Genomic DNA, 144,179 nt, shown 5'->3' with positions numbered 1-144,179 from the left:
AACCTCATCAGCTGATCTTAGTAGCTGTATCAACTGAAGGTGACGCTGGCTGGACGGGTTAAACTGAATAAGAGACGTCGCACGACGTGGTCTGAACATCAGCTACATTTTGAGAAATGTGGTCGTGTGATGTTTCAGTAAGAATCAGAGTATCAACATCATCCGGTCCGGGGAGCAATGATGTAGGCAGGAAAGTGTGAGACAGAAGGTGCTAGATGACTTCATCCTGAGTACTGCTAGTCTAGTCAGTCTACATATGAGGTGGAGACATTTTAATAGATTTGTCTTACAGAAACATGAACCCTGTTGTGAGCCGGAGCATCTGAATGGCAGCACAGGTAAGAGGACATCACCATTATCACGTCTGGCTATGAGGATGAAGACTGGCCTTGTCTGTAAGAAACTGGCCCCTGGGTCTCGGATCGGAGGTTTTATGTGACATCTGTGTGAGTTATTGTGTGGATTGTGCTTATCATGGCATTGGCGGTCTGGAGTCCCCCACCCCCCTCCCCCTGTCTGGATGAACTCAGGTTCCCTCGGGGTCAGGATCTACTTGTGCTGGGCCAACACGTCGTTGAAGATGTTGAGGAAGATGTGGGCGTGGTACTCCTTGAAGACCAGCGCTGGACGGAAACGGATGGATCGGTCCCCGCAGCCTCCCAGGAGGACACCTGTTAGAGACAAACACCGTCCGTCAGCCACCTTCACGTGGACGTCAGCAGGTAAAACAACTGTCATCTCAGCGAATTCATCTTGCTCAGGTTAATTCAGTTCATACTTTCCCCGAGGCGGAGTCATATAAAATATGAACCATTTGTGTGAAATCTTGTCACAATTGATGTGTGAAGTCTTGAGTCATGGCTAAAAAGTGTTCTGTGAGGTCACCCTTACCCTGACCTTTGACCTTTATCCACCAAAATCAGTTCATCCTTGAGTCCAGTTGACTGATTATTTCACTCATATGTCTTCAATTATATAAAAACATCATATGGACGTTAACATGGTTTAACACTTGATTTTCATCAGAGGTTCTTTAATGCAGACAAACAGCTGTGGCCCCTAAATCCAGTTCTCAGTTGTTAATTAGTCATGAACCTTCTAGAACCAGAGGGGGTCGGTCTATTAGCTGTCCCTCAGGTTAACACTCAGCAGCTGTCTACTAATAGACAGACCTCATCTGTAGATACATTTAAAATCCCATTTAAAGCTTACCTGTTCCTTTACACAGTTAACATAATTAACAATTAATTACAGCAGTGTCATCTTCACTCAGGATCCAGAGGAAGAGAGGGGCCGTCAGTGTGTCATGCTCAGTGTATTCCCAGTGCAGCAGCTAACCTGCAGGGCCATACTCTGAACTGAACTGTGGGACATCAACATGAGCGGACGGTCATGTCCTTCATACCTTTGTCTCTGGCCTTCACTAAGATGCTGGTGCGTGTTGCATCATCACAGACATCGATGGCACAGAAGGTCCCCTGACCTCGAGCGCGGCTCAGGATGCCGGGGTACTGAGCCTGAGGACCAATCACAAGGAGGTTCATGTTCACACACATTCAGGTCAGATTCACACCCACCAAGCACGATCCAAGGAAACTACAGTGAGCCTGTTCTCATGGTATGTAGTTATCACAGCTGTCTACAGTAGATAACCTCAGACACACTACCTGTAGCTCATAGAGACCATTTAGCAGGGTTCTCCCGGACCGGGTCACCTCCTCCAGGAGGTTCTCTCTGCGAATCACATTGAGAACCTCAGACAGGAACAAGTTCTTTGATGGATCTCCCATCCACGTGTTGAAGATACGGTACGCCTGAAACAGACAACAGACACAAAGAGACCTGTTAATAATGACAATCACCTCATAAACACCTTTTTAAAGTAACAGTCCAGTGACAGAGGCATGAGACTGCAGTGATGTAAAGTCCATGTTTTGTCACAGACGGTTCAAACACATCAATTATATGAGAACACAGCTGATTAAAGGGACAGTCACAAAAAGCTTTAGGGGATTTATAGCAGCACATGAAGATTTGAAGATAGACAGCACTGGTCTTCTGGATGTTCTTTGTCTCCAGAGGAAACTGTCCAATGATGATGAACGAGCCTCTTACTTCTTGCTTAGGATTCTCATCACTCTGTGACTAAAGATAGACATAGCCTCTGTGACGTCACCCACAGGTTTCTGAAGAGTGGATTTGAAGCTGAGAGTGAGCTGCTCCACCTTCACCACCTTGGCAGTGTCTGACTCCGCCCCTAACTACCAGCTAATCCAAAAATGGTCAAAGAGGATTGGAGTATGTGGAGATGAAACTTTGGTTCATGATTTGTTGCAAGCATACACTCACCCACCTGTCACTCAAAGAGGCCACACCCTCAATTCTATATAACTTTAAGTCTTAATAGAATGTAAACAGGTGAGTTATATAAACAGGTGTCATGAAGGAGGAAATTAGCTCTAGAGATCAGAACTGTTTTTGTACCAGGCTGTGAACACATGTATTTCTGCTGTAAAGTTGGACATTTTAACATGGGAGTCTATGGGGACTGACTCACTGTTGGAGCCAGACTCTAGTGGTCATTAGAGGAACTGCAGCTTTTGGTTCTTCAGTGCTGGCTTCATTTTCCAGCTTCGGAGGTTGATGCTTGTTTGTATTCTAAGAAACTGCAGTAAAGACTGAAGGCTGTGGAAGCAGCTACTGCTCTGACTCAGCACAATGATGCTCATTTTAGATGTTATTGACCCTGTGTTCGGTGGCTATAGCCCCACCCCCCTGAAACCTTCAGCCCTAAACATTAAACCTCACTTCACTGATCAATACAGTCTGAGGTCTGAGTCTCACTGGAGAAATCTGTATGTGAACTGAACCTTATCAGCCTGTAGTTCATCCCTGTGGTAGTAGCCGCCGGTCAGAAGCTTCTTGCTGAAGGACACGATGTCAGCAGGGTCATCCATGCCCCAGTGCTCATGGGCCCAAAACTTCCCTGTGGTCCCCCCTCCGGTCTGGACCTCGTCCACGTGGAAAGCACAGCCATGCTGGAGACAAAAGGTTAACAGGCTGAGACATGGTAGACGAGGCAGACAGATCATGAGTCCAACTAGTGTTTCACTCATTGACACTGTAGGCAAGTCTTCATACTGACTCAGGACCAGACCACACCCTTGTCTATTCTCAAGTCCACAACGATGGACGGTAGACCTGCACCAGAACCTTTAGGCGTCCCAGCAGCATGAATTTGACTTGAGCAAATTTATACAGGGTTTGTTCACACCAAGTATACAGCACATTCTAACTGATGCACACGTCTTCATGTCTGGTAGGATCAAAATGTATAAGACTACCATTTTACTACAGAACATATATATTATTCATATATATATTATATTATTACTGCAGCTCACTAATAAATCACATACATCACATCTTTTTAATCTTGTGCGTTTGCTTGTTGTTAATGTCTTTTATTTCTACATTCTTGTTAAAATACTGTCCTAAGTTTCTACCTGATATTATATATTTACATATTTTGTTTTTATTGTTTTTAAACGCTATTTTAACCTCATCTCAATGTTCTATTGTTCATGTATTTCCAAGCTCTTTGAATTGCCTCGTGTCTGAACAGTGCTGTAGAAATAAACTTGCTTTTTCCTCATATAACATTTAACAAGAAAAATAAAGGCTTGAACTAAAAGTGCAAAGTGACAGAAAGACAAAACAAGACCAGTGAATTCACAGCAGCAAACCTGCAAAACAGTTACATAAAAGACTGTAGAGGTAGAAAAACCTGCACAAAGTCAGAGAAGAGTTCTACTGTCAGTGAGACTCTCTACAATACAACACTAGTACTGCTACTATTGCTATTTACTACTGTCCTCGCAGTCACATGATGCAGCCCAGCATCAGTACTGATTATCCAAGCACAGCTCATTCACACGGGCTAAGTCTGTTTAAAGGACCTGTTGCCATGGTGATAACTGGTACCTTGCGTGCGATGTTGCGGAGAGTCTTGAAGAAGTTTGGGGAGGCGTGGTTATCTCCACCCTCAGCCTGGATCGGCTCAATTACAATCCCTGCTACAGGCTTCCCCTTCTGCCTCCACTTCACGATCAGGTCCTCCACCTGAGAACGCACGCACGCACGCACGCACACACACACACACACACACACACACACACACACACACACACACACACACACACACACAGACACACACAAGCACACACACACACGCACACACAAGCACACACACACACACACACAAACACTCAGTTATCTTAATACATGGCAAATGTGATCTTGTGTATCTGTGTGTGTACTTCCTTAGTAAACAAATGTCTTCTTGTCTTATGACTTGAAATGCAGATTATGTAACTTCTGCCTCTGAATCACAACAATGACAAAAGACAGAGTTTGGTGAAATTGTGAAGTAGCGAAGGATCATGGGAGTTGTTCGGATTCCTTCAGTGTTCATCGTTCAGGAGGATTTTAACCTTGAGCTGAAGAAATGGACCTGGTGATTAAATCCAGTACAAACACTGAATAAAGCAGCTTCACATCAGGTGTGTACAGGTGAGCTTGTCAGGTGGAGGTATGTTACTGAAAACACAATAAGCAACAGCTGCTACACACACACACCCACACACACACACGCGCGCACACAAACACACGCACACACACAGCTCACCTCCTCCAGACAGCGAGCCTCCTCCTGTGCGTTCTCTCTGGTGAACTCCTCCAGGGGGTACTGCAGTCTGGGGAACGGGGCGATCGGCCAATCGAATGACGGCACATCCAGCTTGTGGATTGCTTTGGAGTGTGTCGTTGCCAAGCAACCTGAACAAAGCAACGGCACTGTGTTAGCCATGAATGTACACATCGATCCCTCAGCCTCACAGTTTCAGTGGCTGTTCACCACTCAATGTTTTAGCTGTACCGCTGTCCACTCAAGACTCCTTACGCTTAATGAAGACCCAGACCTGTGGTTGAAAGCTCTGACCAAGCTACAAGGGGACTTTGAGCTTACATTATTCTGCTAAATATATTGGATTTCTGTGTTTAGAGTTGATAAATGATGATATTTTAGGTAGTGTGAGACTGAGTTGCGTGCACGTTTCTGTTACATCATTTCAATTTATTTTCCCCAGAGAATGAAGAAATGAGCAGGTCTAATGTGTCTGACTGGATCATTGACTTCAGTCACTCTGACTTTTCCCTCCTCCTCCTCTCCAGGTCCCAGTCAGAGGAAGAAATGAGCTTCTTCATCAGCTGATACTTCAAACCTTGACTTTATAAGGTCAGTGCAGCTGCTGTCTTTACAGAACAGACACTGTGTTCACACCAGAGCCCGACAGCACAAGTTAATCTAGCGATATACAAACACATGAAGCTGAAACAGTCACTGCAATGATCATCTGTGCTGCATCACATCATGTACACACACACACACACACACACACACACACACACACACACAGTATGAGATGCAGCAGAAGCAGTGGAGACTCCATGCTGCTGCTTCATGTGAACGAATCAGGCTTTAACTCATCAAAGTGTGAGACTCAGGAGCTTTGTGAGTGTGTGTGTCAGGACTGAGGCCCTGTTCACACCTGTGCACACCTGGTATTAACATCTGTCTCGGGTGATCTGATCACAAGTGGACAGCTCAATCTCTCTCTCCACAGCCAGTGCACCCAGCAGCTCAGCCCGGGAGCCCGAGCCTCAGCCGGTGAACAGTTTGCAAACATGAGCCTCTGTCATGAAACAGCTTCACTCGGGCTCAGTTCAACAGGACTGTTATGGAAAGAGCTGCTGTGCTCATGTTATATTTATAATCTAGAACAGGTAGTGGTTTATGTTGAACATACCCAGTGTTCTTCCATGGAAACCTCCCATGAAAGATAAAATACTGAGGTCTGGACAACCTGGAGCCTGAGAGGGAGAGAGAGAGAGAGACAGAGAGAGAGAGAGAGAGAGAGGAAGATGAAAATATTCAGTATGATGTCAGGCACATCCCAGAATGCTGTGCTGTGTAGTGAGATTTGTCTCCCTCACCTGGTTGATCATGCAGCTGCTGACATCCTCCTCAGACGGTGTGTTGTGTCCTCGCTCCTTGTTCTACACAAAAAGACAAACACACAGTGAGGACTCACAAAGAGGACGCTTCATTCACATCCACAATTCACACAAGCACAACGATGAACACATCTATAAAATAAGTCCATACTCTATGTAACAGGTACCAGTTAGGACATAAAGGATAAGAAGCTCAGGTTGTCAGCTGAACATTCTCTTATGTATGTTGTGTGTTGGTGCTCCAGCTGCATTAAGGGAAATGTTGTTTAGTCTTGTTGGAGCTGGACCTGCAGGTTCATTTTAGAACCTGATTTATTTTTTGACCAGATTAAAATGTAATTATTAAAATGTAATTATTTTTCAGACATCAGAGTATCGTTTAGATCAATGAAATATGGATATATATAGTAACTAACGTTTGTCTTTCATCTTTCATTTTGAGGCAGTAGCTGCAGCCATCTTTGTAGTGTACGGTTACCACGGTTACAGGTGTGGCTTTGGTTAGGTCAGTGGAGTCACTGTCCCTCTTCTCGCTAGCATTAGCATTAGCAATAGCATTAGCAGGTTCCCTGGTTCACTAAAACACTGTTCAGTTTTTGTAGTGAAGATGGAACTGTTGACTGTCCATATGAATCCTGGAGCTGAACGTTACTGTTCCTAAAGATGGCCGACGGAGAGTCAGGTCGACGTCACGTCTTCGTCCTCAGCTCCTGACGATGTTACGTGAGCTCATCTTTTAACAGATGTAGAGTTTGTCTGAGATGTTCTGTTGCTGCTTCTTGTTGATCTCTCAGTTACTTACTCACCCTGTTAACTAGGTAACACTCACCCTGTACCTGTTAACTAGGTAACACTCACCCTGTACCAGATGAACATGGCTTTGTAGGCGTTCTCATTGGAGCAGGAGCCACAGGCCATGGTCTGAACACGAGTCATCCCGCTGGGGGCCACCTGAGAGGAGGGAGGAGGAGGGGGAGTGTAGTACCCAACAATCAGATCAATAACAGAGTTAACTCCATCATCTCAACTCTCAACTGTGTGTGTGTGTGTGTGTGTGTGTGTGTGTGTGTGTGTGTGTGTGTGTGTTACTAACCGAGAGAAGACTTTCAGTGAGCTTGTCTGGAAAGTTCTCAGGTGGCAGGATTCCCAGAGCAGGTCTGTTCACAAATGTGCTCTGAGAGGAAGACACACAAATACACACAAATGAATTCATGAATACACACACACAAACACACACACACACACACACACACACACACACACACACACACACACACACACACACACACGTTCAACTCGGTCAACAGAGCACAAGTAAAACTTTCATTAAAAACTAGAATCACCTCCACGTGGTTGTTTCCTCCACCAGTCAGTCATACGGCCACAGTCTCTCCTTCCTGAGTTACAGTGTTGAATAATAGCTAGAGATGTTTTTGCAGAACATTATGATGTCACAGTGAAGTTGACCATTGGCCTTTTGGATTTAAAAAATTAATTTTATCCCTATAGACATTTGAGTAAATATGAGTTATATGAGGTCACAGTGACCTTTGACCTTTAACCATTTCAATTCTAATCAGTTCATCTTTGAGTCCTAATGAATTTTTGTGCCAAATTTTAAGAAGTTCCCTCAAAGTAACCCTAACACTACAACACAATCAACTTCAAGTAAAGCAAAAGCATGACTGTGATTTACATGAAACAGAGAAGACAACTGAAGCTGTTAAAAGATGTCTCAGGTAAACAGTTTGTTTCCTGCGGACCACGTCAGTGTCTCCTCAGGACAGTGCTCTACTCTCCTGTATAGAACATACAGCATGTATAAGCACATCAGTGAGAACCATGTGCTTACTGCAGATCATTCACATTCTAGGGGCTGAGAACCTGAATATCTACGTCCCTGTTCTTCACTGCTCTCCCATGTGTGTGACTTACACTGCTGCCACTCCCGGGGCTGGTTCCACAAAGACAGACTTTCACTGTGTCTTAGATATAGACGTCTAAATTCATCCGTTGCAAAAAGCAGTTAAATTCATGACTATCTGAAGCCAGGCTGTGGTACAATGAATTCTGGGAAAATGAAGACTTTTAAAATCCACGTCCAACTGCTCAGCTCCATTTTCCATCGCTGCTCTCTGCTCTTCTGACCGACACAGTGAACAGTGACGTTATAAAACTCCTGCTGAGCTCTGCCTCTTCGGCTAGATGTTGCATAGCAACACAAACAACAGGAGCGTGGGGGCTAAGGATTTCATTATGTTTACATTACAGAGTGTCCCTTCATAGGTTAGATGAAGCAGCAAGGTTTCATGATGGTCAAACACATTCTACACTCTGCTGTGAACGTGTTACTGGACTAGTATAGGCCATGTCACGCAGAACCAGGCAGAACCAGGCAGAACCACGCAGACTGTCACTGTAGCTGATGACATAAGTGATGATGACCTACCAGATTGTTGGGGTTGGACATCAGCTTGAGGAGAGCAGGGTGGTTGTAGCCTGAGGAAGGAGGATGGAAACATATTTTAAACTGTGAGCCACATCATGAACACTACAGTCATCATATTAAATATCCTATGAGAACTAAGGAGGTTCCTCATTTATGGAACCTGAACTAAAGTAGGGTTTAGATATCAAGGTCTTTAAACTGGGGCAAAAGCTGAACAAGCATCAGTCGTGACGAAAACTGGCTTCATAAAACAAGCTATAGACATGTTATAATAATAATGATGATGATGATGTTTTTCTGCAACACAAAGTGATTTTCTATAAAAGTAAATAAACATATTCAGACAGTAAAATCACAGTTAGGTAAAAATAATAAGAGGCTGGTGGACGGTGAGGACTGTGAGGATGGTGAGGATGGTGATGATGGTGAGGACAGTGAGGACAGTGAGGATGGTGAGGAAGGTGATGATGGTGATGATGGTGATGATGGTGAGGACAGTGAGGACGGTGAGGATTGTGGATCCTGATTTCAGCAGCAGTGTGATTATGGCAGCGTTCATGTCTGTTTAAGAGCTAAAATAGACCAGAGAGACTCAGCTCCTCTGGTACCTGGACTATGATCAAGCGCAGTTCAGGTAAATTCAGAGGGTCTTTGTTTTCTCTCTGAGCTGTGACAGAACAGTTAGAGGCTCTGGAGATTGCTGAGTCTTTAATAGCTCAAGCTGTTGTTTTCACTTTATTTCTTTATATCTGATTCACTGTCATATTCACAATGTCAGGATCTGAAACTGTGGTTGTCTGGGTAAATACTATTATTGAGTAGGACACTTCCATCTGTTTAGTGCCGTAGGTCAGGGTACTGAAGTATAAGACCTGAATGAGTCTGTGGCTGTGGGTGGTCTGTGGACCCTCAGTGTCTTCTGAGCACAATAAAGCTTTGAATCTTGAGTCTTACCTAAACTGATGCGGCCGTCTTACATAAAGAGCAGTGCTGTTCCTCTTCCAGCCAGCAGAGGGCAGTGAGGAGCAGTGCAGCTGCCACTTGTCTGTTCCTACATGTTCTTAATTCCAACACTGAGATCTCTCTCGAACCTGAACCCGAACCCAAACCCGAACCTGAACCTGAACGGTTGGGTATTAAGATTGATGAACAGGTAAATAATCCAACATGAGGAATGACAGCACGTTCACCACTACATGTGTGACACTGAGAAACATGGTTTCACACAGATTTTAACACACTCGTTGTGCAATCTGCTGACTCTGCTCTATTTCATACCAAGACATGTCCAAAAATAAAAATAACCAGTGAGGTGAAAGCCAGTAATGTAGCACACAGCCTTTCATCCACGTGTCAAATAAAGTTCAGTGCCTCAGAAGAGTTTTCCTTGGCTGACCCTTAAAAACTAAAATCTAAAATCATGCCTGATAAAACATGGGACTGATCCTTTAACTCCAGCTCCTCTGGTGATGAGTTTTTCTTTTCTACAGCTTTCTCTTTGTCATTAGTTTACGGAAATGAACACACACGCACGCATGCACGCACACACACAGGCACACACACACACACACACACACACACACACACTTTCACCAGAGAGAGAGAACAGGAAGTGAGGGCTTTTTACTCCTTCTGTTTTCCATGTCATTTGAATGCTGCAGGGCAAAGCTCTAGTCCACAAACCCTGGAGACCTCCACCACAGTGACACACACACACACACACACACACACACACACACACACACACACACACACACAGGCCTCTTTTATACAATCTGTTCAAGGCAGGAATGTTGGGCCTCTCCTCCTACTCTCTCTTTTTTTTTTTGTTGTGAAATCTTTGAAATGTTTCCACTTTGACAAAAATGTACACAGACATAATGATGTTAAGGATAAGGATGATAGATTGGATGTGGGTCAAGTATGCAGCAGTCAGGATATTGTGAGAAATACAGAAATCACAACAGGCCTTTCGTTGCCTCAGTCACTGAGAGCCACATATTCACATTCACCTCTTCAGCCCCATTTCTACCAGCATCATTTCCTTTGCAGCTGTTTACCCTGCAAGTACTTCACGTTTCTGACATTTATGGACCTTATGAGTGCTGTCAACTCAGAGGCAACACTGCCTCCTCTCTCTTCTGTATGAACGGTACGAACAAAAGTCAGCGGTGGAGGTTTCCACAGAGCCATCATGGTGGGACAGACGCGTCACACCTCTGATTCCTGAACGCCAACACGCACAGGCAGGATAGTGAGGCGTCTTCTTAACAGCAGTGTAACAGATCTCTGTGTGAAAGGGGCTGATGTTCCCTCTTTCATATCATCTCTACATGATCTGAAACATGCTGGTCCCAGTCATGAGGTCAGGGTCAGATCCAGGAAGTGTTTTGAGCTTTGTTTGAGTCTGAGGAAGCTGCATGTGCTGCACTTCTCCTTCTTCCTTTATGTGAATGCACCAAAGCAACGTTTCACACAAACACACAGAGGAGATGTGACACGTGCACTTCACAGGACTTTCTGATTTACCAACATTAAAGAGCATCAGTTGTCAAATGAGATGTTTCAGAAATCCTTGAAATCCTTGTTGTTGTAGAAAAACCAGACAAGAAACTGAGCCTCGACAGGAACCATTAAAGCTGAGTAAACTGAATTACACGGAATGAAATGCTGGACCTGCTGAGGTCTGAAATGGATCTACTATCTTTCTGAGAAGTGAAGTGTTGTGACTGAACAGTTTTCAGGGCTTTTAACTACTGAATTAATGAAGTGTGTGAGTTCCTGGCTACAACGAACCCTCTGTCAGAGAGGCCCGAGGCCTGGAGCTGAGACCACTGACTTATTAAATAATATTCACCACACATGGTTTGTCTCTGCACCACAGAGTGACTGGATGTCTACTATAAATAAGAATTAGAGCATTTTCCAAACCTTGAGTTATTTTATTGTGAAAGATCTTATTTGGCAGGACAGACACAGGAAGCTGTAGGAGTTCTCTTTTCTGCTGGACAGTGTTAGAGTCTGTAAAATATGCTGATGCATGATTTACTCTGAGGGCACAGAGCATGATCCAGATCTTAATGGAAGGGTAGCAGCATGCTAACTCTCCTCTGCACAGTACAAACATGTCAAGACTCTACAACAGCAGATGTAACCAGGCTAGCGTCTCCACCGGCTCTAATTACCTTCTGACTGTAATATTAGCTGCAGAGCTAGTGAGGCTAACCAACCTGCAGCTGCCTCTGTCAGTCACATAACCCTGCTGTCTGTGGTAGAGGTCCATAGAGTACTGGTAGATCGTGGTCTGACTGGTTTGTCCATGTGGTGTCGGTGTTAAACCAGTGCATGCTGGGTTTTCTTTCAGACCATCTGCACTTATTAAAGTGTGTAAAATAAAATCATGACTTCTGTCCAGCACTGAGGAGACTCCAGAGCATCCGTGATTCTGATTCTGACCAACACCATCAGAACCACGGCCCCCAGGGTGCAGTGCTCTCCACCCTGATGACCCATGACTGGTCTGCTGAACTCAGCTCTGCAAACACCATCACGTCTGTGGGCTGCGTTCAGAGATGAGAGGAGGATGATCTGAACGTCTCTGAACGTTGAAAAAGGAAAAGATGATCACTGACTTCAGATGGAACAAACTGATCAGTGACTCTGCAGCACAGATGGATCATAGCACCACATATCTGAGGGTTCATATGGCACGTAATTCAGCTCCACCTCCACAGCCAAGAAAGCTCAACAGCGTCTCAGCCCCCTCCCCCAACTCTCACCACATACAGGCTCTATACAAAGAATCCTGAAGAGCTGCATTACTGCTTAGTTTGGCTCCTCTGGCCGTGTGGCCCTGCAGGGGGCGATGGGAACAGGAGCGAAGGTCATTGCCCCCCCCACACACACACACACACACACCATCCTTTCAGGACACTCACAAAACCTGCACCAGCAACACCATCACAGACTCCTCCCACTGTTCACACCACTGCCTTGAACACACCACAGACTCCTCCCACTGCCTTCAACACCATCACAGACTCCTCCCACTCTTCACATCACTGCCATCACCAGCATCCGGGCCAGAACCACAAGACCATCAAACTGTTCTCCCCCAGAAAGGTTAGACTCTGTACTGCCAGTACAGACTCATGTGACAGATCCATCCCCCACCCCTTCCCACCCCTGTCTTTTTTTCTGTCAGTACCAAGTCTGATCTGATATTCATATTTAAATCTGTATCCGACAATGAAATCACAGCTGTAGTGTCCAGTTTATTTTTCACGAGCTACTTGATCCAGATCCTCCAGGTCCTGGTTCACAATCAATGAGCTGATCTGCTGATGAGATCCACTAGAGAGAAGACGTATCACTGTGGCGGTACTGTTGGAACCACAGAACTCACTCCACCATTATTTTAGAGAGTTGAGCCTCTTCACTTAATAGATGATCTTTGTCTGAGTGCAGACACAGACCTGCGGAGAGCACTATAACCAGAAAACAGCTGTTTTCTGCTGCTGCCTGGATGTTTCACACTCAGTCACTGAGCTTTAGAGCAGCGGTCCCCAACCTTTTTTCCACAGACCGGTTTAATGTCAGACAATATTTTCACGGACCGGCCTTTAAGGTGTGGCGGATAAATACAACAAAATAAAATGATAAGACCAACACAAAAACTGTGGTATTTTGTAAATATAATAATAAACGTGAATCCACTGTGTACTTGTATGTAACTTTATTAGCAGCGTCCTACTGACATGCGCCAACAACATAATAAGAGTAACATCCTCTCAGCCCCCTAACGCTCTCTGGTCGCTATGGTAACGCTTGGTGCGTGGGAATCACCTGTCGCGATAAATCCATATTTTAAGTAGGTCTCCTGGTACTGTCTGTTAAATGCAGCTTTCTTTTTCTAAGTGGTCTTAGGCTCTTCTTCTGTCTCCTCACTGGGCCTTTTCCCCTTTGCAAAGAAACTTTCCAAAGACGTCTCTTTTTTACTCATTTCGCTAGCTTGTGGGTTTAATATTAGCGTTAATGTATCACGTGACCGAGACAAGCATCTTGACATGTGTCAAGAGTGAGTCACGTGAGTCATAGACGGATGTACCGGAGAGAATTCGGTCATTTTTCAAAATAAAACATTGTTCAGACTTGGAAAATAAATAAAACGGTAATAATGTAAGTTATTTATTCTTTCTGTGCGGCCCGGTACCAAACGATCCATCGGGGGTTGGGGGTTGGGGACCGCTGCTTTAGAGGTGCTGCTTCATATTGACCATCCAGACAGAGCAGCATCGATCCTCTAACTAAACCAAATACATCTGACAAAATCCAAACTCAATGATCAGACTGGCATTGATTGAGAAAGTGCAAAGAAGATGTCATGAATGAAAGGAACGATGTCAATGAGTGGGCCCAGTTTGTTAAAATATATTTAACATGACAAGAACGTCAAAGACAGGAAAACAGTGCACAGACGTCTTTGAGGTGGTCGTTCACCGGTGAAATAAACAACCACCCATGTGTCAACACTGAACATACTGAATATAAAACGTGGGGTTGTAAACACACTACACACTCCTACAGCACAGGTAGCTGTGTGTGGATGTTAGGCACTAACCAATAGGGATGGAGGAGATCTGGGTGTAGACATCCAGCATGCGGTTGCCATCCACATCCACCAGGTAGTTCCCCCGGCTCTCCTCATAGTTACAGAAGAAGTTGATGGCTCCAACGTTCTGGGAAGAGACGAGGTTTAAGATCAAACAGCAGACAGTGGAATTACACACATAACAATCACAGCTGCCACGTGACAAAGGTTATTATCATTTTAATATCTGCTTCTATGTTGGCATAGCCTTGCTCAAAGAAACACACAGTCTGTCACAGTCAAACTAAGAGTTGTCCGGTCAACACATGTAGAAACAGACACCGAGTCTCCGGCTCTGCTGGGAGCAGCAGGACTGTCGAGTACTGATCACCTCATTTATCTGAATTCAAATGTATGTGAGGATTAAAAGTCCAGAGTAACAGCAGCAGGTACAATCATCAAGGACTAAAACTAGAGATGTTCACATACTGTTTTCTCCTCCTGATACCTGGACTTGTGTATCAGCTGATACAGAGTACTGGTGCAATACCACTGCATTCAATTTTTATAATAACAACAGCTGTATATTACTGAGCCTGTATGTATGTGATTGCTGTCATTGTTGTAAGGCTCACGTTAAACCCTTGTAAAACATGAACAGATACATACATGTTATAGAATAGTTCTTTTATTATCTAATTTGATTGTCAGTCATAAAAAATAAATCTAGGAATAAATAACCGTTCCTGCACTGGTGCCACCCCTCCAGTTTAAAGCCTTCATACTGTACACGTGGCCTTTTTACCTGCGGGACTCTCCAGTGTAGCATGTTGACAAATGCTGATTTGCTAACATTAACACTATTTACAGGAAATCAATTCTTCTTCGCTGCTCAAAAACGGTAGCTGCCGGTGGCTGTACAGCGCAACTTCCTGTGTAGACTACTGTTTTAAAGCAGAGAAGAAGAAGTATATAGAAGTATATAAAGTATAAATTACATGCTATCAGATCAGTACATAGACTGAAGTAGCAGTCGCTGATACCTGATCCAGGATCTTAGTACCTGAGGCATTTCTGATACTGGTATCTGTATCACAACAGCTCTAAAACTAAAACATAATAAAACCTCAAACCTCCTCCAACATACAACAAAAACAAAAAACTCTAACAACTCCAAACTGAGAAACCGTCATTTCAAAGACCATGAGTTCTGATGAATTCAGTGGAGTTAAGCTTTATTTCTGTGGATGGTCTGTATCATTACTGATCCTCCTTGTGTCTGATTATGCTGTGAAAGAGCGTGTGGTGTCTGCCACGAAGTCACATTAATTATCAATCAAATTATTGTTTAATTGTTAATGACACAACCCAGTGTTGTTTATGGACCTGGGGCCGGTTTTCTCCGTATCTTAGTCTGAACGGAGTCACTTAAAGTCAGTTAAACTGCTGCACAAAACACCTGAGATACCAGGAAAGTTCACCATGGTGAAGTCCCATCCAAACAACAGGAGGATGAGATAGCGGCTTCTTAAATGTTACCCGCTTCCCAAAAGTGATAACAAGTATCAAGTGCTAATGGAAGCAAATCAACAGTCTCCAAACAGCAGAATTTTATTGCTGTAAAATCTCTTTCACTGCTGTAAATTCCTCAACCTGTTTCCTTAACTAAGGAAACTTTTCTGTGCAACTCCCCCCTAAGTAACCGCCTCAGCTGAGGAGAGATTAAACCCTGTGTCATACGTAAGTGGAAAACCTCATAGGAACACATGCAGATGTTACATGCAAAAATATTTGTGAGAAATGGTTTTACAAACATTTGCATGTCAGTGTACACACACACACACACACACGCACACACACACCAGTTGTGAAGAGACAAGCCTATTGCAGATTCCATTGCAGTGGACAGAGCTACTGTATGTGGAACAGCATTAACGCTGCAGGGTTTATTTAACTAGTTCACTGAGTTAATATAATTGGCGATCCCATCTGGCCACACACACACACACACACACACACACTTTGTTATACATTATACACTCGACAAAAAAGCCACTAACATGTCTTCTGTCTCCAGTGTGAACAGGTACAATCTTCAGTCCCAGGTCAAATGACTCTGCAGGAGTCTCAGTATTTATCAGCTCCAGCTCTGACCAGCAGCGATGAAACATGACACCCAGGTGGACATGCTAATTTTCGCCCCTTTTTGGTTGCGATGCTCTGACGTTGCTGTAACCCTGGGAGGTTGCCATGACTATCTCTTCTGTAGTGTACGACTCTTTTTTAATCAGCCTCGACCTGCTTATTCAAACCCTCCAACCAAACCTGATGGGCACACTACAGGCAGCGATAGTGCAACTGTATAAAAGCCTTTTCACACAATATTGGTCAGTAGGTTCTGGGTTTTAACCATGTGACACACCAGGAGGAAACAACAGAAAGGCAAAGTTGTCTACCGGCAACACGTTAAAAAAAAATCAGTATAGACACGCTACACACGTACACTCTCTCTCTCTCTCACACACACACATATGCACATGCACACACGCGCGTCAGCTCACCTGGATTTCTCCCAGTTGTTTTGTCAGCTCCTACAGATTGAAATAAATATTGTTATTGATGCTCAGTGAAAACATGTTTGTATTATCAATCATCTTTGTGTTTGTGTGTTCTTGTTTTTCTATCGCTGTGAGGACAAGTTTTATGTGTGTGTGTGTGTGTCTTACATGTGATCGTGGCCCAGGAACTGAAGTTTTCATGGAGGGTCCATCATAGTCAAAGTCCACCTGGGTCTGTGGTGCTGCTTTACTGATGTATCTGCATCCTGGAAGAGACAAGACAATAAATCATCAACACACACACACACACACACACCCAGCCTGTATAGCAGTGAACTGAAGCAGACAGTGTTATATAGAGTCTTGCAGTTACAGTAAGTGATGGGTGAAAACACACATAGTTCTTGTCAGCTCCTGAGAGGAGAACAGGGACTTCATGTCTTCATCAGTGAAACTCTGAATCAGTCTGCTGCTCCCACATGAGACCTTCACCTGAGACTGTCAGTGAGTCTAATTAACACTGAAACCTCACAGGTACTGTGACCATCATTTCTGTTCTGTTCTTCAAAACCGTTCAACACTGAGTACGAGCTGAAGAAGTCGAGATAACATCTTTAGTTGTCTGCCGTCACCACCTCCCCAACTCCATCTGCTCCAGCCCTGCCCTTACATTTACACCTCGGGGTGCTGGTACAGCTGGAGCTAGGCTTCTGCATTAAGGGGCTGCAGTGCACCTACAGTGGCTCGGAGGCTGTAGCTGATGCATCTGCTCAAAAACACTGCAGACACGAGTTGATGGTCCAATCCTCAGCTTGCTGCCATCGGTGTATGAGTATGAAGGGGTGAAAGGTCAGATGTCAGCCATGTCTCAGTGAAGCAGAGAACACTACACTTCCTGTAGTCCTGTTAGTTCATGTACTTTGTGGGTAAATGACCTTACGTTGCCAATGATAATGAAGAGAAGACATATTGTCTTGTGCCTGTCTCTTCTCTCTGACAACCTGCCCACAGCTCAGCTGGGATGTTTGCCGGCACAACTGTGGCTCCACGCCGGCAGTCAGTACAGGAGAACACAGTCGCTGTCTCCAGGTAACTGAACAACTGAGCTCAGTTCCATATTAAAGTCTCAAACACCATGTCGTCATCCACAGTAGATATACAGGAACAAAACAAAGTCAAGTATTGAGCTGATAGGATCCTGATGAGCTGATGAGTTTGATCCTCACTGTCACTGAGTGAACAAACTCTGTCTGTGTTTTTCTTCTTTGACCTGGAGTTTGATCCTGTTTGTGAAACCACTGACTCAACAGCTGAAGTGAACACTGACAACCACCACAGAGAGGCTGATAACAGGCTGCGGTCACAGATTCTCCTTTCAGGTTTATGACTTAACTGAAGTTACATTAGGAAACTGCTTTTGATGGAGGCAGAGGTTAACTTAGGTCACCTGCAGTGATGAGATCCAGCATTGACTGGTATCTTCCTCTGGACACAACAGTTACGGATTAACTTTTTATTTGTATTAATTATTATTAATTATTTCCCCTTGTTAACATTTATACAATGTTTTTATATAGTATAGACATATGATGAGAGAAATAATCATCAACACCATGACTGAGCGTTTCCACCTTGAACTGCAGTGAACCAATGACTCATAAACACAGATTCAGACAGCCAGGGTTTCATACGCCACAAACCTAAGGAACCAATCCTGCCAGCTTGGACTAATAAACCTGAAACCTTGTCAGTACAGAGAGAGAGAGAGTTAGCATTAGCACAACCACTTACATTGTGTCAGCCACTGCCAGTTACAAGCTAACAAACAACATAAACAGATAAAAGATGCTAACTACGCAAACCGTTCTGATCCGTCTGCTAGTCTCTGGTTCTGGTCTCAGACTCCTCATCTGAGTCTGAGTCTGACTGAGGCTCAAACATGTGGCTGAGTCTCTCTGATGTTTCCTCAATCAGGAAGTGAGAGGAGATTCAGCCCAAAGTTTATGAGTTAAAGCCATGTTAAACAAAATATGAATCATAGCAGAAGATTTTTAGAGTTTAAAACATGTGTGGGGAGGAAGTTTTAAAAAATCTATTAAGGTCTTGATGAAGAACCATTTTTGCCAATTTAATTAGGGCTGAACTAATATTGTGATACGAGTCATGATTTAAGTGGGATTGGTAATTTGAATTAAGTAAAATAAAGAATATGGAAAACGATGATGATGGAAAACATGTTCCTTAACATCCGTAGAATATGATTTGTAGGTCAGGGCGTCTCTGTAGCACCACCGTGCTTCATTTATGGTCTGTTAGTTGTGACACATTTTACCTTTATCAAACCTTTGTAGCTCCTCTAATTAAGATATTGCATTTGGCCATATTGTGATTTCGATTATATTTCAATTAATTGCTTTATCCCTAAATATAACTATAAAAATTGAAAAAAGGATAATAAAAAGACTCCTGGACCACACTCCCCACCAACAGGTTTGACTACAGCATTAACCAAGGCTGTCTATGTAAAAATATAATGAACACAGCTTAAGTCACAGAGGCATTTACATATATGGAACTGAACATTGACAAGCTGCTGATATAAATGTACATTAAAAATAAGAAACAGTAGATCTCACTCAGTCCCATCACACTGGTTTACAGTGCACAGCTCTGATGATGCAAACCCAGCTACTACATCTCTGTTATATCATGTGCAATATCATGTGGTGAGGAAAATGATGTATTCCTGTAATGCCACACAGTCTTAGGAAATGCACTGTCACGATAAAAGCAGGTCTGAAATGTTATAGCCCCACTATAATTTAAAAGACAGCACATAATGATTATTACACCTGTTGTAATTCAGGTGAAGGTGCAGGGTCGGATCAAACCCTTTATCATTTATTAAACAGATAAATCAAAAGCACGGGACAAATAAAAGCTTTAGTGCGTTCTCAGCTGCCAAACTCTCTGGTTGTGACATGAGCGTGACGAGTGCACGGCTGCAGGTTTCTGCTGTGTGTTCTGAGGATCCTAACTTTATCATACTGGTGTCTTTTAATAAGCTCATCAATAACAGACCATCTCTCTTCCCTCAGACTGTCTGACCTCCTGGTAGGCTACAGGTGAAGTCATGTTGTTACTGAACAATATGCAAAAAAACAACAACATTTTATCATTTTATTTTTTACAATTTTGTCTTCTTCTTATTAGATTTTTAATATCTTGTCTTATATTTCTGGTTTTACTCACTTTAATACATATGTGTCGTCTGTTTTATGGTTTTATTATTTTATCTTTATCACTTTATTGTTATATTTTCTTTCCAGCCTTTAGTTTATTATTGTCTTATTTTTATTATTTTTATTTATTACTTGGCCATTTATTGTTCTGTGTGTAAATGAGTGTGTGTGTGTGTGTGTGTGTGTGTGTGTGTGTGTGTGTGTGTGTGTGAGAGTGAGTTTATTGCTTTTATTCTGTAAAGCATTTTGTGTTACATTGTCTGCTGTTCAAATAAAGTCTTAAGTCTGATTGATTGATTTGTGCTGGGACGGCACCAAACATGTTGGCTTATATCTGTAGAAAATGATCTGTAGCACCACAATACATTTATGTTACATTTATAAAAGGTCTGTTGTGACACATTTTACCTTTCTCAAACAAACTGCAGCTCCTGTGATTTGGATATTGCACTTATATTGAGAATTCTTTAATATTTTGATTAATTGTTCAGCTGTAGCCTAAACGTAGGAACATGTGAGTCACTGAGAGGATTTTGTCCAGTCACTCTGAGACTGTGGATCCTGGTCAACAGTGTCCCCCAAATGAAGTAGTTACTCTGAGCCAAACAGATTGAGCCCATTGATGATTGACAGGAGAGAGAGAGGACCTTTGAGACATCACTCAGTCACCGCTCTCTGAGGAGCATGCACACGTTTACCGATAACCACATCCTGCTGGAGGTCAGTCAAACATTTACACTGGTTATATAAAGTTCCTCTGTTTTCACTATAACATGGTTTCATCTTCTTCATCCCTGACAACATCATGACACTACGCACTACTTCACATGCAGTGGAGATATTCAAGAGACAACTGATCAAAGACGACAAACACGTTGACTTGGAAGTAAAGTTGGAAATCAGATGCGCACGCACACACACACACACACACACACCTCTCACAGGGTGGTGCAGGTGTAGCAGGACTAGCTGCTATATTACAGTGAGGCACGGTGATCTGATCTCTCAGCCTCTGCTGCAACTTGATTCACCTGTCAAACAAGGTCTCACAGTTGATCTTAACAGCTTATAACCTTTTCTAACTAAAACACGTAGTTAAAGTTCAAAGTGTCCAAGGGGCAGAACAACAGAGCTGTTCTGGGTTAATCTACGAAACAACATGTCATCACCTGGTGAAACAGTACAAACTGATTGGATATAAAAGGACCTGATGTAAACGAAGCGTCGTGGATTTTACCTGGTGCACTGAGCCACAAGTTCTTCTGTAGGGAGAGAGCGAGCTGACGGCTGATCAAGGAGGACGCCATGACAACACTGTCAACAGACAGGAAGGAGAGCGAGACAGAGGCAGCACCTGCCTTCACGGTCTAACTTCTCCTGGTCACCTGCAGGAGGAGAGAGAGATACAGGAAGTTACTCATTACTCTTTACACACACACACGCATGCCTGCATGCAGGCACGCATGCAGGCATGCGCGCGCGCACACACACACACACACACACACACACACACACACACACACACACACACTTTCTATTTAGCACATGTAGAAACACTACAGTGTGACAAGCAGCAACTACAAGGATTTATTGAGCATCCAGCAGTTAGCTTAGCATTAGCCTCTGTGATTGCACAGTCCAACCTCCCAACCTCACAATTTTAGTTACACACCCTCAAACTAAAGCACAGGTGACTCGTGAATGTCCACACAGTTATTCAACGTCATATTAACCTTGGCATTGTACGTTGACCTGACATTGAATTGTGGAATTCTATGTCACAACCTACATTCCACCAAATATCATCATCTAACAACATTAGTAGCCAGATGCCTGCTGTTATATGTTCCATCTACGACTTTGCTTTCTGATGCGCTCACATCACAGCCTGCATCAGCCGGTGATGTCTGGTCATGTGTGATCAATCTAAACAGTGACTTTCTGATTTCAGACACTGGTGCATCAATGTGGAGAAGATGTTGACATGAGGCAGCCCATGTGATCAGGGGTTAAGGTGAGGTTCGACAGGTATTTGAGTGAGCACAGTCCTGGAGCACACACACAGCACTCACCAATGTGCACCCTGAGTGACAGGCGCACAGAGAAGGACGGTAAGAACTGTATAGATTTTTCGACGGTCCACCGGTTTATTTACTTGTTAATCAAAAGGAGCCAGAACGATGTTGCTGCAAAATTAATCATGTGGGGGGGGGGGGGGGGGGGCAGTTAGGACTAAGACTATGAAGTCTTAGTCCTAACTGTAGCTGCTCGGGTTCAAGCCCTTTTATCGCATGTCATCCCCCCTCTCTCTTTCCAGCTTTCCTGTCTCTCTCGCTCACTGCAACTAATGCTATGCCCCAAAAAATAATTATAAATTTGTTTTTAAATTTAGTAAAATAAAAATAATTGGTTTAGGTTACAAACAGTGGTTAAAGGTCAGGAGCTTCTGACATCATCAACCTCGTCACAGTTAAACAAGTTTATCAGTAAGATAGAGTCAACAGAGCCCTGAGGAGACACACCCACTCCAAGCAGCTCACAGGATTAAACCAATAAACAATATTACATTTAACTACTGCGTCTGTGTTTTAAAATGAAGACACTGCGGTTATTAATATTACTTCATGACAGAAGAAGAAGTGAAAGAGAAAACTGAGAAGAGGGAAGCACAAAGGAGCTCGGCTGTCCTCTCTCCCCTCTCTCTTATGTAATACTGGCAGCAAGAACAGGAAAATTCCAGTTATCTGCTTTCACACAGCAAAGGGAACCCTGGCTATTCACACACGCACAGAAACGCACACATACACACATGGTTTCTTGGCAACACCTCGTGAACTGGATGAAACTGGTTTAGAGTATGGGAGTTACACAAGCCTGCATCTTCATATGCCTGGGAGGGATGGGGTGGCGTATGTGAGGGGGTGCATGATGAAGTGATGGAGGACGGCTGAAGGGACACAGTGAGTCTGAACTGGGATGAGCTGGAATCTGAACACAAAAGGAGGGCAGCAGCTCTGATGTCTGATGTACGTTTCAGTGGTCCTCACCACAGATAGCCAGAGTTCAGGATTTTACTGACATTAACATGTGATCGTCATTATCTGACCTGATTTACATCCAACTTCCAAGTTGTGCTGTACACTGACCGCAGGAGGGTCTGCCTGGTCTGGGCAATGCTATTGAAGGTACTCCACCATAGATGTATATAGAGTCTATCTCCGCTCAGATACCACTACATTTGTATCTGTATCAATATACGGTATGAGGTAAAGACATATATGAATATATCTAACTCCTTGTCACAACTTAGTTGAATTTGGGACAATGCTTTGTTAACCCAGGTAGGCTGGATGCTGGATTCCACCTATGGACAAAGAGAGGACTAAGTAAAGTATCTGACCTTTACAAAGTAAAGGTTCTAATGACTGAAGACATCTCTCTAACATATAACATTCCACTAAAACATTTCTTTAAATATCTGTAATTGAGGAGTTTTATCTCCTCCATGCAAAATCAGTCACTAGTAATTCCAGCACTTTCAACCTTGGAAAAAAGTGTTACCAAGAACTGCAACGGCAATGGTTTGATCTCATTAACATTCAAATGGCTTGCATGTGTTTCAAAAGAATCCTCCACATCCCAACTTAATGCATGGAGGGCAGATTTAAAAGAGGCCATCCAACACCAACTTAAAGTTACTTCCATATAATTGGTTGATGTGGATTCATGTAATCCCTGTCAATTATGAATAAATATAATAATAAAATACCCAAAATATGCTTTAAATGTAATGAAGTTGTTGAGTGTGACAAAATAAAGTAATTCTGGAGGGACGTGATCAATATAATCATGATCATTTTGTCTCCGACATGGAGAAGCAAAGAATACAGATTTCTTGATTTTGGTAAACCGCAGGCAAAACGAGTCATAGCTCTAAACTGGAAGAAAACTGTTGCACCTACTGTTGGTGCTTGGATCAGGAACATGGTGCAATGTATGGGGGCCTCAGTAATCGTTTAAATTAAGAGATAACAGCGCTTGTTTTCAGACAAGTGACAGAAAAGAGAAAGAGAGAAGTTCAGACCCTGTGTACTTTCTCCCCTGAACAAACCAGTCTCTTTAAATATTGTTGGACCCAGAAACCCCGAATGTCAGAGACGATGATTCAACAAGCAGCTCTGATGAAGAACACCAGCTTCAGTGACTGGAAACAGCCCAGGGTAGTAACAATATTAGGGATGCACGATATGCAAAATAAATCCTATTGCGATTATTTTGGGAGATATTACGATATACAGTTTAAGCTGTAATGGTCATTTTTTCATTTCATTTGAAATAATATAAAAATGATGATAATGTGGTTTTTGTCGGTCTTGTACCAAACAACATGTTCCTTTACATCTGGAGAATATGACTTGTAGGCTGGGGGCGACTCTGTAGCACCACAACACTTATAGTGCTAACAATGCACAACAATGTGACACATTTTACCTTTATCAAAAAAAAAACAAACCTGCAGCTGCTGTGATTTGGATATTGCATTTGGCCATTTAACAATTTCGATTATATTTCAATTAATTGAGCAGCCCAAACCAAAACACCTCATAGTGGTTTAATACACAGAAGGGTTTTACTGCAGGGTTATGTAAAGTTAGCACAGTCATCATGACAGCGGTGATCGTCATTTCTATACATGTGTAAATGTGTCATAAATACAATTATATCAGAACTGAACACCAGACCAGGAGTTCAAGAACACCTTCCTCTTATATACAAAAATCTAAATCATACAGTCACAAATACAGTGGCTTATCGTATGGATGTTCACTATTTTCCAATTATGACATGTTTGTCAGTGTGACAAGGTAAAATGAGTGTGCGGTAGTGATGATGAGTTTCATCTTCACTGCTCTGGTCTCTGTCTCTGACCACTTCCTGCTCAGAAACACCACAAACAGCAGTCATCAGGTTACTGTGTGACTGCTGGACGCGTCTGATCACAAGCTCCACATATCAACCTAAAGGTGATGATGTCTCAGTGATGTGTTCACAGCTTCTTCTTGTTGCTCCCCAGTAGCCAATAATAAGAAGAAACTCTGTTGTTGCAGCTGTTAGGTCCAGCAGGGAAACAACAGACAGACTAAACACACTTGAGCTGTGGTTCACAAACAACAGCAAACAGCCTGGAATTAAGGCCAATTCATGGTTTCCACATGTGCAGGGCCACGAGGGTCCACACAGACCCCTGTTATATCACTACAGTTAGATTCAAGACTAAAAGTCTGATAACAAATCACCTGATCAGTAAAACCTTAACATACAGTATTATTTAGATTGTCTTCCTGACCTTACTTTTTACATCCCATCTCATTATAGCAACATAAGAAAACTTTGTTTACACTGGTCTGAGTAACTCATTTGTTCACCTCACATCCTGTGTTTGGCTGCACTATGGTACAGTGCAGAAGCCCCACAGCTATACAGTGAATGTTTGAACCTGATGAGCTTTTAATAAGTGAAAACACTACAGATCCCCTGAACCATGAGGCTCCTCCACATGAGGCTCACACCTGTGTGGCTGGAGCAGCTACATCTGCTGTAACAAAAACTAGTATCACCTGCTCGTGGTTATCTGCGTCCTCCACTCAACTCGACTAGTTTCAGGTTACCTCCCTGTTTATCCAGAGTCAGAGATAATATGAACCATTTCTGTGAATTTTTTTGTCATAATTGCTGTGAAGTCTGACTGACGTGAACATTTGTGCCAAATTTGAAGAAGTTCTGTCACAGTGTTACTGAGATATTGTGTCCATGAGAATGGGACAGGTGGACGTATGTACAGACAACCTCAAAAACCATATGCCTCCGGCTCTCACTGTCGCCAGCGCAGGGGCATAAAAACATGTATGGAACAGAAGTAAAATCACAGACATCTGAACTCGCTGAAAATCTCCACAGCAGACACCTGCACCTGCACCTGCAGCATCAAATTCCTGTGTGATCATGCTCTTCCACACCACACAGGCCAGCAGGTCTCTCAGCTCTAACTTGCTAATTTGACTAATGACCCATTGATCACAGGTAAAAGGTGACACCCAGGAAAGAGCAGTGCTACTTTCTGTCTTCTACCACACAACTCAGAACAGTTACAATAGATACAACCTGACATCCGGACCAGGACTCGGGTGATACGGGGAGCAGTTAGCACATGCCGAACCAACAACTACTCACGCACACATTCTCCATCTTAATTGTCTTTGACAAGGCAAGAGTTGTTCATATGATGTCACATATATGACATCATATGAACAACTGATGATATCACTCACACCTTCAGTCATCACTATTCCCCAGTGAGAACCAAGTTTGACATCTCCAACCTGTCACCATGGAAACAGCATAGGCACAAGACAGAGACAAAGGTTGTTGTGTGCCTTGGTTTATAAAGACAAACTGCTCCAGAGACAGAAGTGTTGTCCGTCTATTAATCTGTCACTGTGCATCACACCTACAGCCAGTCCAGCCAACACTACAGAAGATGATGAGTGTCAGTTATGAAATGTAAGTTCACTAGTTGAATTGATATTGAATTGATAGAGTTAGGTGGAGATCAAGTTGAAGTCCTCCAACTTAAACCATCATACAGGTTCCTATCCCCCGATACGGGCCATAGGAGCAGACCAATGGCAGGTGTGCCGGACCTTCATCGTCATGGTAACAATGATAAACACTTGTTTAAGTGGTCCCGTCATAATCACTATGACCGCTAGTGGTCACCTGACAATAAAACCTTACTATGGGTCGTAATCATGGACTGTAAATAAAGATGGATGTGGCCTCCAACCACAGGTTTCTGAAGAGCTGCTCCACCGTTGCCATCTTGGCAGTTACTGACTCCGCCTCTAACTCCCAGCTAATCCAAAAATTGACAAAGAGGTGGAGCGTGTGTGGAGTTCAGACCCACTGCGTATGCTCACCCACCTGTCACTCAAAGAGGCCACACCCTCAATACAACATAACTTTAAGCCTTAATAAAATGTAAACAGGTGAGTTGTATAAACAGGTGTCATGGAGGAGGAAAGTATCTCTATAGACCAAAACTGTTTTTGCACCAGGCTGTAAACATGTTTACTTCTGCTGTAAAATTTTATCATGGGAGTCTTTGGGGATTGACTCACTGTTGGAGCCAGACTCTAGTGGCCATTAGAGGAACTGCAGGTTTTGGTTCTTCAGTGTTGGCTTCATTTTCCAGCCTCAGAGGTTGATGCTTTGTCGCAATGAGCTGCTGCACGGACGAACTGTGGGCTGGTTTCTTACAGGAGGTAAGAAGTGTCACTGTCCCTGATAAAAACACTGAGGTGAGGGAAACTCAGTGACTCATCATAAAGCTGCTGCTGACGGCTCTCAGGAACCAGTTTGTCTACTGGAAGACTTCAACAGCTACAAGGACGTTTTACTTGAGGAGTGAAACAATAAAAAGAAAAATCTGATTTGGTCTAAAATCTCTTTCCCTTCTATTTGCTCTCTCCATAACAATGTTAGCAAACCACAAATTATGAGCCATGTTTTCCTGTTTCTTGTTGTTGGGTGCTACTGGTCATTGGTCTTGGACCTGAGTTAGTCTGGAGGTAAGGTGGTAATGAGTCAGTCTTTATTTTAGTGAAATGATCTGACTAACATTAGACTGATCGGAGCAGGATTAAGACTGGACCAACACTACAGACCAGTCTGACATATCTTTGTGAAACTGGCCTCTGAGCTCTGCTGCTGCTGCTGATGATGATGATGATGAAGAGTCTCAGTGAGAGTTCCACAGCTGACACTTCTTCAGGTGTAGGAGAGGAAACAGACTGTGTCAATGTGAATTAAAAATACAACATTTTGTTGTGATTCATCAGAGATGACCACAGAGCATATTTCTTTTTCTGCTGACGATGAGGAGGAAAAACTATTTTTAGAATAATCACACAGTTGGACTGGGCAATTAATCCAAATGTTATCAAAACTGACATGACTTCCTGTCTAATAGTTAGTTGGATCAGTTCATTGAATCATACAGGCTGCAACGCACCTGCGAGTAAAAAAACAAGCCTGACTGTACAGGCATGAGAACAGTTAGCTGTGTAACGGAGGTGGCAGTGATTCATCTAGCAGTGTTAGACCATAATTAACAATGGAGGTTCAGAGGGCAAACTCAGTCTTCAGTCAACACATGGCAGAACCAACAGAAATGCTGTGGGAACGTAGCAGAGTGATGCAGCACCTGTGGCAGTGTTGAGTGTGGCGAGTGTGAGTCAGGACAGACAGGTGTGCTGAGCATCAGAGCAGGTCACACACAAACCACAGTTTGAAAATAAAGGCTGCAGCTCCTCCAGAGCCCATCAGAGATCCAGAGCTGAGTCCAGAGACTGGATTTAACCCTCCACCTCCACCTCCACCTTCACCTTCACCTTCACCTTCACCTGGGAGCTGTACATTTATTTATTTGGATCCTCATGAGCCACTACCATGGTAGCATCTACTCTTCCTGCGCTCCACTCAAGTAAACATGACATCATAATGCAAAAAAATGCAAATTAAAAACAAGAAAATAATGACAAAAAACAAACAACAATGACAAGTACACGCAAGCTATCTCTAAATAGCCAGGAAACATTTGAAAAAACTCAAAAAACAATAGTAGTACGACTAAAATCAGCGTTTACAGAGACTGAAGACTCGTCTCCTGAGCTTTACCACAGTGTCAGACACAAGAGACTGTTACACAACGTTTCTAACAATAATCATCATCCTGTTAATGGACTGAGGTAACGGAAGCTGTAAAGAGTCAGTCAATCAGTTTATATTTCACTGATAAGAGACAAAGAACCTTTTCTACTTTGCTTTTCCTGTTACAGCAAACGGACACCTGAATGCATCTTCACAACAAATTATTCAATTCTGATCCTTTAATGTTAAGCACAAATTAAGAGGTTCACTGTGAGGACGGAGCATCTTGTGTAGTAGTTGTACTTGATAAGATATAAATATCATTTCATTAATCATTACAGATCAGGTGATACCACTCAGCACTGTCACATGATCAACTTAAAGGTCCATACAGTCTAAAGGTAGATGTGCATGTGTTGTTTGATTATAGATCAGGTCTAGGTTCTATATTAATACTGTGAAAGTATCAAAGCCTCAGTCCACAGAGAAATGCACACAGCCTGTATTCAGACACTGAGCCTTAAAATCAGCCGTCAGGACTTCTGGAACTTTGTGATGACTTTGAGCCAATCAGAAGAGAGGCTCAGAGCCTCCTCTCTTCTGATTGGCTCACTGACCTGTTGTTACTAGAGCTCCAGAGAGAAGCCTGAGAGAGGAGATGTAAAACTACATTGAGATGTTTTTTGGTTCTTAAAACCACAAATGTATCTTCTTATGGATCAACACTTCAAAGAAAACACAGAAAAGAGGAAAATATGGGACTTAATACTACATGTTTACCGAGAAGCTGAAATACACATTCAACACTATTCCCCTCAAGCGGGACCACAGTGGTCCACTACACATCACTACAGAGAACACATATCTCACAGTACATGGACCTGAGTTACAGATATGTTCATTCAACCATGATCAGATACAAAAATACCAGTAACAACCAGTCTGTCCTGGAGAAGCCCGGGAACCCTGGATAACAAGTAAAGCTGGACCCCTGGATCCCCTGACCCTGACAGTGCGACTCTGAGCCTGGAGAATTCAGAACTTTACACAGTCCAGAAATGTGGACGTTATCCTAGATTCAGATCCACATCTCTAACATGAGACGTAAACCCTCTCTTTTATCGTTGAATATAAAACTCCTCTGCTTCACAGCACCACTTTGAGCCTCTTATTCAAACCTATCAGACTCTGAGGTCACATGACTCGCTCCAGCTGTAAACAGTCATGTCTTCCTGTGTATTTCACTCATTTTGATTGGTGTGTGTGTTTATGTGGGATGTAGATAGAGGTTTGCCCGGTTCCTACTTGAAACTGGTCTGGGACAGTTATATCTGTCCCAGCTGACCTGAACTCACATTGATAAAAAAGACTGTTGCGTAACCACAGCTGCAGTGTGGTGTCATTGGGAGCCGCTGGACTCTGCAGCCCAGAAACCTGATCAACACAATAAAGCTCAGAGACAGAGAGCTGAAGATCGCCCATAGCAGACATTGAACACACCACACACGCAAAAGTAAGGTACACGAGTGAATATGTGGCAGTATGGGGAGTGAAATGGGACCAATTCATTTTCCACTAACCCAGAGTCTTTGAAGCCTGGAGTCAATCTCATATTGTTGGAGCTTTCTGAAATATTGATAGTATTTCATCATTTGTATTAAAAATCCATATTTTCCTCTTTTCCTGTGTTTTATTTGAAGTGTTGAACCATGAGAAAATATAGTTGTGGTTTTAAGAACCAAAAACCATCTCAGTGTAGTTTTACATCTCCTCTCTCTGGCTTCTCTCTGGAGCTCTAGTGACCACTGAGCCAATCAGAAGAGAGGAGGCTCTGAGCCTCTCTTCTGATTGGTTGACTGTTTGCTGAGTGATCCAATAAAAATACAGAAGATTTAAACACCAAAACCAAATCCTGCAAGGTAGGATGGTGGGTCCAGGTGGGCAGGGCTGGTGGCGTGATTGAGTGGTTACTTGCTGTTTTGTTGTGACATCACAAAGTTCCATTAGTCCTGACGGCTCATTTTAAGGCTCAGTTCCTGTATAAAGGCTGTGTGCATTTCTCTGTGGACTGAGCGTAGTGTCTCATCTCCAGTTGCAGAAGCTTCTCATATAATATAATGTTTATTGATGCTTTATTTATCACAGGTACTGCTTCCTTTTCTTCATCACAGTGTCTAACTACCTGCTGTACATTTAAACTTACTCTAGTTCTGCTCCAGCACCCAGAGCTCTCTGCTCCTTTTAGTGACTTTCACTAACTCAGCAGTTGTTTACATGCTGTTCAGATCAGCTAGTTACTTTAGCAGTTAGCGCTAGCTTCTCCCTCTCTCTTTAGCTCGGTGTGTCTTGGACCAGGGATGAACTTGTTCATCACAGTGTGGTGTTGTTGTAACGTCAGTGTAGAGGATTGTGATGTTTATTACAACTTCAGTGATGTCTGCTGTCTTACCTCCCACACACGGCTCTGCTTGTTAACCACAGCCGCTCTGGTCTGTGTACGTCTGTGTGCACAGCAGCCTTCGTGTGATAGGCTGTTACTCCTGCATCAGACAGTGCTGTGGGCTGCATAACATTATATACCTATAATCGTAAAATGCCGAATTTTACCTGCAATAATCAGCCAGGCCGATAATCGGTAGATCCCTAGTCTGAATGGAGCATCACCTCAATGTGCATCACAAACACCACACACAGTCCTGCATCGAGCCCAGGTGGATCGAGTGCTGCTTCTAAAGTACCAGCTCCACCTGGGTCAGAGGTCCCTGGCACCAATGGTGCCAGGAACCTATTGTTTTTGGAAAGATTATTATTATTCTGTTGTAATAGTTGATTTTTGAGGGCTTCCCCATGTCCAAAAACTCACAAAAGTTTGCACAAACCTCAAGGCTGTCAAAAATCCAAAATGTCAATAGTTATCGGGCTCGAGCGTGGCACATCGGTTTTATAGCACCACCTAATAGCTTTCAGTGTTTTTGAACTAGAGGTTCACGAAAACTCACCAAACTTAGCGCATGCATCAGACGTGGCTCAACTTGATCACAGTTACGGGCGCTGTCCACGGGTGTGGTAAAATGGCTCGATGAAAATTTCAACGAACCAGTTTACCTTGATGTTTCACCTAGATGCACGAGAATCGGCAGGCATGTGTGTCCCATGGAGATTGCTCGCAGCTTTAATCCCTTTTATAACTTTCAGATTCAGCTGATCCATCAGGAGATCAAACTACAACTCAAAATAAACATGAAAGATAAAAAAGCACTGGAAGTAAACCTGACCGGAGCATAACAGAGAGAGGTGTAACTCTGTAAAGTCTATGTATTTGTCATGATACAGTCGACACAGAACACATGTGTTTTAATGTTGACAGATGTTCCTGACCAGTACAGAATGTTTGAAGTGGCGTTCACAATAACCAATAACGATAATATCAGCCAATATTCACTTTCTTTTCAGCACCTGTTCCATAAATATTTATTTTTCATTAGATTCCTTTATATTACCATGTGACCTGATATCGGCCAATTTATCAGTCTGGTTCGGCTCATTTCTTCCTGTCACCTGACAGACCTGACCCTGACCCTGCCCCTGACCCTGACCCTGACCCTGCTCCTGTAGCGCTGACAGCAGCGGGAGACGTGGTGGGTGGATTCAGTGATCTGGGATAATGTGAAATGACGTAAGCTGTCTACGGACCTGGAGAATACTGAACCTGCAAAACACCTCCTCACCTCTGACTCGCCGATTATGAAATCCCTTACCTGCTGGTTTCTGTTCTCAAACGCAGGCCCAGAGACCTCCAAGTACCTCCAGAAGACCTTAATTGAGGTGCAGGAGACCCTACAACAACACAAACAATATGTCATCTACTGATGCACAGCAGTTCAATAAACACTGTGAGTTATGGCTGCACTGACTCTTTAGCCCTCTTTAAACCTCTCTTATGGAAAGGTAAATGTGCTGGACTCGGTCTGGATCCATGTGGACCACACGGCCCCTCTAGTCTCAGCTCGGACAGACTGATGCAGGAAATAGAGAGCGGGACTGAGGCTCTACCACTTGTTTACACGGATGATGTCTGTCCAGGTGTTTTCCGCGGGTCTGTGCTTCTTCTGAGAAATCTGGTTCCTACTGGATCTGACTGGTTCAGACCACAGATTCTGGATCAATAACGTAATAACCCGCCAACAACCTCTCTGATCTTTACTGATATGTGATGATCAGACTGATGCGTCGCCAGCCGCTCCACAGACATGGACGCTGCTGCGCATCCCGACTGATCAGCAGCACAGACGCTCACCGACAGACGGTCGTTTCTGATCCCGGGGTCGAGGTCGTCGGTGAGCCCGATAGTCGGTGCTTATCCGTGAGTCCGTGATGGAGGCCGGGCAGAAAACTTACCGATGATCCAGAGACAGCTGCAGGGTCCGCACCAAGCTCCCCCGCTCCTCAGGGTGACGGTCGCTCGGCCGCTCAGAGTGTGTGTCTCGCGTCTCCGGTCTCAGCCAGCCAGGCCCGCTATCGACAAGAGGAGGGGCTTCCTCTCCTTCTCTTTTTTAAACAAATCTTTATTTGTATTCCAACACCGCACAGACGGTGAAAACACAGCTTCTCCTGTCACTTCAGGCCTGAACATCCTGCGGGTTTACAAAGAGAAAACACAGCAGATCAGATAAAAAAGAGTATTAAATATACAGGTTCATCGCAGATACCTGACAGTGAGTATTAAATATTAATATCTTGATACAATCCTTCCCAAATATCGTGATATTGGATGTTATTGAATATCAGCCCGAGCCTACTGACAGTTTTGCAGGGATGTGACAGGAATTGAAGTGATGAGGACAGGAAGATCATTATTGTAATAGTAGGGCTTATGTTCATTATGGCTGCAGGTTTACTCATGAAAAACAATGTCAAATAAAACACATTAGAGGACAACCACATTAATCCAGGTGAGTATCTGCATCTTTTTCTGAACAATAGCTGAACAATAGCTTCTTTTGTTGGTTCACTTGTGTTTTTATGTCCATTTCTATTGGCTTTATCCTACGAGCTTTTTATTCTACAGGTTCTACAGTCAGTCAGTCAGTCAGTCAGTCAGTCAGTCAGCAGATTGTTTCAGAGTTATTCTGTAAATGTGGAACAATACAACAGTAAGCTCACATAAAAAAATTTACTTTTGAATACTTAATCATTCTTAAAATCAACTCCAGTACTTTAACTGAAGTAAAAATCAATTGTACGGAGTAATATTTGACCAGGAGGATCAATACTGTGACTCAAGTAATGAAAGTGAAGTTGTGTACTTAGTTCAACTCTGCATTTCATACAACACAGTATCAAAATAAAACACACGTTAGAGTCCAACCACACTAATCCAGGTACATGTGACATCTGTCCGGTCAAAAAGCTTCAGCTGAAAACAGCAGCTGGTGTTGCTGGTGGGGAATGTTTGACCTATTTTAAGTAATTAATTATTTCATTTATTATTTCTTTTATTATTTTTTTAAAATTATTTTTCCATCTCATTTTTAATTTTACATCACTGTTTTTAACATGTTTTTATGTTCATTTTAAATCTTTTCATGTGTGATGTCATTTCTTCTTCTCCTGTGTGTCAGTAAGGAGGACTCATTTTCTCTGATGGTTCATTTTAATATCAGTGTATCTGAACACAGTCACCTGACTGATGGTGGTTTTGTCAGAAATTAAATTAAAAAAAAAACTGATTTGATCATCAGCAGCAGTTTGGGGATGAGTGTTGGTTAACATGTAGTTCATCCTGCTCAGGGCCTGATAACAGGGATGTCAATCTGTCTGTCACTGAGCTGTGGTCAGAGTTCTCTACTTAAACCACCTCGCAACATTTCAACAGACAATTTACAAACCATGACATTTATTACACATCATAAAAACCCATCAGAACCACAGAGAGACACTTTATTAGGCTATCGTTGGCTCCAATATGCTGACAGATAATAGACAAATTAAGATTAAACTGACGACGGTGTGAAACATTTGGGTTTCTACATCAGTAACAGATCACTGTGTGAGGCTGTTTCCTACATCTATTCTGAAATCCTGTTTTTGTGGCTGACATTCAGCAGAAACCTCCATAAAGCTCATTACAGCCTTTAGTCTTCGTGTGAATCGTTTCTTTATCATTTTTATTTGCTGTCTTATGATTGTGTCTCTGACTCTGTCAAATGTCAGTAGCTGAGGAAAGTGAAAACATACTGCAGGTGTTTGAGGCGTATTTCCCTGGAACTGAGTAGGAATGTCTAACAGTTCAGTCCTGATCTCATCAGACCAGAGAATCTGGTTTCTCTCAGTCTCAGAGTCCTTTAGCTGCTTCTTTACAAACTGTCACTGAGGAGAAGTTTCATCTGGACTCTGCCATGAAGCCCCGATCAGTGGAGAGCTGCAGTGATGGTTGTTTCTCCATCTCCACACAGGAGCTCTGCAGCTCAGAGACACCATCAGGTTCTTGGTCTCCTCTCTTCTTCCTGACGTCTCAGTTAGTCCAGGTCCAGCTCTAGAGGAGTCCTGGTGGTTCCAGACTTCTTCATGTCAGAATGATGGAGACCGCTGTTCTTCTCAGGAACAGATGCAGCATTTTCCTCTTCTCTTCTTCACCTACCTCCCTTCCTTTCCTTTCCTCACCCTCACCACCCCTCGTTTACCTGATTGAGTTCACCTGGGCGCTACAAGGACTTCACTCCGATTCATTTGTTCTTTTTCACCTTCGCATGGGGCGGCAGGTTCTGGTAAGAAGAGTTTGTTACTCTTTATTTCTTATACCTTGTCCATGTTAGTCTCTGAGAACTTTATTTATCATTATTTCTTTTAAAAGTACATCTTTAATCTCTCTTTTTTTCATACACAAGAACCGACCCATGTGTGTTTTTAAAAATACAATTATTTTGAGATTTGAGAATAAACCTTTGTCAGAGGATTGATGTTTCATGGCCTTTTCCTTTCCATGCATCCTACTGAATTAAACTACGACTGTGCATTTTCAGTGCATCAGCAATTAAGTTGTGAAGGTAAAATTTTAGATGCAGAATTACTAGATTCCACCAACATTTCCCCCCTGGTAAACCTGGCACTGAAGACAATCCCATTGAAGTTTGAGTTGAATAAACCTTTGTCGGCATCTTCTAACTTCTCTTTAGATTACCAGACCCAGAGGGGCATTTTAAAACTGACCACAGACACTGCTCTGAAGTGACACTCGTATTCTCTCTATCGCACTGGGAATAAGAAATTATTAGTGGTATGATAAATATGATCAACAGGTTTAACATCATTCACACGTTCTATCTCTGCACTCATTCTATTACAAAACATAAAAAGGCACAAACGTTGGCGTTTTGAATGCGTGATACTGTGATGACACCACCAGGTGGCAGCATCAGATAATTAATGGCAGACAGACCGGAGACCACAGAAGTGGTAGTATCACTGCCACTGTACAAAAAACTAACGGAGGCAGAAGAATCTGGTGGCACCAATTTTAAGTCAGAGTTGAGAAATCTAAAAAAAAAAAAGTAGGTTTTGCATATTTTGCATATTTGTTTTTAGACAAAATCCATGAAGCCACTTTAATGCAGCTCAATATATTTACCACAGTGCAATTCATTCCCAGAGGCTCAGTGACCCGAGGCCAACGAGAGCCGCTGAGACAGAGCAGACAGCCAGGATGTGATCAAACCCTGGATCACAAGGACTTTTTATTCTGTCGGCTCCAAAATTTCTCCTGATTACTCATTTTTTCAACAGTGATTTGATTTCAAACTTTAATTTGAGTTATTTTTCTGTTGCAGCAGATGAAGATATAAATGAAACAGATCAGACAGAGGTTTACAAATATAGATGAAAAATCAGGTTTATAGATCAATGATTGTAACCTCTGATTCTGACTCAGTAACAGCTTCAAGATTTTGGTGATTTTCAGTTGAAAAAGTGTTGAGGTTAAAGTTAAGTGTAAATTTCAGATGTCCACTTTTCATTTAAAATCAACAGCATCAATGACTATACTTGTATCTATAGAACATTTATACAGGTTGCAGTTACTAAAATTCTGTGAAAACAGTTTCAGACTATGTGCAGCCTGTATTCAAAACCTCACATTTAAACTACATTTAGTCCAGTTTTTACATGTTAAAGTATTTTCAGCTGCATCACTGTCATCCTCACTCAGAAGTATCATCATCTACAGCGTCGTATGACAGCCATGATAGGACAGTTCATCAGTGCGACCAATCAGAACATGAGAAATAACCCTTCAAAGACCAGAGACATTTGTGTCTAAAGCCTCACACTGATTTTTTTTTTTTAATTTACAGTGATGAATGCAAAGTAAATGTTTCATTGCAGAGGAACTGATTGACATTACGACAGGTGTCTTAAGTCTCAGAGTTATAAAGACGGACAGGCAGATTTGAATTAGATCTGAGGATGAAGCCTCCATGTGTAATATTGGAGATCTGTCTCTGTCCTCACACTGACTGACTGATCAGAAAAGAGCTCACGTTCGTAAACACAGGTCTTGGGTAGCCTAACGAACTTAAGAGTAATCGGGATTTTAATCTTCTCCCAAATAAACTTCTTTAAATGAATGGGCTCCGATCTGCAGTTTGATGTAGACAGTATGAATGAGGAAATGATGCGCCATGGTAACCGACTCAGAGTTAAAGTTTCCCTGATCTCAGGGTTAAGAACCACGAGGTTTTCACTACACCTGCTTTCTTTTCCCCATGTCTAGCTTCTATATTAATACTGTGAAAGTATCAAAGCCTCAGTCCACAGAGAAATGCACACAACCTGTATTCAGGAACTGAGCCTTACAACCAGCCGTCAGGACTTCTGTGACTCTGTGATGTCACAACAAAGCAGTCACCGCTCTCATCCATGCCCCAGGCCCCGCCCACCTAGACCCACCATCCAACCTTGCAGGATTTAGTTTCTCTGAGTGTTTTACCTGAAAGCTGCTATATCTTTATCAGATCACTCAGAAAACAGTCAGCCAATCAGAAGAGAAGCTCAGAGCCGCCTCTCTTCTGATTGGCTCACCGACCTGTTGTTACTAGAGCTCCAGAGAGAAGCCTAAAACTACACTGAGATGGTTTTTGGTCCTTAAAACCACAAATATGTCTTCTTATGGATCAACACTGCAAATACAAGGCAGGAGAATTGTATAATATGGAGCTTTAACACCATTTTTTCTTCTAGCTGTTTCAATATGCAACGATATCATTGTAATTCTCATGTAAATTTGTCCACCTTGATGTAGTTTCCTTGTCAAATGTGTTAAAATATCTGTCACAACTTGTCCTAATTATGCAGCGCTCCATTCTGCCACAAAAGTTAATAAAATAAAGTTTTAAATGCTTAAAACAACATGCAGCCAGAAACAAGACTTTTTATTTTATTTTATTTGACCTTGTTTTGTTCCATCAACAAAGTTAAACTGCTTCCCTCACGGTCAATAAATAATGCTACATTCATACAATGACTCAGTGAGCCATCTTTAAAACTCCCGGACAATCTCTACTTGTCCAAATGCCTGTTTTATGTTGAATGAACTAAATGACATCATTTTATTCAGGCAGCAGCTGCTGCCTTGAGTGTCTATGTTTTATGTTTCAAACCTTCAGTTATCTGCAGCACATTGTAGGTCTGATTCTGGGAACAGTAAAGTGTTACACTGCTCTGATCCGAGTCCAGGTCAAGATGCGAGCACCTCAGAATGAGAATGATCCTGGTCACGTGGAAGCGGAGTGGCGGTCACCTTCCACAGCTCCTGCAGAAAATCATAATAACGTATATTAATGAAAAGCTTACCGTCACCTCTTGGGGAAATTCATCTAAAGTGTGCAGCTACAGGAACCTAAATTCAAGTTTCAAGCCAGCACCTGGACAATTCTTAATACCTGTACATGGACACGAACATGGGCAAGTACAGTCAAAATAGTGAGCAGAAAGCATGTGAACAGTGGCACTAACAATAACACAAGTGTCAAGTTACCTAAGTAAACCAGAGTTATTAAAACCTTAAATCTGTTATTTGTTTCAAATCCAAAATGGAAAAAAAAAATGTTTTTGGTGTAAAGAAAACAACAACTTAGTTTTAAGCCGTTCCTTTCATCACTATTTTTGTTTGAAACCAAAAACCAAACCAAACAACGTTTATGTGCTCTTGGCTTTTTTTGGTAAATGATAAAAGGAATTGCCAAAAACCAAAAACCATTTTCATTTTTTGATTCTGACATCAAAAACAGATTTTCTGTTCTGGCTTCGAAACAAATAACAGCTTTATTTTTTTGTTTTGTTTTTGAATTACAATTGAGGTACGGATTACCCGATGACACCCGTACCCTACTGGACACAAGTCGTACATCACTCAAACACCATTCTCAACGTGTGTGAAATTCAGGCTTCAGGTTTCCACGTCACAATTGGACCAGGACTAGTTTCCAAACTAGTCTTGATGACACAAATCATGTCTGCAGGTACACATCTTAAATTCAGATGTCAGGTGAGCACAGAGAAACAGAGACTCTGAACATCCAACAGAAGTAACAACGTCTACAGAGGATGCGACACGGTACACCTGGACTCAGGGTTCAGGTTGGAATGAATTTAGGCTTCAAGGTTAAATATAATGAAGTTGGTGAGTGCCTGTCTTACCAGCTGCTCTATTCGTTCATACAGAAGAAACTGTGCAAAGTTAGAAGGAAGCTGTTCCACTCTGAAGCTGCAGCGTCCATCCACCAGGTCCTGGAGCTGCGACAGACAGAGGCTGAAGTGGTTGTAGGCCTCGCAGGAAACATCCATGTGTCTCAGGGTGAAGTTCATCCTTTGTACAGAGAGACATCAAGACACAGGAGGAGACGTGGTAACTGCAGAGGCTGTGGCTGGAGGTACAACCAACAACACACACAATCACAGCGTGAAAGTGTTTACTTTCTATACGTATATTAATGGTTTGTTAAAATGTTGATTGTTTCACAGCCGCCATCAAACTGTAAACCCCTGCAGAGATAAATGGCAGCGTCTCTGCCTCCTCTCCCTTCATGTTTAACTACTTTCACACGAGATGCTGCAGTACAATAAAGGTGCAGCTTTATTGTGGAAAGGTGTGCCACTTTAAACAACTTCTTCCACTGTATATGAGCAGGTGACAGATACATTTTAGCTGATATGTCATAATTAATTTACAAAGTTTAAACAACAGAGCTCCGTCCTGACTCCTATTCTGACTTCAAACATCAGTATCCTCGCATAACATCACCTCAGTAACAGTTTCAAACACCGGCGTCCAAACAGGAAGTAAAGAAAGTAACATTGAAGTAAAGGTCACTCTGTCCAGTCACTCTGCTCCTGATTTGATCGTTTTGTCCTCGAGAACAGAGAAGTAAATACTTGGAGCAAATGTGCAATAACAACATAATAATGTTTCGAATGTAAAACTCTTCTAAACACATATGTTTAAGTCGGCATCAAAAATGAAGCAGAGGGTCAGTGAATCCGTCCGTATTGATATGTAAGTGATTGATACAGAATCTGTCAAAGTCCTGCAGCACCTGAAGGCAGCAGGACACATGTTAGCACATCTGCAGCCTCTGATTACAAACATATCATCTGACAATTCTCGCAGCTGTGTGACGACGATGATGATGACGACAGGTATCTTGGTATCACCTGAGAGAAAAGCTCCTGGACGTTCAGTTAACCAGCTCAGTTGTTCCCGCAGATCCGTGGAACGTGAAGCGCAGCCTGTTACAGTAACTTTAACAAAGGAGCAGACACTTCCTCTTACCTCTTCTCTATGGAGATGAAGATGGTGCAGGTGTGAGTGAAGTGACTGCAGAGTCGGTACAGAGTCCTGAAGAGGCCGTCGGTCAGATCGTCATCGTAGCAGACTGGTGGGACAAAACACAAGTCTGTACACTCATATATATATTACATATTCTGAGCATAGAAAGTTCCAAATAAACTGATGTCCTTTAACTTCTTTCCTCTCTGTGCCTGTAGAAACAGAGTCAGTGTGACTGCACACCCAGAGAGATCAGCACGGGTCTGAGAAGTCATACAAGAAATTTACAAATGTCAGTTTCACCTGAGACCACCTGAGACCAACACCGAACACCTGGGACCACCACAGACCACCTCAGACCTCCTCAGACCTCCTCAAGATACCTCAGACCACCTTAGAACACCTTCACATCCGCAGGTCATCAGTGCAAACCAGCGCTTGAAAGTACAAAACAGTAGAAGAGTGGTCTCTTTTTTGAGGTCTGGAAGAAGATCTAAACTAGCGCCACTGGCTCTCCTGAGAAGACTGGTGTGGAGGGTCACAAGTAAACGAAACACAGGTCTGCCACGACTCAGAAGCGGCAGGAACCGGGTGTCACTGCCCTCATTCTACAGGAGGTCGCCCTGAGAGAAGAAGACCTGCTCCAAACTCAGCAGCTTCATACTAGTATAAGAGTTATTATGTGGTTGTTTGGTGTAATAAACTCTGCTTAAAGCTTCACATGGACTATACATGGAGTATGTGAGCACAGTGACAGCTGGTGTGTCAGCTGGTGTGTCAGCTGGCAAGCTCAGTCCTGGATGCAGCAGGTCTCCCAGCAGAACGATGATCATAAACTAAAGTGAAGCTTCTGGAGTGATCCTCCCAAAGTCCTGGACTCAGACCTGCTGAGGCAAAGACCAAACTACAACTCTACCAGAAGCAGCTGCCTGAGGGGAAGACAGCTGAGGAAAAGATTTCATTATATTTTCTGGATTTAATTAATTTGTTAAGATGGATTTGTTCATGTTTCTGTGATAAGATGAAGATAAGGTGACAGACTTTCCAACAAAATGTCTCCTGACTGTGCGTCAGATGAATCCATTATTATTATTATATGTATTATTGGCTTGTGCCTGTCAGAGGTACGGAAAGACAGGAGGACCACTCCAGGCCGGTGTCTTCAGGCTTCTGTCTCAGCTCTTGTAGCTTGTAAATGAAGCTCTGTGAACTGGAGAGGAGTTGGGTAATAATGCTTTCACTCTGATCAGCTCAGTGACCTACCGTCAGCAGCGATGATGAAGCTGGTGTTGTCGTACAGATCAGCTACTTCCTCCTCTGTCCAGCTAAATTCAGCATCGGGATCTACACAATGGGACGGACAGACATGTGCTTTGGTCAGTAGGTGGGTGGTTCTTTTTATACTGGCAAGATGAAGAAGAAGGAAGTCTTTGATGATGCCATCTCTGCTATCCTCCGTGGTAGCCTCACTTTACTCACTGATCTTTAGATGACATCGAGATGTAGTTATTGAAACATAAAGTGCAGCAGCTTAGTTTGGGTAGGTCAGTTACTGACATGTAGCAGAGGCAGATTTGCCCCCTCCCATGTGCGTACATGTACTGAAGTTCACTTCACTTCCTAATATACATAGGGCTCAAAAAGCCAAGTGGTTCATGTCAAATAAAAAAGGGAAAACTAAACAAATAACTGCAACCGTACATTTCAGTTCCCCTCTCATTGCATATCCTCTGCTGCTGTGTAAACACCTGGGCTGAAAAAGCTCCATCAGGACACCACTGGTATAATTCATATCAGTGTTAGTGTTCATAAATCACCACAATTTATTGTCAGTTTTTTATTCAGAGCATCAGGTCTGAAACTTTAAGGATTCTAACTTTAAAGACAAAATAAAGGAAAATTGTGAAGATGGTGGTTTAACTTACATTAAGGATCAGTATAATCTGGATCTATTCATCTGTATATTTTAAGGATCTTAGTGAAGAAAGAGTTGGTGATGCTATCGTCAGTAGTAGGATGTCTGTGGGGGTCGCAGCTGTGATTAAAACATAAGCAACAAATGATTAATACATGTGATTTTACAACCATGTCACCATTAATGATATGTCATTTATCTGTATGTGAAAGGCCTCGAACAAGATGAAGCAACGCTCATTATGTTAATCATGATTACAACACATACAACCCATTAATGGATGTAGTGTTCTTGCTTTAAGGCTGTTGAGATACTGTTATTTCTTCTTGTACATCCACAACAATTTAAGAAGGGTAACATGAATGAATGCATGTTCTGTCATGAACAGCATTCAGCATAATGCATGTACATTCTAGCATGAATGTTACCACATCATGCCTGGTTGACAGATAGTGTGTGAGGCTGGTGGAGATGATGATCACATCTGGAATCGTTCACTGAGATGATCAGATCAACTCTGTGTGTGTGAATCAGGTTTTAAACCAATTTAAAATATGTCAGAAACCGGCTCTCTGTGTTAGACTGCTCCACCTGTTCCAGACTGTGATCCAGCCTGTCGCTCTCATTATCACTGACCTTCTCTTATATTCCTGGAAAACCAGCCCTCCTCCTGTACGTAGCTGGGTGGATGAGGTGTTGATAGATAGATAGATAGATAGATATACACTTTATTTATCCCCTAGGGGAAATTCATGTTTCCAGTAGTTCATAGTCAATTATTTTAATAGCAACAGTTATTAATAAAGAATAAACAATAATTAAATGAGTCCACTTCCTGTGGCTGAGGTGCTCTATAGCCTGATGGCAGTGGTAACAAAGGATCTCCTGAACCTCTCTGTCCTGCAGCGCAGTGAGATGAGACGTTTGCTGCAGCTGTAGCTGCTTCTCTGTCCTGCCAGAATGTTGTGGAGAGGATGGTTGGTATTGTCCAAGATGGCCTCCATCTTACATTGCATGCATCTCTCCACAACAGTCCTGAGTGAGTCCAGACTCCTGCCAAGCACAGACCCAGCCTCTTTGACCAGCTCGTCAGGTCTCTTTGTGTTCATGTCGGACATGCTGCTGCATCAGCAGACTGCAGCATGAAAGAGTGTCTGTCTAGTGGCCACTACTGAACTACTGTGTTTACCTGACGCTGCAGAAGCTCAGATACACGTATAAATACAATAGTGTTGGACAGCCACTCCTGGACTACTATAAAAATATCTACACGTGTGTGTGTGTGTGTGTGTTTGTGTGTGTGTGTGTGTGTGTGTGTGTGTGTGTGTGTGTGTGTGTGTGTTACCTGTACAGAGGTCATGCTGGAGCCAGTCTAACTGTCTCACTCTCACCTCACCACCTGAGGGGCACAGAGACTTTATTAAGACAGATTCACTGTCATGAGCTTCTCTGGGGTTTTCATTGTTTTTAAGAGGAATAGAAGAAAATATATAAATAAACAATCAGCAAATCATTATTCAATTCACTGTGAAATCAATAAAACAGAAATAAATAAAAGCCATGTGTTTGAGTTGCGTGATACAGGTGTGATGTAAGGCAGAGGGGGTCCAGAGCGCAGTAAACACAGGTGTTGCTCATTGTAAGGAAGCAAACAGTTTTTGACTGTTCTCAGACAACTTTGTGGCTGTTTTTTTGTTTAACTTTATGAACAAATCTTATCGGACATTATGGACATTGTAGATTATGGACACCAGGAAATAAACACATCATGATACAAAGCATTGGTAAGGACTGGATATCATCAAAGATCCTCTATAATCAAAGATGACACATTACAGGCAACAGCAATGGTATGAAATGGTCAACACTTCCTGTCTCCTAAGTGGGCGTGGTCATGATTGCTTGTTCATGTCAAAACATAACAACAATACAATACAACACTAGATACAGTTTGAATTTACACCTGCTAGCTGCTGGTCTCCTGAAGGGGCCAAAGGTGGAGAAACCCTCGTGACACAGATACTGTCTCTGATATCATTATTCCGAGGATACATCTAAACAATCAGAGTTTGCGTGAGCAGCCGGTAGCGGCTAAAGTGTGGGACTTAGTCACTACAGTAAAAGTAAATAGATTTAGATTGGCTCTCTTTCTTGTCTATATATTTTCTGTTATATGTTATATATTTTTTCATATATAAAAACAGATGAAAAATAGATTCCCAGGCTGACAGTGTTCTCTGCATCAGTGGGAAATAACTGAGGAGGAGATGAGGAGTAATCTGACGACATCATCTCACCTGCAGACTCCATCATGTGTCTGTTTAATGCCACATTTTTCTTGCACATGCTCAGAAGGTCTTCTCCCACATCTGAAAAACAAAACGAGCTCTTTCAGCAAAGGAGACAAGCAGTAAAGTGTCTACATGAGATCCGTCTCTTGGTTCTGTCACACATGTTCAGAATAGAGTGCAGAGGAGCAGTGAGTTCAGAGCAGAGCTGCAGTTCAGCTCCTCACGCCTCCACTGTCAGGATGCTTGGACATGATGGATCCCTGGCTAAGATCAAAGCTAATGCTAAGGCTGCTACACCGATTCCATCTGAATATATCTGAATTTAGCAACTGAGGTTTGTGTGACTGAACTTGAGTGTTTAGGATCAGCAAAAACATTCATTGACGATCTTCTGCGCTTTCAACAGTGCCTGGTGGTCCTGATGCAGCTCCATTAACTGATGAAGACCATGAGATGCTGTTGAAAGCTCAAGTTGATTCATTTGTAATCACAGTTGTTTAATTCATATTAAAATATTCAGAGACACTGAAGACACGCAGCAGCCGATCGGTGTCAGTTTTAATCAGGACGTCTGCCCGATGGCATCATACCTGTGCAGTACACTGTTTTGGCTATGGTTGCCATGACGATGCTGGTTATGCCTGTTCCCGCCCCCAGCTCGAGCACAGTAGCTCCTCTGAACATGACCGGCTCAGAGAGGATGAAGTCAGCCAGGAGGACCGCCCCTCGCCACACCTGGTTCAGGTAAAAGAGACATGAAGACCAGCACCTACACAAACCAAGTCCTGATGAGAAAACCACTGCACGTCACGTGACACAGGAAGTAGGAGGGCTCATGGTGATTGGAGGAGCAACTGACGGACAGAGGTTGAGTGAATTTTACTGACCTGTTTACCGACGTCCTCCAGGGGCGTGGCCATGGTGTGCTCTGCAGGTGGGTTAGATTAATACAGTAAACACACAGTGTCTGAAATCACGCTAACAGCTGCTAAATCATTCAGCAAGTCTTCAGACCCTTCACTGTCTTCACCTCAGGATAAAATCATTTAAATCTACATTCAAATCTACACTCAGTACCCCGTAATGACAAAGTGAAAACAGAATTCTAGAAATCTTTGTACATGTATTAAAAAGTAAAAAGTGAAAAATCTCATATTGACATAAGTATTCAGACCCGTTTCTATGACACTTGATGTTCAGCAAAGCTGCCTCTCATTTCTCTGGATCATCTGAGATGTTTTTAATACATTTAATGTTTAACACTATTTTCTACAGCATCATCAAATATAATAATTTCATTTTGACAATGGTGCTTATAATTAACAACTTGGCCTCTTTCACATGAACAAGCTCGTAGCCGGATAAGAAAACCCAGAGTTAACTGAACCAGTTAATAAAAAGCTTCATGATACAGTAATCAGGACAGATGATGTTAGCTTCAGTTTGTCAGACACAAAATCGACTTTTTATCCAGTTTTAAGCCACATTTTAATGATTCACCATTTACATCTCGGTTGTTTTTAATTACATATTTTAACCAGATGAAGGATTTTAGTCTTCAGATGTCTGGAGCGTGAGTTATCACAAACAAGCCGAGCAGACTCAAGTGGCAGCTCGGCTCTAAACCACTCTGAGATCTCCTGTTTCCACTGAACAGTGTTGGAGAAATACTGATTCATTGTGAAACGGCTTTATTTAGTGTTTTTAATATTCAGGATATTCCTCTGTCTTGACATAGAAGCTTCTTATGTAAATGAGTGTTCATAGCAGGACTCTGACCTAATCTTCTTTACACAGAAACACTGAGCTCAGCGGACCAGAGACTTCCCTATACCCTCAGATGCATGCTGGGATAAGCTTGGAGCTTATGAAATGAAATAAGTAGCAGCAGTATATATACAGGTGTACACACACACACATATGGATATTAAACCATATGTGTTCCCTCTGACCACACATATGGTCAGAGGGAACACTGCTCCGTTTTGAAATGCTTAAAGAGAAACACCTATTAGAAAAGCTATCATTTCATGTATATAAGGATGTGTCACATCTTTCTGTTAAACACATTCGACCTCATACATCAAGGCAAAATGGGAGGAGAAAGGGGGGATGATTATATCTGAGGAAGAATGGACAACAGTATGGAAGTACCAGTGGAAGTGTACCAGCTCACAGAAATGGAGGGAGTTTAGCCGGAATAACCTGCGTAACCTGGGAATGCCCTGTCATCAAAATACACAAGGCACTACAAGACATTTTTAAATGTGAAAGGTTAAGACGATATATTTATGATATATATATATCTCAAGAATGGTCCAAAAGAGATATATATTTAATGAATATACTGTTGGTGGCTGGTAAAAAGAATCTTACCAGGAAGTGCTTTTCACAGGAGAGCCCAACTGTAAATGTGTGGATGGAGATTACAATGGGCATTTATCAAATGGAGAAATGGAGAGGATATCAGTATCTGTCAATCGTAAATTGGAACAATGTACCATATATCGGAAAGAATGCATTAACTATGTAATGACCTATAGGCCTGATTTTATTTTCCCTACCTGTTCATGGTTCGTCTGCATTGTCTTTTTCTCTCTTTATATAAGTATATTTATACGAGTATGTCATACAAATTCAGTTTAAAATCTGAGATACACTGGATGGAAATATCTGTTTGATGCTGAATGTAATGAAAAAAAAAAAAGTGAAGTGAAACACCTGTGGTGAGACAGTCATGAAAACCAAGATGATGATAAAATGATAAACACATGATGAAATCTTACCAATCCTGATAATATCTTTGAAGCCCTCGTCATCTTCATTATCCGTGCTCTCCTCTTCCTCCTCCTGTCCGGGGTCGGACTGTTGGAGAATGACGGGACAGACCACGTCTCGGCCGCTGTCCTCCACAGGGTTTCTCCTCGGCCTGGGAATAACACCAACAGTTGTGTATCGGTTAGTGTGTAACCTAATGTGTGCTTCATGTGTTGTGTATATCTGTGTGTTTCTGTGTGGTACATGAACAGTGAAAACTATAACGCAGTCAGAGCCCTGGTCTGGCTTCACACCCCCACTGTGTATTAACAGCTGATCCATACCTGTGTGTGACATCCAGGTCTCCGTCCTTATCCAGGCTTGGCTCCACATTTCCTCTCCCTCCTTCCTCCCCAGCTTCTTCTTTGGTGACATCTGTGTCTCGCTCCTCGTCTTCCCTCACATCATCGTGTTTCTCTTCCTCTACACTTTTCCGCGGATCACTGTTGTCGTCATGCCTTTCAACACCTGACAAGATCCTGAATTTGGAGATGAAGACTGGATGAAGACAAACAAAGGCAGCATTAAAAATCGGATTTATTCCAGCAGATACTACAGACTGATTTTGTCATTCTTTGTCTTTGCAACTTTTATCGAGTTAAAAAATAAAGCTTTCAAATGTCCTGTTAATTTGCTCTTCTCTTTTATGTCATTATCAAACTCAAACTTCAGATTTTCAAGGACGCTTAAATGATTCCTTTCCATGGTAAAGTTTATAATAACAGTGAAATATTGTATTGTTGTTTTAAAAAATGATCCTGTCCAGATAATATCAGAACTTCTGGCAGATAAAAAAGTGCTAAAGAGAGAAACAGTTGATTTCTTCTAACACATGAACATGTGACACACACCAGGCTGTCCAACATGGTTGAGGCGTGTCATAAGGTGGCGCGCATTAGGCAGGAACATGTGAACGTCTGACAGCACGGTATCATGATGAAAAGTGATCTGGTCCATGGCTGATGGTTCATGGTCCCCCCCAATGATCCTGAGACACACAGGCTGACTGTTACTAACCACACATACAAATACATACATATATAACACACAAGGCTTTTTTACTCCATGTCTTCTTCTTTCTTGTCAAAGTCTGGTGATTGTATTACCCATAATGCAACTAAACTTCCTACAGTTTGTTTGCAGATTGAGGTGTGATATGCTGGTGTTTTAATTTGAAATCCAATCTACATATTGAACATGGGAAAAAAAAAAAAAAAAACTAAAATAGGATGTTGAGTTCCCCGATGGAGCCAGGGGATGAGGGGAAGTAACAAATGTAAAAATGTGTTCTGGGAGGAAAGAACGATCAGGAAGCAAAACAATGTGTGAGGGAAAAAAACAATGACTTTTATAATTAAACTCAAACACAACTAAATCACTGAAAAAGGTCAATAAAAGTGCTGGTTGCAAATAACTGAGAAACAATAAACAAACAGGATATTTGCAACACAAGAGTAAGGATGAATCAGAGAACAAAAGAAAACAGGTAATCAGGACACCAAGCACCTTCCTTCACAGCAAGGAGTAAGAGACAGAGAGAGAGAGAGAGAGAGAGACACACAGAGAGAGAGAGAGAGAGAGACACACACACACAGGCCCACTGGCCTTGACTCAGCTCCCACTCTCCACTAAAATATCTCCAGCTAATTTGTAAGTGGGTGCAGCTCCCGTTTGGAGGAGGAGTGATACCTGGAGAGAGAGAGAGCAGCACACCGTACAACGCCACTAGGGTCGTAACATAGGATTAAACAATTAATCAAATTATCATCTAAATCTTCCAATGGAATATCAGGACCATACTGAGGGAAAAAATGTGAAGTTCTACTTTCTTTCACAAATAAGGAGAAACTTCATCTTTTGACTCATCATCATCATCATCATCATCATCATCATCAGGACATTAAAAAGACTATGAAGAAACTGAGTCTATTCTATTGTTAGACAATCAGCAGCTGCTATACATAATATTATGACTTTAATCTCAAAACTTCAGATTTCTTTTTTCCCCTCAATGTGGCTCTAATACTCCGTCATTAAATCTCAATTGCAATATCCAAATCACAGCAACTGAAAGTGAAAATTGATCACTCTAACTGAAAACATGATTTATATCACAATCACAATATATGCCAAAATAGTGGCAACATTTCTTGCCCTAATCTAAAATGTAAAATCTAAAATGCTCTGCAACAGATGAGGCTTGTGTTCCAGCACAGGGTTAGTTATAAATCACTCTGGTTCATTTCCCCGTTGGCCAATTTGATTTTGTTTATTGTTAATTACAGACAAAAGAAACTATGTGAAACTGTTGTGATAATCTCAACATCACACAGACAGAAAGGCTGTGGATAAGATTTTGGATGTTAGAAAAACACATCTGTCTGCAGGAACGTTAAACATGTGATAAAGTGGAACATCTTATATTACTGCGATGATTATACGGGACCAGGGTCAAAGACAAAGTGACTGTAAATATAATGTAAAAAGTGAGAAAGTGGTTTCTTGGGTTTGTTTTACACGACATGAGACTGACAGTCAGCAGGTGCAGGTCCGCATTCTAAAACTTTACCGTTACACCTCCACGGATAAAAGTTATCACGGAGAACAGGCCAGAAGACCGGGAGCCGTTAACTGTTCCCGCCAAACTCCTGTAGCACACACCGGGACCCCCCCCCTTTTCATCATGCTTTCATTAATAACTACGGCACTTACCGTGCATGTATCAAATGAACGAAGCACGCCCCCAGCGCTCAGCTGCCACTGCCACTCAACATCAAAATAGTGCACCGTCAAAACCTGTCCGGGCTGCAACAGATTCGGCTTCCGTTCCGCCAGGAAATGAGACGGTGGTCTGTCCCTAGCTACTCTGGCTACAGGCTCCAATCATGGATGTATTATATATTATAAGACTATAATATATATACGGAAGTACGAGACGGAGTGGTTCATCTCACTCAACAATAAGAAACTCACACTCACACACTTTCACACAATTTCACACACTTTAATAGAAGCATGCACCACCTCCTATAGGCTACACACACAGTCACTTTAAAGTCTATCTTATAATGCATGTTTGACCAATTAATAAGCAAGTTAATTAGTGTTAATTACATGACTGACAAAAAAGACTTGTGAGAATGTGGCTTTGCTCAGTATATGTGGGTTTGATACTGAGGCTAGTTACTACTCCGCAGATTAAACATTAAAACACACACAGTGTGATAAGTCCATAAAGTGAACTGTTAAAGAGCAAATGTTTCCACATGTCATGGTGAAGATGTTTGAGTTTTCCCTCCAAACTGCTCAGATGGTTTCGTTTAAATATTGTTTAAGGCTCAGAGAGGTTTTTTAATCCTGAATACAATCACCAGAGGTAAAACGCTAATGTTAGGCTATAAACCAAGTACACCACAGTCACATGACTTCCACGTCACCACTAAACTTCAACTTGTAGTTTGATTCACCTCTGACCTCTTCTACAAAAGCCATTCCTCTTACAAAGTCAGTAACAGTTTGTATAAACACAACGAGGCTGTAAAGTAAAGGGCTGGAGAGTAGATCAGTTTCATGTTCGACTCTGTAGTCTCATTTAGACACTTGTTAGCAACCGGAATTTTAAAACAGACGTAAAAGCTTCAAGAAATCAGGACGAGGGTATTTACTGATGTACTTTATGTCGTAAAATAAAATGTGAAAATGTTTTCAGCTTCATCACCTTCATAAAACCCATGACTCTAACCTCTCTTATGTTAGTATCAGGTCACACGGTGCAGCAGCTGGTGCACAGGACGTTCAGGCAGCAGTCCTTAAGGATTGGACTGCTCAGGATCATGAGGGCGTTAGACCGGGACGAGGCAATGGTAGAGGAGAGGGAGCAAAAGAGGAGGGTGAGAAAGACAAAGACGTGCAGAGAGGTAAACAGAAAAAGAAAGAGACGGTCGAAGTCTGTTTACTTGCGGGCAAGAAAAGTGTTACGTAATGGTTAATGGTCAAGGTTAGTGGTTAAGGTTAGTGAAAGGTCAGGAAGAGAACACAATCCCTGTGGTACCAAAGTCAGATGCTATGCACACCTGAACACCATCACATCCCAACTTCCTCCCTAAGAGGATTTGTGGTGGGGGTTGTGAATTCGTCTGAACTTTTAAATACTATCCAGCGCAAGTCACCTTTCAGTTGCTAGGGCGTTTGAGGCGGTTGCTGTTGGCAGGTGGTTGCTACATACAAATGATGAAGGACAGTATCTGATCACAAGAGGTCATTTGCATCGGAAAATGTTTAATTATCATATCTGCTGCTTGAAAAGCCTTTCCTGGGCCGTCCTCCACTGAGAGTTTATCCGTCTTAAACCTTCTACAGGTGACTACAGGTGTGATAACAGGTGTCTACAGGTGTGATAACAGGTGTCTACAGGTATGATAACAGGTGTCTACAGGTGACTACAGGTGACTACAGGTGACTACAGGTGTCTACAGGTGACTACAGGTGACTGTGGCTCATGTAGTAAAGGTCAGTATGGACGTAAAGGGGGAATTGCAGCGGCTATAGATAGATTAAAAAGAATGGTCAAAACTTAGGCAGCAGAGACCGAGAGATCCCAACGTTCAGTTCTGGATCAAAACACATTTCCCATAATGCAACTCAATCGGTCTTTCATTAGACATTTATTAAACTTGACATCGTAGTCATGTCACTTGAGTAATTTTCTCAGATGTGACAAAGTTTCTCTAGAAACAGACAGCACATCAAACAGCTGTCTGCACACGCTCAGCAGAAACCAGAGGAGAAAACCAAAACACAGACATTCATCTGACACACAGACACGTCCAGTGATCCTTCAGGGATGTATTGATTATTGATTCCTGACACACATTCTTCTGTCACATCCTGGAGGTGAAGTCCGCTCTCCTGACCAGAGACCTGTTCACCTCAGACACAGAGCGACAACCTACACACACGCACACACACACACACACACGCACGCAAGAGTGTTGGTCCGAGGAAATGATTGACAGGTGGGCATTTCACTGTGTGTGCGTGTGTGTGTTACCTGACAGTGCCATAGCCAGTTGCAACTCCTCTTTGAGAAGTTCCAGGAGCTCAATAACTCCCTGTTCCCCCTGGAGACACACACACACACACACACACACACACACACAGACACACACACACACACACACACACACACACACACACACACACACACACACACCAGTTTTTCAGAAAGCAGTTTCAGTCCTGAACACATAAATACAGGAACCGTGTGTGGGCTAGTAGCTGTGAGTTGAGCTGTGACTGGGGGAGTCTCAGACCCCCCCCCCCCCCCCCCCCCCCCCCGACTGAGTCTGATGAGAGTGTGGCTCTTCACCTGACAGGCGAGGCCCCACAGCACCGGTCGACCGATGAAGACGGCCTTGGCCCCCAGAGCTAAAGCCTTCAGGACGTCCGTCCCTCGCCTCACTCCTCCGTCCAGGTAGACGTCACAGCGACCCTGCACTGCCTGCACCACCTCCTCCAACACATCCAGCTACACACAAACACACACACACTTACTAGCTGCCAATCAAAACAGCCACAAGGCTCAGCAGTAATCGTTCCTGATATAGACATACAGTATATAGATTATAGATCTTGTATTATCACAATATGTTTGATTTTCTCTGGACTACTATCAGAAATGGAGTCAGATTTGTTATTTCATAAAGAACAACACAGACACACACACACACACACACACACACACACAGACCGTAGCAGGAACTCCATCCAGTTGTCGAGCTCCATGATTGGACACCAGGATGCCACTGACTCCATGGTTCACAGCCTGCACAGCATCCTCACCTGAGCACACACACACACACACACACACACACACACACACACACACATACAGTCAGGCACATAATATCAATGTGTTTCTAAAAACAGGTTAAAAACAGGTTTGGCTCCATTTTGGTGTGTGTGTGTGTGTGTGTGTGTGTGTGTGTACCATTCAATACTCCCTTCACGATCACAGGCAGATGTGTGTGTTTCTTCAGCCAGCTGATGTCATCCCAGCAGAGAGTGGGGTCAATGGCTTTGGCAACATAAACAGCCAAACCACTGTCGTTTCCATAGTTACCCTCTGAGAAAGCCAGGGAGGCTGTGGAGAAGTTAGACATACTGAGGACACACACACACACACACACACACAAACACACACACAGACACACACACACACACAGTGAAGGGTTAGCATGGTCTCCATGATGGTATTTGGGAGATGTTGCTGTTGTGTTTGGTTCCTACCTCAGGTGTGGGGGCAGTTTGAAGCGGTTGCGCATGTCATCCCATCTCCTCCCCAGGTATGGCGTATCCACGGTAACAAAGATAGCCTTATAGCCCGCCTCCTCTGCACGGCGTACCAACGACAGCGTGAGCTCTCGGTCTTTGTAGATATAGAGCTGCAGCCACAGGACGCCCCCCCCATGCGCTGAGGCTGTCATCGCTGACATCACTTCCTCTATGGTGGAGGTGGCCCAGGAGCTCAGCATCATCCCTGTTCCCACTGCTCGGCATGCTGGGTAGCCACAGTATTAGTGGTATTATTATTAGTGTATATATATTTGTGTGTACAATATAAAACAAATGCAGATGAGTCCAGACATCCAGCATCTCTGAGTCCAAGAGGACGTCTGATCATAAACTGTTCCCCACGAGGAGAAACCCTCTATGGCTGCTGTTCCAACCTTTTCCACCTCAGGACCTGCTTGGAAATCTCAAAAATACAATACAAAGGCCAGTTCCATCTCTCTCTCTCTCTTCTCCTGATGCGGTTGGATGTTCTGACACGTTCTAATGTTGCAAAAACGCTGATCTTACAAAGGAGCACACATAAAATATGATGCACTGCATAATGTGATAACAGCAGAGAGCACATCATGAACCAATCATCAGATTTCCATCCATCCAGAAACAGGTTCGGCCAATCACAGGCATTTATCTATCAGGGGGCGGGTTTGATACGATGACTTACATCAACAACCAAGATGGCTGCTGTTGAGTCAGCTGTCATCTTTCTGTCACTCTGTGCTGCGTCACATGATTCTCTGCTCTGACTGGCTGCAGGTCTCTGGTCTGTGACCGTTGGAAGTCAGAGTGAACTGAGAGGTTCCAGACACGTTCACAAATAGAGGACCTATTATGGCCATTTTTTGGTGTTCATCATTTCATTCTTGATTTCTACTAAAATAGATTTACATGCTTTAATGTTAATTATTTTTCTTCTTCTGTACAACTTATATTGTACTCTATTCACCCTCTGTACTCTGTTAGAGCTCAGGGCTTCCCCTTCCTCGGTCTGAAGCTGACCAATCAGAGCCCAGTGTGGTCTGATTGGTCAGCTTGCCGACTACCATGGCAACAATACCTTTCTGCATGTCTTGTGTAAACAAACAGTTGCGGCGCTTCGGTTCTGCCTTATCGTTTTGAGCAAGAGTCTGATCGTGAAGCAGGAGATGACAGACCTGATCCACCTTCACCAGCTGGACTGGAGCTGAAAACAAGCGCACCCACTGTCCCGCGGCCGGAAGGAGGGAGAAATATTAAGCGCTGCGAATCAAGACGCTGGACATTCTGGAATGACATTATTCATAACTCGGAATACGTTTATGAAAAACCCATTCCATTTTTTATGTGTGGACACTTCCGGACTAAAGGAATATAAATAATGGAGGAACAGACGGACAGTGACAGGTAGCGAATCTCCACCGCTTCACCTCCTGCTGGTTTACGATGCCGGTAAATCTGAATGAATTAAACTTTAGTGCGCTTAGTTACTGAAAAATGAACTCAGAGGTTAAACTGTTTAATTTATCTGAGCTAACGAGGTACAAACATGTCAACACTGACAAACGTTTAAGCATTTATATCTTTGCTACGCTGCGAACTACAGAAATAACTCTTGTGAATATGAAGCGTCTAACTGTGCGTGGTGTCTGAAGAAGTCCTCCTTGAAGCTCGGGCTCACACTGTAATGTTTGGAGCAGTGGAGGGAACTGTGGAAAAATGAAGTAGATTTTGAACATGGTGTGTTTTCGGCATTGGCTGCAAAACTAAAGAAAAGTCTTAATTATAAGTAGTTATGTGCTGTGCCTTGTGTGGGGGTGTCCAGCTTGCAGGTGGGCTGCACCAAGAAACGTACTGACGTCAACAGGAGTAGGAACTAATGTCTGGACCCCCAACGAGGCGTTTCATACAGAAGAGAAAATTGGGTTTGAACAGAGTTACTCCCTTTGGTGTAAACTTTGATCCTTGTGACTCCACCATTTACATGCACAGAAACCTAGATAACACACTGTAAGAAAGGAAATCTAGAAAAGAACTACAACTAGAAAAGCATAATAGGTCCCCTTTAATTTGCCATACCTTTGTGTGTGTGTGTGTGTGTGTGTGTGTGTACCTCTTGCTGTAGCTGTTTCCCCCTCAGGATGAGCCATCCTCTGCATGGCTGTGGCTGCAACACACAGAGGCATACTGAGCCTCTGTCCCAGCACAGAGACAGACAGATCCACTGAGGACACATCCCTCAACACCCGGGGGACAAGATACCACCTATATACACACACACACACACACACACACACACACACACACACACACACACACACACACACACACACACACACACACACACACCACACACACACACACACACACACACACACACACACACACACACACACACACACACACGAATCTGACATCAGAATGCCTGACCACACACCTGTGTGAGCTGTAGTAACTCACACTACAGACTTCTCTGTGTGTAGCTAACATCATGTACTGACATGTCACACGTGTTCAGTCGTCACATAGATCATTTTGGAGCTTCCCCACCAACAGTAAAGTCTGTATAAGTCTGTTTGAATTTGTTAAAACTAAATGATGTCATAAATAAATTGCTCTCCTGATTTACTTTTAGCATCAGAATGAGCAAAGTTTTGAAAAACATTATCCAATGATGCCAAACAGTCAGTTTAGTAACAACTGTGTGCCTGTGGCTCAGGATGTAGAGCGGGTCGTCCACTAATTACATGCTCGGTGGTTCGATCCCCGGCTCCTCCAGTCTGTATGTGGAAGTATTCTTGGGCAAGATACTGAACCCCCGTTGCCCTGATGGCTGTTCCATCAGTGTGTGAGTGTGATGCATGAATGTGAGTGTATTGTAAAGCGCTTTGAGTGGTCAGTAAGACAAGTCCATTTACCATAACTCAGGAAGGGAGCGGAGGAGAATGAGCAAATATAGAATTAAAACATAATCCTTCATTGTACTGAAACCAGTTGGCCCTAGCAACGGTCCCACGGATGCACCCCCCCACACCAGTATATAAGGAAAGTTTTTTCTTTGTCTGTTGGTGATTTTTTAACATAGGATGACTGCTTGTGTAACCTGAAGCGCTCGTGGAGGCTCCTGCACTGTGCTGGACTGAACTGTTACCAGAGCAGATCAGACATTTGTTTACATGCAAGTTGCAGATAAACTCGCATTGAGTGAAACTCCCAGAATCTGTGTGCTAAAGGAGTCCTTGTCTACGGTTGTTTCTGTGGAGCCTCAAACAGTCAGACTGGGAACCTGATTTAATTTCAGTTGTAAGAGGTGCAGCTTTAAAACCTGAAGTTTGCCGAGGTCACAAACAGCACAGTGAGCAGTCACAGCTCAGCAGGCCCCTGAGTCCGTGTTACTCTGGAGCCGGAGGTTCGATGCTGGAAACGCTGTGTGTGTGTGTGTTTTACCTGTTGAAGGCAGCCACATTGTCGCCCAGTGTCTTCTGCTCATCAGCCCCTGAGCGGTAGTAGTCATATACAGCTTTAGGAAGAACTTTCCTGGCTTCCTTCTCAAAGTCCGACACACACACTCGTTGCTCCGACATGTCCGTTCACCACAACACCCGAGGCCACTCACTGTCTCTCACACACACACAGTGCAGAGCAGTGTAATCATTAACCTGCCGCAGGCCTCTTAGTTTTAATCAGGACTTCTGAGGGAGTCTCAGCTCGGCTCAGTTTACACAAGATAATGTTGTGTTAGACCACAACAAACCCAGAGGATTGTGGGTATCATGGCTGTGACTCTGAACCACCTGGACCTTTATACCTGTGTGTGTTTAGACTGTGGTTAGATCATGACAAGGTGCTGGCTGCAAGTTATCTTTGACCCCTCGTGTTAAAAGTTAATTCAAGACAACAGTGTGTGCAGCCTAGTGAGCTGTGTAATGATCCACTCAGGAGGGACAGAGTCAAAGCTGCTGATGATGATTCTTCATCTCTTTAGTGAACAGGAGGATTCCTGCCTGCGGCTGTAGGTCTGCATGTGTCCTGTACTGTGTCAACCATAATGTGATGGACCTATGCCAGTAGACTGTGCATAAATGTACATACGTTAGATTCTGTTTCCTCTAAATGGCAGTTTGTCAGTCAAGTGCTTTGGTCCACAGGTGCAGATCGAAAACAAAGGTTTTTTTGTTAATGACTTTGTACGGAAGCCCTGAGAAGCAAGTGATTTCTTTTCTAGAAGAAAAAGGAAAAAGAAAAACTTCACATTTAAAACAAAAACAAAACAACAAACCTAAGAAGTGTTTCTTTTTGTAATACTGATTTTGGCCACAAGAGGCTGAAGAGCGTCACTTCCCCAGACTGAAAGCATTCATGTTTCCTTCTAGGTGATTTTTAATTCTTCCATTCACAATAAACACAACGTACATATGTGTGTGTGTGTGTAAGTTGTGTGACATTTCTGTTCTGTTCTTTCCTTCCTCAGAAATGGATTTGGATCTGTGAAGACTTTCAGCCAAACACTTAAGAATTTAGCTGAGAAAATATAAGGAGAATAAAAGTCCACGAGTGATGAGCTGTGATGGAAGAATGGATCACACATGACATGAATTGTTATATTTATTGATTTAATTAACTTATTCGTTTCATTATTTTCTTTATATTTATTTCAAACTTTTCATCCAGACACCTCGAGGGCGACTTCTCCCATGGAGCTGCATGCTCTCATGTGCACCCTGAGATCCAGTAAAGAGACAGACTGACAGTAAACACTTACAGCTTGCATCTCTCTCTCTCTCTCTCGCTCGCTCTCTTTTAACCCCCTAGGAGTTTTTTTTCTTTATTCTGAGAAAAAAAAAAAAAAAAAATCACTTGCCTCTCTGGGCTCGTTATCACAGATGAAAAAAACAAACAGAAAATGTTCTTGTCAAAAAGAAATCTTTCAGAGCTTCTTTACTTTTGTTCACCTCTTAAAATCTTACAACTCAAACAGTCCAATAAGGAAATTCACAGCTCACACTGAGTCCATAACCTGTGACCATCAGTCACAAGAAGAAATTAATGTATTTTAAACTAAAACTTTATCTTTAATGCCTCCTTTGAAAGCTGAAAAGATTGAAGCCCCTAACAAATTTTTATCATCTTGTAAACTGGTGAACACCGGAGAACGGATCTAAAGAGTCTGATCGTTAAATAAAAGTCAACTCTGCTCAGTTCCATGTTTATTTGTCATTTAACAAAATCCAATAAAAGCTTTAAGAATTAACATTTTGCACCATCACCAAAAACATAACTTCTCCCACTAAAAAGGTAAAACTAGAAAGTCAAGGTTAATAAAATGCAAGCGTCGGGGAGGGGGGGGGGTGAATACATAAGGTCAGCAACAGCTCATGACAGGCAGGTGAAAAAAGAGAAGTCTACTCTACAGAAGATCGTCACAAAGCACAAGACTAAAGATACACACTGAAGAAAAGAGTCAGACTGAGGCTCTCCCTCGTCTGAAGTGTCCCTCCGTCCAAAACTAGTCCACATGACAGGACGTCTCAGTCTGATCCACAAAGAGCCTCCTGAAACAACTCCACTCAACAACCTTTTATTAGACGTCTGACAACACTCACAGATGTTTATCAATCAAAGAACAGTTTGATTATTGATTCCACTTTAATTTCTTCTCATTTCAGGGTTCAGCTGGGTGTCAGTGTCTCCTCCACAACGCCGTCAAACCTACGTTCCCATTGTTCACGCCCATCCATGTCACCCACTGGCCAATCAGAATCAAAGCCGTCAAGGAAAAGATTAGAGAAAAACGAGTGTGGCCGTGTAAACGCCCCGTCCACCTGAGCTTTAGCCCCGGTGAAGTCCCACCCACAGCGTGTCAGCTGTGTGCTTCAGAGGGAAGCCGCTCACTTCCTACTTCATCCTGCCCTCAGGTGGAGTTTGATTGGCTCAACAGGATGCAGTGATGTTTATGGGTACAACTTGATAGTGAGCTATGCAGGTGAGGGGGGAAGGTATCTCCAAGTCGAGGGTGAGAAGGCCTTTGCCCTCCTTCCCCCCTCCCCCATTCGGCGCCGCTTTGCTCGGTCAAACCCCAGAAAGGAAGGCGGGGCCGCAGGCCCACTAAGCGTTGTGTTGGCCCGATCGCCGATGGTTGGGGGAGTGTGGTTGCAGCGGTGCTACGAGGTCGCTGCCCCAGTTTGGGTGCCCAGGAGTTTGGGAGGGCGGACGAAGCATCCGCTTCCCATTTCCTCCCCCCAGTGTGGCCCGGTGCTGCTGTTCCGACACCCCAGACCCGCTGGACGCTGGTGAATCTCCAAGCCTTCGCTGGACCAAAGACATGAAGCAGCATAGCGTTCACACCCAGGCAGTCCAGCCCTCATACAGCTGGGCCAGGTTGTCCATGTTGGTGGCCTCCTTGATGACGAAATCCACCTGCAGCCAAACAGCAGGAAATGATTTACAGCCTGTGTCAGGTCAGCGCTGTGAGCTCTGTGACAACTGTAATGATACTTCAGTTTTAAATCACACTGCTGCTCTTTATGACTGATGTTATGATCTGACTGATTGTTGATTAACTGACTGTTAATCTGTGATTGACATTGAAGACTGACATTGAAGAATAAATCCGTCTGAACTGACTGGTCATGTGACTGAACAGTCAGTTCAACTTCGTGTCTTAAGTTTATTCAACTTTTCTCAAGTTCAGTTAGTTTTACATTTTCAAAACGAATAAAGTTAAACTATAAGACTGTGTTGATTCAATTACAGAGGTCTATAGAAACTGAACTGAGACTAAAGGTTTTAACTAATTTACAAGTGAATTAATAGTTTATTAAAAGTTTATTTAACGAGAAATGTTTGTTTTTAATAATTAAAAAGTTAACTTGTCTTCACAGATTCAGATAGTTAAAAAATTTTAACTAACTTTTTTATATTAAAACAAATAGTTTACTTTATTTATTTATTTATTTATTTTTTTACAGTGACCAGTGCAGTAAGGATTAAATAAGTCATTTCCAGTGTAGTAAAAATGTATGTAACTGCAGTGGACATGGACACTGTTGCTCAGACCGATACGATGGTTGATGTGTTTGGGATGAAGTGTGTGTCGTGTCACCTGCTCTGTGGCGCTCATCCTCCTGTTGGGATCGATGTCTCTGCCCTCCAGCTTGGCTTTCACTCTCTTCCACACACTGACCGCATACGAGTTCCTCTCCTGGACGGCTGCAACACAGAGAGGAGCAGGTTCAGAGCAGAGCGCTGACACTGCACCACCGTCAACATCACTCATTCTTTCACTCATTCTCGCTGCTCTTCATTCAAGTGTGAATCCATTAATGCAGTACTGCCAGGTGAGCAGGTGAACTACTGGATCAGATCAGAGAGAACGGTTCTCTTCAAACAAACAGTTTGCTTTGCATTAGACACATGTAGCTATGGTAACTGGACACAAACATGGTCACGCCTGTAGCCTCAAAATGCTTACTTAAAAATGCATGACAAAAATGAGAAACATGTCAGTGACAAACTAATAAACCTGTTTATCTAAAACACTGCTCTGCACGTGTGTTTTTAAAATATCATTGAAAAGAATTTTAAGGTCATGAGATGCTTAAAGTGACAGCTGGATAAATCCTGAGGGTGACACATGCACGAGGTCTGTAGTGTGTGTTATTCAGATGTATTGTGTAATAACAGGACTTCCAACCTCGGAGCGGTCAGAGGGAAGAGAGTGGAGAACCGTACCTCGTCCTGTCTTGGGGTCTCGTACGGCCCTCTTGGGGCTGGGGTTGAGGCCCTTGCTGTTCATCAGGAGAGTGCTGGGTGGAGTGTCGTTGGGGGTCCCGAGGTTACGTGGCAGACCCTTGCGTGCATTCTGGGACATCGAGTCTGGCTGGGTCTTCACCCCACTGCACCTCACAGCTGGAGTCAGAGCACATGTGATGTGGTGTGAGAAAAAACAGTTGTCTTATAAAATGTTATATTTCTAGTTATGCTCATTCTTTTCAGCAGGATTCATTAAAAATCAGCTCCAGAGCCTCTGCTGCACTAAATATCTGACTGGTCACATCCTTCTGTCTGTTTTCTGTCACTACAATAATCTCAGAACAACTTCTTCTCACTTATCAGTTATCAGAATAACTGAGTATCGCTCCCCATTAAGTTTGGGAATATAAAGCAACTGACAGCCGAGCTTCTGAATCAGACGCTCTGATTGGCTGTGACAGTACCCAATGGAGCCAATGGGAGTGTCCAATTCACTGATGTGACTCTAGACATGAGAAACGATTGGCGAACACACAGAGAGAAAGCCAGGCAAACGGTGAGACTCCAATTTTTTTAGATTAGTTTCAGGTCTTCACAGAGGATTTTATGAGAACATTAAAATGTCAGAGCAGTCAAACTGCTCCTGCAGGGGTTTGACATGTTTCTGTGGATGTGACACTTTTTCTTGCTGTGAAAACTGTTCACCTCAACTGAAAAGAGATGCTGTACTGAGCTGAAAAGGAAGCTGCAGTGTCGCTACAGCCACCTGTCAAGACTACAGGGGTGAGGGGGTGAGGGGGTGAGAGGGTGAGAGGGTGAGAGGGTGAGGGGAGATTGTGTATGTTGCTGTAAGTTGGTACCTGCTGCGAAGCTCGTCTGTGCTGCAGAAACAGGACTGGCACATTCAGTGTCTCTGTCTGTCACCAGCGGGGAGGCGAAGCCCACCAGGCCATTATACACACTGCAGAGACACACACACACAGGATTAATATAGGGTTTATGTGGGGAGATGAGAAGGGTGTATGAGTGTGTGTGAGTGTGAGCACCTCTGGCTCTGGGAGTGCAGCTCCTTCAGGGTGGCTGGAATTTCCTCCAGGAGCTCGAGCTGCTCCTGGTTGCGGGGCTGCCCGCTGGCTTGGACCACGGTGAACAAGACCAGCTGGATGTTGTCCTGCCACGCTTTATACTCCAACAGGAAGTGACGCACGCTGCCCTCATACACCACCTCTTCACCATCTGCGAGCGCCGCCTCCTCGTCCTGTATGAGTGATCACAGAGACTGTTACAGCCGACAGACTCAGGATCAGGATCTGAGACTCACTAAGTATCCAGACGCCTTCATTTTTTGCACTTTACTGATTTAAAGATTAAAGTTGATTAGATTTACTTTTTGCATCGCACACACACACACACACACACACACACACACACACACACACACACACACACACACACACACACACACACACACACACTGACAAGTGCGAGTTGAATTAAAACAGTGCAGATGTGGAGTTGCTGGGTCTTGTGTACCTTCGCCATGGCCCTCAGCAGGTGCTTGACGTCAGCCAGCTGGCGGTTGTGGTTGGACAGAGTGGCTTTAATGGAGTCGACCAGGAGCTGCAGCGTCTCTCCACAGGACTCCAGCTGCTGCTCCCGCTCTTCCTGAGCTCTCCGCTCCACGCTCAGCTCCTCCTCCAGCTGCCTCTGGGCACAGCTCAGCCAATCAGGACTGCCGATGGGCAGGTCCAGCAGCGGACTCTGTAGGGATGACAAAGAACTTAAAGGCACCCCGTGGAGTTCTTTTTAATGACATGCAGCAGTGTGTGAGAGTTACTGAGTTGCTGAAGAGTAACACGTGTGTTACACACTCTATAGAGGTCAGAGGTCAAACGCACCAGTCTGTGCAGCAGCTGGAGCTCCAGTGGCGACACGGTGCTGCTGAACTGAGCAGCGTAGGAGCAGGTTTGCTGGCAGCGCTTCAGGAGCTCAAACAGCGCTGCATCCATGTTGAGGGCCTCGGGGGACCGGGTCCGAAGGCCTTCAAAGTTCAGGATGGTGGAGCACAAGAAGGTGACCTGGAACAACACAGCGAGAACTTTTCTCTAGCACTGGTCATCTAGAAAGTGCTGTGGCTGGAGAACGAGTCCAGTCACTGAAGTTTTAAAGATGGGCCCTCTCTCATCAACATGGCAGCCATGTTACCTGACTGGTGCGCTGGTTCTCTCTCGCCACCACGCCGCGTCTCTCCCTGATGGTCATCTCAAAGTCCTGCAGGACCGGGGCCAGTGCTGGGTTGGCTCCACCAGCCCATTTCAGACGCTGCTCGATGCTGGCCTCCAGAGACGCCAGCTTCTCCTGAGACAACAGGAGCCAAACAGAACAGGAAGTGGACTTCAAATCACAGCGCAGGTTAAAGAACGACTTGGGGAAATTTCCTGAATAAATAAAAGCTTAACGGAGATCAAGATCTTTTCTGACAGAGAGACTTCATGACAAATTACGTATACATAAGTCACTTAATCAATGCATTATATATCTCTGAATATGTGACAAGGATGAGTGAAGATGTATGAAGATGCTGGAGTGTTGCCTTTGACAGATGATTACATGATGCAAAGAAATGATGATTAAATGCTTCAACCATATCTCTTACTAATAATTGACAGGATTAATTTCTTGTAGGAATTCATTTCCCTCTGAGGAGGCACAGAGACGAACAGATTTAGCTTTGATGACATGTTTCTTCTGCTGTCAGTGTTTTATTAGGTGTTTTTATTCTGTGTTAGATGTTTATATTAGAGTTGTATGTAAAGAGCTTGACTATCAGCAGTGAGAGTAAACATATTAGAAAATACTGTGGTGCTGAGTCCTGGTCTAGAAGTTATTCTGATGTTAGAGTGACATAAATCGCTGAGGAAACCAAATGAACGTGTAAATATAAATAAAATTAACAAAAAATATACTTGGCAGTTCAATTAATAGATTAAATATGAAAAAAAATCACAGTAATTAAAAAAAAATTAAGTTTATTTTTGATGTCTAAGAGCAGTACGTTGGAGGAATTAATGACATTCAGTGTTACTACGTCATAATTCAAGTCCACTGGAATTCAGCCCCTTCGTAGCATTCATGGACTGGCTCCATAGGACAAAAAAATGATGTAAAAATTCAACCTGCCAAAAAGGAATGACATCCAGTTCAGATGTAATGTGTCACATTTTGCATCAAATCCAACAGCTGGATTAAATTAATACACCATAAACTTTCTTCTTTAAAAAACTGACTGGATTTGAGAGAACTTGATGGGCCCTGTGGAGCTTTCTCCCATCATGTTATCTGTGTGAGGTCTAACAAACAGTCTTCATTAATCATTTGAAAAGCTTTAAATTCAGCATTGTTTACATATGTTTTTACCAGTTTGTTGTTCCTCCCCCCCTGCCTGTTGTTGGCACATTGCTGTATATCTGGATGTGTCATACTGTCTCCATAGAACCGTTACACTCTCAGCGTTGGACGCCGATGAGCTATAAATGATACTTATATCATTAACAAACCTATTTCCTTTGATGCAACAACCAGAAAACACCCTGATAAAGCACATGATCAAAAAAGGCAAAAAAAAACTCCAGTATGGTAGCATGTCTGGGTGAGGATGTTTGATTGGTGGATTAAACACAGGTTTATGTGTGTTGTGTGACACTGACCTGGATGCCGATGATGGCTCCCTCATCCTGACTCAGCTTGTACAGCTTCTTCTTCATGTTGCTGAGGATGACAGAGCGAGGAGGGATGCTGACGCTCAGAGGCTGATTGTTGGGGCTCAGCACATCCTCATGCTGCCACTGGAGGTGGAGGACAACAGGAACATGTGGTGTTACACCCAACTAATACATAACCTTTATTACACACATGACCCTCAATAATAACCCAACTCACAAATGTATCATGTTGTATTCACTGTCAATGAGCCACTGACACAAAGAAGTGAACAAATCAAATCCTGCTATTATCTATGGTTCTTTAAATCAACAGTGTTGGCCAGCTGGTCAGTCAGTACATACTACACGCAGACAGAATTTTTATAGGAAGGTGAAATTAATGACATCCCAGTCTGTGAAATCCAGCCTATCAGAACCCTCCTCACATTCATCTTTGTGTACCTGGAACATGGCGATGTGCAGCTGGCTCCTCTGCAGACTGGCCTTGGCAGCCTCTAGGTTGGCGTCCAGCCTCCTGAGCAGGTCCACCTTCTTCCAGGCTGTGTCGTAGGAGGAGGCCAGCACCGTGGCTCTGTTCAGCAGCAGCTGGGAGACCCGACCTGAAGCCAGGCTCTGCTCCACGGCCTTCTTACAGAGCTCGTCCAGAGACACCTGCAGAGCCAGACAGAGAGGGGTTCAGAGGTCAAGATGAGGTACGGGTCAGATACTGACTGATGTGTTTTCGAACACTGAAACAGTAAAAGTGTCTCTGTGCCTCTAACAATTATTCATATTGAATGGTATATCAAACTTTCAGTACAGTAATGATAATACTTTAACCAGGCTCTGTCGCATTTCACTCCCATGTGAGTGAAAGTGTAAATATGAAGAATGTGAAAAATGAAGCAGGATGCGCTATGGAAGATAACTGTGTTCTTACACATGCCTTCAATCTATTTGGCTGACAACCATCAGTGATGATTAATTAGCCAACATCTGAAGAACTGCACACGCACACGCACACACACACACACACGTCGTACCTTGCTCTCTGCACCAAAGTCTTTTGCCTCCACCTGGGTGACGACGTCGAGGCCGAGGGCCGACAGCGTGCTACAGAGGGCCAGACCCAGGGCTTGGCTGGGCAGACCCATGAGCATCTGCCGAACAAACTCTGCTGTGAAGGCCTTGATGGGGCGGGTCATCTGTTCCTCACTCACCACCGCCACACCTGACCCCGTCGCACTGGGCCGCCGGTACAGCGGCTTCCCCAAACCAACCGGTCCATTTGTGGGCAACAGGTCCTCAGCTGAGGGACAGGTACCTGGACACAGGTGATATGTTACGCATTTGTGAGACAGCAGGCAGGAACGTTTGATCTGGTCTCAAAGAGCAGGAGTGTAGTGATAACATTTTATGGAAGGATCAATAACATTAACATATGGTCTTCCACAGCTCTTGTGAGTGGTTATCAGGCAGTCACTATGAGTGTCTGAAAGAACCTGATGTGTTCATCCTGAGGGCTTCACCTTATGTGGCAGAGCTCTTACCAGACAGAGTCTGAGCAAAGGAGGAGCACAGCCTGAAAAAGTCCCGGATGGTCTGCAGTCTCTTCAGGAAGAAGACCTCCTCCATCAGCTGCCTCTGGTTCAGGCTGTCAAAGAAGTGGAGCTGTGTGCCCCGAGCCTCCCTCAGAACATCCACTTTCCTCCAGGCTGACGGCACCTCCAGAGAACTCAGCTGAGGACAAGGAGGAACAGAGGAACATGGGATGACAGAGTGTTGGGAACCACAAATAACCTTTCGTTACCCAGGAAATGATGCTGACAATCACTCACTGGGCAAAGCAGCTGTGTCCCTCTGTGCTATACGTCAGTGTCAACATTTAGATAGTTTGTTTATTGTATTCATTTTAAATTGAAAATCAATTAATTAATTACACTGAAGAAAACTGTTTGTTTTCTTTTTTCTGACAGCATAACTGTTACTGTACTGCTAATAATTTTGTTCACTGGGCCTCCTTCAAAATAAGAGTTCGCTAAGTCTGAAAATCTCATTTCAAAACATTCTTTTAAGTCCAAAGTCCTTGAAAAGTTCTAGAGTGGATGATAAAAGCTTTTGAGTGTGACAAGGAAACTGGACTTAAGTTACCAACAACTGTTAAATGATGCATCTGTGTGGTGTTCTGAGGGTCTCATGGGACCTTTAAAAGAGGAGGAGGGCTAACATAAAAAACTAGACTGAATTCAAAAGAATGGAAAACATGAAAGGGACCAGAGATCCAAGGAAGGAGAACCTGGGTGCTACCTTCTCTGTGAGTTGTCCAAAGGCTGTCTCCAGCTGTGTGAACATGCCGTCAAAGGCCACCAACAACATTTGACCTGCAGACATCTTTGGTGTGTCCTGTCCTGGTCCATCCATGCTGCGGGGCTGGATCAGCTCAGAGTACTGAGCACGCAGCATCCTGAGCACAAACACACAATTCAAACATCACACATGCTGCGGATTCATGTAAAAGCCATGTTGATCTGCAGTGTTGTAGGAGCCGCACAGACAGTGACCCATAGAGCCACAACAGGCCAGGTAAACAAACAAACTGGTCTTTAAACATTTGCTAAGAGTTAGTTAAACCAAGTCAATGACATGTATCATCATATAATCCTCGCTGCTGCTTACCTGGAGATGTGGAGGCAGTGGTTGTGTCCGTCATGGTCCAAGCCTGTGGTGGCCTGCAGACTGTCTGCCAGGCCCTGCAGGCCGAGACCATCAGAGCTCTGCTCCACCAGCTGCTCCAGCTCGGCCAGCATGGACTCCAGGGTGGGCTCTCCTTTGATCATACAGCGCAGAGCCTCTGGGAAGATTATCTGACGGAAGTTGGTGTTCAGTTCCTACAGTGAACAAGGAGACACGTCAACATACTGACACATTTACACACCCATAAAAACATTTCAAAGTGTTTCACCCAAAAGATAGGCTGCTGTGGGGCTCCACCTACCTGCAGGCAGGTGTACACAGTGTTGGCCAGGTACACGGCCTGGGTGGTAGCTGAGGGTGCAGGCAGGTCCAGGTCATGGGGCAGCAGTGGGCAGCGTTGGAGCAGTGTTGCCAGGGCACTGACATTTCCAATCATGCTGCAGAGCTCCTCCAAAAACCACGCCCCGTCCCGAGACGTCAGGTCGACCAGCTGCTCTCCAGCGCTGGCCGCCGCCCCCTCCATCACCAGGTTCCTCCTTGAAAAAAAATAAAAGATGGTGAGTTCTTTCTGTTCTTCTATTAATCCACTTACCAGAAGCACCACATTTCAAACATGAGGTCTAAATGCGATGTTTAAGGTTTCAGACATACAGCAGTTACTAAAATATACATTGAGATAGATTGCATCACTGACTATTTTCCATTAGTCTGAGTGGGCAAACAGTGAAACGGGGACTGAAAGATGTTTCAACCTGCAGAGTGTACAGAGGGCAGAGGTGATGATTCCAGCCAGGCTGAGGGAGCCGGGCTCTCCGTTCTCCCGGAGGAAGACTGTGATGCAGTGTTCGATCTCCTGCAGCTGCTCCTCACAGGCTGCTGCTGTCGTACCCTCAGCCTTCAGTCGCTCTGCCTGGTGCATCACGCGCTCATTGGTGTCGGCCACCTGGTGCTGCAAAGTCAGCTCCACACTGGACAGGAACTGGCAAGAGGCTGCAGGAGGCTGGGGGGCAAACAGCACCTCGTATCTGTGAAGGAACGGGAAACAAAGCTCAGCTGTGGGAATGATGAATTACATAACGAGCTTCACATGATGTTACTGATTAAAAAAAGTTAATACGAATATAGTCATGGTGTCTGTGGACTAGCATGAAGAACCACGACATCATGTTTTTTGTAATTACGGTGAATCAACCTCTCAGTAACTGCAACAGGGAGACCGTGTTGCTTAGTAACAGCTACAGAAAATAACAGCCTTTCAGCCATAAGAGGATGCAGAGCAGAGGCTGCACAGGGCTAAACCCCTGAATGTTTTCAGCTGTTTCAGAAACTACTGTCAGACAGAACCTATGGCCCGGGGCCTGTAACAGTTTATATGCAGGGCAAGGTGACCAGTCACTGGTCCATCAATCAACTCGACAAGTCAACTTATTAAAAGACAGTCGCTCTTCTTTCTTTAAGAACAGAGTGGACATTGGATCTGAATACATCACTGATATGATTTGTCGATGTAAATTACAATTCAGATACTGTAAATCTACTCATCATAGTATTTAGACTCAAAATGTGACTGTTATTGAGGCCTTCATCTCATATAGCAGTTTAATGTTTCATGTTGGCTTGTTATGAGATACATGAGATGTACTTGTAGCCAGCTGCGTTGAGCTCAACAGCTACAGTCATTTCTGAGACTGTTTAAAGTTTAGCATCTACTACCAATGCTAATATAAAAATCTGAAAATACACTTTCTCCCTGTAACCACTGTTACTGTGTGGCGTTTAGCTGTTTTCAGTAAGAAAACACATGCACTACTTGGTCACCACAACAGACTGGCTGCTTATTAACTGCTTATCACAGGTTCCAGTGTTTGTGCCCAGCACAGACCTTTCTGTTTCAGCTGCTCAGTGACTGTACTGAGTAACACCGACACTAGCTAACATCAACTGTTACTGTATCTGACTGTCTAATGTTGAGTGCAGTGGGTTTTTAACAGGCAGTCGTTTCTTGATTAAATCTTCCAAGTAGAGATAAAATAAATCCTGAAGTGTGTGATACTGAAGTTAGTTATTTAGTGTTAGCTACTTCCTAAACTCACAGATCACCTGGAAGGATGCGTTTGATTTATTGTTCCCATCCTCGCCAAATCTGTGGACTGCCTCACTATTCAAGACACTGGACACTAACACATGGTATTCTTTGCACTAAACCCAGTTCATAGTGCTGTAGGAAGCGATGTAAAGCACTGATGGAACAGAACACAGCCCTGCCACTCCCCTCTCCTTTGTAGTCTTGTCACTGGAGCATCAGCAGGGAGAGTTCCCAGTGAACAGCGTTTATGTCCTGACAGGCCACTAAAATGGATAAAGTAAACAGTAAAAAGGGTCTTTTTAGATGGTATGCCAGAGAGGAGAGCTGCAGTTCCTTACTGTCTGTAGATGTGCTGACAGTGCTCCACTGTCATGTCTCTCATCAGTTCCTCCAACCATGCCTTCCACTGGTGGGCTCGGTGGAGCAGCAGAGTTGCCCGTGGGTACAGCAGAGCCACTGTAGCATAGCTGTGCAGCTGCTCCAGGCAGCCACGCAGAGCCCCACGGCGCTGCTGCAGCAAGGAGCTCAACTCTGCCTCCAGGCTCTCGCACTGGCTGATCAGATGGGCCTGGCCCGCATTCTGCAGGAAGGCTGTAGCTGGGACATAGCTGGGAGGACCTTGAAGAACCAGAGAACCAAAAACAAGGTGTAATGCAGCTAAAATGCTCCATGTGGCATCTTAACAGGAAAATTTGACCAAATTCATTTACAGCCATTAAATTAGACCTGAGAAAATAGCAGCCTTCACATCACCTTCTACACTGCAGGGAGCTCTGATTCTGCTCTCTAAAAGCCAGTGAATATCTTTGTCAAATGTCACAAATTTCTTTTCGATCACAATCCACGTTTTACCCTAAATAAACCTAATTATCAGCCAATGCTAACTAGCTAATTAAATACATCATATCCAGAAACAGAGTAACAGTATTTTACATAAAACACAAGAAATGCTGCAAAAATAAAACTTCATTTGGAAATGATTTTTAACCACTTTATCGTGCTTGCATCATTTCTAGTGGGACTAACCCAGATCTATGGGACTGCTGATGTCCTGCAGCAGGCTGGCCAGCTGGGTGGCTTCCAGATTGGAGAATGCAGCCTGGTACTGGGAGATCCACTGGTCCAGGTCTGCCAGCTTGCTCTGGATGGCCTCCTGCACAGTCCGCTGCCGCGACTGCAGCTGTGTATGTTCAGAATACCTATGAGGAGGGGAGGTGGATGAATGAGCTGGGAGGGGTCACTGACGGTCTGATGATGATGATGATTCTCTTGACTGTTCCAAAAGTTAACTAAGCTTTTCACAGGGACACTAATTGATTATTATAAATGCAGACATCTCATTCTTTGTAAATATGACTTCTCAGTGCCAGACATCATTGTGCTGACTCAGACCTTTGCTCCAGTGTGAGGATGAGGTGGTCTGGGTGGTTCTCTGCCCCCTCCAGGAACGTTATCTCCTCTTGCAGCTTGGCTTGTAGTTTCTCCCCCTGGCACAGCAACTCCTGCAGGACCAGGTACTCCTCCACGGCTTCCTCCACTTGTGGCAGCACCGCCAGCATCTCGTCACGATTTTTAAACCAGTTCACCTGCACACAGTCCACACAATCCACCAGTCAAACACTTTGCTTCTTTTTTTGTGTGCAGGTTTTTAATACCGCTTCAGTTCTCTGGTGTTACAGTAGCTGCTTGTTTCATTTCCCAGGATTTGACCATAAGCTTGTCCTAACCTTGACCCAACAGTCTGCACGTTCTTACACTAATACTGTAAAACAATAAAGCCAGCAACAGCATCATTTTCACCTCCTGAATTTGCATCATCATATGTACAATTAGACAAAACTGAAATGTGCCTCTGATGCTTTAACTTAATGAAATGAAATGTTAAAGGAATAAATAAGATAATAATTAACCTCAGGAGGAAGTCCATCACAGCAGAGTTGTACAACATTCACTAACAGACTGACAGGCTCGACTCCCGTCAGGACCTCACCTTGATCTCAGCCACCCTGGAGGAGAAGAGGGAGCGTGTGATGTCTCTCTCCATCTCCCTCTTGCTCTGCTTGCTGTCAGCCTGTTGGCCTCCTCCTCCGTACACTGCACCAGCAAAGCCCACCTCCCCCCCGGCAGTCCAGTCCACCAGGGGATCATAGACGAAGGCCTCAAGCAGGGTCAGTAGGGTCTCCCTTCCCCGACGCATCATTTGAACCACCTGAAATGACACACCTGACTTCAGCAAAGGAAACTTTTTTCCTTTTTTCCAGAACACTAACTGCTCCTCCTCCAAATGGTTGTACAGTTAACTCGTGAACTGTGAACATATATACACAATTCAATATGAATGTAATGGGCCTCAGTGAAGGGAGATGGGGCACTAACCTGTTCACAGGACAGCCTGAAGATGCCCTCCACCCCTGTGACTCCCAGGGCAGTCTCAATGTTGTGGGTCATCCTGAACGGGACCTTCTCTGGCACCCGCAAGCTCTTACCTAGAGATAGAGAGACACGCACACACACACGCGCACTTAAAGCCACACTAAACTGTAGAACCATAGGCAGCTCAACAGATGTGTTAAACACAGTCAGACACATGATTATCATCCACAGGACAATACAGAGTTAATATGTTTGGTTTTTAATGTCATTTGTCTGCACACTGACCTTTTTCAAAGCAGACGTTGTAGTCAATGTGTACAACCTCTCCAGTGGTCATGTCAATCAACACATTGTCAAGGTGACGGTCGCCAAGGCCAATGATATATCCCACCATGGACATGACAGCAGTGGATCTGGCGTAGGACTGCAGCAAAAAGAAAAGGGACATCAATCAAACACAGAGTGGATGACTGTGAAAGTCTCGATGCTTCGCAACATCCCACAACGTCGTGGTTACCTGAGTGACTCTCCACCACTCACTGGGAGTGGTGCAGGAACACCACAACTCCTTGGCCAGCAGGTTGGAGGGCGTGGCCTCCATTAACTCTTTCAGCACCTCCTTCATGACACTGAGGGGCCAGTCACGTCGCGTCACATCTAGACTGAGCCCCACCGCCTTCAGAGCTGGTCCAATGCGGCTGTAGTAGAGCTCACTGGGGCGGGGAACTGGAGGCACTGGCTGCTGTTGGAAGGAATCCTGGGCCTGGTCAGGAAAAAATAACAAAAAAGTAAATTTAACTCTCACAAAAAAAACATTAAATTACAATGGTGGGGTTGCAACAGGAAAGGTGGCCAGAAAATATCCTGTTTGACGCTTTAAAGTGCAGCATCGTACAGAGGAGAACGTCACCTTCTGAGCCTGCAGCACAGCCTCCCTCTGCTGCCAGCGCTTATAGAGGCCAAAGAGTGGCGTGGCTCCGTCCACCCACTGGATCAGTCCTGACCGGGTTCCCAGGGGGGTGACGGAGTAGTGGCGGGCGTGGAAGTGAGGCTGCTCCTGTTGGTTGATCTTGGTGAACATGGTGTTGACAATCGACAAGAACTGCATGATGCGCTCGTCCAGATGTAAATCCTCCAGACCTGAGAGAGACAAGAGTTTGATCACTACTGAATCAGGCGAGAGGTCAAACATTCAGGGAGAAAAAATGTATTTGAATTCATTTTAATTTAGAACTTGCTTTCTGTGTGATGCATGGGGGGGGGGGGGGGCAGAGCTATATACACAACTGGTCACAATACATCTCATGCCATTGAATGCTACAGCTCTCTAACACACACCAAAGCTGACCTTCTGTGTTGGGATTGAGTCAGAGGTTTGGAAGTTTTTAGTACACATTCTCACACCGAATCATGGCGAGTTATAGAAAAGGTTGGACACAAAATTCATTCACTCATTTATGAATTCCCACGCTCTTTGCTGTGAGCTGCTCTCCTACCTTTAAAAAGGTAAGGGTAGTTGCGTCCATCTGAGCCCAGGAAGAAGAGCTTCTTGGGCTTGGTCTTGGTGGGTAGGATGGTGATGGTGTTGCCGACGCTCTGTATGGTGACGGCGTCTGACGCAGACACCTCTCCTGGCAGGGCCATCTCTGTCGTGGTCATAGACACCAGGCGAGGACTGATCTCATCCAGGTGGAGCAGGTAGCTGGCTCGCTTCTGAGCACGCTGCTGCAGGCTCATCATGATCTGGACCACACACACACAAACACCATTTGGGTCAAATGGTTCTGTCTGAAATCCTGAGTGAATCAACACACATACAGATGTATACAACCACACACCTGTTTGAAGGGGAGCCAGCTGCTGGCAGGGTTGGCGGGGTTGGCAGGGTTTCTCAGGCGCTCCAGGGCAGTTGTGATGGCGTCCCCGTAGGTCTGCTGGAACCAGGTCTCATGTGGTGTCTCTGCTGGAGCTGCGGTGATGCTACAGACGTGATCCAGGGCAAACACCACGGGACGCATCAGAGCCGAGTGCTTCTCACGCATGATGGCAATCTTCTCATCCCTGCAGCACAAGAAAGAGTGTCACTCAAACTGTAAGTATAATGGAGTCCACATTTCATGAGAATCCGATGCACAGGCTCAGACTACTTGGCTCATTTTTTGAAAATGGTGGGAAAATCTGGCAGTTTAAGAGCAGAAGACCAACAGAGCAAAGATGCAGAGAGATTGACATGACATACACTTGATTATTGTAGCGTCACCTGCTGGTGGACATGTAACTTTTGGTGTCTACATTCTGAACAGAATGTGCAACAGCTTTTAAAGAGAAACAGAGTAGGTGAATCTCACCTGCGCAGTGTGTTGTTGTTCTGCACCCTCTTGACCTCATCCTCCAGCTGTTGGATCCTGCGTAGGACATGCATGTGTTGCTGCTGTAACACGCCCAGCCACAGCTCGTCCCACAATAAGGTGACTCTGCGCAGCTCCCCCACCAGCTGCTGCACCTGCTCAGCACACAGGACTGGTTAGCAGTTTGGAAAGACTGCAGTGTGAGTCTGATCAAAGAGCCTATGTGGTACACTCGACAGATGATTTATTTTCTATGATGATTAGGCCTCTTCTCAAGAATGTGTCGGGGAAGACACACTGTTTGATTGACAGCTTCCTCATTCTAAGTTTTAGTATATTAGGACAGGGCAACTTCTACCTTTTTATATAATCAGCTAGTACTTCTTCTACATAGATGGATTATAACTAATGATAACTGTCAGGGCAGAAATACACCAAGCTGGGAGTGAATTTTAAGAGCGCCCTCTGCTGGAACACAAGGCAAAATTCTAACTGACTATATATTCTGAATTCAAACAGGTCATTACAGTTTGAATATAAACATTTAAAAAAAAAAAAAAAAAAACACATCCAAACGAATGTTTGAATTTTGAATAAAGGTGAGAGCCCTAATGTAAACCTTATTAAAGTAAAACCAATCAAATGTTGTTGTATAATAGACATAACAGATGGTCACACTGAACCAGACTGACCTGATCCGCAAATCAAAGAGCCACAGACTTTAACATTCAGCTGCTCACCCTTTTATCTAACTTACAAACTCCTGAACTCATGTTATTCTGCACCTTCATTTGGTGAACGAATCAAAAACGCTCATGCTAATGTCAGATTCTGAACTACACTGCTGCTCAGATGAAGCCTATTAAACAGCTGTAAAGCTACCTGCCAATGTCACTTCATGATGCCGCATCACTTCTTACTCTTCAGTAACACTAACAGCGTGTTCTGTGCCCGATATGTAGCTACAGCACAAGTTTGTTTACTTTGTCACTTGCACTGTGACAGCCTGCCAGCTGCTGTCAGTCAAACACTGACAAACCCTTCTACCTCCGGTTGTTTCCTCCGCCAACCAGCCAAGTTGCAGGAAACATGGTCACAGTCTCCTCTTCCTGAGTTACAGTGTTGAATAATGGCCGGAAGTGCTTTTACAGAAGATTAAAATGTCACAGTGAAATTGACCTTTAACCATTTGGATATAAAATGTTATCACCTAATTGTATCCTTGTAGACATTTTGGTTAAACTGTGTCAAAGCCACAGCCAAAAACGTGTTTTGTGAGGTCACAGTGTGAGAGAAGTGATGAAATTCCCTCTGGGTGTTCCTGATATATTGTGTTCAGAAGAACTGTGACCTTGAACTTTGACCAGCAAAATCTAATCAGTTTATCTTTGGGTCCAAGTGAATGTTTGTGCCAAATCTGAATAAGGTCTGTCACGGTGTTTCTGACATATTGTGTCAAAAAGAATGTGACGGACAGACAGACAACCTGAATACAACATGCTTCCGGCTCTGACTGTCGCTGGTGTGGAGGAATAAAAACTATCAACAATACATTCCCAGAAACATTCCCAGAAACTATCTATATAACAAGTAGCATGAACTCACTGTGTGGTGCTTTTATTCTGCTCTGTGTCATTTTTGACAGATGAGGTTGTGACATGATAAATTAGTGTTGGAGTCTGACTGTGTGCAGCCTCGTACCTGAAGCACCATGGTGGGGTTGGCTAAGGACAGCTTCTCCACAATCTTGCTGTAACAGTCCTGCATCATGGCTTGGTCTTGGCTGGAGCAGAAGGTCGGCAGCTCCTCTGCAGTTCCCTCCTGTCCTCCGCTCTCTGGCTGCTCCTCCTCCTCTTCACCCAGGCCCTCCCCCTGCATACTGCCCAGGAAGGTGGGCAGAGCTGATGGCAATTTGCTCCCTGTCAACACATCAATCAATCAAATCCAAGGCATTTTCATTTTTACTGGCATCACCGATCATTTCCGTTTTCATTAAGGTCACAAAACTCATGTTTTCACTTCGATGTAAAACCACATTGTGTGTAGTTTTTACCAGAGGTTTATCTATTCCACTGAAGTTTGAGTGAAGAGATGATGAGAATAAATGACTTCTAATGGAATAAATGAGACGTGTCCAAGACTTTCAGATGATGACTTTCAGACATCTTAAGGAATAAAAAAAGAAAACATACCTGCGTTCTGAGCCTCCCCTCCCAGGGAGAGTGAGCCCACAATGGCTGGATAGAGGATGAGATGAGGGGAGTCCTGGGCCACTCGACACAGCAGGCTGCAAATGCTCTGCCGGATGTAGGCCTCTGGATGGTTGAGGCGGGAAAACAGCTGGGGGATGATACCTGAGAAAGACACAGTTTTTTTAGCACCAAAGTGTCAGCTGAAAACAAAAGGTGACTGTGCATCTGTGGTTACAACCCCCAGACTTTGGAAGCCCTGCCCGAGGAGATCAGGCCCCAGTTTAAATTTCCTTGTTTTAACATACGTATTTGTAATTTCTCCCTGTTATACTTGCCTTGCTTATCGACACGTTGCCTCTCTTCTGTCTTTTATTGCTTTGCTTTGTTTTTATGTTTATACAGCACTTTGTAACTCTGTTTTGAAAAGTGCTCTATAAATAAAAGTTATTATTAGTGGCAACAGTCAGGTTATGTTGGAAGAGAACTAGTTTGTATGACGTGTTGTGCGACCCTGTCGAGAGCTCATAGGTAGCAGGGTGAAAATACAGAGTGGCGGGAGACAAGATAATCGTTCATATATATGGGGAAAGCAACACACATTTTCAGTCTCTCCTGGAAAGGCATTCATTGTGTTGCATTGAAAAGTGATAATAGTAGTGTAACAAATGCAAAAGAGACAATCTCCTGGTCAATCCCTGCATGAAGAGTGTGAGAGTTTTAATTTAAACTCTGAATCTTAAACGCTCAACATCAAGAGAAACCCACTGGGAATGAACCTGCTTCTTTAGCAGTGTGACATACCCCTCCAGGGTGCTGTTGGGGTTGAGGCTAGGCCCAGCTCAAGCCCCTCCCTCAGTTCACCGGCATGCTTCACCAGCAGACGGAGGAGACGCAGGGTTGCCATGACGATCACATCATCATTGCTCTGTTTGTTGTTGTGACAGGACAGCAGGAGTTTAGGGTCATCCTCATCTATAGGGACCTAAAACACACAACAGACAGTCAGCTGACTGCTTCAGTCTTCAGGTTGGTAAAGTGGTGCTCCGAGTCTCACCTGTCCTGCATTCAGCTTGAGGAAGGTGAAGTAGGCTTGGCAGGAGACCCGGTAGAGGCCGAAGATGCGGTCCACCACCCGCCTCCAAACCCGGATCAGACCATCTGTGACGGCCTGGCCCGCCTCCCCCAGCCAGGGACATGAAGCGGTGAGCTGCCGCCAGATCACGTCTACCATGTCGTCCTCATCGTCTTCCTGCTGTAGAGCCATGTCTTCATCCTGACACACAACAGAACAGTAGAGTCAGAACAATCTGTGCTGCACAGGGGGAAGATGTTCCAACATCTGAAAGTCTGCTACAGAACAGTGACCTCTTTAATAAGTTTAAATGATCCTTCTCCACCAGACCATGTTTGTTTATTGTTTGTCTACACACTCAATGACTAGAATGAGCAAGTTAAAGTCAGTGTGTAGTTACTGTTGTCTGAATTGGGAGGGAGCTGGACAAGGTCAGAAATACTATAACCAGAACTGAGTTCCTTCATTCCTAAAACATGATGAAAAATATTTGCGGCAGACAATAACCGAGTGAAACTTTTGCAGTATCCTCCCAATAATAATAATTTTATGATGTTAATGGTTCTTGGAAGAAACAGATTTACAGTCTCTTCTCCAATCCACTGAGCCTTAGACAAAAAGCAGCTGAGACAAATTGAGAACATGATAAACTTAGATGAAGAAGAAACATTCAACAGCGTCTCTTGTCCTTTATATTTGAGGTGTCAAAGATCAAGTTCAATGGTAAATGTATTAAAAATGATATAGAGATCTGTGGTTGTGATGTTATATACCTTATCTGTTTTAAGATAAAAACCAGAAATAAAGTGTCAAAAAAAAAACAAAAACCAATCCTCTACCTGTATGCCAGTGGGTCGACACATGGCCTGTCCCAGAATGCTGAAGATGGTGTCCTTGTCTTCTTCGCTGGTGGTTGTTGGCAGCAGCTCCTCGATCTCCTTCTTTTCCCCAGGAAGAAGAGGCAATCCTTCCCCTTGGCTTAGGAGAGAAAAATAATAAGTGTGCTGTAATATGCTGTTTATAGGAAATACAAAAAAATAAAAAGTAGTCCAATACCATGCTTACCCACTTATGGCATCAAATGTTACCATGGAGTTAAATCAGTACCTCTCTGACAACAACAAACAACAGCAGTGTTTCCTCTACACATTAAAGCCACTAACCTGGCATTATCCACCACCTTCCTGCCCCAGCGGTAAGCCCAACTGGCCAGAGCTGCCCAGGACTTGGCTACCTCTGGAGCCAGGCTGGTGGAGAGCTGGTAGAGTTGACCCAGCACGAAGTCTGGCTCTCCGACGCCCACACTCACTGCACAGGGAAGATTAAAACAACAATCAAACAACCACTACAGCTTCAGATTGAAAATACATCCCTAAATGTCTCTACAGTTTAGATTTTTATGAATGCATATGGACTAGGCGTGGGAATCTCTGGCACTCTCATGATACAATTCTGAATCTTGTGTCGCGATGGAATCCAATGAGAAAGGTGTGAGACTCTGCAGCGTTTCTTTCAAGGTATTTTTTCAAGGTATTAAAGTCAACTACATTAAGGACTTAAAGCAGCGATGGTTGAAGGGACGGCTACAGCATGATGCGATTGACGTAGATTCTATGTCGACACTTCCTACCATTGCAGCCCAACCGTGTACAGGAGAAAGACTAGGCCTGTGATACATCAAAGAGTTAGCAGGTAATTTTATGTTTTTTTTCATATTTGACACTGTCATTTCGTTTATATTCAATTATACCATCAGTGGTTTTATGGATTATGAGTATATTTGTTAAAGATATCTGCTAATTTGACAGATTTGTCCAGTTTACTCATAGACATATCAGCTGCTGCCTGCAGCTCCAGATATAGGTGACCACAGTAAGCAGCGAGCAGGCTCATGTTCATGTGCTTTTTGCAGATGAACTACAAGAGAGACTGTAGTTGTAGTCTGCACTGTACACCGTCCCTGTCCACGTCCTGAGCCTTGTGGTTAACTTCTGCTTAAACTTACATTATTACAAAAATAGATGAATCAGAATCACAAAAGATAAGAATTCCAATTCTCATGTAAATCGATTTGTTCACCCTCCTCTAATACGGACATATCGGGACGTGTCTCTATTTGTGTGCCTGTACTGTAGAAAGGTTACCTGATGTCTCAGCGATGATGTGCGGGATGCCTTGGTCCTCGAGGGGCAGCTCCAGCAGAGCAGCGATATTCCGGCTCAGAGGTGACATGTTGCCCACAGCGTTGGACGAGTTTACTGTTCCTGACTTCTTCACCACCTACACAGCAACATCACCAGTCCACCAGTTAATTTTTTCTTTGATTACACCAAGTGTGCACTTGGTGGAAGTATAAATGGGGGCAATGTTACAACAAGGAAAGTCGTTTTAATGTCTGACAGCTAAAGATCAGTGTGTTCATTTCTTTTCTTTTTTTTTTTTTAACTTTTAAAAACAAACAGAATTCCTCTGAGCACAAAAAGGCCTCTGTGACATCGTGTACATGTCTGGCTGACATTTCTAAACACTGAATTCAGACCAAAGTAAAGTCGAGCTGTACTGATGGGTGAGCATGCCTGTTTGAGCTGAGGGGTCATGTCCTTCCAGTCAGCCAGCAGCCATTTACACAGCGTCAGCAGTGAGCGGCAGGCGGCTCCTTCATTCTTCCCCACGTGGCAGTAGGACAGAGCAGCTCTGCTCAGCATCTCCATGGCTGTCATGGACTGGCCTGTGGACAGAGACATGGTTTAGAGGAATCTGAGGACGGTGTCCTGAGCAACATCGTCATCACACTGCAGATGGTTCTGACAGCTGAGCAAATGGTCACCTGGTAATTAACGTGTCAGCTGAGATCAGCCTTTATGTCTTTGTTGGCTGACACTTTGTGACCCGTGTGCCTCCTCAAAAGGTCAAAAATGTTTCTGCCACTGTTCTGTGTCATCAGGTTCTGTGTGCTGGGTCCTGACGCTCATTCTGAGCTCATTTGAATCTTACACAACATTGTGGTGAGAACTGTTGTTCTTGTGGCTGTATGCTAAATCTGCTCTGGATATATGTAATGGAAACTACCAGCTTTGTTGTAGCCAAATAAGCATTCTATCCCCACAATGTCAGTGCACAGTTTTTGAATGTCTTCTGTTCCTTACCTGCAGTTCTCAGCACTTTTGCCTTTTCTATCTGCAGCTCTGGTCCCCACTTTTCTCCCAGAGTTCCCTCCAGAGTGATACACCTGAAGGACGGGCTCAGCTCGTCCTGCTGCTTCTCCTCTTGTGTCCCGTCATTGCACTGGCTGAGCAGGCGCGATGCAAGGGCAATGTTGCCTTTTTTCCGGGCAAATTTGACAGCGGTCAGACAAAGCTCCACCAGGTGGCCGTCTACAGAGGAAGAGTAGCCTGGACAAGAAGGGAGAAGAAGAAATCTCAGAGCTTCACGTGGACAAATTACAGGGTTATTCTATGGGCCTGGTCCACTTCAGATCTCAGCCTTGTTTTACTGTTTACTGATTGCTTTCAGCTACTTTAGCTTTCCATTGGTGAACCAACAGGAGGCTTACAATACATCAGGTGCAAACAAATAGATGTATTATAACTCCCTTATCTGTATTTATACATGGTCAACATTATTACTGATGTCTTTTCCTGTGGTGTGCCATGTGAAAACAAGTCTTAAGGGTCACACAGGAGGTATTATTTCTATGTCCATTAACTTTGAGATTTTATTTCAACACAATCAGTGCAAACTGCCAAAACAGCAAGAACACAACTGAAATTTGATCAACACAAAACAGCTGTCCTGAATGTGGCCATCAGTTCTGCCAGCGCCCGTTCTCCTCTCACTGATATCTACCTTTGAGCTTGTGGAGGAGCTGTCTCTGGAACATGGTGTATCTGAGAGCCTGGAGGAAAGGCTGGATGTCCTGCTGCTTACAAGAGCTCAGAGCCTCACTGGACAGTGGAATCACACAATCCTGCAAACAACACACACAACACAGGGAGGTATTAAACTTCCAGCTTTTCTTTGGTCTCAACAGTTGAGATGTTTACTGTGCTGCTGTGTTTGGATCCGTTTACTTTAGGTTAACACGGCCTCTGTTTAAGCAGCACAGTACATGAACTTGTTAGTATCTTTGGTTGTGCTCTTTTTCATAATTTAAAATTGTCTGAACCAGTACACAACTACAACTGCACAAACCTTCTCATTGTAAATGCATTTCATTCAGACTGCATACAGTCAAATGGACATTGTGGGTGTACGTACTTCTTGTCCAGTGAGTGTATTCTCCAGGGTGGCAGTGCAGTGGAGCTGCAGGGTGGGAAGGGTGGGCAGGGCATCAGACAGAGTGAGGGTGGACAGGCGAAGAGGACCCAGGCAGATCCGTCCAGTCTGTTTCAGGCAGCGCACCAACGTACTACAACATCACAGTACAGGGTTTACTGAAAGAGGCTCAACTCTGATGATTGAATGGAACTGAACTAAAAAAACAACACTGTTCAGACCAGTATTTAGTCCAATAATAAAATATTTCTAGTTTCAGTGAGGAGGAATGCTCGTGAACGTTGACAGCTTCTCCAGTAAAAAAAAAACAAACAAAAAAAAAACACATCAAATAAACAAATTCTATTTGATCATAATCCAATCCATAACTAACCTGGATTCCTGAACCCTTTAGGCCCCAATAGTGGTTTCTGTTTCCAGTATACCTCAAGAGCTATACTCACTCTGGATTGGCTGTGGTCCTCTGCTCCTGCTGCTGATTGGCTTTCGTCATGGCGCTAACAGCGCTTCGAAGGAGCTGCACCTCGATGGCTCTTTGCAGCTCAGTTGGATCGGGACTCATGGAGGGCAGAAGCCTCTTTAGATCTGACAGAGAGTTTTTAAACCTTTTAACAAAATGGAATTCTGACATTATCTTTATTAAATCAAAACTTTAACAGGTTTATTCTTCATTTCAAACCATCTGAGTCTCAGGAAACACATATATATATATATATATTTTTTTTAAAGGTTTTCCAGTCAGTTACCGAGCTTGTCCTTGCTGCTGGACAGTGAGCTGTAGTCCTCTCCGGGCAGCAGCTCCAGCTGAGCCCCACACTCTGCCAGATCTCCATCTTCAAAGCGGCTCAGAGCCTGGATGTAGTTGAAATCCGTCCTCAGGCTGATGCTGACTGGACTGGTGGAGTTCTGTTTGAGGGCGTGGACGGTCGCTTGCCACTCCTTCACTGAGGCCCAATCACAGAGTGCCACGTAACACTGACATGCTTTGTTGGCCAGGAAGTTGACCACCTCAGGAGAGCACTCACTGGACTTCAGCAGCACAGTCTTCCTGCTGTCACCTTTGCAAAAGAAATCCCCCCAGAAAAGCACTTTGAGCAGGAGTCCTCTGATGCTGCGGTGCATTACACACTGTGTGTGTGTGTGTCTAAAGTTAGCTAGCAATAGCAAAACTTGCAAATAGCTTCTTTTAAGTCTTTAGTTGTCTATGAATCAACCGATATGAAACAGATATTACACATTACTTATTAATACAGAGATTACATGACTGCTTCGTAGATATTCATGATGGATATCATCACTTCTCAGCTGCACACAGAGCTAATCACTTGCACTTTAGACAAAAGGATTTAAGTGCAAACTAATTTTATTTTGTGGCAGTAGGTGTGAATGAATTGAAATTGGTTACCGTTGCTGGTGTGCTTTGGGCTGTTCATGTTGCTGGAGAGTTTGAGCAGACAGCATTCAGAGCTTTTGATGCTGCAGTCCATCCCTGTAACCGCAGACAGCTGATCCTGATACTCCAGAGCCGCCTTCTCAAACCTACACACACACACACACAAACACACAGATACACACTTACTATTTCGTGGACGACAGGCAAATAAATGAGCCACAGACATGTGGCTGTGGAGGATTTAGCTGAGTGTTCAGGATGTATGGTTGAGGTGGTGTTGCTTACCGTCCTTCAGCCTGCAGGGCGACTGACGACAGCCAGCCCAGACTCCTGCCGGTGGTGGTGAGGCTCCAGGCCGCCAGGCCCTGGATGGCCTCAGGACAGCGCAGCTCACAGAGGGCCTCCACCAGCAGCGTCAGAGGAACCTCCAGCTCCAGAGGACCCTGATGAGCACACACAAATACACTATTCATCTACAGCAACATACTATCAAATAAACACATACAGGTATATTATAAATGCTGACATAACAAGTTACATATAGAAGTCAGAGACAGTGCCCTCTGCCTTCAAAATGTCTGTGCTCTGAAATGTTTGTGGCAGTAAAACATAGTTTGGTTGTAGTTTAGAGGCCAGTGTTAAACAACACTGTATAGATGCATATCCTTGTATATGAAAGTTGTGACAGAATTGAGTAGAAAGTTATTTTTTGGGCACTTGGAGAATTGCCTTTTCCAGTGGGGTTTGTTTCAGTTTGGACGTTTTTTGCAGATTTTGTATCACCACCATGTTTTTTGTCCCTAGTGTGGCCGGATCTGGACACTCAAGACTAACAGAGCTAAAGCTTCACACATCCATAGGCAAAGACCACAGACTGGAAAAAGCATATATTAAAAGATGATGGACAACTGATCGACATTTTATGAATCGATTTTGGATCATTCAAATGAAGATCAATCTGAATCAGAGAATCATTTTTGAAACCCAGCCCTGATGTTCACCTTAAGACTCTCATGCAACAGTGTATTTGTACTGACCTGGGTGCTGCTGTTCTTAATCTCTGTGAGCAGGTCGAAGCCGTGACGAATGGTCACTGCTGGTTGGCCAGACAGAAGACCCACCCTCATCAGTGCCAGGCGAATCCTCGTCAGCCAGTCTTGGCACGTCTGGCGGTTTGTGTAGAAGAATGTTCTGATGCCCTGAGACACAGAAAAGGAGGGATTCATCATATTATTTATACACAGGCCAAAGACTATTACTGACAGGATGTGGTTTCTATTCTGAACCCATAACAGCCATTGACTGTCATAACTTTAAACTCTGAAACCTTCAACCAGCAATGGGCTCTGGAGCTTTTATTTGCTCACCTTCGGTGGGGCAGTCAGTGCGTTGGCACAGCCCTCATAGGCGTTGTACATGAGCTTCTCCAGGTTCTCCAGGTACTGAAGCAGCAGAGCGAGGCGGAGCTGATTGGAGTGGTGACCATCCCCATCACCTCCAGCACCAGCCCATGCTCCAACATCCTGCTCTGGGTTCAGACTGTGGGCAGCCAGACTCCGGATCATACCTGAAACACAGATACAGAGGAAAAATAAGAGAAGGGGGTGGGGGGGGGGCACCCGTGCCCAAGAGGTTAAAGTGATGACCATGAAGCCCTGGTTTGTGGCCAACCAGGACCCTTTGCTCCATTTGATTCCCCATCTATCTCTCTTCTTTTCAGATTATATTTTTATTAGATCAGATATTTTTATTTTATTTCTACTTTAATAAATGACCATTCTGGATTTACCACAGCAAATAAATTCTGGATCCTAATATAGAAAACTATGGACCACACACAAAGCATGCCACATGTTTTTACTTCACAAAACCCTGTAGTGCAGGGTGAAAAATCCTTGAAAACCAAAGGAAATTCCTGTCACTGAACAAAGACTGGACCTTGTCCCTTTACCTTCGATGGTCTGGAAGGTGTCCTGAGCACGGCCCAGCGGTGTTCGGAGTTTGGACAGCACAGTGAACTGCGCAGCCTCCCACACTGCCCACTGCCACAGAACCACCTCAGTTTTCAACAGCGCCCGTGGCACCACACCCGGCCTGCTGCCGTCCGCACCTCCTCGGACGTCCCGCTTCTCGAGCCGCTGGCAGCTGTAGTACAGACGTTCCAGCCAGGGGTCCTTCCTGTAGCACAGAAACATGAAGCTTAGAGAGTCTCATGACGGTGACACCTGACAAGCAGTCATCATGGCGCACACAGAGTGGTACAAACTGACAGCATGATAACATTCCGCTATAGTACACACACATGGAGAAGGTCATTCATCTGCAGAGGGACTAATGAGAATCCACGACTGACATGTTCAGAAACAGCTGCTGCACCCTGCCCTCATTAAAAATGTCATGATTTGGTTATAGGGAAAAAACTATAATGGTGTATGTTGCAAATACCCTCCATCTTCTCCCCACAGTGAACCTGTGTGTGTGTAACGCTCATACAGTCTAACTGCTCACTAACAGGTGAGAAAAGGCAGCAGGAAGAGGTCTTTGTTTTGAGAAAAAAGAAAATGATGAAAAAGAAAAAAAAAAAAAATACTCTCACATATGGAAAATTGAACAGACCCCACTATTATTGTTTGAAGTTCACTGAGTTCACAAGGTCTGATACAGTCTGGTTCCTGCTGTATCTGTCTCTGAACTGGGGACTGTAGAAGAACGGCCCTGTCAGAGAGTTGGTCTACAATCTGAAATCACGTACCCTCCACGGTGCAGGACGCCATATAAGATGAAGCTGATGAGGTCGCTGAAGTCCTGGGGGTGGAAGGTGCTGCTTGGTGCTCGGCTCATGTGGTGGCGGATGGCCAGTGAGATCTCCCTCATTTCAGGGTGGCTGTGGTTACTGTGGACAGACAAAAATCACACACCTCATTAATAAGGTGAACACCTGAGCCTGTGAATGAATCTACTGACATCTATGCTGTTAAAACAGGATTCTAGAGTCAGAACCTGAGAGATTAGAGTAAAAAAAACTAGGAAACAGCCTCCCATCAGAACTTCCTTCATTTACTTTCAACTCAATAGACTTGATTTGTATTAGTTAAAAATTTTAAACATTATACAGTGAAGTCCAAAGGTCTGAGACCGGTTTCCCATTCACTGGGGTGAGAAACTGGTCTGAGACGAGATGTCAAACCGATTTGGTATGTGCAGAACAGATGAAGGCACACTAGGTCTTACCTCAAAGCCACATCAAGGGGGATTGTCCTGAGCAGCTTGCCGTAGGCCTGCCTGACCCTCACTGCTGAGTGGACCAGCTGCACTCTGCACACATCCACGCACCTAATGGACACACACACACACACACACACACACACACACACACACACACACACACACACACACACACACACACACACACACACACACACACACACACACACACACACACACACACACACGATTCATTTACAGATGAAATTTTAAACATTTTCTGAAAGCAGTTCCAGCTGGTGTCTGTGTGTGTGTGTGTGTGTGTGTGTGTGTGTGTGTGTGGTGTGTGTGTGTGTGTGTGTGTGTGTGTGTGTGTGTGTGTGTGACGTTCACCTCTGCAGCAGCTCAGTGGACAGAGATGAAGACAGGACCTGTAAACTGTGGCAGGTCTGAAGACAGATACCCTGGTCTTCATTTAGAGCTGTGTAGAGAAACAAAAGGAGAGAAACACTGAGCACAAAACTGATGAAAAAGTAAGACATTTGAAAATGACATGTCAATCTGTGGAAAACACAAAGTGAACAGTTCTTTGTTTGATGTGGTGGACATGTTGGGGCTACCGTTAGCCAGCAGGCCTCTGCAGAACTTGTTGAAGGAGGGCAGGGAGAAGAGAGGGCTGTAAGTGTCGGACTTCTTCATCAGCACAGAGATTTCCTGAGCCCATGTTAGCAGCAGCCTCCTAACACCAGCACAACAATGTCAGTAACTGTATCCACCATCTCTTGTGTCTCGCTAAAATGTAGTTTATAGTTAGAAAAACCTAAATGAAATCATGTGTCAAAGAGAGAGAGAGAGAGAGAGAGAAAGAACCTGGCCTCGGGGTAGAGGTGCTCCTTCACCAGCAGACCTCCCAAAAGGCTTAGCAGTGTGCTGAAATGTTTCTTAGTTGCCGTGGTCACCGTACTGATGACAGCGCCGTCAAAAAGGGAGGGAGAAGATGATGACAGGCTGGATGAGATGAAGTGATCGTGTCTGGACAAAAACAGAAGACACACCAAGACCAGTTGAGAGGAGTGACCACAGAGAAGGACAGCTTCATCGTGTCATCATACAGGAAACAGTCTGCTTTTTTCCTTCCTCAGGGAGCACATATAAAACATAGAAGAAGAGTATTTCTGAAGCCACCACAAAGAGTGCTATGAGGACGGGTTGCAACAGTATGACTCATCTGAACGTAGATCAGGTTTAATGAAAGACTTTACACATTAAGGTCATGTTACTTGCCTGTGTTACAACCTGGAGGTGTGGAGTATGAAACACGTGTAGTGAAAAATGCTACTACTACTAAGTTGTATTATGGAAGTATAGAATGAAGGAATTTGGAGCTCATCACTTAAATGTGACATTTCATCACAAACTATCCATGATTAGAGGTGTACGTCACTTCTTTATCTTCACCTGAGCAAGACTACCTGTGGTGGAAATGATGTCAGTCGCTTCCACATCAAATAAAGAAGTGGGGTGATGTAATGGTAATTTTTTCTTTTTAAGTTACTCTCTGTTCAAGTCGTTCCATCAGTGGAAACTTCTGTCCAGAACTTACTGTAGAAAGTAACAGCACTTTTACTGGATGACAGTTTGTGGAGACTCTACCCCCTCCCCCCTCTGGGCCCTGCAGGAAGGCCACCATGTTTGTCCTGACCACACACAATATGCTCAGACTCAGAATTTTGGGTGATGAGTCCTTTTTCTTATTGTTATAAACTTCTCCCTCCCATGTCCTCTCTCCCTCTCTCTATATCCACTTCCCTCTGTGTCTGTTGTGAATTATGTGTAGGATGTGTATCAATAATATTCTGCAGTGCTAATAAATTACTTTGGTCACCCAGTACATTTGTCTTGTTGTCATTATCAGAGCGTTACTTGAAGCACATTCAGTCCATACAATATGTTTTCCAGTACAGGTGGGTGTATTACCTGGTGCAGTGGGAGTACAGGGTGTAGAGTACAGCGTACTGGATGGCGGGGTAGTAGACGGCTAACTCAGAGTGGACCAGCATCAGATTGTGACTGAGGAGGGCAAAGACCGTAGGAGACAACGCCCACATCTAAACAGATACAACACATTTCACCATGAACACACGGTTCCATAAACAGCAGTTCATCTTCTGCCAGTGTAAACACTGAAAACAGCCAACTCCTAGTTCCTTAGAAAACAGCTCTCCATTAAGGACAGGACATTTTTTGATGAGAACATGTTTGTCTGTTGCCTGTTTGCCAGCTGTGAGAGCTGTGAGGCAGCAGACACAGCCAGTTGATTTGTTGATGGGATTTACGTATGTCTTTACAGTTAAAGTGAACAGTCACGTCCTGGTTAAGAACCAAATTTAACTGTGTTGTTTCTGCTCTGAACACAGCTGCTCACAGAGGGACTGTATGGAAACTGTCACGTGCATGTCAGAACAATTTCAACCACATTCCTGCATTCCCGATTCTCACTGGCTGATTCAGTGCAAATGTTGAGACCCCCGGTTGTTTGAGGTTTGCTTTATGTAGTCGAATGGACAACACTGCAGGGAATGAATGAAGCGACAACGGAGAGCTAGCCAAGCTCAAGTGCAGCAGGTACGTCCTCCATCTTTCTTGAGACGTTAAGACCTGTCATGATAGTTTGTTTGTGCATCCGTGACACTCAGTGGTAGAACAAACCATTCTGCTAGTGTTATTATAAGTATGATTGATGCCAGAGCTGAGGGCCTGCTGCTGCGAGCTGCTGCGAGCTGCTGCGAGCTGCTGCAAGCTTCATCAGCTGCAGAAGCAGCAGCTGCAGTTACTTACAGCAATCACACACATTTTCTAAGAAAATGCATATTCTAGTTCATTGTGCTTTTCAGTTATCAGTGGTACAGAAAGCATAGTGGCTCACCCCGATGAGAGAGTTCTTGGTGTTGCCGATGGTGGTGAGGGTGCTGAGGTTGAAGATGAGGGTGAACTGGGCCTTCTCCAGTGGTAGGGTGAGGGAAGCAAAAGCAGGGTGCTGGATGGTGGGGCACAGGCTGTCGGGGGCCGAGGCCCTACCAGTGGGCTCCAGGGTCACCATCAGGCTGGACAGGGCACATGCCATCTCACCCAGTACCATCTTATAAGCTGCCTCCAGTGTAGGTATGTTTTTGAGGCTCAGCAGAGCCTGGTACACACTGTGAACAGCTGACATCACCTGTGGAGTGCAGGAACATAAACACAAACAAATATAAACACTTCACTTCATATTGTTTTATTTTCATTTAGTCTAACCTAAACTCAACCATAACTAACAGCAGCTCTCACCCTCTGATCTCACTAACACTGTAACGCAGGCAGGTTCAAACATCTGGGGCAAAATCTTTCCAGAGGGGTGGAGGTTGTTGTCACAGCACATTAATACTCTGTTTTAGAAACATCATCAACTACCACATATGGCTGGAGGGTTAGGGTACACACATACTTTTGGCCTGTAGTGTATTTGCTCTACAGAGCATCAACCATGCCTCACATTTCACCTCTTTGTACTCTCACATGCACACACCTCTTTCTCTCGATGGAAGCGCAGCTTCAGCAGCTGGGAGTCAGGTGCCAACAACTTCTCCACAAAGAACGCAGGCAGCTTCGTGTGGATCTGGTCCACAATCTGAAAGCAAAGGAAGAGTCAACGATGACTAACAGCCTGTTGCAGAAAACATTTACACATTTACACACTCTGAAATGTGTGGCAGGAATTCTCAGGAAGGAGTAACAGCCCTGTGTGACAATGATATCCTCTTAGAAATGAATACGAGTAAAATGCATTCACATCAACATGTCTGAAGTTACAGGAAGACACCTGCACAATGAAGACTTCTCATCCAAAAATACTCGTCTGTAGATTGGCAAAAGGAATAATAATAATGGTCATAATATCTAAACCAAACAGCTGCAGAACAAGAAACATAAAATAAAAAAGGTGCAAACGAAACTTGGTTCATCAACTAACAGTGTGTAACAACCTGGAACCAGGTTTGTTTGGGCTGCTCTCCTGCTTGACGACAGAAATGAGCAATGTGTTTTGGATCAGTGTGACTTGAGGTGAAAGAAAACAGCAGGTGTGACTGTACCAGAGTGAGCAGGCTGAGCACTGCCAGGTTGTAGTCTGTGCCACAGGCCCGGCAGCAGTCCAGCTGGTCCAGGCCATAGGCTAGGACAGCTTCCATCAGCTGACCGCAGGGCTCCACACTGGCCAGCAACACACCCACACACTCATTCCCTGCTGTGAGAACCGCCTCAGAGAACTGGACCTGCTTCGCTGTGGTCACACAGGCCAGAACCCGGTTCAGAACCTGAGGGAAACAGAACACAGAGGGAAATGATTCACAGTGAAACCTCTGGTGTGGCTTTTACATTTGCTGATCATTTGAAAGCAAGCGGCAACCTCCAAGGCTGAAAAATGAAGCCAACTGGCTAAGCCACTAGAGTCTGACTCCAACAGTGAGTCAATCCCCATAGACTCTACAGTTAAAATGTCCAACTTTACAGCCTGGTACAAAAAACAGTTCAGGTCTCTAGAGCTAATTTCTTCCTTCAAGACACCTGTGGGGGGGGGGGGGGCTTAAGGTTATGCATAATTAAGGGTGTGTCGTTTTGAGTGACAGGCGGGTGAACATATGCCTGCCACAAGCCAGCATGCACCAAGGCCTCCTTTCCCTTTTTTGGATTAGCCGGGAGTTCGGTGCAGTCAGGTACTGCCAAGATGGCGACGGTGGAGCGGCCCATTCTGAGCTTCAAAACCGCTCTTCAGAAACCGGTGGCTGATGTCACGGAGGCTACATGCATCTTTATTTATAGATATAGCATCTATATTTATAAAGCAGCAATTATGACAAACTAATTCAACCATGCAAAATAAAGAAAATCTCATTAAAGTTGTTGGGTTTTTGGAACTCATGTCCATAAGTCTCATTACATCTGCTATAGGTCTGTTCACCAATAAAATTGCTAATGTTTGGGAGCATAGATGCAGATACATAACAGTCTGTCTGTTGTGGTTGATGCCAACAAGACAACTGATGATATTAATCTTACATATGAAAAACTGACAAGAAAATAAATATATATATATATTTAGATTGACAAGTTTAATTTTATAAAGCAACACCAATGTTTAGAGAACCTTCACCATCCCTGTAATAAAAAATATATTATTATAACTTGTTTGTAGTAACCCAAGTTTTTTTTTTTTTTTAATATTTAGACTGTAGAACTAATTAGTGGTTATCTAACTGTTAACAATAAACTGAATGACATCTCTTTGGCTCATCCTCCACTCTGTCCTCCTCCCCTTTGCTGCTGATGTGAAGACACTGACAGAAGAGGGGCTGATTGGTTTCAGCCTTGTAGTCTTAAACAATTCAATTAATATTAAGATACAAGGCTAATTAGACTGAAGCAGCTGCAGATCAAGAGTGGACAGTGAGTTACTGCACGCAGAATGGTCAGTTTGTTTTGCTTCTTCAACAGGCGTTTGATAAACTGTTCATACTGTCACGCAGGCAGATTTGTCATTGTCCACTTGAAATATAAACTAATCAGTTTGATTCTCTCTGCTATGTCCTCCACTCAAGTCAATCTGCTGTCTCTCTTCATCATCTTAAATTCCATTATTAGACCAACTACTTCACTTGTCAGCCAATAACATATCCTTCAGATATTCACTTGGGAGCTCAAATATCTAATTCCAAACTCAACTCAGGGCTCATTCTCTCTTCTGAGACTAGAAGGAAGAGTCAACACTATGACTAACACTAACACTTTGACTGACAGATACACAGTCAATTATTGTGTCAAAAACATGTCTTTTAATCTCCTATTTTAAAGGAGAGATTTTTTTGTTGTGATACAACATGGTGTGTGTAGTATGTGGTTTTTGTCCCTCTCTAAACACACATCAAAACTGAATCAAGATATACTTGAAAAAACATCTCAGTTATGGACTGCCATGTCTTCCCACCACATCTCTACAAGGACATGTTTTCATACAGCTCTCCTCATGTTCCCACTGAGTCGACTGGATCTACTTTTCAGTGCATCTTTAATAAGTGAATAAAAAGTGAATCCTGCTTCACCCTCAGTCAGACTCTCCCTGTGTGGCTCTTACATCTGTGACGTAGACTTCAGTGATGGGCGGTCCTCTGAAGGGGTTGAATCTCTCTCCGATGCTGCGGACCACTGTACTGAAGACCCTCAGTAGAGCAGCCAGTTTGGGCAGTGACACTGAAGGAGGGGGGATGTCTTCATCTACCACGTCGCCTGACACCACATGGCTCAGATCCTGAACAGAGGACAGAATCCGTCAAGTCTATGAGAACTCATCAGCTCAATGTATTTCATTATTGAAAGGTGTTAAATCACGGGAGAAAAGAGGAAAGTTTGCAGTATTACTGACAGATGAGGATGAAAACTGCATGTTTCCTTGCTACTTCTCAATTTTAATAGCATAGGAATTATTGCTATTTAGTAGATAGTTTTGTCCAGATACACATTTTTTTCCCAGCCATTCCTGATAGATTTGTATACAAATATCTATCTGCCGCATGATACTTGTTAAGTCTAACTGGTATTAAAGCATGGCTGCAGAGAAGTGCAGCGTGATTTTAGACTCTGGACTAACTTCACCTCTGCATATGCCTCCATATCCTCCAAGAACTGTCCCAACAGGGTGGTGGAGAAGGTCAGGTCTGCCACCCAGAACTGTTCCAGACTCTGTAACCAGCCTAAACACAGACAGCAAGAGCAGAGTGGCAGATGAAAAGCACTGCATTATGCATGTCCACACAGGCGGTGTAATGCAGAATGTCAGCAGGATGTGTTCAGACGTTTTACTGCTGCATAGGTCACCTGTGCGTTGGCAGCACAAACAGCCCAACACACAACCAACAGTTATGTGCATAAAACAGGAGAAAAATGGACTTGGAGCATAAAAGCAGATGCACTGGTCAGACACCTCTAAATCCCCCAGATGCCACTAAAGGAAATGTTTAATTCAATCAATTAATCAAGCGACAACCGGACAGAAATCAACAAGTTTTCCTAATTTCATGTTCAATCAATCTCAATCACACAGAATTACAAGTTTCCAGTCTGAACAACAGACACAATAATAATCCAACTCACCTGAGACTTGCTGAGTGAGTGACTGTTTCTGTGTGTGGTCAATGTGCCAGCCCACCAGGATGTCCACTGTGTCCTGTGGAGGAAGCAAACATTAAAGGATCATGATCTGACCTCAGGTGACCTGTGTGCTGCAGTACCAAGCAGTGCTGAAACACTCACTCTGAAGTTGGTGCTGAAGACATGAGGGTAGCAGCGAGCCACCTGAAGAATACACCTCACACTTTGACAGAGCAGCTCTGGTGTGTCCACGTTCTCCAGGATGGACTGCAGGTTGCTCATCACCAGCTGAAACACACAGCACACACAGCACACTCAGACCACGACACCATCCACCTACCATGCTTTTACCTGGCACCAGCCACCTATGAGTCTGGTAAAATTCAGTAAGAGGTGTGGAGCATTACACATCACAATATTTTCCTTACTCTGACTGGGCTCTCAAAACCCAACTTTACATGTGATGAGTTGCTTGCAATAAAGTACAGCATCTATGGTAACACATAAAACGAAATTCTGAGGCTAGCTCCTTTTTTTAATGAAACGTGGCAAAAATGCTTTAAAAACAACTTTTTTTTTTTTTAATTTCGGTTTATTATCAGTTAATTAGTTTTTACAACAGGTTTGTTCATTTAGGTTTTACTTTTTTTAAAACATTTTGAAAATATTTTCACATCTAGTTATTTCCTTAGTTTTAGTTAACAATAATGTTGGTCCAGAGTGTGGTTACCTGCATGACATGCGAGAAGGCCTTCCTCTCTCCAGCCGTCTCCAGAGCACGCTGTGCTGCCACCAGGTACAACAGCTTCACCTCGTCACGACTGCTCGAAGTGAACTTGAGGAAAAGCCACTTGAAGATGCGCTCGGCCTCATAGCTGAGCACGGTGCAGAGGAGACCCAGGCAGGCCGCCGCGTCCTGGCGCAGCTCCCACAGCAGCTTACTGCTACACACACCAACAACACCAGCAAGGAGTTAGAGTCACTGCTGCAACAGCAGGGTGGGAGTCTATAGTCAGCACTCAACCAATTGAGACAGGTCTCCATAAAACTTTGTCATGACTAGAAGATATCACAACCTAATATCAAAAAAAATGTGTGCTGAATAATCAGGACAGTGCTTCAGTTAAATCATTTTCTCATGAACTGTTGTTTCAGACGGACTGAAACTATCCCTCTGCTGTCCAATCTCTTCCAGCCCCAGATGTTCTGACATCAAGAGGATAGAAAACAACTCCTGTCTCCTGGACCTGAAGGCAGGCAGATCTTTACATGAGAGAGTTTTCTTTAATTAATGTGATTTCTATTTTTACTGCTCTGCACTGTTGACCCGACTGGACTCCCTGATTCCACCTTCCTCCAGTATGACGTTGAATATAGCTCAAGTAAAGAGTCCAATAAACCCAGAGCACACAGCTTCCTCTTACCTCTCATTCAAAATATCATTCAAGGTGCTGAGGATGGTGTCCAACTGTTTGACCAGGGTCTGTGTGAGAGAAAATACAGAGTGTAAGGTCAGTGGTGTGTTTGTCAGTACTTTGATTCTGTTTCAACACATTTCATTTGAGATGAAGTGACAGGAGTGGACGTACAGCAGGACAAATATCCTTATATGAAAACCGTTTAACTATGGTTATGCTAACTTTGCACTCACCCCCACGGCTGTAGAGAATCAGGGAAACGAGGACTCACACAAAGCAAAGTATATTGGGTCAAACTGTAAGAGCCTCCTATAGGTACCCAAATAAACATGATTTTTACACGAATCATGTCAAACATGTCTGAGTCTGACCCCATGTAAACACAGAAAGTGTTTACCTCAGATCTCTATGTAGTAGCTGTGATGGCTGCTCCACATTCTGCGTTTACTGTGGGTCAGACTCAGAGACTAATGTTTGAAATTATTCATGTAAAAAGTCATGTTTATTCAGGAAGGTGTAGGAGGCTCAAACAGCTTCCCTATAGAGCAGGATTCATAGTGTCACAATAGCCACATTTGTGGGAAACGCACCAGTTTGAATAAACCGACAATATCCTTCAACATAATGACAAGACAACTCATGGTGTCAATGTTTTTATGGTCAAACTTGAGTAAAATTCCTAATTAGCAAGACAGTTACCTGCTCTAAATTCAACTGAGTGTGTGTTTAGGCCAGAGTGAACACAAAGAGCCCTGAACAAACAGGAAGTAAGGCTGACTGGAGAACAGACCTGAGAGAGTGACAACAGTCCTGCTTGGTTTGTAACTCAAGATCGTGCAGGTGTGTTAATCAGAGGAACCAGTTGTGGTAAAATTGGTAGACTTATAATTATGTAATCCCAGTTCAGAATCTTTCAGTGGAGAATGCACAACCAAAAGCAATAATTACGGTTAACATTTAGCACAATGTTCACATTTTCACTGATCACGAACATCATGTCTGTAACAATCTGCAGCAGACCGGTATTTGTAACAGAGACCAGGATGAAGCCACATCTGAAAAGGGTGTAAGTGTTATTTTACATGTCACAGTCCCATCACTATGGATCAAGTGATTCTCGTATGATTGTGTATGATGATGAAATGCAGAGACAGCTACCACAGTCTGGTGAGAGTTGACTGATGGTCTAACAAGCTTGTTTAATACAGTCTGAGGCAGATGGTCGGTTACAGTGACCACAGTGACGCCTGTGAACTGTTTTCAACAGGTCTTATTTGTGTGATGAAAAGTGTTTTTGTGAAGCCAACGGGAAGTTCTGACTGACCACTTTGCTCTCTCCGTGGCTGATGAAGTCCTTCAGCTGTTTGAGGGTGGCCAGCCTGCGGTCGCGATCGTCCTCCCTGGAGACTCGGCGCAGGAGGTTGGCCAGCCGAGACTCCTCTGAGTGAGCCACCCCTCTGTCTGCAACAACACACCGACACTCATTTCTCTGTACCATCACACGCTGCCATGTGCACATTCAAAATGCTTATCATTAGTAGTGTTAGTGTCACATGACCCAACCATAACCTTTTCGATAATTCATCTTTTATCTTGCCCAAACCACGTTGAAGGAGGTGCCCTTGTCTTGTTCATACTGCCAGCAGAGGTTAGTGTAGAGACGACTATCTTTTCATTCAAAACAGAAGTAAAGTAAATTCTACAGATAAAACATCTGATTTAATTCTTCACTGACTGTGAAACTGTAGGATGTATCACAGCCCTTTTAAGTGATTCTCCCAATCAATTTCTTTGAATTAATTCCGAGCTGTTGTTTAATGCATCACTTATCAAGTTACACAGTAATGATTTTATTTGATTTTATTCTTGTGTCTCACCACTAATTCAAATTTAGCCTCAATTTCTTTCAGCCTGCACATGATTATAGTTTTTCCTGAGTACTTCTTTGTAACCAGTATCATATATATTGTTAATCTCTGCAGATCTAGATTTGAACCTGGATTTTCCTGGATTCTTTTTAAGTTTCGCACGTTACTGCTAATTGGTTTACCACTGAATTTGAAGCTATAACTATTTGATTTTTCAGGTTTCAATTTGATCAAATCTTGAAATATTTAAACTGTAGCGTTAAACTGTAGTCATCTCACTCCATGACATGCCCTCCTTTTGTTGGTACTGTTATTACACTGGTGTCATGTTGCATTTACACTGAGTCCAGTATGTCAGACATTAGACTGTTACCTTGACAGAAAGCTGCAGCTGCAGCCCAGACTGTTACAGTGACAAACAGATGACAGTAGTTTGTCAGGAAGTACAGTGTAAGTACTGTAGTACTGCAGACCCTGCTGCTCTAATCATATCTGAGAGTAACAGACAGGTGTCAGAGAGCTTACCCTGCGATTTCCTCATGTCCTTTGAAGCTAAAGCACGGTTTCCATGCTGAAAAGGAGTCAAATCCGTCGTCACGTCATTGGGCCTCAACTCTTGCCCCAGCGACTTCCAACCAAACGAGGTATCACAGACACCTTGACCAGCTTCATATCCACCTACAAGACACACACCATGCTGGATTAAACCAGTTATATAAAAAGCCTGGGCAGAATTAAACATACCTGATACCACAAAGTGGAGCGATGCTTGTTTTATTCATATTTGAAATTTTGATTAAAGTTAGAAAGAAACTGCGTCAACATTTTTATTGAACAGTATTTCTTAGGTGGGGACAACTTCAAGCTCTGTACTGGTAAATCACTTTTCTTTCTTTACAAGTACGCATGATATGATGGCACATTTACATGTCTCATCTCATCTCTGAATAGTCACCTCAGTCACTACCCAAGTCACAGCGGCATCAGACTGGGTTTGACCTGTAACATTTCTGTAACACTGCTCACGTCTGAACTGAAGACCGTCAGATTAACCTGAAAGCTACAACACAGGGGTAAAAACAGAGAGAGGGTAAATGATCATCTTAATCTTCCTTGTTAAGAGGACTGTTACAATTTTATCTCAGTTATCATCTCTTATTCACAAATAATTTAAACTAAAGTTTAGTAAACCAGGAAGTGAATTAAACAAACTGTCTCATGTCAGATCTGTTTATAAAATCTGCCTTGGGTGCAGGGAAAAAACCACAACAGTAGCCTGACCACCTCTCTATTCACCATGAGAAGCGAGGGCGTGAACGTAAGGCAAAAGTAAGTCAGGTACATGTCAATTTGCTGTTCTTAAGGTGATTATGGGGAATGATTCCATCAGCAGAACCGTTTACAGGGTTTCTGCAGGTTCACCAAATTTAAGAATTTTCTTTAATACCGCCTGGGGCCGGTTTCAAAAACATATCTCAGACTGGTCTGTAGTGCTGGTCCAGTCTTAATTGTGCTCACAGGTTAATCTAATGCAAGTAAGACTGCTTCGCAAAAATAAAATCTGATTTGTTTTAAGCCAAAAGCATTGGACACCTTACCCCCCGGCTAACTCAGGCCTAAGATCAATGTTGCCATGGTAACAATCAATGACTCCTGCGCTGAACAGTAGCACCCAACAACAAAAAACAGGAAAACATGGCTCATAATTTGTGGTTTGCTAACATTGTTATGGAGAGAGCAAAGAGCAGGGAAAGAGTTTTTAGACCAAATCTGATTTTACTTTTTATCGTTTCACTCTTCGCTGAATTTTCAAAGTAAAACATCCTTGTTGGGGTAAATGGAGCTTACCGGTTGGATGCAGTTCCTAGGTCTGCCATTTTTTTTTATTTTGAAAAAGTCTTAATTTACCCAGAATTCATTTACCTCAATGAGAACTAAACTGTTTTGTAAAACAGATGAATTCAGACGTCTATCTGAAGTCTGACTGTTTGTTATATCTAGAACACAGTCAAAGTCTGTCTTTGTGAAACTGCCCCGTTTCAGGATCATATAGGTTAAAGTACTTTAGTATGACGGGAAGCAAATATGGGCAATATAGCCCAAGACTGTTTATTTCTATATCATATTTTTGTTTAGCAGTAAATAATAATAATTCTTGGTTAAACTAACACAACCTGACTGTAGTAGTGACAGTGTTCTCTGCAGGTCTGAAACTGCAGCTCAATCCCCTGTTACAACAATCCCACTATTAGTTTAGACATCTCTCAGCCAAAATCAAACAAACACATTTTATATAAAACATTACTGTTAGCAGGAGAAAATATTTGAAGCTTCTGAATAAAATGTAAGACTTTTAACACCTTCTAAGGCCTTTTTAAAGAAACTAAACTCAAATCTTTTGACCTGCAGACAGACTGTAATAATCTCGATGTTCCAGATGTCAGAGCAAAACTAAAACAGGTTTAATAAGAATCCAGCAGGCCTCACCCTCTTCCTGGTGTGTATCTGCAGCAGCGTAAGCATCGCTGGGCACCGCTGGCTGTTCAGGGCAGCTGGAGGGCAACACGTCGTACAACGCTCCTGAACCAAGCTCTCTGGACTTCACTGTGTCCTGGCTGGATGACACACTGTCAACTCTGAGCACAGGGACAGACACACACACGACAAAAAGTTAGATAGATCCTGTGACTGAAGTTAGTGCGTGGTTTCATTTTTCATTTAGTCCTTGGGTCACCATCTTATCTTTAAGTCTGCAAATGAAAGGGGTGGGACGTTTGAGTATCTCATGATTCAATGTGGATTCTTGATTCTTCAATTAAAACTCGATTCAATAGTTAGTCCACTGACACCATATGAAACTGGCAGTTATGGTCCTGATGTCTGACCAAGCAAATAAAGCAGAGAAACATGCGCTTATCTTTCTAATTAATTGAAACATCTAACTGCAATAATATGTGAGCATGTGACAGGTGTCTGTCTGTGTGAGAATAATTAACTAAAAGTATTATTTACTGACCACCATCACTGGCTGGAAGTGTCACTGAAGTTCCACTGAAAGCTCATTGTTAACCAGAACAGAAAGTGAAACTGACAGTACACAGAGTTACTTCCTTCACCCAATCAGAATGAATTTGGTCGAGTGGTGCAGTAAACGCCATTCCACAAACAGTTGTCTCTGGGTGATGGCATAGAAGTATTGTATGTTGTATGGTCTCTATGAGACAGTCAAAACATCTTCCTTCACTGAAGACAAACAAGAGGATGAGAGCATGCGCACTGCCCAATTCTGCACTTTACCAGGAAACACCATGTAAATTATTAACAATGTACAAGAATCTGGAATCTGTGAATGAATTTAAAGATAAGAATCACAATTCTTACATGAAATCAATTTCGCCCACCATTAGCTTCACTGCAAAGATCTGTGGATACTGACACAATAGTACATACTTTTACAACATCAGGAGTCAGATAAGCAGATACTAATTTCTAGTTTAATCCCCAACACCTGCACAACCTTTTGAAACTAAAAACATCTGAATTACCCGTTATAGTCATCCACTGCACGACAGTGGGCACCACTTAACTTTTGATGATATCAGTGGTCACCACATCCTCAGTTAGTAAGTAGTTATTTTAACTGATAGGAGGGATGACCAAACCTCAAAGAGCCAGACTGTAGAATCAGCAGTAACACAGAAGCAATAACTTTTATGGTTTGAGCTCACTGGCAGTTACGGACAATAAAACTAAGTCAAAATATTAACACAACTTCGGCTGAAAAGGTCTGGATACGCATAACCAAAGCAATACAACAGCAAGATCTCAGCCATAACATAGACCACACTGCAATACTGGAAAATCAGCACAGAGATCAGGCAGGAGCAGCATCACCTGAACGATGAATTTCAAATCAAAGTAATTAGCCAATGTGGTGTAGGCAAGGCAAAATGAATGTAATCAAACCTTTGTTTTTTTTTTTGTTTTTTTTTTTTAAAAGCAGTACTACGCACATTTCCTCTGGGTCAAGCAGCATGGTAAATGACTACACTACCAGAAGGCAGAGAAGTTCAGAGTTTAAATGCCTGGAGTTAAAATTGGATACAGCTCTGCCCAGTATTGTACTTGACTAGTGATAACAAATCACAAGGGACCATATGACAATGGATACTGACACTGTGTAGACAGAGAACACACAGTGTACCATGGCTGTGGTGGTCAGCCATTGCTTGTGCAGACAGCTGTCAGCAAGTAGCTAAAGCCAGACTCCAAATGTCCCAACATGAAGCTATGAAACCCTGGAACAATGGACACACATTTGTTCTCATGTGTCATGTATTCAAGTTATTCCCTGTCCAGAAAATGTAGACTGATGCCAGCATTACTGTGATGGTTATTCCCTTAGTGACTGTCTAGGTACAGGTTGTTGTTTTACAAAGTGTTTCTCAACCACATGGTACAGAATCAACTCAACTCCCTTTTGATACCAGGTGCTTCTTTTTCCACGGCAAATAGTATCCCCTCAATACGTCATTACTACAGCAACAACACACAAAGCTAATGTTACGTTATCTTCAATGCAACACAAACATAAGCAATAGAGGATTTCAAAGTGAAAACAAACAGAGAAACGTATGATCCTCCTCATTGACCACAGCATGGTGAGTAGAGTCAAGTCAGTACCATGCAGTGGAGAAGGGCTATAAGAAGGTCACCAAGATGTTTTGGTTTGTAGACAGAGGGAGATCCAAGTAGGATCACATGACTAAATGTTAACTGCTTTGACTGCTTTAATGTTCCTGCTGGGATTGGACAGTCTGTGGGATCTTTTTATATTGATTCCACTTTTACTTTGACTTTGCCCACCCCTTTGAGTCCAAATTAGTATTCCTAATACTGGATGTAGACTCAGTGCATGTGACTTGACAGTGGCTGCTCCGACCTAGCAGTCAATCAAAATGGAAAAGGTCAGCAGAGGTCAACAGGGGGTTGACATGTCGGCTGAGGAGAACTTGCTGAAGTGTCTTCTTGATGTGATACTGTTTAAAGTTAAATGTCTGTCCGCTTGCCCTGCCATTGACCTTAACTGTTACCTTAAGGTTCAGGCCCTTGGTCAAGAGTATTTACGAATTGTTTGGGAAGAGCTGATACACAGGCCGGTAAAGCCCAGAAGGGCTCAGGGGCCAAAGTGAGCTATGGGGCCAATATCCAACTCCTGCACACAGCACCCACAATTTAGTATGTGATCATTTCAGACACTTTGATTATACACATATATATATATATATATATCATAATATACACACTACACGATGTCAAGTCAAATGTTAAATGCATATTACAGGATTTTGACACAGGGCCCCTGTGTCAAGACAGGGCCTCAAGGCTTGGTAGAGGAGCAGGGGCCACCTTGTTAGTGAAGCATGTTACCAAACAAATGTTTAAATTATCCAACTTCCACAAACTAACTGACACTACCACAGCGATCCTGGGGTAGCTGCCACACTAAAAAGAATCACTCTGCACCTGATGTTACAGATGTCGATAAATGAGCTACGGTAACATGTGACGCTGACTCTTGACTCAACTGCCTCAACAACTGCTGTGTCCAATTATGTATTATGAGCTTAGAAAGTTGCAAGACCAACGCCGTCATACATGTCCGTGAACACGTTTTGTGACTACAGCCAGAAGTTCTCTGGGAAGTTGATAACGTTAGAGCAGGGTGGCGTCTTCCTGATGCTAACTGGCTATAGTTAGCCGGCGCATACAGCACCGTAGTAACGCTAACCGGCTAACACGGTAGCTCACATAACACTACCACAGCTCATTGAGAATATATATCAACCTGTAGTTACTTTAAAATCACTATCCTGGCTCGTCATTGGGGCTTAGAGGAAGTCATTATAGTTTTTCTAGTCTGTGTTACTGTCAATTAGCGTTAACTGAGTTAGCAGCAGCCTATCAACATGTAGCTAATCAAAGCTACCCAAACACACCGAGCTAACATTAGCGCCGCGCTCAGCCCTCCGCGAGGCGGCTTGGTACCGTCCAACGCTCGGCACCGGGTGCACTGCGTTACGAGCTACGCCGAGAATACGGTTTAAAGACAGCACAGGTAGACAACCGAGAGCGTTTGATGTCATGGTAAAGACACACACAGAGTTTTCCCTCCCATGTGGCCACAACTTCATAAAGCAGCACGACACAGGCCCAAAGAGTCACCGCTTTATTGTACCCAGCCTCCCCCGGAGCCCAACACCAACCTGGCCTGCCAGTCATTCCACTGTGGCTGCAGTTTGTGGGCGCCGCTGAGCCGAGACCCCGAGGCTTTACGGCTCATTACCTTTTAGAGAGCTGCATGACCCGCTGGCAGCGGTTACCGTGTCTCTCCTCAGGATTATTTTTCACTATTACGTTTTGTCAAGTCTAACAAGAAGGTTAGCTACTTGTCGTTATAGCTAGCTGAAGGTAGGCTCCTTCTTCTTCTTCTTTGAGGTTGTACAGCAGGTGGCATCCTTGACGTTGCATTACTGCCACCTTCTGGAGGTATTTGTATACTGCAGCGTCAGGTTTGTCAGATCATTCCATTAGTCTTTGGCCCCTATTTATCAAAATGTTGAAAGTCAAACGGAAGTGAAAGTAAGTAAAAATCCTCCACTTTTACCCCTACCCACAAAGATGAGAATAAAAACCATTTACAAGACTTCTTCTTTAAAGTGCTCTTAATTGTGACAGAGCTCCAAAGGTGTCTTAAGTTGGACCAGATATAGATAGTCTGTTTTTCAGATCATCCATGACTGCAGCACACAGACAGATCTGAGCCATCCACGTTTTTTTGTGATTAAGAAGAACAAGATAGTAATATTAAGAAAAGAAGACATTAGCTGAAGCTAACTTTTGACTATTTTTTTGCATTTGAACATTTGATTGGATATTGCACCTTTTCTTGTTTCCTTTTTCCCCTTTTGTCGTTTATCAGGCTGAAAACAAACAAGAATAAATCTGACACTGACCTTATGACAGGCACTTTCTTCATTGTACTCGTCAGTGTGGAGCTATAACTCGTCCTTCTATCTATCTGATTTCTCTGACGTCCCTCGTCTATCAACAACAAAACATCTCTCAGTGGAAGTTTGTTTCTATTTCACACAATAACCTGCTATTTCATCACTGTTTGTATATTAATACATTATAAATATATAGGATTTTTAATTCTGTGTGTTCTTGTATGTATCAATGTGTCAACGTGACTTTCAGGCCTTATGTAATGTCAAAGCAGCCTATAAGTCATCATAGATGAACATAAGAATAACCCCAGGTTTTTTTTTCAGCACTGTAGCAACAGTGAGAGTCATAGCTCTATTGAGCCACGTATTCTTATAGCTCTCAGTAGTAATGACTTCACAAGCTTCTTTAGTTATAAAATTAAAACTATAATTAAAACTATTAAAGACAAAATTCACCACCTCCTGCCCTCAACCTGCAACAATTTATCTTCAAACACATGAACCTTAGAAAAAGCTGTAAAACCTTACAGAAAGCTGGTAAAGAACTTGACCTACTTTTTACCTGAAATTGTGCCACAGACTGCCTAACATTCACACCTCTGCACCTCGCTTCACTCTATGCTTCAATTCCACCATCTCTGGTTTCATTTTGCCACAATCTCTGCAACTTGTCTTCCATCCACTTTTCCTCCATGGTCATTTCCACTGTACCTCCTCCTAGCATATTTTCCTCACCAATTCTCTGAACCTCTCAAAGATGACCAGTCTCCCCCAGTCAAGGGCAGACTCTCCACATCACTCTTCACATCTCTCTCATGCCCCTCCTTTGCCTCCTCCAATCATTAGCAAAACCGACCCCGCAGTATCTGCACAGACCTTGGCTTGTCTCTTTGACATATCTACATGGATGAAGGAACACCACCATCAACTAAACCTCTCTAAGACTGAACTCCTACTCCTCCCAGCCAATTAGTCTCTCTATTACGATATACATATCAAAATCGCCTCTTCATCTCTTACCCCCTAGGGTCACAAGAAACCTGGATGTTATGTTTGATGACCAGCCATCCTTCTCTGATCATGTTCCACCCGTCTTCCAGTTGTGCCGCTTTGTGCTATACAACATCAGAAGAATCAGGCCTTACCTGACTCACTCAACTATTGGTTCAGGCCACTGTTATCTTGTGCCTCGACTTTTACATTGCTCTTCTTGCGGGCCTCCCTTCACACACACAGTGAAACCCTTACAGATGTTCCAGAATGTGGGTGGTCGGACAAGCTACCAAATACTATCACTACAGGGGCCCTCTCTTAAGAATGTCTGGAGAACTCATCTCTTCTGAGAGCACCTCCTCTCCTAACACCTCTAACACCACTAATGTGCTTAATACATATAATTGTCTTTCAGTGTGAAACGAGTTAATAGCCTTTTTTAGCGGGTTTACCGGCATTTAAAAAACCCACTTATGCACACTAATTCTGGTGTAAAAAAGGGCTGTCATGTTTACATTACTGCCGATTGGAGCTGGAGCCCGTAGATACCCGTGACTACTGCACAGTCATGAGAGTAAATGCCAATTGTTCCCTTTGAAATAGCAGACAAAACACAGACACATGTTAGCAGGTTCTTTGACCAGTGTAAAAGGGACTTAAGTCTATCTGTCCCACTTTACCTTTGAGGGTCGATTTTTTTTGCTTTGGCAGAACATATATCAACTCCACTCTCAAGCAGCGGGAACTCAGGCCAGGACTTGACTTCTCGATGGAAATTTTGGAAGGCACTTAACTGTTGTAACCCTGCCGGGCAAAAATGGCTTGAAAAAGAAATTATAAGAAACTTAACTATTTGGTTAAGTTTTGAGTTAATTCTTTTGCTGCTGTTATTAGATATCAGTTGTCATAATTTAGTCAGACCACTGTTCCACCCATTCCCACCGCTCCCCACCCCACGTCTTGCGACCGGGTGGATATGTGTGTTTTTTTCAGGGACGATGCAGATTATTAGTAATCAAGGACATTATAACCCTCATGAGGGAGGACAATACTGCAAGACTGTTGTATCAGACTACATCCGTTTTAGCTAGATGTTCTTAATAAACTGACATCTGAGTATATATTAGTAATTATTACTTGTATACACTGGCTGCGAAGTGCCTGACTGGAATTAATTGGTATATTTTGGTGCTCTCCTCATCTGTGAACTGATACACCTGGTAACCTGTAACTGGCTTTAAAAAGAAGCTAAAAACTGCTTTATTTTCCTCTGCCTACATCTAAATTTTGATTTTGCACTTTGCCTATTTTATAATCTGTTTTTATACTGTTTTCTTATTGTGCCTTTTAATTCCAATTTTATGCTTCTTTTATTTCTGTTAAGCACATTGAATGACCTCTGCATATGATAATGTGCTATACAAATAGATTTGCCTTGCCATGCCTACCTAAAGATGCTCTTTAATTTAATAGTTTTATCATATATTAATATTATCACTATATACTATATAGTACTATATATTTTTCTTCTACTGTAGTAAAATGTCTTTTCAGTAACAGTAGTGAGAGGCCGTTCATGTGCTGACATGCTGACGTGCTGATGTCAGTGTGGTGTCTCATCTCCAGTCAGTTTCTGTTACTGGTAGAATATATTGTTGCTCTGTCTGAACACAGATAATGTTGCTGTTTTCTTCATCACAGTGTCTAACTACCTGCTGTACATTTAAACTTACACTAGTTCTGCTCCAGCACCCAGAGCTCTCTGCTCCTTTTAGAGACTTTCACTTACTCAGCTGTTGTTTACATGCTGTTCAGATCAGCTATTTACCTTAGCATTTAGCACTAGCTTCTCTCTCTCTCCCTCTTTCTCGCTCGCTCGGTGTGGTATTGTTGTAACTTCAGTGTAGAGAATTTTGATGCTCGTTAACCGGAGCTACTCCAGTCTGTGTCCTCAGTGTCAAAGACTGTATATATCTGTATGTATATATACACAGTATATATACTGTGTACACAGTAGGCCTCAGCGTGATAGGCTATTACTCCTGACATGTAACCAATAAGATCGTGCTGTGGGTGGGACACTGCTCCAGACCACAGAGTGATGACTACAGACCAGCAACAGGTGACTGCATCAGAGACATTTTATGGGTCATCGGGTAAAAAAAATACCGATATTCAGAAAATGCTAAATATTGCCACCTATAATCTGCCAAGGCAGATCGGTTGAACCCCAGAAACAACAATGAACTTCTCTTAAGTTGAGAAACAGTAGGAACTAAGTGAAAACAGTTGTTGTAGTTGAAGAGTTGCGTGAACATGTGAAACTATTTATTTGCAGAAACCAATGGACCACCCGAAATGCCGCTTTCTTCTTAATTAGCTGCACTTCACCTGCCTTGGTAAACCAGCTTCTCAGCTCTTTCTGCTAATGTTGTTGTGTGTTTGCAGTGAAGTTATTTCCATGTAAAGCTGAATGTAGCACTTTACTGTGGTTTGTGAACATCAAGTGTCTAAAGGGAAACATATTTGATGCTTAAAATTTAAGTTTCATAGTAATATTCCATGGTACTGAAAGAGAAATAAACTGTGGAGTGAACCACTGACTCCTCATGCTGCTAGAGATGATTCATGGTTCGTCAGCAGCGCTTTTGATAAGTGAACTACAGAATTTCAATTTTATTGTTTCTAACAGCATTTGCAAATGATTCTGTTAACTCAGGTGGCGGAAGAGGCTCTGTGTTTCTATATAAAAATACAGTTTATCCTTCACTGAGAGAGTGATGCTTGTAGGTTTAATGTGTGACATATATGTTTCACTGTTTACCGGAATATTGGCGACGCTGGAACAGTTTAATTCCCATTACATGTATGATATTTGTACTGTGTCAATATATGTTAAACATACAATATTTTGTTAATATAATTGAGAGTTGAACTAGAGAATAAATATTTTTCAATATGTAAAGTATTTATATGCAATCCTCACTTTTAGGCAACTATAATTGCAGTTAACTTAAAGGTGCACTATGCATTCCTGCATGACGTCACTTCTGTTGACATTCGAAGTAAATAGTAAATACCCCCCCCCCATGTTTGCATCAGACTGGAAGCCCTTCTGCCGGCCGAGTTCTCGCCACCTTTGAATCGATTCCCCAATATAAATACGGGTCTTCGTTCGTTCCTTCTCCATCTCTCTCCTCCTCGTCGTATATTCATCCGAACGTCTTTTGTTTGGTCGTGTCCGTGCCTCGACCATTTCCCAAAATATATCGTTGAGTCGTTAGACCTAGTTCACGACGCCATCCAGCTATTTACTCTTAGATACTCACGCTACTCTATCAACTCTGCCCCGCCCCCCCATATGTGCACGCACACTAACCCCCACCCCTCCCCCAACCATCTTGTTGGTGATTGGCTGGAACGTGGTTTGTTATGTTTTGGGACGCAGCCTGTGCCCCTAGTGTTTTTTAGCCGTTTGTGACGCCTGTGTTGTCTCCATAGACCACGCTTTTTCACAGTGTATTCAGGGGGCAGGCAGCTAGCGGATCAAGGGGAGATGCCTATGATTTGAGACAAAAATAAAATCGTGCTGGAACCATGCAGGAATGCATAGTGCACCTTTAATCACTTGCATTTAATGTTGTTGAACTCAAACTTAGCTCTGTCTTAACCTGGACCAGAGGCCTCATGTACAAAGCCTTGCATAGAACTCATACTAAAAGGTGGCGTATGCACAAAGCTGGATAGCTGCCTACACACCAAAAAAGGTAATTTTATTACTAATACTAATCCAGAAACAACCCATCGCACACCCACGCTGCAATTGCACAAATTGCACAGTAATATCAGCCTGTTCAAGCAAATCTTATGGGAACTTTATAAACCTGGATGACATGCGGATGATCCTGTCCCATACAGCTTGCATGGCGCAGCTCAAGGATGACTGTAACAGTGCAGACTGGTCTCTCAGAAATGCCCCTTATGCTATGAAACCCAGTGTGGTCAGCAACTCACAAGTGGAAGTCCTCGCCATGTCATTCTCCAAAACTGGACAGTTTCAAGAGGATTGCTCTGGGAAATCTTAAACGGCCGATCAGTCAGTCATCATCATGGGCCAAAAAAATTGGCGTGGTCTCTGAATAACCTGTTCCCTTCTAATACTGCCAAGTCCTAAGCTTCCATTGAAATGTATTGCAAGCCCATGTGTGTGTGTGCTGTGAAAATCAGTGTGAGGAGTAGTTGTTGTCACAGTGGTCCGACAGACCAGTTCCTAATGTTAGTATTTTCACTGCTTCACCTCTAGGTGTCGCCAATTGATCATTAGAAACGAGCGTACAGCAGACATGAAGCTAGCGAGGAGGAACGTAAATTCTCACGTTTTTTTTTTTTGGGTGAATGCAACATTTGTACATGAGACCCCAGGTCAACTCACTGCTGGTGGTATGAACACACATAAATATCAACTTAAATACAAATACTGTACAGTATTAGTCATTCTGAGTTCACCTAGAGGAAGATAGAACACAGGGTTTGCATAATGCTTTTTTGTCCAATGTTTTCATCTTATTAGTGGAATAGACCATGTTTCCATCTGTATACATGAAGGGTCTATGACTGTGTGTTTCTGTCTTCCTCAGAGCGTAGTTCAGTGATGTAGCCATCTTGCCGTTCCTGTCCACACATATGATCTGTTATTGCTGAGCCAAAACACTCAGTCATAAAGATTTCTGCTTCAGTGGGCGATTCTTTTGTACACAGAGTAATGCTGCACTCCTCTCCATCATCTGTTGTACAGTCTTTATTCAGCTGACTCGCTCACCTCTGTGTGGACAGCCCTCAGCCCAGAGGGACCATGGCTTGTTCCTCCGTCGCCTTTGCTCTGCTACATATGTAGTTTCCTGGTGGATTCCCACTGTTGAAGCAGGCGACTTTCCTCCTCAGTGCTGATGTCACAAAAGTCAAATCTGTGCATGCCGTCAGAGCTAATTGTCATTCTTTCACATGCGTGTAGTATCTATCAATTTAAATGTTAACACTGCATCGGGAAAGAACCATCTTGTGTCGGCACATCTGTCAGTACCGCTCTTCAGAATAGATGATATGATCTGTCATAGATACACCAGTGTCTCTCATGTTCCGGTCAAAGCTCCAGTTAGCCTCTTAAGTTCATTCTTTTTGTTCTCGGAAAAACAAGTCAACAAGTTTCTGAAGTAAAGTATTCAGTGCGGTGTCCTGACTCAAATTATGTACTGGTATATTCATCGCTGTTTCTCTTGCTCTTCCCAACAGCGCCAAAGCCGCTGCAAGCACTTTACTCTTCTCCAGTTCTGTAACTCTGGTCCAGATCGTGACTTCATTCTTCCAACATTGGTTTGGTTTCCCTTCATCAATGGGTGGAAGGACTCAGTAGTTTCTAACCATCCTCTTCCACCGGAGTTTCACAACAACCCCCACAAAACAAAAAAAAGCCCCTGCACAAAAACAGCTTCCTTTTTTGCTCTCCAGTATAAGGTGACTTATGATTGCACACAGATAGCCCTTAGGTAGCTGAATATAATGTAACTAGCACAGAGGATGTTTCATAGTAGAAGGAAATGTCATGTTATCTGTTGCTTCTTTTACCAGCAGTTGAATGGATCATTTCTAATTTAGGTAGTTCCAAAAATGTTTAGACACTGTCTTTGAGACCGTTGCTACCTGGATATTTGTCTAAAGACCCTTCAGCTTTTCGTAGAAAGATTTCATCAAGTATAGTTAGTTTGTCATTTCATTGTCAGTAGGTGATATCTTCTTGCAACAGGTGTTTATTTCTTTAATGATGGTAATTTCAGATAATTTGTTACTTATAGAATCTGTACTACAGATTCAGATAGGATAGAGATATATTTTGGGCTGGTATCTGTTAAGGTGTTGTAATGTTGAAATCACCCCATAATTACACAATTACAGTCGGATAGATCAGCTTACGGTTTTCAGTGGTGTCTGTTTTGAGTTAGGTGTAGGTGTTGTGGCCAATTCAGTGGTCTGTCCACTGACCATGGTCTCTAAAACAGCCCACTGGTTACTACCACTGGGGGCGCTGAAGCTGGTGGTCCAGACCAGTTAGTGAATGGTCGGTTGAGTGTTTTTTGGGGTTTTAATCCACCATCCATCTATCACTTCTCTGGACATGTTGACCAAACAACTGTCAGAAATCATAATGCTTTGTCTATTAAATACTCTAAATATTCTATTAGCCTCAGCAGATATTCTTATTGTTGCACTGTATATTGCAGTTTCTTTAACTGTTTATAAATATGAACCAGTGAATCCCTGGTCTTTGGTGTGGTTCTTGTGGACCGGACCAGATGCTCAGTGGTCTGTGGTGTGGTCCTAATCCACCGCGCACCTCTGTCTTATCTCCCCTTCTCTGGCTGTATGGTATACTTTTGTTAGCTATTAAAGCGTTATTTTAATATTTTGTCTATGAAATATTTTGTTGTACTATATTTTAAAGTCTGTGCGTCTGTCTGAACCAGTGGTCATTGTGGTCCAGACCGGTTCAGTGGTCCGTCGCATGGACCTTATCCACTGCACAACTCCTCTGTATTTTCTAGGTGGGCTATATTTCTCACTAGGGACAATCTGAGGAGGAAGTGAGATTCTCAAAACACTGTGCAATGTGTTTTATATCAGCTCTTTATGGGTTTCTCAGTGGAGTATTTACCAACATGTTGTATACATCCTCTTTTATCCTCCTGTATAAAAAATAATATATAATATAAAACCCCAAAAGGTTGATGACAGTTTCTGTTATTAAAAGAGATCCTCGTTAGTTGTTACCTTATTAGTTGTTGTTGTCTTATTAAAAGCATAACCATATTATCCACTTTGCACTCACAGCTACATGCAGTGGGTTAATGTTATACAATTGCAGTGTCATTTTTAATCTTTTAAGACAATCAGATCACTCCAGAACTAAACATAAGATATAGATATGAATAACAAATAGTTTTACCATAACCATTGCAGTGGTGATATTGTTTAGTTTAGTTTAGTTTTGTTGTTTGTTTCCTTCACCAGGTCCAGAATGTGAAACTGTCAAAAAATTTGTCGTCCTTTCTAAAACTTGTGAGATCACTGTGTGAAAACTGCCACAACAGTTGGGCTCAGCGGTTCTTTACGTGTGAACATCAGTTTATCAAAGGTGTGAAAAAACACTTACAACTGGACAACAATTTGACTGCAGCCAATTTGATCACCTTTGACCCTGTCTGTATATTTGGGGATATAATTCAAAACATTAGACGAGAGGCATTTGGGTGGCGCAGACAACCACGCTGGAGAAAAGACAGGAAGTAAAACTAACACGAGACACACAAGGGAAGTGATAAAAAAATAAAACGGGAAATCAACCAAAAGTCTAAACAAAGTATCAACAGAAATGGTTCCTTCAGGGCAGATCATGACACATAGACTGTAAATGTACAGTAAAATGTAAACTAAAAACTGTTTTCTGAAGAGCTGCTCCACTGTCGCCATCTTGGCAGTGTCTGACTCCGCCCCTCACTCCCAGCTAATCCAAAAATGGACAAAGAGGAGGGGCGTGTGTGGAGTCTTTGTTGCATGTAAATTTGTGACAAGCATACACTCACCCACCTGTCACTCAAAGAGGCCACGCCCTCAATTCTACATAACTTTAAGCCTTAATAAAATGTAAACGTGGGTTATATAAACAGTTGTCATGAAGGAGGAAATTAACTATAGAGACCAAAACTTACCTCATCTTGTAAAGTGTCCTGAGATAAATTTCATGATTTACAATATACATTGTTTACAATAATAATTACACAAATAAAATAAAATTGAATTGATTTGAATTAAACATACCACTGGGTCCACTGGCAGCAGGATAAGTTGGAGCAGATGTCAGGCACATATGACAGCATTTACTCACTTTCTGCTGCGCTCACACCCAAGTTGTAAAGGTTTTTAGCTGTCAGCCAACCAATTCATTCATTTATTTATTTTACAAGAAATGCAGTCACCTGCACTGTGCACCTTCTTCATGGAGAAAGTCTAAAGGCCTTCAGTCGTAGAGTTGTACTGAACAAGAGAAAACACTGTCATCAGAGACACGTGAAAAACCCACACAAACACTGCTGGTTGGACACGACCAAATCTTCTCTGGAAACAGTAAATACATGGGAACTGTGTGAAAGGCTAACATCATTTTTGGAGCATAAATGTAAAGACTGATATTTAATAACACTGCACATAGTTAACTTGCTATGTCTTCTCCTCCTTGTCTATTATGAAGGTTACACAGTGCAGTCTGAGCTCTGTCTATTGTGCTGTAAAATGTACCATCTCCACTGATCAGTACTGTGGTCTGACCTGACCCTGGTCCTCATCTGACATGACCCTGGTCATCATCTGACATGACCCTGGTCATCATCTGACCTGACCCTGGTCCTCATCTGACCTGACCCTGGTCCTCATCTGACCTGACCCTGGTCCTCATCTGACCTGACCCTGGTCCTCATCTGACCTGACCCTGGTCCTCATCTGACCTGACCCTGGTCCTCATCTGACATGACCCTGGGCTCTGAATAAAAGTACAATGTCACAATTCAGTGATCACAACTGGCTGCAGTTTCCCAAAGAGGCACATTTCAACTCCTTACCGCTGTATCCCTCATTGAAATGTTGCAGCTGTTCCTTATCAACATAGTTGATTGAAGCTGTCAAACTGATTGAAACTGTGTCGTAGTGTGACGATGTGTCAGACTCAGACTCAGCTATCAGGCTGAAGTGCTCTGCATTGATGTTAGATATGAGGTTGTGGCAGATTGTCTCCGGTTGTAGTATGGTTGTACATATTACACACTGTAGCCTGATACAGTAGTTCACCAGAATGACAAAACACATATATTGTCATTAGAGAGATTTCACACTTGATGATTTGCGGGTGATATTAAGAAAACGATTCCTTGTTGATGTGTAATCACAAACTGCAGGACACACAAGAAGAGAGGACATTCAGACCAACCCAAGAGGTGTCGTAGGATCTGTCTTACCTCTAACCTTAACCAGGCACCAACACTGTCCTAACAGAAATAAAGCCATGAAAACAGGACTACCACACCATCACTGAAACAAAAGAAACAAGAAAACAGAACTCTAACACATGTAAACCACTGCTGCTGTAGAGACGAGTTGGAGGAGAAAGAGAGCTGAGATCCCTGCCCCCCTCTGGATAGGTTTCCTCCCAATCAGGCCAGACCGGATCCACCGGAGGAGAAGAGACAGAACATCATGAGGTCATTTGCACACCATCACCAGCAGGGGGAGAGAATGCAACATAACCACTGAGCCTAATACTATCAACACAGGCTACAGTGTCAACATTAACATGCAAAGCTGACAGGGTTTACAGACTGCACTGTAACGTCCCACTGCAACGTGTCGCATTCAAAAGAGCTGGAGTTTCATTTGATTTGCTCCGCTGACAGCAGAACAACCAGAGACCACACATACTCAGTAGAACCAAACTTTTTTTTTTCCTGTTTACTAAATATTTTAGCCAGTCTTTAATGATTTTTCTTTCATTTTGAACCAAGAGTTGTCTCTGTCACTTTATATTTACAAGTTTTGACACCTTTTACTTGCTTTCTGTTGAGATGTAAAGTAAAATGAAGTAAGATAGTGAAGAGCTCACCTGGTGGAGCATGTACCATTTAGGCTTAGTCCTTACCACAGTGGCCTGTGGTCCCTTTTTCATCATCATCATCGGTGAAATAGTGTGACAAAAAAATATGGACACAACCCAAAAACAGTATCTGACTGTCGCCAGCGCAGAGGCATAAAAGCAAAAACAAACACACACATAAGTGTTGGTTAAGTGTGTATGTTCATGTGTGTGTGTGTGTGTGTGTGTGTGTGTGTGTGTGTGTGTGATGTATCAGTAATGTCTTCCTGATGATAATTACTAAGTAGTATGATACTTTTTTTTTTTCTGTTGCTGGACAAACGCAATAGATAAATAAATAGCTATATATACAAATAAATAAATGAAGGAATAAATAAACAAAGAAAATGTTTTTTATTTTATTCTATTTATTTCAGGGGACTTTTGTTTTATAATTTCACATTTATTTATTTGTTTATTTATTCATGGAGACTTTTATTTGCTTATGCCACATTTATTTCCCAGCTCTTTTTATATCCATCTGTTATATTCAAATAAGGGGGTGTGGTTATTTGACATATTCAGACCAAAGCAACGGCACCTGAATTCAGTTCATTTATTTATTTATTCATTCATTCATTTATATAGCTATTTATGTATTTATTGACTTTCAGGATTTATATCAAAGCTGTATTTATTTATTTATTTAACACTGATTTAGATGTGGGTCCATAGTTGTGATGTGATTTAGTATTGTGTTTATTGTGTTGTACAATGCTGTGTATATTATATACTGGATTATTGTGTGCTGAGATCTGATATCCAGTTAACGTTTTACCCATTCAGGCTTTTTGCTGAAGTGAAAAATATTTATGTATCTGTTATGACATTTCAGATGTAAAGAAAATGTGGCATTATGGAAGTTATTTATGTTTATTTTCTCCACCTGGCTTCTTATAACTGTAGATATTTAAAGTGTCAACAATCAGATATGTTGTACTTTAGTCTTATAAGACTGAATGTCATGAACAGGCCACCTCTGAATAGGCCCCCCCCCCCAGGCCGGCTGCTCTCCTCTCTCCATGCTGGAAAGACAAAAGGCTTCTTATTTATTTGGAACATGGGATTGACCCAGTTTGGGGTGAGGGCTGGAGGTGACAGGCTGTGAATGATAATACTGTTTCCACCATGCTGTTGGGTTGGTGTTGATGGGTGGGCGTTGTGATACATACTGTCGGTGTGTTAGGTGTGTTAGGTTAAACAGTTTCCACATGTTTTCTGACGAGTGTCTCTGTTTCTGGAGCCAGAATGAACCAGAGACCACAGACTCCAGTCTGAGTCTCAGTGCTACCAATAATGTTTATGTCAGAGTTCAATAATAGTATGTGATAGTAGTTGGAACATAGATTTGAATCTTTATTTGCTTTTAACAGAAACCGCCTTTTTATGCCTTTGCCCCGGCAACAGCCAGAGCCGTATTCTTTTCAGGTTGTCCGATCGTCTGTTCACTCTCATAAACAAGATATCTCAGTAATGTCTTGACAAAGCTTCTTCAAATTTGGCACAAACATTCACCTGGACTCAGCGATGAACTGCTAAGATTTTGGAGGTCAAAGGTCACGGGTCAGTGTGACCTCACAAAACCTTTTTTTAGCCATTACTCATGACTTGACACAGCAATTATGACAAAATTTCACACAAATGGTTCATATTTTCTTTGACTCTGGATGAACAGGGATGTAACCTGAAACTAGTCTGAGTGATTCTAGTTTGTCCTGAAAATATAGAGCCCAAAACAGAAAGGTAACTGTTCTTCATCATGTCTGTGAGGATCCTCAGTCCTCCAGGCCGAGGTCTCTAAGAGCCGTACGAAGCCAGCTGGACCTGCATGCTTGAGGTTCTTGAAGACGTTTCACCTCTCATCTGAAAGTTCCCTTCAGTTCTCCCAGTATATTCCACTTCAGTATTATAGTCCTGGAGAAACCTTTCAGATGAGAGGTGAAACATCTTCAAGTATGTTCTTCAACCCTCCCGATTAGTCATAACCCTGGTCTCCTTTTAGGGACGCCACGGTGTGGAAATAAACTCCGGACAACACCAGTGTTACAGTTCAAGTTCAATTTCAATACTGACTGCCACATATTTGTTTTCTATTTTGTTAGTTTTTCCTCTCTTTCTCTCACACTCACACACACAAACACACTCTGACCCTCTGTCAGAGCTGGACAGGCAATCAGAGGCCAGTTTCACAAAGATATGTCAGACTGGTCTGTAGTGTTGGTCCAGTCTTCTTCTCCGATCAGTCTAATGTTAGTCAGATCATTTCACTAAAATAAAGACTGAGTCATTACCACCTTGCCTCCAGACTAACTCAGGTCTAAGACCAATGTTACCATGGTGACTATCAATGACGCCTGCGCTGACCAGTAGCACACAACAACAAGAAACAGGAAAACATGGCTCATAATTTGTGGTTTGCTAACATTGTTATGGTGAGAGTAAAAGAAAAGGGAAAGAGTTTTTAGACCAAATCGGATTTTTCTTTTTATTGTTTCACTCCTCAAGTAAAACGTCCTTGTAACTGTTGAAGTCTTCCAGTAGACAAACAGCAGAAATCCCACAGCTGTGTACGTGTGCCTGGACTGTACTCACTGGTCTGTGAACATTTTACTGATACGTTCAGTATTAATATACACTGTACAAAAATATAAACACAACACTTTTGTTTTTATTTCCGTCTTATGAGATGAAAAAAATTGATTTTTTCTAAGCGACGTCTTTCATGCAAATCTGGTTCACAAATGTGTTTAAATCTCTGTTAGTGATTAAGATCATCCAACAACCTGACAGGTGTGATATATCAAGGTGCTCATTACACAGCATGATTATTGCACAGGTGTGTCTTGGGCTGGTCACAATAAAAGGCCATTTCAAAATGTGCAATTTTATGACACAACACAAAGTCACAGATGTTGCATGTTTTGAGGCAGCATGCAATTGACACGTTGAATCATTTCAATGTTATTTGTCGGCCCACTTGCAATGCCTTAGCGGCCCACCAGTGGGCCTCGGCCCATAGGTTGGAAACAACTGGCCTAAGAAATTTCCTTTTTCAAAATAAAACAATAAAAGTTGGACTCTTATTGTGACCAGCCTGAAACACACCTGTGTAATAATCATGCATCTTGATATACCCCCCCCCCCCCCCCCCCCACCTCCATAAGTTTAATATGGACTCCTCCCCACAATGTCCCAAATGCAAATTAGAGACACGCAGTCTCACCCATTGTGGTCTTACAGGAAAATTCAGCAATTTTGGCAGATTATAGAGGGTGAAATTAATAAAATTATACCTGTTACTACAGAGTGTAACCCACTATGCATGTTACCTTGGGATATCAAATGCCTCTTTTAATGATTAATATAAAATAAACTCTACAAAATGCAACATTGTGTGCAAGAAAATACATTCTGTTGAACTGTATAACAGATAAAGGTCCATCCGAAACATTTTAGCATGAGGTCACACTTGAATATGTATTTTTGGATTATAAATCACAATGTTTTTTGAAAAATCAATAAACATATTGAAAAACAAAAGTGTTGTGTTTATATTTTTGTAATTTGTGTTTTCTGGTTGGAATTATTGCAAAACAGACCAGCTGTTGCAGTTTAGTTGTATAGAAAGGCAATTTTTAAAGCTGCTCACACGCATGCATTTATTATCCGCAGAGAGCAAACAGTGACAGCATGTTATTCTGCTGTTCATTCAAACCCCCCCCCCCTCTATCCCATCCCCATCCCCATCCCCATCCCCATCCCCCTCCCCTCTCCTCTCATTCTCTCTGTGTATCTCTCCCTCTGCTGGCTAATAATACCTCTGTTCAAGCCTGAGTGTACAGGCCTTTGATGGAGCCGGCCACTCCAGACTGCCGTGCGTCAGCCGTGACGTCAATGCATCCAAACACACAGGGCTCTGTGTGGAGGAGCAGCCTGCTGTGGGAGGGTTAGCCGGGCCCGTTAGCTGCTGCTGCTGCTGCTGCTGCATCCCTGCTGTAGCTTTGATCGGTAGCATAGCACAGTGAATGAGAAAAGACAAGGAAAAAAAAAGAAACACATGAATGGAACGTGCTGGGAGGAGGGGCGTGGGGGGTGGGGGTGGTGGGGGTGGGGGGGTGTACCAGAGAGCTCTCAAAAACTGTCTGCCATTTTCATCCTGATCCAATCTGAAATACAGCTGCTCTTATTGCGTTAATGGTGACATTTTTTTTCTTCATTCAGAGTGTCACTTGATCTGACGAATCTGTTCCACCTGAACCAAATGTTAAAACTTTCCTGCAATACTTCATTCATTTTTTTTTAAATTCCCAGTGTCTCCAAGCGTTTTTGTTTTTTTGTTGTTGTTGTTTGTAATGAACAAATTGAAAATGCATAAGAACGGGTGGATTTAAATGGACCCGCCGATCATGTGTCTGTGTCTGTTGTCCCCGCTCGACCGGCGTGCGAGTTAAACGCTTCCAGGAGAGTATGATGCTGTGTGATCCATCATTCTCACCTTGGGAACAACTGTGAGGTATGAAACACCTCAGCATAAGACAGGAAACAGCTTGACAAAAATCATACACCAGCATCACGACCCTTCTCACCCGAATAACTGCCTCAGAACCAGGAGCTGCGCCCTGGCGGCTTAGTCCTACAAAGGCTTAGTCCTACCTGCAGTGGCCCGGGTTCCAGTCTGACCCATGGCCCTCATGTCATCTGTCATCCTGTCTCTCAGAGACACTGGGGCCTGCTGATGTCACTAATTGACTGACTGACTGACTGACTGACTGACTGACGATATTTCCACCACTGGTCAGCGGAGTGCCAAGCTGCAGTCTCGAGGAGGAGCCTGTCCAATACACTGAGCCTCGCCTCCATTACGGCAAATAAACTACTTTCATTACATGTCTCATTATTACTAGTGGAAGCAGAGGAATAACTAAACATAAGACACACCGAGCAGAGAGAACAGGAGAGAGGGAGGGAGAGAGAGAAGTCATCGGTAATGAGGCTTTGTACTAACGGCTATGACCAATTCAGGGAACCCCGGTGGTTCAACTGGTGGAGTGCATGTTGTTTAGGCTTAGTCCTTCCCCCACGGCAGGTTCGAGTCCGGCCTGTCGCCCTGTGGCAGCGTGTCTCTCTCTCTGTCTCTCTGACAACTACAACTGCCAGATGATGTTGCAGTTATAAAATCAGAATTTGACCATATGCGGTCCAAACAGATACTAGCTTTTGACCTATCTTGTTCTTTTCCAGATCATATTGTTGATTCATGACTCAGTAGAAAAACTGTACTGGTCCGCAGGCCTGTGGTTGGGTGATGGTGGTCTTGGTTTTGATGGATTTGACAAGGGCTTGTGTCTTTGCTGTCAAAGGTTTTCTCCCCAGATTCACATGTAAATAAATAAATAAACTGTTGAAAAAAAAAAAAGCAGGAGCATGTGAAAGTTATTTGTTGATAATTGCTCTAATTTTAGTTCCACTCAGTGAACTATCCAGTTACATCAATAGCTGAGTGTCATAACACACACACGCACAAACACACACCCCTACACACAGGCTCCTTCCTCGGCAGCCGCACGGTTACTAAGAGACTGATTGCAAAGAGGCAGTGTTTCCATGGCAACACTAGTGGCTGACTCATCTTCACTGCAGTGCGTGCTCTTATACGAGCGCACATGTGTCGGCCTGTTTGTGTATCAGTGTTCATTCATGTATCCCCGCACTGTGTTTGAATATGATCGGGGAGAATTATAAATAATGACATATTATCTAAATGTCTTCGGAGCATCATCATCATCATCATCATCATCATCATCATCATCGTCATCCTCACCTCTGAGGAGAGGATGACGATGATGATGTTTCTTCCTCCCTTTGCTGTAAAGCAGTGTATCGCTTTCAGATCCACTGTTGCATCCTGCCTGTTGGTCTTGTCCGAGCAGTGCAGTGCAGAGCTCTGAAGATAGTGCTCCCACCCCCCCTCACCCCCCCTCACCCCCCCTCACCCCCCCTCACCCCCCCTCACCCCTCATCTTAAAGAGACAGTAACCCCAGAAGAATATTATTGTGTCAGTTTCTGGTTGAAACACTGCCTGGGTTTCCGTCACAGTTTTGTGCAACATAGAAACGATTTTTTTTTTTTTTTTTTTAGAAAAGTTAACAAAACACAATAATGAATGGTCTGTGTGATGTTATATGAATAAAGCTGGGTTTTCTACCAAGATGATATCATTCGAGTTAAATGAATCTCAGTTGGAACTGGCTCCTTGGGGCCTGATAGAGCAGGAGCCACAACTTAAATGCATTCATGTTTCCATTACTCGTTGTTAAGTTTGTTAAATTGCACTTAAGCAGGTTAATGGAAACGCAACCACTGTCTCATGGATGCAATATTATTATTATTATTATTGTTTTCCATTAAAAGGAAAAAAATAAAAAAAAAAAGACAAACTTGCAAAACAAATTACACACAAACTACCGTCTGCCAGCAGCTCTGGTAACACTGCCAGCTGTAGAGGTAAATGGTTTTGGATTCATCATATTGCAATAGCTGCCAAAATATTTGCAATATGATTTTGTTTTGCTTATCACGCAGCCCTAATTAAAACCGACATTAAGAACAATCCAGATCAACAACACTGATAATGAGAAATATCATATTTTAATTTAGGAGCCGATTTATCCTTTATAGAAATTTACATACAAGAATATTTCAGTGGCTGTAATTGATATTATTATAACTTTGGCTTTTTGGAGCTTTACAGTGAGTTTCAGTTCAGTGTTTATCTGTTCACCGTTCTGCTTCACTCTCATAGCGTCATTCTCAGAGAAACAGCTGTAAACAGCCTCTGTCCTCTACCTGCTGAGCAGCAGTCAGAGAGCAGCTGCTGAACATAGAGGAGCATTTAGCAGCTAAAGAGCCAGATTTGTCCCTCAGGAGCTGATGGAGACCAAACACAGAGCTAAAAGAGAAGGAACACTGGACTGAGATTCATCAGGTGACACAGACACCACAACACACGGATCATGTTAATCCATAGCTGCTGGATGAGGAGATAAAAAACTGTTGTTAAAGCAGATGATATGTCAGTGTTCAGTTTGTTTCCACGGCCCGCTGTGTTCTGTAACATCCCTATGGGAATATTATGGAGACATAATTCAGGGCTTGTAAAAGTAAATTCACTAAATTAGTCCATAATCCACCTAATCTAACAGGATACTACAGAAGAGACCTGAGAGACACATCTCTCTCCTCTCAGCTGGTGGAGCCAGTGTCTCCTCAGATGTTTCTGTTAGTGTGTGTGAAGGCTCAGAAGGATCAGTGATGAACTGTGATGAGGTTTCATGAGATCAGTGCTGACTATAGAGGAACAACCCACACAGATAGCTCTGCCTTTTCGGTCTGGTCACCACCGGCTTTGTACCACCATAACACACCGCCATGAAGCCAGAGGCCTGAGTGCTGCGGTGAGACACTCTGAATAAAAACACAGCTCCACAGGATAACGACGATGGGCTACAGCAAACAAAACGCCAGCATTTATCCATCCGTCCATCACATGACAGGCAGGGAAGACTGCAGACTGTTGCAGCTGCAACATGGTGGTGTCTTTACTGTTTATTTGGTAGAGCTGTCAGACACTCACACACACACACACACACACACACACACACACACACACACACACACACACAGGCTAGATAAAGCCATGGATGGTAATTGTCCTGCTACATTGTAGAAGCTGTAAAGGAGTGGAGTCCCCTCCCCCTCTATCCATTACAGGGAGTGTTCCTCCTCCTCTTCCTCCTCAGTCTCTGAATTATTGATGCTATAGTATGAGCAAAATGACGTGTTTCTGCTTTTAAATTAGGCTTCGTTTTACACTTCACATTTCTACGCCTGTATTTGTTCATGCGTGCATATACTGTATTTCTGTATTTGCAATGTAAATGCATGAACTCACATTCTGTTCCTATGTGTGTGTTTGCACGTGCACTCGGTTTGCACAAGATCGTGCGACGCCCTGTGTGTTGCACTTGCATGCAGGCTGTCCATGGGTGCTTTGAGCATTGCTTTGTGTGTGTATGTGGGTGTATCTCTTTGTGCCGGAGGGGGTGGGAGGTTGAACAGGCGGTAGGGTTCTATAAATAGAAAGCTCTCCAGCTCTCTGCCTGTTTGGACACAGAGAGAGAGACACACACACACACACAGAAAGAGGAGGCGAGGCAGCGAGCCATGGCGTCACTTCCTTAGCGAGGTGATGCCCATAACAGGACAAACCCCAGGAAGGAGGTTTATGGCAGTGATTCCCTTAAAATGAGGCCACATCTGCTCGTGACCTCACGTCACAGGTGAGTGGGCGTGAGTGATTTCATCTGATAAACTTAGATCCACACAGGTGAAAGAGTCACATTTCACAATATAAGCCAAAGATTGAGGATTCTGGTGAAAAAAAAAATTAAACATTAAACATAACTTTTATCAAATGAAGGATAGAGTCTTGCTGTGTGTGGTTCCATGCAGTTTTCTTCCTCATGATGGTTACTGGTTTGAGATCGGTTGGTCATGACGACCAGTTGGTGTATATGACTGTTAGACACTGTTTGCTCACCAGCTGAAACAGAGTGTGGCTGGTACATAGACTGTAAATAAAGATGGACGTAGCCTCTGTGACGTCACCCACAGGTTTCTGAAGAGCCGTTTTGAAGCTCAGAGTGAGCTGCTCCACTGTAAACATCTTGGCAGTGTCTGACTCCGCCCCTAACTACCAGCTAATCCAAAAAGGAAGTGGTGAAATGGTGTATGGAGCTGAGACATCAGTGCACGCTGGTTTGCGGCAAGCATACGCTCGCCCACCTGTCACTCAAAGAGGCCACACCCTCAATTCTCCATAACTTTAAGTCTTAATAGAATGTAAACAGGTGAGTTATTATAAACAGGTGTCATGAAGGAGGAAATTAGCTCTAGAGATCAGAACTGTTTTTGTACCAGGCTGTAAACATGTTTATTTCTGCTGTAAATAAATTTTAACATGGAAGTTTATGGGGACTGACTCACTGTTGGAGCCAGACTCTAGTGGTCATCAGAGGAACTGATGTTTTTTTTCTTCAGTGTCAGCTGCCACAGAGGTTGATGCTTCGGCAGGTATGGTATCATGGCATAAATGTGGTCCTGGAGACTGTAGTGGAATCTACCACACAGGTGGTCAGTTGGTTGGTTGGTTCAACAGACTTTGCCACCATCACAATCTGCAAGATAGTCACAAAACTTTACAGGTGTGTATTTGAGATGAAAATGAAGGCTGAGCCCTCAGATAGTTGTGGTCTGACCCATTAGCACTGAGTACTCGTAACAATGTAGTACCGAGTACTCATGGGTCTGAACGTCCACATGCTGCGACGGCTGGTCTCTAGTACAGAACTGATTTTCTATTATGTAACATATAGTTGTTTACTTGTTTTTTGAAAATCTTATCATCTAAAATCTATTTTATTGTACTTCGTTGTCAGCTGTCTCATTTTAGAAATGTGTGAGACACTTTAAACTGCACTATCCTGCATGAAAAGTGCTGTACAAACAAAGTTTGATTGATCGATATATTTAAGCTCTCTGTTTCTAGAGAGCAATTAGAAAGAGTAGAAACCAGTCCAATTAGTAAAACCATGAATAAGAAGTATAAATAAAACACATAAATAGTAGAATGTAGGCAGGATAAGAAACAATACACATCCATTAATATGATATACTCAATACTAATCTAATTTTCGTGTCTTGCTGTCAATCAGCAGAGTGTTTGTGTCCCATGCTCTTGACCCCGAGGAGAGGTTGTAATGTTGGTGATGATTATTTTTAATTAGTGTGATTCTGAGAGAAGGGAAATATATCTTTCCTTTAATGAAAAGCTCCATTTAAACCTGAGTAAATGTTAATTCATTATTAATTTATTACTGAAAATTTTTATTTTCCATAAATGTTAAAATTATATTTTTGTCTGCTGACAAATTCCACATTTTTGCACAATCATGTTCTTAGTGTTGAAGGCTGGACTGGAATAAATGTTGAGTAAAACCACCAGGATGATCTGATCATATAGTGTTTACCTGAACTCTACTTGCATATGATCTATTATAAATATCTTCACATCAAATCAATCAGCTTCTTATGCTGAAAAAGAAAATGTGTAGAAATATTCATATGTGGATCGAACTGTATCGATGGATGTAGAACAGAAATGAACAGTTTAGTAACAAAATAAATAGTTATCATTTAGCAAATACATAAAAAACAGCCACCAACACATTAAAATGAAGCATAAATAACAGTGTATGTCTGTACACACACCTGCAGTACAGTCTGAAAATCAGCTTGTTTGGTGAAAACAACCAGACTTTACTCCTCTGGATGTTCAGTACTGTACAGCGGCTCTGACAGCTCAACACTTCACTTTAAGAAAGCACATGCTGATAGAGTTCTGCAGGAATGAGTCCTAAAACCAGAAATAACTCTGCATTTTAGCACTTCCTGTTCCCTGGTCCTGAAGTCTCTGGGTTTCTGGTTCGATGACTAAAATAAGATCTGTGTTTAACACGAGCTCAAGACATTTTCATGTTTAATTCTACAACATAAAATACGTCAGTAAATACCCCTGTCCTGATTTCTTTTGGCTGGTTGCTAAATGAGACTACAGAGGTTGTCGGGGACGTTAAACGTCATCACGTTGAACATGAAAACTGATCTACTCTGCAGTCCACCTTTACCTTCACAGCCTCGTTGTGTTTATACAAACTGTTATTAACTGTGTCAGAGGAAAGGCTTCTGTAGAAGAGATCAGAGCTGAATCAAACTCCAGCTTTTTACTTCCTGCTTCAAAATCAGTAGTGTTAATTAGTAAAGATGATCCTGCTGAACAAAACCTCTCAGGATCCTAAACTGTTGTTTATATTAATAATCCAAAAGACAATAGAAAAATCTCATTGGCTTTTAGTGGAGGGAACCAGGGTGATGCTAACTTCAGGGTTGCTCATCCCTGCAGCACTCTATGAGCACCCATGAATTTGGGGGGTGGAGCTTCTGAAGGAGCACTGAGGGGAGGGGTGTATTTATTTTGCTGTTGAGTTCAAATATCAACAGTCTTTCTCCAGAATTACTGACTCTATCTTTAATAAAAACACTTTTTTTGCCTGTAGCTTCATATTTTGGCAGGATAACGAAGCAGAGTGTTTAATTTCCACTCTATCTCTATTGGTCAAGACCCGATACTAAGAATACTCCAAATTATTCTAAATTGATACATGATGCATCTTAAAACATGTCTTTTTAATTATATTGAAAAGTGAATAATACATTTTTTTCATGCCATTAGTGTTATTTTCTTAGTTTTTTTAAAACAGAAAGTCAAGTTATGTATTTGCAGGCATCAAATCACTCAATGGCCTTAAATTTGAACCCTACAAATTTTATGATGACGAAGGCCAGACCAGGCTAGGAGCTGGTTTTAAATGTGAGAAGAAGGGGAAAGAGAAGTTCTACTGAATATAAAATTGTTGATGTAGGATGGAAAAATATCGTTAGTTTTTCCATTAACAAGTAATTTCCTAAAGTTTACTTTGTCTTTGAGCTGCTTACTACTTGATCTACTTAACTGTGTAGCCTGTAGTTTTATTTGGATGTAAATAAACAGTATTTACAGTAGGGCTGCATACTATATAAAAAATATCATATAGCGATTATTTTTGGCAGATTGCGGTTGTTTTTTTCATTTTATTTTCACTTAAAAAAATATAATAATGATGATGTGATTTTTGTCGGTCTTGTACCAAACAAACATGTTCCCTTACATCTGGAGAAAATGATTTGTAGGCCAGGGCGGCTCCGTAGCGCCACAACACTTATGGCGCTAACACTGCTCAACAATATGACACATTTGACCTTTATCAAATAAATGCAGCTCCTGTTATTTGGATATTGCACTTGTCCGCATTTTGATTTCAATTATATTTACATTGATTGTGCAGCCCTAGTTGACAGTATTACAAAGTCCTCTTTGTTTTGTAAGGGTTGTTGTGTCCCCACCAACGAGAACAAACCTACACACTGGACATGTTTCAGAGTCTCCACTCCCAGATCTAAACACACTATATTTACAGTGTGTCAGAGATGTGTGTGTGTGTGTGTGTGGTGTGTGGGGGGATACACTCAGGTCATCTCCTGCTGGTTGACACCAACATGAGGCAGGAGTTCAGTGAACTTGCAGCGTTTTTTTGTTTGGATCAGCTGACATGTCCTGTCAGTTACAAGTAAAATGTCCATATTTCACATATTACACATACATGGGGCAATGTGACCCCCCCCCCCCCCCCCCCTCCGCTACACCCCCCCCCCCCCCCATCTTCCTCCTCCATACCCATCCCCTGTGCAGCATCCAGTGACAGACATATTCCCGTTGGGCTGGCTGCAGTCACACAGGTGAAGCAGTTACCTGTGCCGGGCTGCAGAGCAGAGCAGAGCTGCTCAGGTTACATAAGAAGCAGACAGAGCTCTGAGCTCAGCTGCTCCAGCTGCCTCATCCTATCTCTTTAAATGAGAGGAGCTGCTCCGCGCTGCGTGTGTGTGAGTGTGTGTGTGTGTGTGTTTGGAGGAGAAATTACGAGACAGAGAGGGCCACTCTGTTGTGGAAGAGGACGAGGCGGCAGAAAACACAACAGAGAGGCTGTTCAGCTCGGCTTTGCAGGGGCTTTTTCCGGAGCAGGTCGTGTACCGGTTCTCCACCCTGAGCTGGACTGATTCTGGTTCTGGACTCGGCCGCTCTTCGTGTATGTATGGGCTCGGCAGGCGCATCTCTCGCCTCCCGATAGGACATAACGGGCAGGGCAGCCTCCTAATAATTATTTATTTCGCCCTCTCTGCGCCGCAACATTGGGAGAAACGTGATCGAGAGGCAGCAGCGGCAGCAGCGCGCTGATCATGGATTAATGTCCGAGTGAATTTTCATCTGAGAGGTAAGAGATGCTGCGAAAAACAGGCCGGGCGCGGAGGCTGTGTCCATGGGTGCAGTGTGTGTGTGCGTGTGTACGTGTGTGTGTTTGTGTGTGTGTGTGTGTGTCTGTGCTTGTGATGGATGACGGGGTGTTGGGATATGGCAGCAGCATCCACACTGCGGCTCCTCCGCTCAGACGAGGCGGAGGAGACTGCGGAGGGAGCGGGGAGATGATGTGGGTGCACGGCGCTGGGTGTTCCGGCTCTTTGTGTGCGCGGTGCGGCCTGTGGGAGACGGCGCTGATCAGCCGCATCGAGCTGCGTATTATTAACAAACACAATGACGCCAGCGTCTGTCAGTGACGCAACCTCTTCCCTTCTCATCTGTGCAGCAGCAGCAGCAGCAGCAGAAGAAGAAAAGTGGTTCTCTCCTCCACACGGTTCTTCTCAGAGATTGTGTTCTGTCCTGGTTCCACCCTGATGCTCTGTCAGCTGTTCTCAGTCTCTGTAGCCTCTAACGTTAATGACTGTAGGGACTCAGACCCATTTTTATTAAGCGGCGCTGAGGCTGGAAAATCATCAGTGTGTTTGAAACTTTTAGATTCCCTGCAGAACAGAAAAGCTGTGGATATGATCAATGTTTGGTTGCAAAGCATGGGTTTTTTTTTTTTTTTTTGGGGTGGGGGGTAGCTACACTTCCCATAATGCAACTAGTCTGGAAACTGAGATAACCCTGACGACATCACTATGACATCAACACACTTGACAAAGCTTCTACATGAGGGAGGTAGATCCAACATGGCAACCGATATCTATAGGCTGTGTAAGGAGGAGATGGAAGGTGTGACCAAGTGTTACTGGCACTGTTAGTGTTTGGAAATAAATAATAACCATGTGAACAAACTAACAGACTTTGCAAAGCAAACTTTCTCCATGAGGCTGACACATGCATTTAGCTTAGCATAGCTAACCAACTGTCAACACACCTAAAAACCAAAGACACTGTTGCATCAACTAAGAGCCAAAGACGGTTCCCTGCAGTGACTCCAGAGATCCAGAGGAAACGTTTAATGCTGATATTGAGAAAGTAGTTCACCTCCTTTAAAACAAAACATCTCCGATACCACGGAAGCCATCGCCTCAGTGTGTGTGAAGAGCTGTGGTGATTTCAGTGAGTCTAAATGAGGAAAGTGTGAAAAAGGATCCCAGAGCATCAGAGAGGTGATGTTGCTGAGCACTACAGCAGAGGATGGACTGTACCTCTGTGTGGAGAAGGCAGTGCTGCATGTTGCTACTGTGCACAGAGCAGGTGTAAGCTGGACCAGGTACCGTCCAGTTATCAGATATCTTGACAGGGAGAAGGTGACAGAGGGACTCTAACAAACCATACCCTACGTTAAGTTTATGTTGTATTAATGTAAACAGTTCTCGTCTTGTGATGTAGAAATTTTCCCAACATAGCAAAACCAATTGTACCCAAGCTTGAACTCCCTCCCTCCCTAGCAGAGATAAACAGGAGAAGACGATGCCATACAGAGACCATCAAATACTTAATATGTAGTGGGGAAGTCCAGAGTTCAACAACAAACAAAAATGTAGTAAGTTACAATATATAACATCCCTGTCACATATTGCACAGATGGCATGGTCAGAAGACAGAGTTATGTAAAGATGATGTGCATGGAGTTTCAACACCATTAGGCATAAGGAGAATTTGACAGCAGGTAAGTCTGGACCTGAGCCCCGGTTCACCACCAAATACTGGGTCCCAGTTAAAGGCAGGTGATGTGCTTGAGCTACGAGGCCACACGTGAACATCAAGTTATGGTGAGATAAGACAATAAGAACAGGAATCCTACACTTAGTGCATGGGGCCCTAAAATAAATTAATAAATATAAACAGACAGACAAAAAATAAAGTAATAAATATATGTGCAGTGAAAAACGCATGTGTACCAAGCAGTCTTTACATAGTCCAGTAAAGGTGTCCATATTTACCCAAAGTAACTCTGTGAACCCTTCAGAGAAAATCTAATCTTCTCTAGCTTATTGTGATATAACACATACGAGAAAATAATTTTTACAAGAAACATATTTATGCAATAGTGATGAAAAATGTTTGGAGATGTCAGTTGGGGATCAAGTTCATTTTCCTCATGGCCCACATGATTGAGCTGGAGCTTGTGTGCTCTCAAACAGATTTAGAGTATGAGGTTTCAGGGGGAGGATGCTGGATCGTCTTGTTTTTAAATGTGAACAATCAGTTCGCGTCTCGTGTTTTTGGACCTAGCTCCAGATGACCAGAAGCATCGCAGGCGTCCATGATTCATATTTTACTCAGGTTTGGTTTTAAACCCACCTCAGCACTGTTTGCTGTCAGACACCTGGAGATTTATGAGTCTTGAATCCGACACATGGACGAACTCTGCAGTTGAGGATTAACGGTTGATGTCATTTGATTTAAAATTGTTGTATTCTGTTGATCACAAAATCATTTCAACCAGGAGAGACTAATAAAGGAACAAAATAATACGAGAACTTTGAAGTAAAATGGAACTTATTGTGAACAGAGTGAATAGAATTTGGCACTTAGACCCTGGCAGGATGTGGATCACCATGGAAAGCAGTCCATACGTTTAAGGTCCTTCCAATTAGATGAGACTTCACTCGGAGCCCAGACACCAGCGGTAGTGGTAATGAGCAATGGAGGCATGGGAATGTCTTCATGAAAAGGAAGCTTCTGATTGGATGGTTTGATTGGAGATGGTCGGGCAACCGAGATGAGGTGGTGAAGGGGTGGAGGTGGGTGCAGAATGACAGCAGAGAGAGAGACACTTTTAAGGTTTGACAGCTTACAAGTGATTGGCTGAAGGCCAGTGTGTCAGGTTGTGATTGGATGAAGACGAGAATGAGCTGGTGGAGCTTAAAGAGAGAGCTGGAAACGGTGCTTTTGACTTACAGAGTGAGCTTTGCTTTAAAGGTTCCAGAGAATAGGACCAGTTCAGAACCCAGTATGTGACCGGACCGTGTGTGGTCAATGTTTTATAACTATTTTATGTAACTATTTTCAGTGGAAATTAGCTAAAGTTGCTGCAAAAGTCGCTAATTGTTGGTAGGTGATGTAATATGTTAATTAGCATATTCACAATGTCATTGTGTCATATCTGCATTTAGCTGAATTCACAATAAAGCTGTTCTAACTGACATGTTTTTCTGTTTCGGTTGTCAGACAACAGCAGTGACTGAAATGTGGCCCATTAACACTTTTGAAAGAGCCAATATGAAAAGTCTTTGGAGCTTATTTAAAGATCCTCCAGGCATGTTTTAAACTCTCTAAAAATCCTCTGCTATGATTCATATTTTTAACTTGGTTTTCACACATTAAATCGGGTCTGAAGCTCATTTCCTCTTACTTCCTGATTGAGAAATGTGGATCAGGCCTTGAGCCCCGCCCACCACCTGCTGTCTCCAGGTGGACAGGTGAAAGAGCAGAGAGTATCAAGATGGTTAGAGGAGGAAACATCAGAGAGACTCAGCCACATGTTTGAGCCTCAGTCAGACCCAGACTCAGAGGAGGAGTCTGAGACCAGAACCAGAGACTAGCAGACGGATCAGAACACTTAGCGTAGTTAGCATCTTTTATCTGTTTATGTTGTTTGTTAGCTTGTAACTGGCAGTGGCTGACACAGTGTTAGTTGTTGTGCTAACGCTAACTCTCTCTCTCTGTACTGACAAGGTTTCAGGTTGATTTAGCCCCACCCCCTGTCCCCACAAGTTGACAGGATTGGTTCCTTAGGTTTGTGACGTAGAAATTTTCCCAACATAGCAAAACCAATTGTACCCAAGCTTGAACTCCCTCCCTCCCTAGCAGAGATAAACAGGAGAAGACGATGCCATACAGAGACCATCAAATACTTAATATGTAGTGGGGAAGTCCAGAGTTCAACAACAAACAAAAATGTAGTAAGTTACAATATATAACATCCCTGTCACATATTGCACAGATGGCATGGTCAGAAGACAGAGTTATGTAAAGATGATGTGCATGGAGTTTCAACACCATTAGGCATAAGGAGAATTTGACAGCAGGTAAGTCTGGACCTGAGCCCCGGTTCACCACCAAATACTGGGTCCCAGTTAAAGGCAGGTGATGTGCTTGAGCTACGAGGCCACACGTGAACATCAAGTTATGGTGAGATAAGACAATAAGAACAGGAATCCTACACTTAGTGCATGGGGCCCTAAAATAAATTAATAAATATAAACAGACAGACAAAAAATAAAGTAATAAATATATGTGCAGTGAAAAACGCATGTGTACCAAGCAGTCTTTACATAGTCCAGTAAAGGTGTCCATATTTACCCAAAGTAACTCTGTGAACCCTTCAGAGAAAATCTAATCTTCTCTAGCTTATTGTGATATAACACATACGAGAAAATAATTTTTACAAGAAACATATTTATGCAATAGTGATGAAAAATGTTTGGAGATGTCAGTTGGGGATCAAGTTCATTTTCCTCATGGCCCACATGATTGAGCTGGAGCTTGTGTGCTCTCAAACAGATTTAGAGTATGAGGTTTCAGGGGGAGGATGCTGGATCGTCTTGTTTTTAAATGTGAACAATCAGTTCGCGTCTCGTGTTTTTGGACCTAGCTCCAGATGACCAGAAGCATCGCAGGCGTCCATGATTCATATTTTACTCAGGTTTGGTTTTAAACCCACCTCAGCACTGTTTGCTGTCAGACACCTGGAGATTTATGAGTCTTGAATCCGACACATGGACGAACTCTGCAGTTGAGGATTAACGGTTGATGTCATTTGATTTAAAATTGTTGTATTCTGTTGATCACAAAATCATTTCAACCAGGAGAGACTAATAAAGGAACAAAATAATACGAGAACTTTGAAGTAAAATGGAACTTATTGTGAACAGAGTGAATAGAATTTGGCACTTAGACCCTGGCAGGATGTGGATCACCATGGAAAGCAGTCCATACGTTTAAGGTCCTTCCAATTAGATGAGACTTCACTCGGAGCCCAGACACCAGCGGTAGTGGTAATGAGCAATGGAGGCATGGGAATGTCTTCATGAAAAGGAAGCTTCTGATTGGATGGTTTGATTGGAGATGGTCGGGCAACCGAGATGAGGTGGTGAAGGGGTGGAGGTGGGTGCAGAATGACAGCAGAGAGAGAGACACTTTTAAGGTTTGACAGCTTACAAGTGATTGGCTGAAGGCCAGTGTGTCAGGTTGTGATTGGATGAAGACGAGAATGAGCTGGTGGAGCTTAAAGAGAGAGCTGGAAACGGTGCTTTTGACTTACAGAGTGAGCTTTGCTTTAAAGGTTCCAGAGAATAGGACCAGTTCAGAACCCAGTATGTGACCGGACCGTGTGTGGTCAATGTTTTATAACTATTTTATGTAACTATTTTCAGTGGAAATTAGCTAAAGTTGCTGCAAAAGTCGCTAATTGTTGGTAGGTGATGTAATATGTTAATTAGCATATTCACAATGTCATTGTGTCATATCTGCATTTAGCTGAATTCACAATAAAGCTGTTCTAACTGACATGTTTTTCTGTTTCGGTTGTCAGACAACAGCAGTGACTGAAATGTGGCCCATTAACACTTTTGAAAGAGCCAATATGAAAAGTCTTTGGAGCTTATTTAAAGATCCTCCAGGCATGTTTTAAACTCTCTAAAAATCCTCTGCTATGATTCATATTTTTAACTTGGTTTTCACACATTAAATCGGGTCTGAAGCTCATTTCCTCTTACTTCCTGATTGAGAAATGTGGATCAGGCCTTGAGCCCCGCCCACCACCTGCTGTCTCCAGGTGGACAGGTGAAAGAGCAGAGAGTATCAAGATGGTTAGAGGAGGAAACATCAGAGAGACTCAGCCACATGTTTGAGCCTCAGTCAGACCCAGACTCAGAGGAGGAGTCTGAGACCAGAACCAGAGACTAGCAGACGGATCAGAACACTTAGCGTAGTTAGCATCTTTTATCTGTTTATGTTGTTTGTTAGCTTGTAACTGGCAGTGGCTGACACAGTGTTAGTTGTTGTGCTAACGCTAACTCTCTCTCTCTGTACTGACAAGGTTTCAGGTTGATTTAGCCCCACCCCCTGTCCCCACAAGTTGACAGGATTGGTTCCTTAGGTTTGTGACGTATGAAACCCTGGCTGTCTGAATCTGTGTTTATGAGACTGTCATTGGTTCACTGCAGTTCAAGGTGGAAACACTCAGTCATGGAGTTGATGATTATTTCTCTCATCAAATGTCTGTATTATATAAAAACATCATATGGATGTTAACAAGGTTAAATACTTGATTTCATCAGAGGGTCTTCAAAGATCCCTTATTGCACATGGATAAAGCAGACGGTCCATAGTTCATCTGTGCAGCAGCTTATTACCACACATTGCTAGGTGTTTTTTCAGGCGACCTCTAGTGGTCATAATCTTCATGATGGAAGCAAAGGAGGAAGTCAGGTGATGTAGTATAAAGAGAGATAAAGTTCAAGTTAGGAAGACGCTGGGTCAACAAAACGCAGGACTTTCACAAAGGAGACCAGTGTTGGTTTTATTCTCGACCGTTCCACAACCTTAACCACATAGTTATAACCATGACGACGAAGGTCTCAAACCTTAACAAAGAATTTATTTTAACCCGAACTATAATCTTTTCCTAAACCTCACCAAACCGGCATTGTTCCATGACGGCCATTATTTCATGAGACACTCTTACAGGTCGTATCATGATTTAGGGACAAACAGCGTATGTGGTCATTCAGGACTTCATGAAACAAGCTGCAACTTTATGTCTGTGCTGTTAAAACAGATCTAAACTGCTTTATAAATGTGGATGATAAAAACCATAGAGACCAGCTGTGAAACAGTGCAGCAGGATCCTGTGTGTTAGAACACAGCTGAATAAACCTTCAGTGTGTTAGAGGCAAAAGGTGAAGGTGTGTGAAGATAGCATATCCTATTTACTGTCACTTATTGTTAGTGATACAATCTGTTAGGAGTATAATGACTTCTTACCACCATAATAAAGAAGTGCTGAGTTTAGAGAGGAGGAGGCTTAAAAGCACCTTTAAGATAAATGTTTAAGATTATAGAATTTTATACCCCATATTTAGAGGATTAGTTGTTTTTTAAAATCTAATTATATTTTCATTTCTTTATTTGCACAATTAAACAAAATACACAGAGAATATCAAGTATAAATAATATACAGTGCAGGGAGAGGCAGAAAACCCAAATGGGCTTATTTGAAGCTTCCGCCTAATTAATGTTATTATTGAACAATATTAAAGAACAGAAGAATTGACAATAGAAGATAATACTAGACTACCTAAAGGTGATAGCAAACTAATACAAGCAAAAATACTATAGTAAAAACAACAATAATATCCAAATAAAAACAAGAAAATATGAAGTGAGTTTCTAATGGGGTACATCCAAATCATTTCTAAAAGGTTTTATCATCTTGAAAACATAAAAAAAATAAACAAGAGAAATCCATTTGAAAATGTTAAATAATAATATTTGTAGATCCTGTATCGCTGAGTCGTTTACAGGAATTCATTTTCAATAAAACCAGGAATTTTGTTCTAATTTAGATGAAAGATATTATAACTACATTTGAATGTAAAATTAACCACGTATCTTTTATAACTCACAGTTTCTTTGATTGTTTACTTTTACTGTTAATATTAACATATATTTATTTACCACATATAAACCTATATGATGTTTAGATACGCATTATCATCATATACAGTATCTATCGAAAAATCTGTTTGTTGGTTGATGTTGTTCAGTTAAGAAGAACTGTAGGTTAACTAGTACTCATCATGACTGTTACAGTGAATTACAGTTAAAGTATCTTTAAAGTTGAAAACACCCCCCCCCCACCCCCACTGCATGAAACTACAATATGTATATAGCGGTGTAAACACTGAGACTCTGCTGGGGAAAATACTGAACATGATGTGGTTGAACTGCCATTTGTCTGGTGACTGTTTTATATTTAATAATGTTCATGTGTGAGAAACAGGAAGTGATCATATGTTTTTCCTCAGAGCTGGAATTGTGCATGTGTGGACTGTGGTGTCACAAAAACTAATGGCAGTGTTTTAGTCGAGTCACTAAACCCCAAGTCTGTGCCAAGTCTCGAGTCCCCAGTGTCCTCAAGTGAACAAGATTGATTCTGAGCAGGGTTTGAATTATGGGGGGGGGGGGGGGTCGGAGTCTGACCCCCCTGATTAAGACTTAGACCCCCCCAAAAAAGAAGTAACAAACAACAGTTAAGGGGGGTTGAAACATTTATATATTCTACCTGCCTGTAATTGTAAATATTACAATATATTTACCATATTCATGTCTATCTGAGCTCCTGCTTTAGTTTATTAGCTCGGTTATTATGTCACTTTAATAGTATTTTGTGTGGCTCTGGTGTTTTGGTTTGTCTTTTACCTTTTTGGCTGAACCACAACAGCAGGTTGGCAAATGGCATAATGGCAAATGTCACTGACTGACTGAGTGATCATATTTCCACCATTGGTCAGCCATATGCCATGTGAGAGGAAATATTGCACTTTCTACTCCACTACAGTTATGTGAAAGCTTTAGATTAACAAGCAAGATACTGTAAGGACTGTAACATCTCAGTTCACTGAAGCACGGGTCTGCGCTGTACTGGGTTCTCTTTCACCCTGGAGAAAAAGTTGACCCCCCCTGACTGTCGCTGTATAATTTACCAAGTCCAAGTCACCAAAAGAGAGTCCAAGTCCAGTCCCCATTACCTGAGTCTGAGTCCCTGTCCAAGTCATCAAGGTTGAGTCTGAGTCAAGTCCCAAAATGGGCTCCAGTGCTCTGCTCTGACACAAAGAGCTGTCGCACAAATTTGCGCTGGACTTGCGACGGAGTCCTGGACTGGAGTACTACTACACTGGTGGACGGTATCTGCTAGCTAAACAAATAAGGAATGAGTGGCAGCAGAGATCTGCTTTCATCTCTTAGTCTTTCTGTCAACAAGCTGACACAAGGTACTGGTCCAGGATTCATGAAGCTTCAGTGTCGTGTTTTCAGTGAGTCTTGGTTGAAGGCCTCAGTACTGAACTGATGATTGATTCTGGTGCCAGAGGTCAAAAGATACACCTGATAAATGTTAAGTTTCGTTGGTAAAAACCAATTCCTCGCTCAGATCATAATGATTGAAACACCCGTTTCAGGGGCCACATCATTCGGGGGGGTGGTCTACAAAGGTTTGGCCCTTCTTAGCCATCGTAGATCCTCTACTGAGGATTTTTGCTTTGTGTCATCAGCTGTTCCCGCCCTTACTGTTGCCTAGCATCCTTGAGAACACAGAACTTTTTTTCACAAAAACTTGAGGTTTTGAGGCCCATGGTTTTAACGGTTGAACTGAGCTGAAACCCAATACTTACATTCAACATTGTAATCCTCAGGCTCTCTGTCAGTGTTGCTGCCATATTATTTTCCTTACCAGTGTGCAATGAATCTTGGGATAGGTTGGGCGAAAGTGGATCTTTCATGGTCCAGGAAAGAAGGATGCATTTGAAGGAGCCTTTGAAATGGGACAGTCTTGCCGCAGTGATGCAATCAGTCTTCAAACGCAACCTCTGTAGGATGAGACCCCTGAATTGGGACTCAGCTAATGAATCAGTTAGCCTGGTTAACATGGCCGAGGTGAGAAGGACTCCATGTATTCATGCTTAATATCAGGGAAAGGAAGAAACCAGACTTTCCTACCTCATCTTGAATGGGGGGGGGGGGGGGGGGGGGGGGGGGTGATTTCACTTCATAACATATGAAGTGAAATCAAATTAGAAGTTAAGTGAGGGGGCTTCATTATAGGTGAGCATAGGTGAGATGAAGCCTGCAGACAGAGCAGATTCCCAGCTTCCTTGGGTCCAGACGCTGAACTTTAAACTGCTCCAGATGGTCAGGTCACAACCTTTCATCTTCTCTGCAGATCCTCTCAGGCTCTGTCAGTGTGGATGGAGACATCAGTGGACAGACGTTTTCAGGTCCCTCCAGATGTTGGATTAGGTTCAAGTCAGGACTCTGACTAAGCCACTTAAGGATATTCACAGAGTTGTCCCTAAGGCCGGCCTCACACCAAACGACTTTTCAAGTGATCTCACTGTCACACACTAATTTCCAATGTCAGAATAAAATGATGAGCGTTGTTGAGTTGTGGCGCATTCCCATCATCTTGATAGTCTGAGCTGTATTACGTCAGTTTTTATTTCATCTTGACATTTGAAAGTAGGTGCATGATTGGAAATACTCTCAAAAGAATTTAGTCTTGTAAAAAGTCTTTACAGAATCTTATAGTGTGAGACTAAGAAGTTATAGTCTCATAGTAGATGGTGGGAATAAGCCATTCCTGTGTTAGGGTCATTGTCCTGATGGAGGGTGAACCTTCAGCCCAGACTGAGGTCCTGAGCTCTTGACCAGGTTTTTATTCAGGATTTCTGTGTTTAAAACCCGACGTAGACATCAGACCCACAGACATTGTCTTGCTCACATGCTCTAAAACACTGGAACAAATGTTCCAGCAGATATTATTTTGATGAATTCACCACATTTAAATTCCAACAGTATATTTTTCCTGAAATAGTCTCACAGTGTAATTGGTGGTAGTTTTGGTTTGGCTTGTATCCTCTTCAGTGGCAGAGACACTGAGTGAACCAGCAGAGCTCTGAAGGTGTTCAGTGGATTGCGGGTTGACTCTCAGGAACTTGAAGGGGTTCTGCTGGGATGTTTCTGATGGTCTCTGTGGAGTTATGTGTCTGTACTGGTCTCATATTAGAGCAGGACTCTCACCATCACTGTTTGTACCTGTTGGTCAAACATTTTACTCAGTAACGTTCAGGTAAACAGGTGAATTTATTCCTTATATTACAGCCCGACATTTATCGGTTGGCTGATATTGACCTATAACTGATATATCAGTATCGGCACATAGCGCTGATATGAATACTTTTATTAAGAAGCAATAATACAGTGGAAATGCTCAGGTCAAGTAAAGTTGTATAGGCAGCATTTTATGTATATTGGATCCTTTGTTTTCATTCAAGTTAAATACATATATACATATTTGTTCTTATGTTTTAAATTTTTTTTGTTTGTAGTTATTTACTTTTATGGTTGTTTTATTTAATTCCCAGTGAAGTTTACCGTTTCAGTGTACTGACGTCATTTTGGACAATAACGTTAATTGTTGAACTGTAAAATATCCTGCTTTCATTACATATCTTTTTTAACAAGCGTTTATACATATATATCGGCCGATATATCGATATCGACATTTTTTTTACTCGCTAATATCGATATCCCAAAAATCCAATGTTGGTCATGCTCTATGGTCGTATTAACAACAACAGCAGCATCTGTCATGATCTGCTGTTTGAAACACCCGTTTCAGGGCCACATCATTCGGGGGGGTGGTCTACAAAGGTTTGGCCCTTCTTAGCCATCGTAGATCCTCTACTGAGGATTTTTGCTTTGTGTCATCAGCTGTTCCCGCCCTTACTGTTGCCTAGCATCCTTGAGAACACAGAACTTTTTTTCACAAAAACTTGAGGTTTTGAGGCCCATGGTTTTAACGGTTGAACTGAGCTGAAACCCAATACTTACATTCAACATTGTAATCCTCAGGCTCTCTGTCAGTGTTGCTGCCATATTATTTTCCTTACCAGTGTGCAATGAATCTTGGGATAGGTTGGGCGAAAGTGGATCTTTCATGGTCCAGGAAAGAAGGATGCATTTGAAGGAGCCTTTGAAATGGGACAGTCTTGCCGCAGTGATGCAATCAGTCTTCAAACGCAACCTCTGTAGGATGAGACCCCTGAATTGGGACTCAGCTAATGAATCAGTTAGCCTGGTTAACATGGCCGAGGTGAGAAGGACTCCATGTATTCATGCTTAATATCAGGGAAAGGAAGAAACCAGACTTTCCTACCTCATCTTGAATGGGGGTGGGGGGGGGGGGGGGGGGGGGGGGGGGGGTGATTTCACTTCATAACATATGAAGTGAAATCAAATTAGAAGTTAAGTGAGGGGGCTTCATTATAGGTGAGCATAGGTGAGATGAAGCCTGCAGACAGAGCAGATTCCCAGCTTCCTTGGGTCCAGACGTTGAACTTTAAACTGCTCCAGATGGTCAGGTCACAACCTTTCATCTTCTCTGCAGATCCTCTCAGGCTCTGTCAGTGTGGATGGAGACATCAGTGGACAGACGTTTTCAGGTCCCTCCAGATGTTGGATTAGGTTCAAGTCAGGACTCTGACTAAGCCACTTAAGGATATTCACAGAGTTGTCCCTAAGGCCGGCCTCACACCAAACGATTTTTCAAGTGATCTCACTGTCACACACTAATTTCCAATGTCAGAATAAAATGATGAGCGTTGTTGAGTTGTGGCGCATTCCCATCATCTTGATAGTCTGAGCTGTATTACGTCAGTTTTTATTTCATCTTGACATTTGAAAGTAGGTGCATGATTGGAAATACTCTCAAAAGAATTTAGTCTTGTAAAAAGTCTTTACAGAATCTTATAGTGTGAGACTAAGAAGTTATAGTCTCATAGTAGATGGTGGGAATAAGCCATTCCTGTGTTAGGGTCATTGTCCTGATGGAGGGTGAACCTTCAGCCCAGACTGAGGTCCTGAGCTCTTGACCAGGTTTTTATTCAGGATTTCTGTGTTTAAAACCCGACGTAGACATCAGACCCACAGACATTGTCTTGCTCACATGCTCTAAAACACTGGAACAAATGTTCCAGCAGATATTATTTTGATGAATTCACCACATTTAAATTCCAACAGTATATTTTTCCTGAAATAGTCTCACAGTGTAATTGGTGGTAGTTTTGGTTTGGCTTGTATCCTCTTCAGTGGCAGAGACACTGAGTGAACCAGCAGAGCTCTGAAGGTGTTCAGTGGATTGCGGGTTGACTCTCAGGAACTTGAAGGGGTTCTGCTGGGATGTTTCTGATGGTCTCTGTGGAGTTATGTGTCTGTACTGGTCTCATATTAGAGCAGGACTCTCACCATCACTGTTTGTACCTGTTGGTCAAACATTTTACTCAGTAACGTTCAGGTAAACAGGTGAATTTATTCCTTATATTACAGCCCGACATTTATCGGTTGGCTGATATTGACCTATAACTGATATATCAGTATCGGCACATAGCGCTGATATGAATACTTTTATTAAGAAGCAATAATACAGTGGAAATGCTCAGGTCAAGTAAAGTTGTATAGGCAGCATTTTATGTATATTTGATCCTTCGTTTTCATTCAAGTTAAATATATATATACATATTTGTTCTTATGTTTTACATTTTTTTATTTGTAGTTATTTACTTTTATGGTTATTTTATTTAAAGTTTACCGTTTCAGTGTACTGACGTCATTTTGGACAATAACGTTAATTGTTAAACTGTAAAATATCTTGCTTTCGTTACATATCTTTTTTAACAAGTGTTTATACATATATATCGGCCGATATATCGATATCGACATTTTTTTTACTCACTAATATCGATATCCCAAAAATCCAATGTTGGTCATGCTCTATGGTCGTATTAACAACAACAGCAGCATCTGTCATGATCTGCTGTTTGAGAAGATTCCTGTAGTGGGAGTTTAACAGGGTGCTGGTGTAAGGTGACACAGTAAGAGCATGGCAGAGCAGCACACTTATAAAGTGGACCAGTGATCACACAGTCTGCAGATACAGTTGTAATAAATGGTTAAGACAGTTTTGTCTGACAATTTACAGTGACTCCAAACAGCTGATCATCATCAGATGAAGAAACGATTACACTGAGCTTCAAATCATCTGATCAATATCAACAGAAAGTAACAGAGAACAGAGTCTGTGTTGGTTTGTTCACTATGAAACTGAAATCTCTCTCCCTGATTTCTGTCTAGCTGCAGTGTGTGTGTGTGTGTGTGTGTGTGTGTGTGTGTGTGTGTGTGTGTCTGCACAGTGTTGGTGAGTTAACAGCGCTCTGGCCTTAAAAAGCATTGTTTCATATTAACTCTGCAGTGGTGATGGGTAATTGTTTCTGAGCATGTGCAGGTGATGGAGCAGCAGCTCTTTACTGTGTTAGCAGTGTGTCCTGCTTGTTCCTCTATGTGATGACAGATACTGACTGTGGTTTGACTCAGGGGGGCGGAGCTAAGGTTTAGCTCATAGCATTCATTACCTCACATATATGTAGTCTGGATGGACAGAAACTTTGGAAACAATGACATAGACACCCATGGTCTCTCTCTGACTGGGTCTTATCAGCCTCGACTGGTGACTTCAACATGATAATGAATTACAGTGTTACTGACTTTGTTGTCTTTGCTAGCAGCTGTTGTTCAGTTAAATTCTGTATTTAAATGCTACAGCTGTCTTTGCTGTTCCTTGTTCATTGTATTTTGTGCGACTAATCACCTGCAGAGAAGACAATCTACCTCCTGTTTACACCGGCTCGCGCATGCTCAGTGTACGTAAATGATCATGTGTGTGTTTTCAGGTGTCTCAGTACAAATGGTGATCGTTTCTGATGCGGAGCTAAAATGCTTGTCTGGACGGAACTCGTTTTCATTTTAAAACAAAACGTAGTAGTGTGGATGTAGCCTGAGCTCCGGCTTCATCTAGTGTTTCTTCTGTAATGGTCAGGACTCTGGTGTCAGTTCAGTGTCAGTAGGTCAGACTTGACCACACTCAGGCTCCACCCAGTAGATCTGTTCTGTACATTATGAACCAGGCAAAGTGGCCTGGCAGCGGCCCCAAAACAACCGGGGGCCCTGAAGGTCCCAGGTTAACTGTGTGGTAGTCACTTTGTGGTAATTTGCTTGGTAATATTCAGCATTAAAGCTCTGTGTGAAATGAAAGGATGAGGTGGCTCTTGCAGTGTTACCTGCTGCTGGGGTCACTGTGTCAGAATCTATGATTAATACCTGTAATATTATTATATTATTATTAGCCAGCTAGCAATAACAACATATTTTGAACACATTTATAATATTGGTAACAGTAAGTTAGCTATTATTATAAAGTTATTATGTCTACTGTAGCCGTCACTAATAAAATAGACATGTAACATTATGACCCATCAAGTTACTGACACATGGAGGAGAAGAAAAACCAGTTCTGGGTCCAGCTGGACCCTTTAGCTGCTCCTAGGGTTCTCCTCTCAGTAAACCCAGACCAGTATTGGCTCCATGGTCAGACTAGGAAAGAAATTCAGCCTTGGACTGATACACTGGGACCGGCTGCAGGAATGACACTGATGGAGCTGGTAAAGACTTTATGGATGTTTTGACGGTCCACCAGCCTAGTGTTTATAAATGTGGGGATGACCAGCGGTTTAACAGGAGGAGCTCACATGCACTAACATGCACACGCTGCCAGAGCGGTTACCAAAACAAAGACTGGAGAAACTCAGATTACAACACACACAGAGGGGGTGTGGCTTCTTCTCTGCTCAGGGCGCCATTACTCCACTATATCTTTACATAGACAATAGTTATTTGCTGCTGTATTCGTGTTTAAAATCTTGTTTACAAAACCTTTGGTGTTTGTTGGTGGTTCAATCTCTGGATCCAGATCTTGAAGTGAAACTTGAGAAAGATGTTAAACCAAAACATGTTTGCATAAAAACATTTTGTAAGCTGCTTTTATCAAAAGTGAAAAACCCAAACATCTATGTCCACTAAGATAATGGCTGTTAAGTGACATGCACTTTGGAGACTCAGATAGTGTTGGTTGTTGGTCCTGTAGATTATGAACTGATCTCCCCCAGCAGTTCTGTAGATCTGGAGCTCAGGTGGACTGAGTGACTCATGCTGCTCTATTTTACATGTGTTGGTCTTCTGCAGTGAAACCTCCCTATTTGTAGTAGGACTGTGTCGGAGGGAGCGTGTCGCTGTGGTCATCTTTAGCCCCGGGCTCTCTGCAGTAAACACAGTTGATAGTACTCCTCTCTTCAACACTGTCGTCCAGTGAGAGCTGTCAACTGATGTGATTCAGCAGGGGAGACTCTGCTGTACAGAGGGGACGGACTGCGAGCGTTTCATCACTGAAATACAGCTTTAA

General features: G+C 43.0%; 5 protein-coding genes across 8 annotated transcripts in view; 1 reads left to right on the top strand and 4 right to left on the bottom strand.

Moving 5' to 3' along the window:
• abat (4-aminobutyrate aminotransferase) overlaps positions 1-33,158 on the bottom strand; it is a 35,164-nt gene extending 2,006 nt beyond the window's left edge. The window contains exons 1-17 of one of the 3 annotated variants that reach the window (XM_056400651.1): positions 33,022-33,158; positions 32,382-32,460; positions 21,152-21,299; positions 16,841-16,938; positions 16,676-16,705; positions 14,145-14,262; positions 8,525-8,574; positions 7,169-7,249; positions 6,934-7,026; positions 6,055-6,117; positions 5,868-5,931; positions 4,688-4,836; positions 3,985-4,122; positions 2,871-3,038; positions 1,668-1,814; positions 1,406-1,517; positions 1-671 (exon numbers count right to left, since the gene is read on the bottom strand). The exon at positions 1-671 is cut by the window's left edge and continues 2,006 nt beyond it. In XM_056400651.1, coding sequence (XP_056256626.1) covers positions 550-671; positions 1,406-1,517; positions 1,668-1,814; positions 2,871-3,038; positions 3,985-4,122; positions 4,688-4,836; positions 5,868-5,931; positions 6,055-6,117; positions 6,934-7,026; positions 7,169-7,249; positions 8,525-8,574; positions 14,145-14,262; positions 16,676-16,705; positions 16,841-16,938; positions 21,152-21,221 — 1,503 coding nt within the window. In that variant the 5' untranslated portion in view covers positions 21,222-21,299; positions 32,382-32,460; positions 33,022-33,158 and the 3' untranslated portion in view covers positions 1-549. Of the gene's footprint in view, positions 672-1,405; positions 1,518-1,667; positions 1,815-2,870; positions 3,039-3,984; positions 4,123-4,687; positions 4,837-5,867; positions 5,932-6,054; positions 6,118-6,933; positions 7,027-7,168; positions 7,250-8,524; positions 8,575-14,144; positions 14,263-16,675; positions 16,706-16,840; positions 16,939-21,151; positions 21,300-32,381; positions 32,461-32,920; positions 32,964-33,021 lie in introns of those variants that run through there. The other 2 variants (XM_056400652.1, XM_056400653.1) reach the window with 2 other exon arrangements.
• A 4,881-nt stretch (positions 33,159-38,039) lies between these two features.
• On the bottom strand, positions 38,040-50,272 carry mettl22 (methyltransferase 22, Kin17 lysine). 2 transcript variants are annotated; one of them, XM_056400460.1, is made up of 12 exons: positions 50,180-50,272; positions 48,319-48,455; positions 47,752-47,965; positions 47,437-47,579; positions 45,538-45,578; positions 45,241-45,385; positions 44,657-44,728; positions 43,705-43,758; positions 41,708-41,788; positions 40,448-40,550; positions 39,316-39,484; positions 38,040-38,428 (listed from the first exon to the last, which is right to left on the bottom strand). In XM_056400460.1, exons 2-12 carry the CDS (start codon positions 48,422-48,424, stop codon positions 38,354-38,356), a joined length of 1,203 nt encoding a protein of 400 aa, XP_056256435.1. In that variant the 5' UTR covers positions 48,425-48,455; positions 50,180-50,272; the 3' UTR covers positions 38,040-38,353. The 2 variants fall into 2 exon arrangements, with proteins under 2 accessions (XP_056256435.1, XP_056256436.1); XM_056400461.1 differs by lacking the exon at positions 44,657-44,728.
• Positions 50,273-52,112: 1,840 nt separating this feature from the next.
• hao1 (hydroxyacid oxidase (glycolate oxidase) 1) lies at positions 52,113-57,463 on the bottom strand. The gene is made up of 8 exons (XM_056401697.1): positions 57,242-57,463; positions 55,908-56,059; positions 53,756-54,026; positions 53,457-53,629; positions 53,217-53,308; positions 52,836-52,994; positions 52,518-52,587; positions 52,113-52,415 (listed from the first exon to the last, which is right to left on the bottom strand). The coding sequence occupies exons 1-8, from the start codon at positions 57,376-57,378 to the stop codon at positions 52,348-52,350; spliced, it is 1,122 nt and encodes a 373-aa protein (XP_056257672.1). The 5' UTR covers positions 57,379-57,463; the 3' UTR covers positions 52,113-52,347.
• A 1,525-nt stretch (positions 57,464-58,988) lies between these two features.
• On the bottom strand, positions 58,989-103,826 carry smg1 (SMG1 nonsense mediated mRNA decay associated PI3K related kinase). The gene is made up of 64 exons (XM_056400986.1): positions 103,616-103,826; positions 99,837-99,985; positions 97,875-98,027; positions 96,806-96,942; positions 95,488-95,546; positions 94,794-95,007; positions 94,226-94,351; positions 94,067-94,139; positions 93,569-93,666; positions 93,051-93,224; positions 91,015-91,236; positions 90,450-90,551; positions 89,811-90,101; positions 88,862-88,992; positions 87,755-87,916; positions 87,505-87,623; positions 87,278-87,365; positions 86,912-87,013; positions 86,433-86,573; positions 85,632-85,858; positions 85,048-85,247; positions 84,718-84,879; positions 83,966-84,123; positions 83,693-83,826; positions 83,034-83,345; positions 82,731-82,872; positions 82,270-82,420; positions 81,859-81,979; positions 81,159-81,404; positions 80,589-80,740; positions 80,157-80,292; positions 79,176-79,320; positions 78,852-78,990; positions 77,995-78,213; positions 77,742-77,922; positions 76,941-77,102; positions 76,450-76,667; positions 74,749-74,903; positions 74,239-74,461; positions 73,897-74,143; positions 73,311-73,540; positions 72,918-73,163; positions 72,686-72,824; positions 72,404-72,513; positions 72,018-72,236; positions 71,420-71,613; positions 71,054-71,226; positions 70,366-70,645; positions 68,694-68,966; positions 68,243-68,477; positions 67,924-68,135; positions 67,555-67,711; positions 66,798-66,987; positions 66,291-66,571; positions 65,710-65,919; positions 65,254-65,391; positions 63,752-63,904; positions 63,445-63,624; positions 63,080-63,307; positions 62,593-62,804; positions 62,407-62,507; positions 61,526-61,702; positions 60,897-61,003; positions 58,989-60,211 (listed from the first exon to the last, which is right to left on the bottom strand). Exons 1-64 carry the CDS (start codon positions 103,690-103,692, stop codon positions 60,134-60,136), a joined length of 10,971 nt encoding a protein of 3,656 aa, XP_056256961.1. The 5' UTR covers positions 103,693-103,826; the 3' UTR covers positions 58,989-60,133.
• Positions 103,827-127,570: 23,744 nt separating this feature from the next.
• Positions 127,571-144,179, top strand: part of fbxl16 (F-box and leucine-rich repeat protein 16) — a 39,865-nt gene continuing 23,256 nt past the window's right edge. Inside the window, exon 1 of the mRNA XM_056402299.1 lies at positions 127,571-128,069. The gene's annotated coding sequence lies outside the window, so the exon portion shown is untranslated. The remainder of the gene's footprint in view (positions 128,070-144,179) is intronic.

Source organism: Seriola aureovittata, chromosome 17 (genome assembly GCF_021018895.1).
Source record: "Seriola aureovittata isolate HTS-2021-v1 ecotype China chromosome 17, ASM2101889v1, whole genome shotgun sequence".
In the NCBI taxonomy this organism is placed as follows: domain Eukaryota; kingdom Metazoa; phylum Chordata; class Actinopteri; order Carangiformes; family Carangidae; genus Seriola; species Seriola aureovittata.
The sequence above is the reverse complement of the archived record's forward strand: the minus strand, read 5'-3'. Positions and strand labels throughout refer to the sequence as shown.

Coding starts and splice junctions, on each gene's coding strand:
- mettl22 (XM_056400460.1), bottom strand. CDS start 48,424: ATGGACCAGATCACTTTTCATCATGATACCGTGCTGTCAGACGTTCAC. Junction 44,729..45,240: donor CAAAACAGTGTACTGCACAG/GTATGATGCCAT, acceptor TTTGTTTTTCAG/ATGTGGGAGAAGACCTTCTG. Junction 40,551..41,707: donor CTTCATCATCGCTGCTGACG/GTAGGTCACTGA, acceptor TTGTCCCACCAG/TCTGCTACGATGACGATCTG.
- smg1 (XM_056400986.1), bottom strand. CDS start 103,692: ATGAGCCGTAAAGCCTCGGGGTCTCGGCTCAGCGGCGCCCACAAACTG. Junction 82,421..82,730: donor AGGACCACAGCCAATCCAGA/GTGAGTATAGCT, acceptor GTGATGTTGTAG/TACGTTGGTGCGCTGCCTGA. Junction 73,541..73,896: donor CTACCCTTACCTTTTTAAAG/GTAGGAGAGCAG, acceptor TGTCTCTCTCAG/GTCTGGAGGATTTACATCTG.
- hao1 (XM_056401697.1), bottom strand. CDS start 57,378: ATGTCGGAGCAACGAGTGTGTGTGTCGGACTTTGAGAAGGAAGCCAGG. Junction 53,309..53,456: donor CGTGAAGGGAGTATTGAATG/GTACACACACAC, acceptor GTGTGTGCTCAG/GTGAGGATGCTGTGCAGGCT. Junction 52,995..53,216: donor TGGATGGAGTTCCTGCTACG/GTCTGTGTGTGT, acceptor GTTTGTGTGTAG/CTGGATGTGTTGGAGGAGGT.